Raw genomic sequence first — 144,179 nt, 5'->3', positions numbered from 1 at the left:
CTAAGAGTTTCGATGTCTCTGTCGTGTCTTTGTGAGGCTCCAGTAAGCAGACTCACTTCCTCCTCCAAAACCTCCGTATGCTTGCTGACTTCATCCAGCTTTGCCTCCAGACTAGAGCACTGCTCGTGAATACATCTCTGATTTGCTTCCGATGTTTCAAATTTTTTATCTAGTTTAGACAGAAGGTCTTCTCTGAGGCTACGCAATAGATCCTCTACCTGTGATATTCCCCCATCTGTGGACACTGGTAATATTGGTGTGGCTTTCTCACGGCTAATCTCGGGTACAGTTGCAGACGGAGGGATTGAAGGCGCAGCTTGATCTCCTTGTAAAAGGTCATCACTTGGTGGCGCGCCCCCCACTCCCTCCGCTCCCTTCATTCTTTTTTCTCCAAACTGTTCATTCTGGTTATCGTTCTGATTATCTCTCTCCTCTACAGCCTCTACATCCTCTGTTTCCTCTGTTTCTGCCAGCACAGTGAATCTGTTTGCAAGTGGAACCTGCGAAGACATATTGGTCGCATTAAGTGAGCTATATAAAGGGATGTTTTGGGTACTTTGAGTGCTTGGCGTTCTAGATACGTCTGTCCCGTTTGCACCAACAGCCATCTGCAGGCTAAGGGTAGCAGAGCACAGCATGCTATCTAAACTGGGGCTATTTGCAGCAGGTCCTGTACCTGTATTAATCACATTAGGTACTTGCTTTGGGGTCACTGTAGCCTTGGGATCCACCATCTTTTCCATAATTGTAAAATACGTTTTTAGGGAAGGTGTAATTTTCAAAGCAGATGAGCGTACTCTCGGTAATTTTACTTTCCTGACCTCACTGACCTTCGCAGGAATACCCCTTTTTTCTCTCCCTTTCACTTTGGGAGTTAGCGATGCAACTCCCAGCCTTGTGTCGCTCAGAGACCCTGCCCCAGTATCGGTTGCTGCCCCTGGATTCTGCAACTCTAGCCTAGACCTCAGCTGATATCTATTCCTAGCTGGAGGAGCTGAGAAGGCTAGGGAGGGGGCTTGAGGCACATGTATCGGTTCCTTAACAATGAGATTGTCCTGGGGATCTATGTCCGTAACAGCTATCGGGGGGAGAACAACTGCACTTTTTCAGGGATAATACCTGAGTCCATGCCCTTATACTTCGTCGTCAACACAACTCTTGTCTGATCCCACTTCTCAACTCTATTATGTTCTGCTGCGCTAGCTTTTAATGCCTGATATTCTGACCCCCGAGTATCCTCAATGACCCCCCCGGTCTTCTTCGCTATTCTTGCGGGGTTAGTGCGACACAAAGAGTAGGAGGAAAAGTATTTGCGGTTGCTCTTCAAAGGGGAGCTAAAACTGACTCTCGCCAGTAACCTTCTTATTCGCTGCCATGTAACCGCCCGGTCCCCTTTGTTATGTGCAGGCACGCCAACGCTTCTCTTCCTCGTTAAAGCGGCTGTCTCCCTGGCTTCTCGCAGCCCAACACCCAGGGGGAGTGTCCGCTCCAGCCCATCCCCTGTTTGCACCACCTCGATCGCCTCACCTCGCACTGCCTTCCTTCTCCGCTAGGTCCTACTGCTCACCAGATGCAGGGACAATCCTGAACGCTGGTTGCCGATCTTCAAACAAAATACCAGAGAAAATGCTTTAAAATCCGAAACGCTGTAAAGGGAGGGCACTCGCTAGCATCTCTCACCGTTTTCAGCGCCTCACTGCTGCCTTCCTTCGGGGAAAATCACCTCCCGGTCGGAGCTCCCACGGCAGACGTCAGCCTGCTGCCATGTTCCTCCTCCTACATGTCTGTCTATTCGTGGTATGTAGTGGTCGAGGGCGAGACAGTGTAGTGTTGTTGTTATGCCAGGCAGAGTCCACTACAGACAGCAATTCATGTAAAATTGGGGCTATGTGGCTTGCTGCATACAATTAGATATGCTTTGTTTGTCTGACAAAGAGCCTAAGTATGCTACTTCAGGTTGCTTCACTCAGTGGTGCCTACCTTGACCGTTTGCATGGCACTGCCTCAAGCTTGGGCCAAACATCCATTATGTTTGAGAAATTTGCTGTTTTTCGCAAATCTCGCGAAATTACCGAAAAATTGCAAATTCTTGAGCGGAACGGATTTTTGGCCCATGCTTGCGGCGGGGCCATGCAGACGGTGAAGGTAGGCACCACTGAGTGAAGCATCCTCCTGATGTAGCATACCTAGGCTCTTTGACACAGACAGACAAAGCATGTCTATGGTTTAGGGTTCAGTGCGATTTACTAGGGATTTTGGGTTTAAGTTGGTAGGGATCCCGCTGAGTATAGGTCTCAGGGCCCGATGCAGGCTCGTTCATAATGATGTTGGCAAGGTTTTAGGGGGTTTGGTGTTCTTTGGTCCAGAATTGGAAAAATGTTGCCCTTTTTTGGTGTTTTGCGGGCGCGTATGTTTGGGTGAAAAGTAAGTGAAAACTAGTCGTAGACCTTCTTCTTCTTCTTCTTCTTCAAAGAGCCCAGTGGTTCGATTTTGTTCTGCCTTGCTGAGATTCTTGGGAATCGCTGGAACAAGTTTCCAGGTAAGTTTCAAGAGGATCGAAGTAGTGTAAGTGCTGAAAACAGCATTTTGTTGTGAACAGCGCAATTTGCCATGTTTTGAATATACCAGTATTGCATGTTTTTGGGGGGCTGTTTTAGGGGGGTTCTAGATTTGTGGGGGGGGGTCTGGGGGTCTTGGAGCACTGCTGGGATAGTCTAATTTTGATTGCAAGTGATTTGAAGAAAATCCATAGTTGGAAAGGGGAGTTAGGGCCTAGCTGCAGAGCGCGCATGGAGTGATCTGGGAACTAGGCCTAAATTTTTCTAAGTATGAGTTTTTGCATTTGTGCTTTTTGCCTGTTTGGGGGAGGTTCTGATTTTTTGCGGGTGGGTTCAGGGGTCTGGGGGCAATGCGGGGAAGGTCTAATATCGGAATCAAGGGGTTTGGGCAAAATCCATGGTGAAAAAGGTTTTCACTTTTCAGACTTTTCGCTCACTTTCGTTTTTTCGGGGGGCTGTTTGGGGGATTACTGGTGTTTGGGTGGGTTGGGGGGTCTTGGAGCAACGCTGGGCATGCCTCATTTTGGTTGCAAGTGGTTTGAAGAAAATCCATGGTTGGAAAGGGGAGTTAGGGCCTAGCTGCAGAGCGCGCATGGAGTGATCAGGGAACAAGACCTAAATTTTTCTAAGTATGAGTTTTTGCATTTTTGCTTTTTGCCTGTTTGGGGGTGTTCTGCTTTTTTACGGGTGGGTTCAGGGGTCTGGGGGCAATGTGGGGAAGGTCTAATATCGGAATCAAGTGGTTTTTGGCAAAATCCATGGTGAAAAAGTTTTTCACTTTTCAGACTTTTCGCTCACTTTCGTGTTTTCGGGGGGCTGTTTGAGGGGTTCCTGGCGTTTGGGGGGTCTTGGAGCAATGCTGGGCAGGCCTAATTTTGGTTGCAAGTGGTTTAAAAAAAATCCATGGTTGGAAAGGGGAGTTAGGGCCTAGCTGCAGAGCGCGCAAGGAGTGATCAGGGAACTAGGCCTAACTTTTTCTAAGTATGAGTTTTTGCATTTTTGCTTTTTGCCTGTTTGGGGGTGTTCTGCTTTTTTGTGGGTCGGTTCAGGGGTCTGGGGGCAATGTGGGGAAGGTCTAACATCGGAATCAAGTGGTTTTTGGCAAAATCCATGGTGAAAAAGTTTTTCACTTTTCAGACTTTTCGCTCACTTTCGTGTTTTCGGGGGGCTGTTTGAGGGGTTCCTGGTGTTTGGGGGGTTTGGGGGGTCTTGGAGCAATGCTGGGCATGCCTAATTTTGGTTGCAAGTGGTTTGAAAAAAATCCATGGTTGGAAAGGGGAGTTAGGGCCTAGCTGCAGAGCACGCAAGGAGTGATCAGGGAACTAGGCCTAACTTTTTCTAAGTATGAGTTTTTGAATTTTTGCTTTTTGCCTGTTTGGGGGTCTTCTGCTTTTTTGCGGGTGGGTTCAGGGGTCTGGGGGTAATGCGGGGAAGGTCTAATATCGGAATCAAGTGGTTTGGGCAAAATCCATGGTAAAAAAGTTTTTCACTTTTCGCTCACTTTTGTGTTTTCGGGGGGCTGTTTGGGGGGGTTCCTGGTGTTTGGGGGGTCTTGGAGCAATGCTGGGCATGCCTAATTTTGGTTGCAAGAGGTTTGATGAAAATCCATGGTTGGAAAGGGGAGTTAGGGCCTAGCTGCAGAGCGTGCATGGAGTGATCTGGGAACTATGCTGAAAATATTCTGTGTGAGATTTTGCATTTTTGCTTTTTGCCTGTTTGGGGGTGTTCTGCTTTTTTGCGGGTGGGTTCAGGGGTCTGGGGGAAATGCGGGGAAGGTCTAATATCGGAATCAAATGGTTTGAGCAAAATCCATGGTGAAAACGTTTTTCACTTTTCAGACTTTTCGCTCACTCTGTGTTTTCGGGGGGCTGTTTGGGGGGTTCCTGGTGTTTGGGGGGTTGGGGGATCTTGGACCAATGCTGGGCATGCCTAAATCTGGTTGCAAGTGGTTTAAAGAAAATCCATGGTTGGAAAGGGGAGTTAGGGCCTAGATGCAGAGCGCGCATGGAGTGATCAGGGAACTAGGCCTACATTTTTCTAAGTATGAGTTTTTGCATTTTTGCTTTTTGCCTGTTTGGGGTTTATTTTTTTTGCGGTTGGGTTCAGGGGTCTGGGTGCAATGCAGGGAAGGTCTAATATCGGAATCAAGTGGTTTGGGCAAAAGCCATGGTGAAAAAGTTTTTCACTATTCAGACTTTTCGCTCACTTTTGTGTTTTCGGGGGGCTGTTTAGGGGGTTCCTGGTGTTTGGGAGGGTTTGGGGGGTCTTGGAGCAATGCTGGGGATGCCTAATTTTGGTTGCAAGTGGTTTGAAGAAAATCCATGGTTGGAAAGGGGAGTTAGGGGCTAGCTGCAGAGCGCGCATGGAGTGATCAGGGAACTAGGCCTACATTTTTCTAAGTATGAGTTTTTGCATTTTTGCTTTTTGCGTGTTTGGGGTGTTCTGCTTTTTTGCGGGTGGGTTCAGGGGTCTGGGGGCAATGCGGGGAAGGTCTAATATCGGAATCAAGTGGTTTGGGCAAAATCCATGGTGAAACAGTTTTTCACTATTCAGACTTTTCGCTCACTTTTGTGTTTACGGGGGGCTGTTTGGGGGGGTTCCTGGTGTTTGGGGGGGGTTGGGGGGTTTTGGAGCAATGCTGGGCATGCCTAATTTTGGTTGCAAGTGGTTTGAAGAAAATCCATGGTTGGAAAGGGGAGTTAGGGCCTAGCTGCAGAGCGCGCATGGAGTGATCAGGGAATTAGGCCTAAATTTTTCTAAGTATGAGTTTTTGCATTTTTGCTTTTTGCCTGTTTGGGGTTGTTCTGCTTTTTTGCGGGTGGGTTGGCGGGTCTTGGGGCATTGCTGGGAAGGTCTAATATCGGGTTTGGATGAAATCCATGGTGAAAAAGTTTTTCAGTTTTTGCTCACTTCCTTGTTTTTGGGGGGCTTTTTGGGGGGGTTCTAGGTTTTTTGGGGGGGGGTTTTGGGGTCTGGGAGCACTGCTGGCACAGTCTAATTTTGATTGCATTTGTTTTTAAGGAAATCCATGGTGGAAAAGGGGAGTTATGGCCTAGCTGCAGAGCGCGTTTGGACTGCATCGAAGGAAGGCCGAAAATATTCTAAGTGTGAGATTTTGCATTTTTGCTTTTCGCCTGTTTGGGGGGGTTCTACTTATTTGCGGGTGGGTTGGCTGGTCTGGGGGCATTGCTGGGAAGGTCCAATATCGGGCGCAAGTGGTTTGGACAAAATCCATGGTGAAAAAGGGGGTTAGGGCCTAGGTTTAGAGTTAGGGTTAGGGTTAGGGTTCTAAAATCGCTGTTTACACTTTACACAAAGCTTGAGGGGAAAGATCCGCAAATTTCGCCCACACTTATTTATCCTTGAAAAGGAGACTCAGAGTACACACTTTCGAAATGATGCTTGTATGTTTTGTAATACTGTCGACTCTGAAACTGAAAGTGTTATTTTTGCACTACACAGCGTACCTTATATTTTTTTCTCCGTGGTGTTTTAATATCACTTCCTGTTTTTCCATCAATAATTACAGGCCGGCTTTTACCCTGCGCAATGACAAAAAGGATGACCTCAGGCTTAGCGACCCGCAATTTAGCATCCGCCAGGCAGGCAGTGGACAAGGTGTCTTCTGGTCCCCAACATTGATCGGCGCAGCGTCAGATGGAATGGAGAAGTACCGCGAAAGAGGAATGACTGGATGCATGCAACTTCCCAAATTCAACAGGACAACTACAACAACATAGAGTTACAGTATCCATCTTCATTTCGACTTATGTTTTAAGTAATGTTATTGCTGTGAACTTCTGTGAGTGTGACACTGTGCATTTGTTTGCTCTCTGCTTCAATTCATCTCTCTAGCCATTGTATACTTGTTTCTTTTCTATTTTTTAAACTAATTTAATGTACTAAGTGGTTCTTCTCTCTGAGGGCAGATAGGCAAGTGAAATTGTGTAATTACTGCAGCCCTGTACTGTCACATTGTTGTTTCTTCATAGTACATTGTAGAAAGTACTACTTACTTTACAGTAACCTATCCATTTAGCAAACACCTTCATGCATGCAGTAGTGCATGCACTTCCTTTATGTCCCTTAAAAGATTTATGACTAGCTTCATATTCCAAGATTTGTTTATCTTCATTTGTTGTTTGTCCATGCTGTGTTTTTTTTCCTCTCTCCACAAAACTTTACCCACAAACCCCATTCCCGTCCAAGTTTCAAACCCGGACCCTCTTCCCCCAGGCTGTGTGGTTTTCATTGAGGTGTGAGTAAATTACAACAATAATTCCACACACTTGCTGGGGAGGATAAGGTCAAAGCAACAGAAAATCTGGTTGAAGGAATCCTAGGAGATATTCTTACTCAACTTTACACAGACCCAGGTTCCACAGGTTCGTTCTTTTTCAGGGTTCTATACCTCTGTTCTGGATGAATTTTTCGATCTGCAACAAAAGTTTTGTTGCAGATCGAAATAGTCATCCAGAATAGAGAGCACGCGCAGGACCGCAAGAGACACGATGGTCCCGCGCTGAGGAGGTAGTCCGCACCACAGAGGAAAGAGCACCGAGTGTACTGCGCCCCAAGTTTAAACTCAGGCCTTCCCGGACCAAACGAACACAGAAGGCAATCACGTTTGAACAATCGGCATAATTGAAGACGGAGCAAGCACCGAGTGCGCCGTGCTCCGAGCATAAATTCAGGTCATTCGGGGCACCGCAAATCCATGAGGCATCAGTGCATGACAGCATCGTACAATTGCAGACAGATATTGTGATTAACAGAGGTATAGGACCCTGAAAAAGAATGAACCTGTGGAACTGGCTACACGCTGGACAACAGATAGAAGTGACGGAGCCCTGATGAGAACCCGAATATTGATACATCAGGTTCGAAATGCGTCCTTGAGTTTCCTTTAACCTTCTTTTGAGCGTGACTTTGTCCTTCGTTTGTATTGTATATAGATAAGATTTGCTTGAAAAAGAATCCACGCAAAGATGAATTATTTGCTGGTCGAAAGCTATCAAAAGTAGATGTGTATTTTATATGTAATGCAAATTTAATGTAGATATGTCGTGTTTGTAATAATGTATTGTACTGTTGTGTAAAGTAGCGTTGAATGTACAGTGTTTTTTTCTCATACATGAAACTATAGAAAGTGTGAAATAACAGAAATTTTCAAAGGGTAAAAATAAAATATACCCAACAAATACAGGAATAGGACTGGTTTGTTGCTCATATTCGTTGAGCCAAAAAAGTAAGGGTGGGGCTGGCAACTTGTTATACTTTTTGGCACAACTGATGAATGCTTGCTTTTTAACACGCACCATTTTTCTCATAACGGACAGAAGCTTCCCTTCTAAGAACAAGACCAAGATCAGATCCTCATCACTTGGACGGAGTCAGCAACGATTCAGCACCACAAAGAAGACTTGAAGTTCCAACCTGGTGAGGGCTCGCCCACAATTAATGTGTGAAATCACTAAGCACTTTTCATTTTTCAATCCACCGTTTATGTTGTATGATGAACTTGATTTTAATAAATGTTTTTACTTTTAATAAAGCTTTAAGACTTACATAGACTCTGTGGTTTTTGGTCATGAGTGAGTGAGTGAAAGGGTTTGCAATTTGCAAGCATGAGGCCGTGGCTCTGAGAGGTCGGGACTCTGACTCCGTACTCTTATGTCCTGGGTTGTATAATCATTGGGGATCAATCATCGATGAATTCGGGAGCTAAAGGACTCTGACACACTAGGTAGTCAGTAAGGAGATTGGGGGTTTAAATTCTGTTATGACTGAGGTATGTGGAAAGTCTAACTGCGGCTATTATAATTGATAAACAATGCACTATTTTGTGTCCATAGTTCTGTTTGTGCAGAATAGTGCCTGCAACAGTAGTAGTATGGATTGTCCTCCTATCCAATCAAAAAGTAAACTAGTATCTTATTCTTTCTTGGTGGCCATTGACATTTTATTGTTGGGAATTGTCAAAGCATAAACATTTAGAAGATTTCCAAATACATTATGGACAACCCAGAGGACTGCACTCAGTGCATAGAGCTATTGCTGAATAGAATGGGTGTTTTGGTTAACACCTTTTGCCAACTGTGCAAGCTTAGTTAGCTACACAGACAGACTAATAATAATCTAGTAGTAACACAGGGAGTCATAGTAGAGGCAGGATAAGATTTTAGAAACAGTCTACAAGAAGATCAAAGACGATTTAGAAAAAATCGAATGAGGAACGTTAGGAAAAAATTAGGTGCTGTAAAAGATAGGGAAGTATAATTATTAATATTAACAGGAAAACTTTCTGAGGCCAGCAGAGGAGCCCTCGCCGGACCGATCCTGGCCTTCCTGATCTTGTCCCTTCTCCGGCGGCGCTGCTACCTCCTCCTGTGTCCCCTTGCCCCTGGGGGGTGCTTATGTACAACATGAAAGAAAGACACAAGCATGGATGATTGTTGTCAACCAAATCAAACATTTAAAAAAAACAATAACAAATTATTTCGGGGAAATAGACAACAATTGCACAAAATTTATTGACCTATCTGATGTAGTCTACTAGGATATTAGTATTGCTGGATTCGCGTACCGTCTACTTGGAAAGTTATGTAACTCACTAAACCAACTACAAAAAGGTTCGACTAGGACTGGCAGGCAGCACTCCGCAGCACACAAAGTGGCAGACAGAGTCCATCTTACTTGCAGACCAGTGAGAACACTAAAAAGTTTCCTACTAAATAACCAGTCATAATATACTCAAACTTTCAATCCACTACCACTATCTCTTCTTAGTGGCAGGAGTACAAAGGAAAGAATGGACTTGAGTCTCTAGGGGCAGATTTACAAGCCCCTTGCGGCTCTTTTGCTCCGTCGTTGCATGACTTTTGTGACGCAGCGGCAGCGCAAAAGAGGCGCCATGGTGCGGGGAGATGCATCACGTTGTAAAGCCCTGCGCCATCAGGGGGCATTCCGGCACAAGGGAGGGTGCCTCCTAAAAGTGGCTGAGTGAAATCTACAAGATTTCACTCAGTCACTTTTAGGCCAATGCTGTGTCAAAACCCTGCGCCTGCTTGAAGCAGACGTACGGCTTGACGCAGCATTGGGGAGATAGGGCACCCCAGAGCATTGCTGGAGCTGCGTCGTGCTTGCGATGCAACTCCAGCAATGCGCCGCCTTTACGGCACAGATGCATGACGCATCTGTGTCCTTTTTACCCCATGGTGCGCCGCATTATAAATGCGGCGCACCATGGGTGGTGGAGGCGTGGCGCACAATTACTGGCGCATCCCTGCTAATTTGCAGGGATGCGCCAGTAATTGTAAATCTGCCCCTTAGTGTCTAGCATTACGTAGTTCTGTAAAGTACACTCATACATAATCACTCAGGCCAATGAAATGAGCACAAAATCGAAAACAAGTAAGCATAGTAGCACCGCCACTGAGCAGGCGAGCAGTGCACCTGCAATGCAATCACAGAAGATTTTGAAACATAATTTACCTACAATGTAATCGGCAGCATTATTGCTCTTTGGAAAAAACAAACATTTGCAAACATAGAGCAGGAGAAAACAGAGTAGTTATTAAATAGCTACTACTACTCACCAAGCCCAGGGATCTCGATGCCTAGCAGGTCGAGCAGGTCGTGTTCACGGTCAAGGATATCTGACCACCGGTGCGTGGCCTGGCTGTAGGTATGCCGGACCCGAGACTGCCGATACATGGCCTGGCACACCTTCCCCCACAGCTGCCGACGCTCCCGGAACCCGTACCCGCCAGCAATCCTGCCGCCTGCCGCGATGGTCTTGGGGAGGTGGCGCTGGACATAAAAAATCAGTGCGGCCACCTCCTCCACCCTAAAGATCTCCTGGGCCACGACCTGCTCCCCCCTCAATCGCCTGCATGTACGACCGCATGGGTAACTTCGTGGTCGGTGCGCTGCAAGCGGCCCGCGAATACACAAAAGCCCCGCGAACTCGCAAAAAAAATCCGCAAATTCGCACGAATTCGCGAATTTTGCGGATGCGAATTCGATTTCGCGCAAATTTCGCCCATACTTAAATATCATCTCAGATCTCCAATATGGGTGTAGGCAGGGCAAAGGTACCGTGGGTCAATGTCTCAATCTTCATTTAATAATTGGAAAGTACACGGGCGCTAAGCAGGGGGACCTGCATCTGGCATTTATGGATTTATCTTCTGCCTTTGATCTTGTTAATCGATCAAAGTTATGGGCGATATTGCATGGCATGGGCTTGGATGCAGATTTGATCTCATTCTTGGCGGCCATGCATGAGAATTCTACAGCTTCTGTGCGTTATAATAAAGATGGGAGTCTCACAGATTTTTGGCCCGTCAAAAGAGGGGTGAGACAGGGGTGCATTTTAGCACCCCTGTTGTTCACACTCTATATTAATAATCTAGGGGCCGTTTTAACTTCCATTTGTAAATACATCCCAAGGGCCAGTACCAAAATGATTCCCACTCTACTTTACGCAGATGATGCGGTTTTGCTGGCAAGGACCTCAAGAGGGCTTCAAACTCTTTTAAATTGTTTTATCGATTTTATGGACTGTATATATTTGGTCCCGAATTTTAAAAAGTCCCATTCTATGTCCAGTGGCTCTGGTAGAGCAAGGAAGGAATGGAATTAACAAAGGTCCCCGCTTTCCCTTATTTGGGGGGTCTTTTTGACGACAGACGCTCGTGGGTTATCCAGCGTATGCATAAAAGGAATACCTTAGCCCGAGCCTCTGGGGCCATTGTGGAATTTACAAAAAGAATTGGCTCGAAACCTCTCCGCGCACTTTTGAAAATTTACAATGCGAAGTGTCTTCCAATGAAGACTTATGGGAGCGACCTATGGGGTTACTTAGAGACGGGTAAAATCCAGGCGGTTGAAAATTGTTTTTTTCATAAATTACTGTCGGTCCCGGCCTCTACCCCTGTTTTTAACATCCATGAGGATCTTGGAGCTGGCTTCATCTCAGATCAGATTGCGGTTGCCCCTATAATGTGCTGGCTGAGAATCTGGGCCCAACCGTCGCCCAATTTAAATCAGCTGATCATACAAGACTGCATCTCGCTAGACAAGGGCCTAGATATACCTTGGGTTCGTTATATCAAGTCTCAAATGGCTTCTCTCGTTGTCCTGAGCTATTCTTGAGCCCAAGAGCTCTGGGCAGACCAGCGATTAGAGACTTGAAGCTGCAGTTTTTGGACAGACTATGCTGTTTAGGGAGGAAAGGGAACTAGCTAAATCCACAGTGAGAAGTTTCCTCACACTGAGCATAGGTAGACAGTTGCAACCATATCTAACATATATAAATAGGCCTCATCACTTGTTTGTCTTAGTTAGATTTAAGCATAACATGGTTCCCTGGCTACTGGCCTTTCCGAAAGGGTTTTTTAAAGTAGGTTCGTTAAGACCCTGTCCTTGTGGCAACTTCTCAGAACAAAATATTCTTCACATGATATTTTTCTGTGGGTTCTTCGTCTTGCTACTTAGGAAATTTATTATCCCCCTCCTAAAAGGTCAAAATTTTGAGAAAGTTAGACCAGCGCTAGTATACTTACAAATGTTGGCATCGCCCGTGGTGTGATTTGGGGTTGCCGGCTACATAACAGGCGCTATTAGATGTAGGAATAGGCTGATGATATCATAGATGGGATAATGTTTTAAATGAAGTTATTTATTTAATATTAAGTGTTTTTTAATAGTATATCACATAACTAGCAGATATTTTTGATAACTGTAGATTTATTATTATGTATTTATTCACTTAGGACCTATTGTGTTGGAAGAGGTTTGCGTTGTATATGATGGTTTTTACAAATTGTGCAGTACTATGAAATTTGGAATAATAACTTATGTAATAATTAATTGATTGCATTAGAATGTTCTGTGTTGTGCACTTTGATGGTTTTAATCTAACCAAATAAAGTTAAACTTGACCTGACCTGACCTGACCACTGATGACATCTGAAATAACAAAATTGATGACATCACTCTTGACATCTCAAATGGCCTCATCCATACTCTGCACATTACTCTATAAACCCATACACCATTTAAAAAAAAGAAAGTTAAGGCTGTAGTCACTGTGTGTACACGTGTGGATGCACAGAATGGAAATAGCTTAAGCACTGGAGGCAAGTGTGGTTGTACACATTGAAAGTTATATGGTTACATGGTGCACCATTTACAAACAAGTAATATGTGGGGTGCAAGTAGTACTCCATTTAAACAAGGTAAAAGCTGAATGCATCTGATGTGGGTTGCAGAGGCATGTTTCAAAGTAGTTTGTGGATTAAAGCCAATGCCTGTGACAAAAAATCTGAGTTGTGGTTACCAATAGAATCATTTGGCATTACTGTACCAGCACTGATACCCAATTACTGAAATGACTGAGGATAAAAAAAGCTTCCTCTGCCAATAGGAATGGCATATTTGTCTTCATTTTTGGTACAACAGGTCTCCCATGGTACAAACCGTCCAAATATACCTTACTTTTTCTGATGGTTACGTCCTACATGCCTGACCTGAGCCTCTGCCTATTTGCTAATTAAAAAAACAAATATTGAATAGATTTACAATACAGCACAAAAAGCATGCTCTGTAAGTACAGTTCTAACTTTTTGGCAAATTTGGTGTCATTACGGTCAGATATTTTTTTGTGTGGGAGAGCAAATTTTCCAATTTAAATCAACAAATAAAATGTCACTTATGTGCAGATTTTCCAAATGGCGGCAACGTTTTTAGCAAAACAAAAATCACCTTTTACCTAACTATAACTGCATAATGGGGACTGCCATTGTGTAGTAAATTACAATGGAGTGACAGCATCAGTGTAGTTACAGTTAGGTTTCAGCTTCTATTTTTTGTTTACTTAATGACTTTGGTGCTGTTAAACGAATCTGCACAAGGCCCACCTCATGAGGGAAATGTTTTATCTTGGAGAGTTTGCCTATACTATTAGAACTCTAAAGCTACCCTCACTGGTGAAAGAGTATGATTTTTGGGAGTTGAGGTTTACTATTCTAATCTTGATCCCATCCTCAGTGGGGAACTATTGAATTGTGGGCTGTTGGTATTTAATATTCTAACTCCACATCTAATCTCATCGAGGAAATGTTTAATTTTTGGATCCACAGATTTATTCTTGAACGTACAACTCCACAATAAAGATTTCAGCATACCTTCTTTAATTCAATATGAACCTGTTTGAATGTGTGAAAAAAAATGCATTTTTAAAAATAGAAATCTATTTCTTTATATAATAATTTTAATGATATTGTTGACCTTTTGACTTTTGAGTCCATACTAAGATTGAACACCCAGCCAACTATAGGCAGTGATCAAAATGAGTAAGCTTTTGTGGCTAGTGGACAATGGCCTGGACCAGTAAGATGAGGCTATTCTGTGGCTCTGGTGTATACTACATAATTATAGGTTATCCACACTTCCTTAATTCCTAAAACATTTCTCACATAATTTGCAAATTTCAACAAGAAATGGTGGATAAGATTTATCAACACTTTGCACCTGTATAAACTCACTAAAAGTGACCTAAAATGTTGCAAAGTGTGTATTTGTTATTTAATTCCCAGTGCAAAACCTTATTTGTGCTGAGAGTTGCCTAAAAGTAACAAAGTGTTTATTTGTGCTAGTTTGCACTGTTTTGCGTCAAAGACTGTAACAGCAGATACCCAAATCAATCAATGATGCTAAAGTTATAGTCACCTCAATCGCAGTGGGTTATGTATTTTGACATTTAAGATGATTTCTGTTGTTTTTAATTGCATCTGTTACATCAAGGGTGAGGTCATGAGCATAACAAACATGAGTGAGTTATGGTTTGAATGGCTATTGTAAATATTTATGTCTAATAACTGGAGGATGGTGTGGAAGCTGAAACCTAATATTCATCTAAACCCCAATATTTTGAACTCCCTAATTCTTACCTAAATAATTTGGCTCTGAAGTCTCCAGTAGATCTAGCATTTAGAGACTACACTCCTCTTGAACACACATACAGTTTAACAGATAAAACAGGTTAAATGAGCAAACACTAATAACAGTTCAAGATGAAAAATAAGGTAAACATAGAATTATTGCAGAAAATGTAGTAAATGTGGTATAGAGAAAAAAATATGATAATGCCATTTATTTATTTATTATTATTTATTTAAAAGTTTTATATAGCGCTGGCTAGACCCGGAGGTATCAGAGCACTTCACAATAGCATAAGAAAACATAGAAAACAGTTAAACCGGATATCACATGCAGCGAGCAAATGCATCACATTATAACATAAGTGAGGAGAGGAGTAAGGGTGAAAAACATGCTTTTTTAAACAATGTAATGGAGAAGAAATACAAACATAATATACATGGGCAATAAATTATTGTTGGAGAAGCTAGGAATGTTATGAGCAGTGGGTGAGTGTAATGATGGTGTGTAAGGAAAACTGACTAAATGAAGTAGGGGGAAAGAAAGTTCAGTCTGTGTGGGGGTTACGGACCCCAGTATAAGTTGAGAAGGTGGAGTTTGAGGTATTTTTTAAAGCTGAGGTAGGTGGGGTTGCAGCGCAGGTCATGAGGGAGGGAATTTTAGATGCTCGGAGCGTTCCCTGAGAAGGAACGAGATTGGGTGGATTTCTTTTTTAGCAGTGGGGGTAATTAGGAGGAGTGAAATGGAGCTTCTCACTAGTCTGGTGCAACCCGCTTTTTTGAGCTTGTTTGTTAAGTATAGCGGGGTTTGTTGATGAAGGGCTTTGTGCGTGATGCAGGCTGTTTTGTAGATGCATCTTCCTTCAATCGGGAGCCATTTAAGGGCTTTCAGGGCTGGAGAGATGTGGTCAAATTTTTTACAATCCATGATGAGTCTGGCCGCCACGTTGAGAACAGCTCTAAGTGGGGCCAGGTGAATTTTGGGGGTTCCTGTGAGGATAGCGCTGCCATAGTCTAATCGAGATAGGACTAAGGACTGGACAACTGATTTGAAGTTGTCAGCAGGAATGAAGGGTTTGATTTTCTTGAGGTGACGGAGAGTATAGAGTACTCCTTTGGCTGAGTTTTTTATATGGTCTGTTAGGTCAAGCTTTTTATCAAGCGTGAAACCCAGGGATTTCGCCGAATCAGATAGAGAGAGTGAGCAGTTGAGGGCATTCAGGTCAGTGATCCAGCTTTGGATGGGGAGCCGATTATTTTTAGGTGAGAAGAGAATGATTTCAGTTTTTTTAGGGTTTAGTTTAAGATGATTGTCGTAGAACCAGGATTGGATTTTGTTCAAGGTATTGTTTAAGTGGAGGATATCAGAGTGTGATTTACTTTTGTAATAGATTTGGGTGTCGTCGGCATAAAGGTGATAGTTGATTCCCGCTTATTTCAGTATGAGGGTGAGGGGTTCCATAAAGAGGTTGAAGAGAGAGGGTGAAAGGATAGAGCCTTGAGGAACACCCAAGGAGACAGGCGTCGGGTTAGAGAGGCAGGATTTGATTTTGATTTGTTGTGTTCTGTGTTGGAGGAAGGAGGTGAACCATTTGAGGACAAACCCGTTAAGACCAAAGCGGGATTGAAGCGAGTTTAATAAGGAGGCGTGATTGACAGTGTAAAATGCCGCTGAGAGGTCGAGGAGAATGAGAAGGCAAGCTTCACCATTGTCAAGGTATTTATGTAGGTCATCAACAATGTTCAGCATTGCGGTTTCCGTGCTGCAGCCTTTCCTGAAGCCTGATTGAAGGGAGTCAAGTAGGTTAAAATAATTAATGTGATTGTTCATTTGTAACAAGGCACATTTTTCCAGGGCTTTAGCAAGAAGTGGGAGGTTAGATATTGGTTGGAGGTTGTTTAGATCATTGGGGTCCACAGTGAGGTTTTTAGGAATGGGTGTGGTTTGTCCGAGTTGGATGTAGTCAGGGACACATCCTGAGGCGAGGGAGGTATTAATGATCTTGGTTCAATAGGGGGTGATGATATGGTTAAGGTTGTGAACTAGGGACGAGGGGAGAGGATCTTTGGTGTGTGAAGATGGTTTAAGTTTGGTTATAATAGTGGAGACTTCAAGCCTGGTCATGGGGCGGAAGTTGTGCCAGGAGACGTTATTTTTTAATTGAAAGGTAGGAGGTATAGGAGTGGGTGATGATTGAATGGGTCGGAGGTTGGAAGAATGAGGTAGTAGGGGTGTAGCAGCCCAGGAGGTAGTATTTAAAGCAGTGTTGCTGATAAGTTGGGGGTTGGGTGGGTCCTGGGTTTGAAGGAAGAATTGATCAATTTTAGCAATTTTTTCAGAGAAGAAACTGGCAATTTCCTCACATCTCGAGATTGATGCCTTCATCTATTGGGGGGCCGAATAAGTTTGTTTAAGTTTAAGGGGGGCAACTTGGTCTAGGACCTCACTTACAGTCATATTGAAATGGTTAGTGAGCTCTCTAGCATTTTGAGAGTGTGGGATGAGAAGAAGTTGAGCTTGTAGTTTATCCTCAAGAACACCTGGTGGGATTTGTTTAAGGTTTCTGATCCATTTAGTAGATTTGGTATTTATTGTAGTGGGTGAAAGGGCTCTGGTAGCTATCTTAAACAGAATCAGGTGATGGTCAGACCAGTCAATCCGGATGATATTGGTGAGGGAGGCCAAATCAGTGTTGTCGATGATCACATCGAGTGTGGCCCCTTTGATGTGGGTAAGCTTGTGGCATAATTGCTTGAGGTCATTCAACTCAAGAAGATGGAGGAGACGCATGACCGTGGGATCAGGTCCTTTATTCCAGTGGATGGTGAAATCTCTTAAGAAGATGTTTTTTGCATCTAAAAGGGAGGTGAGAGTGAGAAGTTCGGATAGTTCATCAGTGAAAAGGAGAGGTTCACCCAGAGGGTGGTAGATGTTATGAAATCTAATCGCGGCGGAGCCCTTGACTGTGAGTTCAACACCAAGGTATTCAAAAGTTTGATGATCCCTGTTCTGTAAAAGGGAGAGTTTAAAATCAGACTTATGAATTATTGCAAGTCCACCTCCTATTCTGTCTGGTCTGTCTTGTCTAATGATGGAGTAGCCGGGGGGGGCAGTATGTCCAGAATGGCCATCAAGTGGTCATTAAGCCAAGTTTCTGTGAGAAAGGCTATGTCGATGGCCGCGCTGAGGATCGTTTCTGATAATTCAGTCGCATGTCTAACCGCAGATCTGCAGTTGACAAGCATGCAGGAGAGGAGAGTTGGGGTGTGATTGGCGAGTTTAAGGGAGTGAATGCTCAAATACAGGATGAAGTCTCAAATACAGAAATACAGAATAAAACAGCTTCACCCTAATTAACAAGTCTAAGTAAAACCCATAAAAGTTGAACTCATAAGGAGTATCGACAACATCCCCCAAAATTTAAGAAACAAAAATAATTGGGCAGAATGTCGTGATTAACCCAGCAGCAGCATTAAGCTTAGTTGTCTCGTACAAAAAACATGGAAAGCTAGCATGTGAGACCCTAGAAAAGCAAAAATGGGCCCTCCAATTCCAAGACCCAAGATCTTTTATGCACAAATCCCCTTTGTATTATTAGTTTCTGCAAATTCAGCATGCTATGATCATAGTTAGGGTTGCATTGGTAAATCAGAAACAGCAATGTAATAATTAAAAGTACATTAATATTTAGCACTAACCCATTTCTTAAGGTAAGAGAAATCTTCCACCTATTCTATCAGCAACTGCTCTCCGTAGATGATCAACACAAAATTAAACATTTCTAAACATTGGCATATAGAATTAACACCAGCACATCTTCAGCGAAAACTTCCAGCTGGAGTCCTTCAATATGTTTAACTTCTATATATATATGTATACTTTGGGTACACTATAGAAGCTTCATTCGAAAAACACACATCCTAACACAATAATTCACCTCATATACAAGACGAGAGATGGTTTGCAGTGGGGCACTGATTAGGAGGGGAAATGAGCAGGAGCAAGGTGAACAGAACACTCTAAACTTAATCCATATTAAAATGAATGCCGTTTCATACGAACATGTGACATAACTACTAATTACTTTTCTAGGTGGTGCAGTAAACTCATTTCAAGAGTTTAATTATTAATTCACTGGTTGCGACTCCATGCATCATTAAAGCCCCCAAATTTAAGAAATATTTTTTTACTCGACAGGGCATATTTTCACGTTTTAAAAACGCTACTATAGTGGTATGACAAATTGTATATCATTGTAGAAGCGTTTCTGAATTTCTGGAACACTTACACTCTAATGGAACCAAACGTATTTCAGTAACTGTGTCTAGATAGTTTTACATTCCTGCAAAATTATAGCTTGTTCGTTAAATTGTGGTAAATATGAAATCCTACAAGATATTTTTATATACGGCTTTAGGCCATTATGATAAATATAGGATTCTTGGCCAGTTATCAATGGCAGTGATGCCCCAGCAACAAAAAAAACTACCCTTTTCATGTCTTTGCTCGTCACCATGGGGAGGCAGCTGTTTCCACTCTCTTCCTTGCCTCCCTGGTTCTTCAGATACTTGTGGGAAGTTAATCCGCAATCTCCACCATATTTTCCGCGTACCAAGTTCTCCTTAGATCTAGTTAAAGTGGATGAATGGTGGTGTTGGGTTACTATCCCTTCCTACCTTTTCCCTTATTCTTCCAATAGGATGTTGAAGTCCACATTGTTAGAGTTGTTCTCAGTCTGCCTCATTATAACATCCTACACTGATGACAGTGGCTGGTTTTATTCTCTCATAGCCAGGGGGAGCATGGCACTTGGGGAATGGGAAATAAATGACAGAGCGAGTTAGGAGGGTGAAATAATGAAATATATGTTTCCAGATACAGGTGAAAGGTGAGGCGTGAATCAAGCGGTAGGGGAGGGAGGCTGCATCCATGGCAGGGACATTTTTCCATATACATGAATGCGCAGGAAGCCAGGTGGAGGTCGGATTTGGATATCATGAAATCAGTTAGAAGGGCTGGAAATTCTTAGGGCCTCATTTATGAGAAATGACGCATCGCTGCGTGAAAGCAGCGATGCGTCACTTCTCAGTGCGCACTCCTTGCGACATGATTGATGCATCATATTTACAGTATGACACATCATATCGCAAGGAGTTACAGATACGTCAGTATTTCTGACGTATCTGTAAGTGCAAAAGTCACGCATTGCTGGAGTGTGTCACAAAAGTGCCACAACTCCAGCAATACGTCCTTTCACATCGGGAATGCCCCATGTGAAAGAGCTTGCGTCAGTCTTACGCCTGCTGTGAGGAAGGTGCAAGATTTTGACGCAACAGCGTCCTAAAAGTGACGCAGTGAAATCTCATAGATTTCACTGCGTCACTATTACGAGGCTTTTTGCGGGGGAACGCCCCCTCTGCATACATTATACCTGACACAGGTATAATGTAGCGCAGGGGTTTACAAAGTGACGCATCTGCTTAGATGCGTCACTTTGTAAATAGTGCGCAACAGGAGGCATGTTTTACGCCGCCGATGCATCACAAAAAGTGACGCATCTGAAGCGCAAAACTGACGCACAGCCTCATAAATGAGGCCCTTAGACTTTAGTGGAACTGGGTGCGAGGATAGTGAAGGGCACAGGAGCCATTGTGGAGGCCTCATTTTATAGAGCAGGCAATATTTAAGGTTCCCTGTTTCCCCTATGGGGGTTGGTCCATGCACAGTACTCCGTTGCTAGCCAGCTAAGTCTGTCCTTTAAAAATACCAAAACATACATGCTTACACACATACGTATTAAGTATGGGCCACACATGACTTCAAAACACACCACAGACACTACTTGAGATACGTGTAGACGTATCTCTTTGGTAGGGCACACATAACAAACACTTTTCTTTTGGTAGCTGTCAACATTGTTCTTTCCAGCTTTCGGTTTTAAGAGGCGACCATGTTTAGAGGGGAAAGAGGGAAGCGATGAAGGAGGTAGGGGAGAATGACAGATTGCCATATGCATTTTCTATATATTAGGTGAGAGATCTTGGAGTACGAGGAAATGCACAAGGAAGTTTTATTTTTTAAAGGAACCAACCTCTGTAGCTGGCCCCTCGAATCATTATGGCGGGCCCCTGGTGGGATCATAAATAGCCTACGGGTGTGAATAGGTAAACATCAATAAACTGGTATCGTTCAATGAGCCTAGTGACACCTCAAACACCTTGAGCTTTCATCTGACTGTCTGTGACATTACTAGGAGAACTTCAGTAAAATAAACGTTGATTCCTACCTTTGTGCCATTCTGCATGGCTCTACAATTCACTATAGATAGAAAGTAGTTTCTCGTTCTGCAGTTGGCTATAAACTGGCTAATGTTATGCATTACGATGCAGGGCATGTTTACTGGATGAAAATTAAAGTCTGTGCGATAATCAAACATTCCATTTTTGTATGAGGAATAACTGTCACGTCACATGCTCATTTCTGAATTGCAAACACAAAAGCTTGCTTTATACCTGCCTTTCTTTTCGCACTTTAATTATAGACGAGGAATTATTGTCCTGTACCAATAGATGGCAGCCATACATTACAAAACCAAAGAACGCTGGCGTGCCCAAGAGGTTACTGTGGTAAAGGTGAACTAGCAACGTTCTGTACAGTCTAAAGTGTGAAGCTAATTCCACAATCCTCTTTAAAACTGCTACGGTTGGATATTTGGGCTCTAAGAACTTGAGCCTTTACGTTAAGTCTTATTCAGTTTGGAAAGCAATCATAAATATGTGTGTGTGCAGTGCATTATTTACAAGCCTATTATAGTCTCTTAAAATTAAAGCACCAGTTTAAGTAAAAGTAAAAAAGAGAAAATGTGCAGTTAAGAAGCGCTATCTTTATTCCCTGTTCAGGCTGAAGATAATGATTACGTTGTAGTGGAAGGTATTAGCATATTTAGAAATCTAAACTCATTGCTCTCTCCCAATTTACACCTTACATCAGTCTATACATCATATCAATTTAAGCACAGAGAGCTTTTCGTGACTAACAGTAACCAGTTGTTTAATTGTCCACATTTTTCAAAATGTTGCCAAAAAGTCAATAACTTCAAAAGAAATTAACAAAGGTTACTTTTTTATTTCCAACCTTCAAAAATTGTCTGGGTCAAATTTACAGAGAGTTCACGCTAAGCATTTCAGCAACCAAAGTTGCTGCATTGCATGAAAGAAAGTGAGCTAAACAGTGCCAAAACTACTAAGATATGCGGAGGCTTTTAGACTGCCTTGTGTCAATGCATACTCCCTTGCACCATAGTGCAAAGATGTGTAACACTTCCAGGGCAAAACATTACCCTTTGACATAGTTAACCACTTTCCCTGCTGTTTAAGTGTGCTGAACAGTGCAGCACACAAGGACAGTTCGAAACGTTTGGAGAAAATAAACCTTTCCTCCAAACATACGCATTCTTGGAAGGTGTTCAATTTAATAATGCAAAACCCTACTTTTGAATGTTACTAGATAGGGATCTGAGTCAAAAAGAATGGGTGGTGGAATGGGAATATCAACGTACCACCCGGGGAAATCCCATTTAAAGCACAGTTGTGCAAACTAGCGCTACTTTAGACCATTTTTGTGCTACTTTGCAGAGCAACTCAGGATTTTTGTTGGAAAGTAAAATCCCAATAGAAGACTTTGAGCAAGGTTTATGTCACATTTGTGATGTAAACCTTGTGCAATGTGCTAGTACATTTGGGCCTCGGTTGCTAAAATACTCAGGTGCTCAATATTCCATATGCTCTGGTTCAAGACATGCTTTTGGAGGATGTAAATAATCGCATTCAGGTCAGAAAACGTGTTGTTCAGAAATGTCCATCCTTGGAATTGCCTCTCCATTAATATTTCAAAGCGCTGCTTCCTTCCAGAGGCGTCTGCACCCATCTTACTATCTTTTGGCTGGCTTTCTTCCATGGCTTCCCTCATTCGCATCCAATGCCGAACGGTTGAACATGGTAGTGACCTTCGAGAAGGACTTTTGCCTCATTCTTCTAATGAAGTTTGAGATAAGCAAAATGTTACCAGCCACGCATTCTGTGTAGGATCCTATGCGTTCTATTGCTTCCTTGTTGGATTTTTCTGACACTTGCAGTTGTTTAATCACAAATTAACTTATGTGGCAGCATACCCATGATCCTCCCCCAAGAAACTTGGGCGAGCAAGAGCGGGTTCACCATAGCTTGGACCTCCTGATTTTGGGATTGAAACAGATAGACTGTGCCATGCTGGATCTAATTTCATGTAATTGGCTTGCTGGCAAGCAAAGACTGGAGTTTAACACCCTGGGGCCCCAATTCAGAAAGAAAAGTAGTACATTTATGAACCTAGGCAAATGCCTATGCACAGCTTTAAATGTATGACTTTTGAACATGCGTAAACATTCCCAGGAGTACACCTGGAAAGCTGCAACAGCTGCAGCTTTCCTGGCCTAATACTGGAAATGTCATGTGACATTCCTTATTGGTAGCTATACACATGGTGTAACTCGGCACTAGAGAAATGAAATATATTGTTAAATTCAATATGTTTCTTTTAATTAGCCACAGGGAAAACATTTCCCCCTGCAAGAATTCCTTCGCCTACACCTGCACAATTGAGGGGGGGGAGTGGTTATTTCCTTTCCCACCCTGGAAGCAGAGTTAATCCAACTTTTGCTGAATCTCCAGGGTTGAAAGGGCAAGAGAGGAGATTGTGAATATTTGTTCGCTTCCAAGGCAAACAATTCCTTAGTACTTCAAGTCCTCACTCCTTGCATAGGGCTTACTACTCCATAATTGAATACAATTATGTCCCGGTGTCTTGTTGACTTATTCATCGAGTGCTGCATGATCCTGCATCAAACTAGCTCTCAAAACCGTTAACCTATTGCTACCCATGAAGATGCATGAAGAGGTCACCCACAGAGGATTATATCTCCACACTGTTTTTGTAAATGTTATGGCAGGTGGTGTTGCTTTCCTCATACTTTCTCAATACACTTTTGTGCTTCCAGTGAGATCTTTCAAAGTGTCAGAAAGGTTTGAAAACCCGCTGATATGCAGACTGTCTCCTATTATTTCACTTTTATTGCATATTCTTAGGCTGTCCGGTTTTAGGTTTAAACCTATGATTACTGATAAAACCCCACCGGAAGAGAAATAGCCCCCACAAGAGTAAACATATAAACACTGAAAAAAAACCTGCACAACCACAAACTAAATGCCATTCAAAGAAAGGAAAAGGAGAGTGAAAGAGTCATTTTTATTTCTTCCTGAAGGGGCCAATACAATGTAACTTTGTTATATAAGGTAGAAGTAAGAAAGACTGGGCAAACATTATTTTGCTTGAGTTTTGTTGTTTAGGGATGTCACTAAAATATTGTTTCTTCTTCCTTTTTTCAGTTATGTGGTCTTTAGTCTAAAGATACAGGGGTTAGAAGCTTGTTTCAGGTGTTGTTGATTTAGTTTATAAATTGTAGAGAATTTGGAAATATTAACATCTTATTCGATTTTTTGGCTGAGTTTGAGTGTTTCACTGATAGGAAAAATGTCGGTTTCATAAGAATCTTTCACAATATGTACCATCACATTTACCCACAGAGAATGGGTAAAAACCCTTGATACATCAGTACCCTTTTCTAGTGAGTCAGAATTGATAGTAGACGAATTTCCAAACACCCCAGGCTTTAAACATTCAATGCAAGGTATAGTGACAGGTATATGTGAAAAGAGTGCAGTCACAAAGCATCTGGGATACTGGTGAAAACATGACACCAGACTTTTGGAAAACATGTAACGCAGTGTCACTTGGAATTCTGCTGCATAAAATTTCTTAGCAAGTTTTATAAAGATTGATGTGATATTGTTTGTATTTGCAGTGATTCGGCTATGTATATAAAAAAGTGGTGTGATGATATGTCAAAATCGTTACCTGAGCTGAAGTGCTTCCTAGTAAGAGATCCTTGCCTCTTGTTAGATGGTATGCTGAAAGCATCTTTACAATCTTCAGAGTTAATGAAGAATGCTATTGACTTTTTAGTCCATTCTGGTGCACTGTTTTGTTATGAGTGGAAACAAAAACACAAATATTTCTAATTTTGTGCTTTGTGTGGCATCAAAGAAAGAGTCATCCCAACTGGGTCACTTAGCTGGTGGTTCTCAGTTCTAGAGGGCATGAATGCTATATTATCCATGTGGCAACCGTTTACAGAACTTTTGCTGAGTGATGATGTCAAAAGGAAGAAATGTGAGGATCTTTGGTCACATATTGATAGTGATTTGAAAAAAGTACACTCTACTGCATTCTTAGATTTTTAAAGGAAAGCTTGACAGTAGTAGTGGACATAATAAACAAAACTAGAGTCTGAAAGCACCCTTGTCTACCAAGTGTTCAGCATAATTGGTGTAGATGTGAAACATCTCTTTGACAGTAGGCTGGGCGACACCTTTAGTGACTTTGGCACTGCAACATGTGTTTGCCACTTGGTAAGCAAAGAAATGTTGAGGAGCAATTCAAGAACTTTTATTTTACAATGTATGAGAAATAGCCCTTCACCAAACATGGCATTTGAAGTCAATGAAGCCTCACTGTGGTACTCTGTACAAGTTAGAGATCCCTTTTGTAAAGGGAAATTTTCTCTGAAGTTTCAAAATTGCTGCCTCATTGTTGACTGCTTCAATAACTCTGCGGGCATATGCGCCCAGTTCAACGCATATGTTGCAGAACATGTCACGGAGAATCACAATCTTCATGTGCACCAGTATTGACATGGAAAGCTATGTAGGTGTCCAGAGTTTTGCAAATTGTGTACTGCCAATTTTGGCATTGCCTTTCTCAAGCGCCAATCTTGAGGGGGCCTTTCACAGATACAAGTTTACATGAGAAAGATAGAGCGAGCGTGCATGGCCTAAGACTCTCTGAAGTATTGCATGGTGTACTAAGATAAGTTTGTTTCGTAAAAATGTATTTGGACCTCATATACACTGTACGTAGACTGTCTATATACCATGCACTATCAGTGCAGAAAGCAAGCAATAATAAAAGCAAAAAGGTCCATAAACACCGGAAAAACACTGTTTCTGTTGTTTTTAATGGCGCCAAAATGTGTAACCTCTGATAACCACAGTTTTTTTAAGGGATTGAAATCACTTGAAAACACTGAAAAAACCCCACCAGAATTTACCAAAAATAGAAACTGAAAATAGGACTGAGGAAAATTGAATTTTGCCTTGTCATGTGTGCCTACGTGTTCCCCATCCTATGTTATATGTGCATGATCGATATGCATATATCCCCTTATGATCGATTAAAGACGCAATTATAGTTGTGTCCAACGTTAGTATGTCAGTTATCCGGTCCCCGTGAAAGCAACGTGAATTAGGCTTCTAGGCCTATGTTGCCAACGTTTTACATTATGCCTGTTGGACTTATCGAATTGTCCCTGTTTCTAGGCCTCAAAGGGCCTGAACACCAGATTCAAGCTCCAGTCTCCTGAAACCACTCCGAGGAGCGATGCAGCCCCTCCCGCATCCCTGACCCTTCGCTTACTTCTTGCCGCGCAGCGCGGTGCCCGGCCTGGCTCTGCCTGCCTGTCTGCCAAGAATATGTTATGCCTACAGTTATCAGTTCAGCTCTCCGTCTTCACATTCCTAAGCTAACGAACCGCATAAACATCTTCAGCTATAGTCTAGTCTTCCTGTCTCCATGCAAGTGAATTACTGTATTAATATCCATAGAAGATTCATAGCACACGCAATACATGAAGAATATATGCATGCACCAGCCTTAGTGTCAAGTAGCCTTTGCTCTGATGACTTTTAGATTCTATCAACGTGTACTCCAAACACAAGATACCAGATATGCTATAGGTACATGTCGTCCTGACATCTCAGACTTTAGTCTCCTCTTCTAGTGCAGAAGTCAGAGCTCCCAGCTCTCCCTAGTTACACGTCATGGCCCGTTTGCGCGCACCAGTAGGTTAAAGGTTCCAGCTGCCCAGGTAGCCCCCTCCATGTATCCACCCATTTATGACACTTCTGTGACGTCTTCATCACATGTCTACGTACACGCCTCCTTTGTACGCCCATTTGTTCTTATCTTACGTTTGTCACTTGTTACGCCTACTGTATTCAATGTAATTGTACTGTTTTACTATATATATCATGTACTGTTAATGAAAAGTTGCAGCTGCCATTCCATGCCATTCTATTTCAGGCTGTTCCGATCCTGTCCCTTCCCTTATGCCTGATTAAAACCTGTTCGACTCAGATACCCCGGATCCTGCCTCTTATTTATTGAGCTATCTGTTTTATTTTATGCATAGAAAAATAGTACTGGTAATTAATTATTTATTTACCACATAATGGCGCCCGAACAGGGACGAGCCCCTTCCCCACACGCCGGCGATGTAACGCAGGCCCCCTGACCCTTCTACAGCCGTGACGGAACTCTACCGTGCACGTGCAGATATTTCTGCTTCATCAAGTCTCCCTCAGGCCCACGGAGGAGACGGAGACTGCGGTCCGGCATCCAGACGAGGCGGTGAGGAATGCGGTTCGTCCCGACCAGAGCCCAAGCCGAGAGAGCAAGGTCCGAGGTATCCGGAGGCCCACCTGTTTCTGAAGCCCGAAGTTCGAAGCGCATGCGTAGTAACCAGACGTCGTAGCAGTCCAGTCCAGTCCGAGGCCTTCAAGTTTTGCTTCCCGGTGAGTACCGTTGCTGGGGGAGTATCTAGACGGGGTCATTAGTTTGTCTCCGGTCCGATGGGTTTGGGTACACAGATCCAGTCCGACGTGTCCATCTAGGTGGATACGGTATGACGTGTCTCTTTATGAGACCGGTATGTTCTGTACTGTTTTAGCAGTGCATCCAGTAATTCTAGTAAGTCCGTTTCTCGAGAAATTCAAATGTTATGTTTTTCAGTGTATTAGGTAGTATTCTGTTCGAACTGTTATTAATGTATTTCTATGTCGTGGTATGAGTGATTTGTTTGCCATTTCATTACTGTGATTATTGTGTATTGTGTTTAATTCAAGTACGACTCAAATATGCCTCTGTTTTCAAAGTTACGTCAGATAAAAACCAGAAAAGGGTTACTCGAAGAAGCAGTTCCTGTCCCTCCTAGGGACAGTCCTGGACACTTTATGTATCACAAGCATGGCTTAGATGCCATATTATATCTAGACTTATGGGTGGATTATACAAAGAATCTTGAAGAGAAATATAGATGGCCTGTATCAGGTACATGGGATGCCGAGTGCATCATGCGAGTAGAAGAAGCATTATGGAAAAAGAAAGCCAGACAGTCCCAGAAAGATGCCATAGAATTATGGCGCAAAGAATCTCATAAAAGAACCGAAAAAGAATTCAGAAAAGCAGAATTAAGTAGAGAATCCTCAGGAAAAGCCCAAGAAAGGGAACTTCTAGAAGAAGGTGAACGAGTTAGAGCAGAACAGTCAGACAGACAGAGAAATGCCCTTATTAAAGGTATGTACCCTCTTCTTGCCGAGGGTTTGCCGAAGGCAACCCCGGAAGTATCCTGTAATTTACCGCCACCATTGGTCCCGACTAAGCTACGTCATAAACCGACTGCAGCTGAAATTTTCCTTTCGTCCTATTTGGACGATACAGTCCCAGAATATGCAAATTCTATTCCGCCTGCTCACCCTCTGCACCCTGTTAATAATGTAATTCCTGTTCCTCCAGCCACTGGTCCCGGGGACCCCGTTAATGTGCCAGTACCCCCGGACCAGCCCACATTACGTGTGCCCGTTTTGCCAGTCACTTTACCAGCACGTACAGTATTAACAGACGATTCTAGTTCAGGAAGAGCGGGGGGAGGTGCTCCTACCACCCCGCCACAAGTAAAACGACTGACGCTGAGAGACGCAGCGTTACAGCACACGCCAAAAGTGACTACATACGCAGACCTCAAGCGACACCTTACTGACTGCATATATGATTCAGTTCCAGGCGAAGATCACATGATATTATATTCAGTACGTTTAAGGCGAGTTGCCAACTTTTTGGCCACCCTGCCCGAGATGAAGGAACATCTAGACAGAATATATCATTTTATCCGTACAGGGGAGAATCCCGGAAGTATTCACGAAGCTATGGCACACAGGAAAGCCGAGATTCAAAATATGATTTTACAATTCTTGATTAACTGTTTAATAAGAGAACAAGATTATCCTGATAAAGACAAAGACGAGATGAAAGCCCTGACTAGGTGGAGTGACAACATAGCCGAGGGAAAACACAAGACACAAGGTAGTATAGAAAGTATGTACAGGAAAATTCGTAAGGAAATAATAAGTATACACAAGAAGGAGGAAGAAAAGAGAGTAGCCGAGAAAGAGGATGACTCTTCAAACGAAGAGGTAGACAGCGAGAATCCCGCCAGAATAGCGTATGTAGGTAGAACTAGATTTTCCGACAGACACACACGCCTAGATTACAAGAAAGCTTTTCCTCCTTCCGTACCAGAACAGTGTTCTCTTGAACAAATATTCCAGGCTACAGATAAAATTCTGAAACTACGAATAGGTTATAGTGAACTTAGTACCATGCATGAACAAAAACTAGCCCGATCAGCAGTCCGATGGACTAGTGATTCTACCACGTTTCCAGACGAAGTAGTGGCTCAAATGTTTCTGAAACTGCCCCCAGCCGAGCAGCGTCTGGTGGGTATGTATATGATCCAGCACCTCATCACACTGTATGAGAGTCAGCATTCTGATCCAGGTCCCTTATATAATGTATTGAAGGAGTTACTCCTTAACCGATGGAAAGGTCTAGGTACCGATTTAATTAGCGTCATTTTAGAACAGCGCCACAAATACAGAACGTTCCTGAATCCACATTTTGTTCCTGTTCCACCCCCAGTAAGAAAATCATTCTACATAGACAGACAGAATCCGTTACGAGAAGTACATCCAGTTAAGGGAGCGGGAGGAAACCTCGAACGAGTATTTGTTTACACCCCTATAACGAAAATAGAACTTCTAGAAATGAAAAAGTTAATACCCTGTCACGATAAAGATCCAGCAGGGTTCCATCGAGAATTAAAGGACATGCTCCGTATGGGAGAATACACGTATCCTGATATCATTAAAATGTTAAAGGTCCTGTTGCCTGCGGGCATATATGAAAAACTCAAAGAAAAAGAATGGGAGGTGGGAGAGAAAAAGATTGATTGGACCGCGTTAGAGACCGAAGATAATGCACGAGTCCCAGGAACTGGTCTTGGGGATAAAGCCAAACAATTACCCGAACTGTTAATACAGGTCTTGCCAAGATTACTAGCCACTAAAAAGGAAGATTGGGATGCCATCTCAGCCTGTAAACAGAAACAAGATGAAGACACTAGTGATTTCTATTCTAGATTTGAGAAATGGTTCATTATAAATAGCGGCCTGAAAACAAGTAGTGAATCGTATCCACATCTTTTTGTTACCAAACTAGTTGAGAATTCTTTACCACAAGTTAAAAATCGAGTACTGAAAGTCGAAAGTACCTGGCAAGCTAATACTCCGTCTCAAATGCTCCAGATGCTACAGTATCACCAGAACAGAATCAGGGAAGAGCAGGAACATGAAAGGAGACGTATGAAAGACACGAAAATGAAAGTACTGGTTGCACAGTCTGTTCCACAAGACAGTCAGAAGAGGGGTCCGAGTCAAACTAGTCATTCTACAGCTCCTGTTAAAGGGACCTGCAATTACTGTAAACAGCCAGGTCATTACATAAACGAATGTGCAGTTCTGAAACACAACATAGCTACAGGTAAGACGAAAGAGAGACCACGTCCTCCTAGACAAGAACATGTTCCGCAGAATTCCCAGCCACCGCAGAACGCACAACAGACAGTTACAGTACCGCAGCCTATAGCTGCCACACAACACGTTACACAACAGATGTACCAGTACGCACAGTCAGATTATCCAGAATATCAGCAGTATTCATGAAACAGCCTAGAGAGGGAGGTTGGCTTGCCTCTCATCGAGGTTCCTGTAGATCAAGAGGGTCCCTATGTACACAGTCAAGTGTTAGGGAAAGACAGAAAGTTTCTGATTGATACAGGGGCAAGTAGGACTACCATCAGTCATGACGAGGTTCCAGGGGCTCCACTCTCAGGCTCTAGAAATGTTTCCCTTGGATTTTCAGGAAAGCCTATTGTTTATGAAATATCGAAACCAGTTTCCCCAGAAGTTGGTCCATTGTCCCGAACTACAGACTTGTTACTTACGAAATCATGTCCAGAAAATGTACTAGGTATTAAGACCCTGAAAGAATTAGGAGCAGTTATATGCTGTTCCCCAGAAGGTGTGAGATTGTTTTTACGTGATTTTAAAGGTCATTATGTATTGCGTGATTTTGATCCAAGATTACTGAATGTACCACAGCATTTATGGGCGCAAGGTCCAACTGATGTAGGTTGTATGCACATTACACCCTATCGTGTCACTCTGAAACAAGGTGTTGTATTACCACGAATCCGACAGTACAAATTGCCACCTGAGGCTGTAGCAGCCTTATCCAAAATTATTGACGAGCTCATTGCTCAAGGAGTGGTTGTAGAAACTGACTCCAATGTATGTAATTCTCCTATCATTCCGATTCTTAAACGTACTGATCCCAATGCACCTCCAGTTTATCGATTAGTGATCGACCTTCGAGAACTTAATAAATGTATCACACCCCAGTACCCAGTGGTTCCAGATATTTCTTCCCTATTAACTGCCATTGATTCCGAAGCTACGTTCTTTACTGTTATTGATCTCAAGAACGCATTCTTTAGTGTCCCCATTCATCCAGACAGCCAATTCCTTTTCGGTTTCTGTTTAAATGGAAGAAGCTATAAATTCACACGAGCTCCTCAAGGTTTCACAGAAAGTCCTAGCATTTACAGTCAAGCACTTAAAAGACAACTAGACAGTATTCACATGCCAACTGACACTGCCCTGCTCCAGTATGTCGATGATCTATTGATCACAGCCCGTTCTGAACGTGACTGCGAACGTGCGTCACTTACAGTCTTGTATTTCCTGGCAGAGATGGGGCACAAGGTGTCCCTTTCGAAACTGCAATTTTGTGTCCAGCAAGTGGTGTACCTTGGACACTTACTGTCCAAGAGGGGTAGGCAGTTGACACCAGACCGTATCCAGTTAATAGCACATCTTCCACAGCCCAAGACTCAGAAGGAGGTACGAACTTTTATCGGCCTCACTTCTTACTGCAGACAATGGATTCCTCAGTACGCATATCTAGCTAAGCCACTGATACAGTTAACGACACAGGAGGCAGCCACATTGACTGTCCTCCCCTGGACCCAAGAACATACACTTGTTTTCAATGAGTTAAAGAAAGCTTTATGCCAAGCACCTGTTCTAGCGTCACCAAACTACAGTAAGTCTTTTACACTTTTTGTCACTGAACGTGATGGTACAGCATTATCTGTTCTTACACAAGATCAAGCAGGACAACACAAGCCTTGTGCTTATTTTTCTAGCACATTAGATCCGGTGGCCCAGGCTCTGCCTGCGTGCCTCAAGTCAGTTGCAGCCACAGCCCTAGCTATCAGACAAAGTGATTCCATAGTGTTAGGACACTCCCTGACAGTACAAGTTCCACACTCCGTGGAAGTTCTTTTGAACCGAACACAGACTCAGCACTTGAAAATTGCACGTTTAACAGGTTATGAACTGACACTGTTTCAGCCACACATAGAAATCAGACGCTGCAACATTTTAAATCCCGCTACACTGTTACCCTCAGTTACTTCAAATCCTGCCACACATGACTGTGTGGAAGTTGTTAACACCATGACAAAGCCAAGACAAGACTTGACAGACATTGCATTATCTGACCCCGACCTGACACTTTATGTGGATGGTTCATGTATGAGGACAAGTACAGGAGAGTTAGTAGCCGCGTATGCAGTGACTACTGAAACTGAAGTTATAGAAACACATAGTATTGACACCCTGTCTGCTCAAGCAGCAGAGCTCGTTGCTCTGACCCAAGCCTGCATACGAGCCAAGAACCTGAAAGTAAACATATACACAGATTCACGTTATGCGTTCGGAGTCGTACACGACTTTGGAATACTCTGGCAAGAGAGAGGTTTCATGACTTCTCATGGAACCAAGATTCAGCATGGCCCCCTCATTCAAGCTCTGTTAGATGCAATACATTTACCGACAGCTATCGCTATTATGAAGTGCAAAGCACATACGAAAGCTACTGACACCATTTCCCAAGGTAACGATCTAGCAGATCGAACAGCCAAGCTTACAGCTCAGACTCCAGACATTCCAGTTAACACGACACAGACAGACGTTCCAGTTCAGACGACTTGTATGACAGTTAAGGACCCTACACAAGACGTACTAGATATACAGTCACATGCTACCCCAGACGAAATCAAGAAATGGTCTGAACAAGGAGGGGTCCAGACAGATCAGGGATGGTTGACGAAGGGAAAAGCCACATGGTTTCTCCCCGACTCTATGGTTCAAGTCATTATTAACACCGCACATAGTCCAGCACACTTAGGAGAAAAAGCCATGTTAGACAGTATTCAGAACCTCTGGTTTAACAAGCATTTACGAGCAGCAGCCAAGCAGAAAGTGCGTACCTGCATGATTTGTTGTCAGTTCAATCCAGGTAAAGGTGTTCCGGTGGAACAAGGTGGATTCCATCCTCCTGACCACCCTTTTGAAGTCCTCCAGATGGATTATATTCAGATGGATCGATGTCGAGGTTTCAAGTATGTCCTCGTAATTGTATGCGCTTTGTCCAGATGGACAGAAGCATATCCAGTCCCAGATTACACTGCCGCGACCACTGCCAGGCAGTTGGTTCGTGAATTTTTCCCTCCCTATGGATTACCGAGGGTCGTGTATTCAGATAACGGCCAGCCATTCTCCTCCGAACTCATGAAACAAGTATCCCTTCTGTTAGGGTACCAATGGAAGTTCCACTGTGTACGACATCCTGAAGCAGCTGGTCTCGTAGAGAGACATAATCAGACCCTGAAAATCCACATTGCAAAGGTATGCGCAGAGAAAAGTGTAGATTGGATGGTAGTAACAATGGTCCTTGACTATAGATTTAAATTGAATTCATCAGTAAACCAATTTAAAATAAACAATGCGAATAGATCTGCATTTTTGAAGACTGAATCTGTGTGGGAGAAAATGTATCTTATTGTTAGACTCTGTGTATGGCCTACAGAGACAGTACCCAAGGTGAACAGCTATATTTACAAGAATAAGAACCAAAAAGTAAAGGTACAATGTCAATTTCAAATTTTATCAGCAAAAAACAATCACATTTATTTACAATACCAACAAGAGCAGTACTGTTGGTATCCGGCGCAAGTGCTAATAGGAAAGGAGAGGAAAGGGTGCTCAAGTGTTAAGTAAGGAGTAAAGAATTCATGCTAAAAGAACATTTCCAATATTTACAACAGTATAAACAAGCGGTAACTTTCCGCAATTAATAATACAAACACAGAGCCTGTTCACTTCCTTCCAGGATGAATAATGGAAGGGGGGGATAAGGACGGGCTAGACTATGATACAGGCAATTAACAAAATGGGCGTCGACGTTTCGACCCTATTGCTCGTGGGGAATTTACTTCCTCGGCTGCGGGTCTTCTTCAGGACATGGGGGGGGGGGAGGGGGGGAGAAAAAACTTGGCCACAATTCACTAGAGTTCTGGATAGCCACCAATTAGGCTTATGTGGTCCAGATTCCGCCAAATTTAGTGGGTCACCTATCTGCAGAACAGTTTAACTGCCGGTGAGTTGGCTCAATCAGCCAGGGGATGCAATCAATGTATTTTTCTTTTACAGGCTGTAGATTACCGGCGCCCCCGCGGGCAGACCGGTATTAATTTTGACGTGCCACTTCTGTATAACTGGCCAGGTTTCAGCGTGTGTTAGCTGTTTAAATGGCCGTCGTTTTGCTACAGGAGCCGATATCTGAGCTATGGCTCTATCAGAAAAAGTGAGTGGTCTACCACCACTACGCGGAAGTAGTAACTGTGGCTGGACGCTTCACTCGTCCCGCTTCGGAAACGGTGAATCATCGACCGGGACTTTTTCTGATAGAGCCATAGCTCAGATATCGGCTCCTGTAGCAAAACGACGGCCATTTAAACAGCTAACACACGCTGAAACCTGGCCAGTTATACAGAAGTGGCACGTCAAAATTAATACCGGTCTGCCCGCGGGGGCGCCGGTAATCTACAGCCTGTAAAAGAAAAATACATTGATTGCATCCCCTGGCTGATTGAGCCAACTCACCGGCAGTTAAACTGTTCTGCAGATAGGTGACCCACTAAATTTGGCGGAATCTGGACCACATAAGCCTAATTGGTGGCTATCCAGAACTCTAGTGAATTGTGGCCAAGTTTTTTCTCCCCCCCTCCCCCCCCCCCATGTCCTGAAGAAGACCCGCAGCCGAGGAAGTAAATTCCCCACGAGCAATAGGGTCGAAACGTCGACGCCCATTTTGTTAATTGCCTGTATCATAGTCTAGCCCGTCCTTATCCCCCCCTTCCATTATTCATCCTGGAAGGAAGTGAACAGGCTCTGTGTTTGTATTATTAATTGCGGAAAGTTACCGCTTGTTTATACTGTTGTAAATATTGGAAATGTTCTTTTAGCATGAATTCTTTACTCCTTACTTAACACTTGAGCACCCTTTCCTCTCCTTTCCTATTAGCACTTGCGCCGGATACCAACAGTACTGCTCTTGTTGGTATTGTAAATAAATGTGATTGTTTTTTGCTGATAAAATTTGAAATTGACATTGTACCTTTACTTTTTGGTTCTTATTCTTGTAAATATAGCTGTTCACCTTGGGTACTGTCTCTGTAGGCCATACACAGAGTCTAACAATAAGATACATTTTCTCCCACACAGATTCAGTCTTCAAAAATGCAGATCTATTCGCATTGTTTATTTTAAATTGGTTTACTGATGAATTCAATTTAAATCTATAGTCAAGGACCATTGTTATTATATCATACATACCCAGGTCCTTTTTGATTCTGTGGGTGACACCCCATTAATCTAATGGTAGATTGGATGGTAGCACTGCCAGTCGCCCTTTTTTACATGAGAATGGTTGCTCACTCCCGTTCAGGTCTCTCACCTTTCGAGGTAGTTTTCGGTCGTCCCCCAAACATGTGGGGTACACCTAGACCACGTACAATTACCGATGTTGACAGTAATATGCTGACAGATTACCTGGCTTCCTTGATGTCTGCACTACTCTCTTGTCGTTCACAGGTTGCCGCTGCTTTTCCAGACAACACTCAAGTGAAACCGCACGAGGTCATACCAGGCGACCTCGTTCTGATTAGGAACTTTGATCGTTCAAGTCCGCTGGAGCCCCGCTGGAAAGAACCGAAGCTCGTTCTGATGACAACAAGGACTGCGATAAAGGTGGAGGGACGCAAAGGCTGGTTGCATTCCAGTCACGTTAAACGATTCCATGGACTCCGTCCAAAGACTTTTTTCAAGGACTGCCCCGTTCTCAAGGACTGCCCAGATACTGACTCTAAACTTCCCCTGTTAGAGAAAACTCCACAGCAGGAATATAAAGAAAAATTAAGGTCTAGTAAGTCAGCCAGTTTAATTGTCTAAGTCCCTCTCGGGTGAAACGGTTAGACAGGTTCCTGACATGTATGAGATAGACCCCCATAGTGAGAGAGTTAGTCGAAACTCTAAGAGAACACGTTATCGAAAGAATCTTCGAAGTCGATGCATTGTTACTCTATTAATTATGTCATTCCTGAGTCTTATGGTTACCTGCATAAGTTATGCCTTACATCTATGTTTTCCTCCTACTGTTTCACATGTACATTTTTCCTCTAATGTTACAGTAGAGCACACATTTAGTGAACTGCCTCCTCACGAGTTATCCTATCATCTTGCCATGCGCAACAATACTTTTATCCGTATGTTACACTATTCACACCAGACTAGCAATGCCACTAATTGTTGGGTGTGTGGTCGACTCCCCCCTTTCCAGACACCGAAGGGAGTTCTGCCACTCTTTCCCTATCCGTTTTCACACAATGGTTCATGTGGAGCATGGTCCACGTTAACGTCATCCTCAAACGATATGTCCCTTCTGAATAGAACATGTTTCCCAGACAAGGAAGGTCTTTCCAATAGAACAGGGTTAGATCTAGAAAATGAAGTATATGATCTAGGTAATTATTCCTCAAATTTCATGGTTTTGAATGTTCAGTCCGAGATTACTCCAGATTTGCCTGCTATTACAGTCCTACCAGTGAAAGGCGAATTATGTGTCAGAAAGAATGGTTCAGTACATCTAGGACACAGTGATTGTACTACTGTGGTCGAGTATAGCGACAGTGGGAAATCTACTTTCAAAGCCTCACGTCATTCTTATTTTGTGTGTGGTCAGACCGCATATGTTCGTCTGCCTTTCGATTGGGATGGAACATGTTACATTGCCTTCCTACTGCCACCAGTTTTTCTAGCCCCATCCGATTATCACAGAAATACACATCTAGTACACATCAGACATAGAAGGGAGATCGAGTCCCCAATTGTCGATCAAACTGAAACTGCCTTAGAACAGTATCAAGACTTCAATAAAGGTTTCTTTTTCTTCATAGGTCCTGTCCAGAATAGTAAGCTAATACGTAGGCTAACCAGAACCCTTGAAGCAGTAGTGAATGAGACTACTTCCGCTCTAGGTAACTTAACCGAAGAACAATCTGCTATGAGATTTGTCGTGCTTCAAAATCGTCTCGTTCTTGACGTCATACTGGCCGATAGGGGCGGAGCTTGTAGAGTCATCTAGTTGCTGCATTTCCATTCCTAATAACGCACCGTCTGTATATTCAGCTATAACCAGACTTCATAAAATAGCCCATCAGTTACACCAGAATCCAGGCACCTGGACATGGTCCAGTTGGCTCTGGAGTATAATATCTGCCTGGGGATGGAAAGTATTGTCATTCCTGGGTATAGCAGTAATGATCATATTCAGTTGTTGCCTATGTTTACAATGTGGCCCTGCGATTTGCGGCTTGTGCGCTACATCTTGTATTCCTAGTCCAAAGTCCCGTTCCAAGAAGATTCGAGACGAGCAAATGATGCTCTATGAACAGATAGATGGTATCATGACTATTGATGTTTCCTGAAGGAAACGTAGGGCACAAGGAGGGAATGAGGAAAATTGAATTTTGCCTTGTCATGTGTGCCTACGTGTTCCCCATCCTATGTTTTATGTGCATGATCGATATGCATATATCCCCTTATGATCGATTAAAGACGCAATTATAGTTGTGTCCAACGTTAGTATGTCAGTTATCCGGTCCCCGTGAAAGCAACGTGAATTAGGCTTCTAGGCCTATGTTGCCAACGTTTTACATTATGCCCGTTGGACTTATCGAATTGTCCCCGTTTCTAGGCCTCAAAGGGCCTGAACACCAGATTCAAGCTCCAGTCTCCTGAAACCACTCCGAGGAGCGATGCAGCCCCTCCCGCATCCCTGACCCTTCGCTTACTTCTTGCCGCGCAGCGCGGTGCCCGGCCTGGCTCTGCCTGCCTGTCTGCCAAGAATATGTTATGCCTACAGTTATCAGTTCAGCTCTCCGTCTTCACATTCCTAAGCTAACGAACCGCATAAACATCTTCAGCTATAGTCTAGTCTTCCTGTCTCCATGCAAGTGAATTACTGTATTAATATCCATAGAAGATTCATAGCACACGCAATACATGAAGAATATATGCATGCACCAGCCTTAGTGTCAAGTAGCCTTTGCTCTGATGACTTTTAGATTCTATCAACATGTACTCCAAACACAAGATACCAGATATGCTATAGGTACATGTCGTCCTGACATCTCAGACTTTAGTCTCCTCTTCTAGTGCAGAAGTCAGAGCCCCCAGCTCTCCCTAGTTACACGTCATGGCCCGTTTGCGCGCACCAGTAGGTTAAAGGTTCCAGCTGCCCAGGTAGCCCCCTCCATGTATCCACCCATTTATGACACTTCTGTGACGTCTTCATCACATGTCTACGTACACGCCTTCTTTGTATGCCCATTTGTTCTTATCTTACGTTTGTCACTTGTTACGCCTACTGTATTCAATGTAATTGTACTGTTTTACTATATATATCATGTACTGTTAATGAAACGTTGCAGCTGCCATTCCATGCCATTCTATTTCAGGCTGTTCCGATCCTGTCCCTTCCCTTATGCCTGATTAAAACCTGTTCGACTCAGATACCCCGGATCCTGCCTCTTATTTATTGAGCTATCTGTTTTATTTTATGCATAGAAAAATAGTACCGGTAATTAATTATTTATTTACCACAGGACAGCCTACATATTTTCCTACCTTCCCCATCTTTTCCTGCCCCGCATTTCCTGTTCTATGGCTGTAATTGAGCCAGGAAACAATGTAGGCGCTAGTGTGGACGCTATATATAAAGTACAATTAAATTAACTAAATAAGTGAAATGATTAAGTGCGGTTTTTAGAAGACAAGGTCTGAATCCAACTGGGACCAGAGCCAGTCTGTCCTAATGTAAGGCTAACATTACTCCACTAACAGTGCAGACCATGAAATATGGAATTGTATGTTCCTTGCATCAGTGCTTAACTTGTAAAAAATAAGGGGCATATCCATGTAGGAGTTGTGTCCCCCTTGCGCCACGCAACGGGATGCAAGAGCGGAACAACTCTTAGGTTAGATTTATGAGTGACTTGATAGCTCTAGAGTAAAGCAGCGCAAATCGCTGTGTAGCGTTAGTCTTCCCCAGGGAGGCATTCCGTAGGTGGAGTGTGGGTGTTTCCATGCCTCCATCTATAGATTTTTGTGCATTCCAAGATCTAGTAACACTGGTAACACTGGTAAGCATGGGACTGCATCAAAATGCTACACCTCCCTAGGAGAGGTGTTACAAGGATAAATACCTTTATTTCTCCTTGTTACTTCCCCTTTCTATGTGTGCTGAGGTCTGCAGCAACTACACAAAGCAGAAATGCCTCAGAGGTTTCTTTTCCTGCACAAAACAATCTTGCTTACAATGCAGGCACCCTTGCACTATTGTGCAAGATTGTCTGCGATGGCACTAGGCAGCACATTGAGCACCAGCACCCCTGGGAAATGCATGCATATTGTTCGGAATGGCGCATTACTGCTCTTCCTCCATCACACAGTGCAACAAGGTGAATTGCTGCTCTGCATGATCATTTCATAAATAGGCCTCTGAGTGCCGAGGTCCAATGTTTTGCTCAGAAGCCCGTGGTTGGAGCAATCAAATGTGTGGTTGCCGAATATTAACAATGTGTTGTCTTATTTCCCCCCTGATACCTCTTTAATCCTCCATTAGGCTCGCCACTCCTCTTCATTTCACTCATGCAGGTGTTTTTTTATCCACCGCTTTCTCATTTGTCACTGTCTTTCTCTTCGTTCTGTCCACCTTTTTTGTTTTTCTCTCCCTAGCTCTGGATGTAAGACTGTTGAGGAAAAACAGGTGCAGGCCTCAATGAGTGCTGGTGGGCCTCACCAGCAACCAGCAGCTCAAACTTAGCGGTTGATACAGTCTGAATGCAGTGAGATCTAGAAACACTTGACAAAGGAATGTTTATTTTCTGTGAACCCGGTGTATCTCAGTGACAGCAGGAAAATAGCATTGTGTCGGAGAAGAATATGATATACGAAGAATAATAACTTAAAATAATCCATAAAATGGTCCTTTGCGGTGAAGAAAAGGGCCTTGAAAGAATGGATTTTATTGAGAGTAGTCTGTCTACTCATAATGTAATAACATTGCCAGTAACAAATAACCTTTCCATATATGAGTTTCCTGGGAGGTTTTTATAAAATTCTCCAGATTCCGAAATGTATTTGCCAAGACGTAAATAATTAACGTTATTGGGATTTATATAACAGACTCTGATGTGGTGCCCCTAAATCACCAGTTCCAGATTTAGCCTGAGACAGAATCTTATTGTACAAATCCGTTCACTCTCCACTGATCAAAAGGATTACATGTGGTGCTTTGTAATTAACTCTCGGAATGTCTTTAGGCAATACATTTCAGAGAAATGTAATATTATAGTGGATACCAATCCTCAAACTGCTATATTGTTTACACAGGCCTATTTCCTTTATTGTTTTATTTTATGCATTCTCTGCTAGGACTGTGATTTTAATATTGAGCAGGGATGTAGGAGATCCAAGAATTTCTATACCCGAATGTGCCATTGAAACTGCTGATTGTGCACCTTCCTCAATATTTCAATCATTATTTTATAGATAATGTGCTCTGATCTGGGGAATTTTTCTGTAGAAAAATAACATACAAACACACACTAACACGTGCGCACATGCACACAGAAAACCAAACACACTCACATAGACACACACACAAAAACACGCTCACATGGACATCCACACACACGCACACACACCCACATATAAATGCAAGCTAAAATCTGCAGCTCAGAAGTTCAACTGCGTAAAGCGTTGCTTCACTCCAAACATAGGAACACTTACAAGACATTTGTTCTCCAGTTACAATTCACTATGTATACAGGGGCTTATTTATGGGATTTTGGGGTTGGGCAGCGCAGCAAGGTACAGCAGTGGCTCCTCCGCTATGCCGGAGGAGCGTCACCCCCTCAAAAAAACGGCAAGAAAGAAAAAATAAAACAACATTAATTTTATTTCTCCTTTCCTGCCAAGACTTGGGGGCGGGCCCGGGGGGGTGACATCACAGAGGCGAGTTATAGTGCACTCCCTTCACTGCTAATGATGGTTTGGGCGGCCATCTCAGGACGGCCAAACTCTCATGCTCAGTGAAGCTCTGGGATTGGAGAAAGCATGCACAGACTCCCAATCTGTTCTGGAGCTCTAATCAGGAGGGCTCAGGCCAATCCTGAAGCTAGTCTCATTTGAGAGCAACTTCAAGATTAGCCGCAGGGCAGGATGGAGTCTGTTCCTGAAGATGAGGAGCAGAGTATTGCGACACGGAACCCGGCCAGCTGATGGTTTGTTTTCAAAGTAAATGTTTTTTGTTTTGACCCCTCCCTTCATGACCCCTATGTCCCCACTCACCCCCACGCCCGGCCACTCAGAAAACACTGGCTGCTACTGGCAAGGTACCTTGCTGCGCTGCCCTATGCCAAAGTGAAAAGCCAGAAACGCACCATAGTTAAGCAATACAGTGCATTAATGTCTATTCTCCCTGCGCTAGACACTGGCCGCTACTGGCAAGGTCCCTTGCTGCGCTGCCATACGCCGAAGTGAAAGGGCAAAAATGCACCGATAGTTAAGCAATTCAATGCATTAATTTCCATACTCCCCGCGCCATTTTAGTAGGCTTGCGCCAACATGCACACCTTTGCTTCATGGTGCAAGTGTGCCACTGTTGCATGGCAAATTGTTTTTGTGAGGGAAAGTGCACCTTCATGCACAAAAATGATTTCAAGATGCATTTTCCACTTTCTATGTGTGCTAGAAAGAGGAAAAATCTCTGGAGGCGTATGGATTTTGCGCTTCCCTAGGTTTGCATGTGTTGGACTTGGCCCTTTTGGCAGGTTCACCCCGAAACTTTTCGCATTTTCCTAGCCTTTTTCTGTAGCCTGGTGTTGGTGATTTTAGGCCTCTGAGCACTTTAGCACTGTGGTCCAGTGTAAAGTGCGTGCGCTCTCTGTGTACGTGTGGTAATTCCTGGTATGAGGGGAGTGCAGGGGCGAGTTTAGTATGTATAAACTCGTGAGAACAAATGCTGTGCAATGGTGTGCGCAGATTTATGATGACTGGTGGAGAAGTGCCACTTTTAGACGTTGGCATTTCTGTGTGCTAAGTGTCTGCCTGCCTGATGTGAATTGCATGTCTGGCTTGTGATTGACAGGAGCTGAGATGTGTGGGTGGCTCCAGGAGACAGGGGGAGCCAGCCCAGTGGTGAATAGAGAGATCTGCATGCAGATGGGAGGAAGGAGTTGCATCTGGGACCTGAATAGGATTGTGCCTTCCCTCCTCGATACTGGCACCACCCCCTGTGGTGTGTCTGATCACTGAGCCCCCACCTGACAAAGGAGAGAGGAGCTGGGCAAAACAAAGTGCTCCAAAGCCCCTCTAAACCAGTCCTAACTGGTATCCCGAAGCCCTGTGCTGTGACACAAAGGGATTTGCTAATATAAATATAGGGGTTGTGACCCCATGATGGGGTGCTGAACCTGGTCCTAAACCTGCTGGTGATAGCAAAAGGACCCGCACAAGGGAGATTATATATACACTGTACTTTTTTGCTCAGTAATGCAATAATGTTAACATAAATAAAACTTTAGCGCTTTCCAAAAAGAAGTGAAGTCCAGATCTTGACAGGTATGTAGTAAGGCTTTTTATTCAAAGATAAGCATGGTGTTCAAGGTATTGCTAGCAGCCAACGCGTTTCGTCACCACTGTGACTTCTTCAGGGCTCTATGGTTGATTGAGCTGTAAAACATACACCTTGCGTCTTTTTGCACCAAAATTTATCAATCTGAGCACAAGATAAGGGAATGTATTCCTTCCTTCAATTCCTTGTATTGTTGATCTGACTTATCAGTCTTTCCTCTAACGTGCAGCTTTTAATAGTATTCCCATCTGAATCACCGGGATAATATCAGAGGTAGTGGTCCCGATTCACTTGGAAGGGACGATACACTCGGATCCGGGAAACCTGCGAAAATGCCCAATACTTAATGAAGAAATTACTGATGGTTCCGTAAATTACATTCATTGAACTCGGAGGATAGAAAACGAGAGACGCCACATTTAATATATTATACTACCTCTGATATTATCCCGGTGATTCAGATGGGAATACTATTAAAAGCTGCACGTTAGAGGAAAGACTGATAAGTCAGATCAACAATACAAGGAATTGAAGGAAGGAATACATTCCCTTATCTTGTGCTCAGATTGATAAATTTTGGTGCAAAAAGACGCAAGGTGTATGTTTTACAGCTCAATCAACCATAGAGCCCTGAAGAAGTCACAGTGGTGACGAAACGCGTTGGCTGCTAGCAATACCTTGAACACCATGCTTATCTTTGAATAAAAAGCCTTACTACATACCTGTCAAGATCTGGACTTCACTTCTTTTTGGAAAGCGCTAAAGTTTTATTTATGTTAACATTATTGCATTACTGAGCAAAAAAGTACAGTGTATATATAATCTCCCTTGTGCGGGTCCTTTTGCTATTATCATTGGATGTGATGTTTTTCATCATACTTTAGGGGGTGTTTACGGGTCACGCCCTCGACCTATACGCACAGGCTACAGAATACCAGATACTAGACCAAAAATAGTGGAATAGTGTGCAGGCAGTCAATAGCTCTGACCCAATTGTGTTGTGTTTCTAAACCTGCTGGTGTGCTGCTGCTGGGCCCCATGAGGACCTTCCAGGAGGGCTACCTCCCTGGGCCCAGCTATGCCCCTGGAACCTTTTTGCTCCATTTCTTTTCAAGAACTTTTATCCTAGCGCCTGGAAGAGCGCTTTATTGGCCATCTGTGCAGAGCGCGTTATGCTGAGGAGGAGCGCTTATGTGGTTCCCTTGCAGCATAGGGAGTCCCCCGCAACTCTGATTTCGTAGAAGGAGCCTACCCCTCATTGCCGCTTGGTTTGTTATGCCAAATGCGGGTGCCCACCCCGCCTATTTGGTTTGTATGGCGGGTGCCCACCCCGCATTTGTCATGCCTCGTGGGTGTCCACCCCTCTTATGCTCCATGTACATAGTGGGAACCCACCCCCCACTTTGCCACAAGAAATTATCACCGCCGCCAAGCCGATCACAAATGGAAGTCAGGAGCGTCCGCCTGACCCTGGGCGGACCTCGCCAACGTCACTTCCGCCTTTCCCCTGCCGGAACAAGGCGACACGGAATACTGTCCATGCCTCGCTGGGCTCCCGCGAGTTGAGGGAGCCATGCGAATGTCCAGAGAGTCCCAGGTCCCAAGAGGGGGCCCAGGTGAGGAGGAGAGGCCACCGATGACAGACGGGGCTCCCGTGGTGAAGAAGGAGCCCTACATGCAGCCACCGTGTAGCCGGGTAGAGTAGAGACCGTGGGGAGCAGCGCAGAGTCCCACGAGAAGCCGGTGAGTGAAGGCTCGATGTGGGGATGCTTTTCAGGGCACGGTGTTGGTGTCAGGTCTTGAGAGGCCCGCCTCCCAGAGGGCTGCTCCAAAATTGGGCATGTTTATTTTAAAAGCCTGTGTGCTCCAATGTGGGGGGAGCAGTCTCTTTGGTGTATGAGAGAACCCCGCTCCAACATCTAGGGGCTATTTCTCATTGGACATATTTGTTTAAAGAGAGCCCCAGAGGGCACAGTAGTTTCAGGGCCCCAGGGGCATTCCCGAGGGCCAGTGGTGCCCGTGCCTGCATATTTGTTGATCCTTAGCTATACCGCACCAGCGCGGGCAGCTGCAATGTTAGCACATTGAATTAAAGGGCACAGTGAGTGCCTGCACTTCATTTTAGTTCACAGCTGCTCAGCAAGTAGTGGGCAGCTGCATCGTTTAGGCCACAGTGCTTTGGGGGCATGCCCTTTCTCAGTTAGAAGTGAGATGCACTCCTTTTGCCCCCTTTCCTTCACAGCTGCGCAGTATTTAGTGCCAGCTGCACCGTTTAGGTTTTCGCAATGGCGCAATTGGATTCAGCTGCTAGGCAGCAGCCCTGACATTCTGGGCACAGGGTGTTTGAGCCTCTTTGAGATGGCCAGTTGGCCAGGGGGACGGGGAGGTAAATAGGGCGCCAGGCCCTAATGTAATTTGTGCCTCTACTATGGTCTTTATTAGGAGACCATGTGCTAAATGTGATTTATGTGGTGCTAGGAAATGTGATTCATGTAGTATGATTTACGCACCCTGTTTTATACCTCTAAATTTGTTTTTTATGATGATGAGGTTGTTTTGCATCTTATGGTTTATGCTAGTGAGAGTATGTTCCACTGTGATTTATGCCCCTAATGTGAGTTATACGTAGGAGGTTAGGGTCTAATGCGTTTAGACTTATGAAAGGATTGCATAATATGTTTATGCTCGTGAGGTTGGCGCAGAATGTAATTTGCGCCTAAATGTGATACTGTGCAGAATGTAGTTTATGTTACAGGCTGATGCTAAGAACAGTGATTACCAGTGGTTACTGGTTGTACGTTTATGATATGTTTTACCTTTACTAAAGTTCACTCTGTGATGGGTCTGAAATGTGGTCCAGCAGGCCCTTTCAAGTGTATATAATCCCTTGTAGATATGACTTAGAGCCAGGTGGCACGATGTATATTATGTGTTTACAATTCTAAAGTTTTATGAGAATACAAAGGCTATTTTTGATATAACCTTGTGTGGAGATCCTTTTGTAGTATGCCTGGGATGTTGTTGCTGGGTGCGTGCGCAAATACTTTGCACATGGCATCCGGGATAAGCCTGACTGCTCGTGCCAAGCTACCAAGGGGGAGAGCAGGGGTTATCTTTGCCGTGTAACTCCCTTGCCCTGACTAGAGTGGTGGTCTCTGCCTGGCTTTGGCTCAAGCTTTAGCCAACCAGAGATCCCATTTCTAACAGGATGATTTTGTAAACCTGGGGCAGCATCAAGTTCCATGCAAATTCCATGGTTATTGCGTGGGATAATCCCCCGTAACTCCCATTGAACACCTCCTGGGTGCAGAGTAAGGCAACACAGCAATTTGCGCTGCGTTGCCTTACTCATGATTTATGATTTATAAGGCACTCAAAGCCTCTTATGGTTGCTTTGCGTGGCTTTATAAATCGGATTGAGAGACCTGTGTCACGCAGGTACTACTTTGCTGGTGCAAAAGTGATGCAGGGCCCTCATAAATATAGAAGGCATAACAACAAGAAACTTTTTCACTATGACTTTGTGTGATTGTCGAAAATGTGGTCTTTTCACTCTCAGCTGATCCAATGATTCCAGCCACTAAGACCAGTGCCTGTGATGTCACAGTGGAATTTTGAGGACAGGGTGTGCAGTATTTTCTGTCTAGTTGATTGTCTTGAGGTGACCTTCCATAAGAAAAACATTCTATTGATTGTATTTCTTATTTTGAAGCTTTAACCAGCGCATCAATCATGGTTACTATAGAAGAGGTCACAGGCCCGTGTTATGATGTCCTAACCAGTAGGACCACCCCTGAAGAGAGCAAATCCATGAGGGGAGAGGTAAGCTATATAATCATGACTTTTTGTGAATTACGAGGATCCTTGCAATTGTTAATGTCATAATGATAATGTGTTGTTGACTGATGACTCACAGCAGTTTTCCCTGATGGGTGAATGAGTGAAACACCCACGAGCACACCCCCTCAGGCAAACGGGGAACCCTAGTACCATATGCAGTGGCAAAGTGAGCCTCCAAATAGACTAATGTAAGGTCTGCACTGGAGAAACAGGTTTCTCACAGAAGAAGTGAGGTCCATCTCAGTGAGATAAAGCACCAACAGAGATAACCTCTCATGCCATTTCATCAAAGCTTTTTGCCACGGGGTGTAATTAGCATTGTAGAGTTTCTTTACACACACACTTTCCTACGGGGCAGACTAAGTGAGGATAATTGCCAATGCCCTGCTAACATTCAGCACCTGTAAATAAAGTTAATCCTCTTCTATGAGTACAAAGGGTGTCAACCATGGATCAAGAAACACACTAGGAGGTCTGTGAAAATGTATATTTCATGCGACTACAGTGAGTGGGGAATGTTGGCAGATGCAAGATAAAGAATCCCACACACAGGGTAATTGTTCTCTACACCTTAAAATAATTCAAGTTACCTAAGCCAGGCAGATGATCATGGAGTGTCATCATTAAATCAAAACTTGTCACTTGGTATGCAAACTGGAGGGTAAAAGAACAACTTGGTTGTCTAAACTTTCAGTGAAAGGAGAATCATTTATTGGTGCATAAGAATTCACGATAAACCACTGAAATCAATTAAAGGGTTCAATGCTACAGTGATATACTGATAAAATATAGGAAATGAATGATGTAGCTGAACACCTATCTACTTTCAGAAATCCTCTATGAAGTCAAGGTAGAATCTAGAAGTAACGACCACAGCAGTGGAGCAAAATTAGAAGCACACTGGAGGTCAGAGGTCCAGGGGCCAAATGTACGATCCACCAATTAGCGAGTTGCAAATTGCATCACATTTGCGACTCACAATTTGCGACTTGCTAATTGGGATGCACAACAGTGTCTGAGACACTGTTTGTGGTTCCCAATGGAGTCGCAAATAGCATGCCTCATGCATGTCAATGAGGCTGTCACATTTGCAACCCCATTGGGAACGGCTTGCACATCCAGGGATGGTGGCCTGCCGGGATGCATTTAAAAAATAAAATTTAAACTTTTCAGTTTCGTTTTTTAAGGGCAGGCAGTGGTTCCTGGGAACACTGCCTGCCCTGAAAAAAATATTTGCACATGCATTCACAGAGGGCAAAGGGTCCCCTGCTGGACACCTTCCCATTTGCGAGTGCTTTACCACCCTTCTGAGAAGGGTAGTAAACTGCGAGTGTTTTGCGACCGCAAAACATTCATACATACTTAATGGAGCCGCTATTAGTAAGGGACTGCCTTGGAATGCCCCAAACTAATAGTGAGTCGCTAATCCTATTTTGCAACTCGCAAAATAGGATTAATACACGGGCCACAGGTTTTTTGCGGCGCAAACGGGTCTAAAACCCATTTGCGCCCGTGAAAAACCTTTGTACGTCAGGCCCAAAGTGACTTAAGGGGATGAAATATGGATACATCTTACTAAAAGCAGTTTTAGCAGAATGAGGAAAGTTCCATATCTTGAGGGCTTTGAAAAAAAATATTAAAAGATTGGGCCAAAGATGTTTTTTAATAAAAATGGCTCGAGAAGGCAAGTCTAAGAACTTCTAAATGAGTCGAATCCAATTGAGAATTTCAATTTCATTAGAACTTACAGGAAAAGGAGCAAGAATTGACGATTTTGTTTACCTGTTGGGCCAGTTTTAAGGTCGTGAGAACGTCTCTCTTTTGCAAGGTAACCCCACATTTTCTTTACTGATTTATATTGATGGTTATTTAACTCTGCACATTGGGCACTGCTGACTAGATCCCAGTGTTGGTGCTCTAACCCCTAAAACAAGGTAAACGTGGTTAATCCTCAACTAGCATATTTGAAGTGCCAGTAAACCCAAAGTATATGGTGCAAGAAATACACCAATGAATATGTTACCTTTATTCTGATATTTATTTTCTTATATCAGGAGTCAATACAATGCAGCATTTACATCAGGAGTCTTAATTTTGCAGGTAAGTTTTCAGTCTTTTCCTTCACTTGTTTTTAAAACGAAGTTAAGCAAATTAGTAAGTTTTACATTTGTGTTGGTTTAACCTTACAATTACATGTGTGTGTGAATGCGTGTGTTTGTATGTGTGCGTGGATGTGTGTGTGTTTGTGTGTACATGAATGTATCCCTACAAATGCATATATTTTTCTAAGGTTCGATCACTTATAAAGACAGTCAGCCGGAGGCTTTTTAAGGCTTCTAGCTGCGCTAGCGCTTCGTAGCCATTCACCCTGGTATTTTAACTATTGTTCTTAAATTACTTACATTGACCTGCAGAATTGCATTGTTGGTTTGCTGGCTAACTCCTGCTCCTCGCCTGAAGCTGGTCTCCCCGGTCTACCGCAGCTATCCTGTGCTGTTTGTGTGGAGGGAGCACCCTCGAGGCGGTCAGCCCGTTTTTCCTCACTTCATGCATTTGCATACTAGAGCGGCCATTGTGGCGGGGTGGTGCTCTAGGCTTGCAAATCCATCCCCCTATTAAAGCTGATTGTGCCGCCGACGCGCAGCAAACAGTCAGCCGGAGGCTTTTAAGGCTTCTAGCTGCGCTAGCGCTTCGCAGCCATTCAACCTGGTATTTTAACTATTGTTTTTAAATTACTTACATTGACCTGCAGAATTGCATTGTTGGTTTGCTGGCTAACTCCTGCTCCTTGCCTGAAGCTGGTCTCCCCGGTCCACCGCAGCTATCCTGTGCTGTTTGTGTGGAGGGAGCACCCTCGAGGCGGTCAGCCCGTTTTTCCTCACTTCCGGTATTTGCAGACTAGAGCGGTCATTGTGGCAGGGTGGCGCTCTAGTCTTGCAAATCCATCCCCCTATTAAAGCTCATCGTGGGGCCGACGCGCAGCGGACGCACCGCTGGCGCGCCAAAGGTAAGCCTGTCTGCGCCCATCCGTGACCGTATCGCGGCCAGGGCCAGCGAGGCTGCCCGATCCGATACACCTCGTAGGATCACCTATAGCCAGACTGATATGACCAGCCTTAGGCCTAATCGGTGCCCACATATTATGACACTGACACGAGGAGATATCTAGATGAACTATGCATGTAGGCACTGTGGTTTCTCTCTAAATTATTCTAGTCGGGGCAGAAGCCCCTCACCCCACACTTTACCCCCTGCCTCCGCCGCTTTGACAGTATTCCTAAAGGCCGGGTTAACAAATTGTAGATCTCTGGTCAAACACTCACTTGACATCCTGCAGTCCATCAAAGATAACGATTGGGACTTCTTATTTTTGACAGAAACCTGGCTTTGTGAAGATACCAATCCATCTTTGACATTGACTATTCCTGAAGGCTACTGCATTTTGTGTGCCAATAGACAACATGGGAAACATGGGGGAGGTGTGGCTATCATCTATAAAATTAAATGGGAGATTACATCACCTCACTATGCGCAGATTGATTGTATCGAAGGTCTTCCCTTCTGCATCAAGCTTTCTGCGTCCATTTCCTGTTCTGGCGTCCTGCTCTACCGACCTCCTAACTCTAGCCCGACCCACTTGTCTGCCTTAACTGATTATATCACGCAAGCTTGCATGCGGTATGCCAACTTCACTATACTGGGGGATCTGAACTTACTTGTGGATGACGTATCTTGCCCATACAGCTCTAACTTTATTGCCACACTCACAGGATGCAACTTCACGCAATTAGTTGCCTTCCCCACACACAAAGCTGGCCACACGCTGGATCTGATATGTTCCAACCTCCCCGACATATCGGTCTTGGCTCCTCGGCCAGTAATCTGGTCCGATCATTTTCTTGTCCCCTTTTTTTTCAATTGACCCACATTGGGAGAGCCAGCTCAACACCTAAGGAGTTAGAAAGGAACTGGAGCAAAATCTCCCCAGAATCACTATCCAATTACTTGAAGGATTCTAACCCGGCCCCAGCACATGATCTTTAATCGAGCATCTCTAATTTAAATAAGTGGGTAGGCACAGCTATTGACTCCCTAGCTCCTCAAAAATTGATAAAATCCTCCAGATCCTCCCCCTCAGCTCCTTGGTATTCTGAGGAACTTAGACAAAAAAGTCCGCCTGCAAGGTTCTTGAACGTTGCTGGAGACTTACATATTCTCTAGAAAGCAAGGTTGACTATTGTGCTGCTCTCGAAGAATATTGCAAACTTCTCATAAAATACAAAAAAGCCTTTCTTTCTGATAGAATTGATAATGCAAGAAACTCCTCCAGAGAGATTTTCAAAATTGTCAAATCTTTTACCAATCCCCAGGCCCTGACCTGCTCTCATCCTACGTCACAGACTCTATGTAACAAACTCTCCAAATTCTTCGAAGATAAAATTGCACTTATTTACACATCCTTTCCCAAACCGCACATCAACTCCAATACCTGTGAAGAACCTATAGTGGAACAAATCCCTCTATCAGTACTCACAGAATTCACTGACATTTCTGAAGAAACCTCTCTTAGGGAATTACTTAAATGCAAGTCTGGCTCACCTAGTGACCCCTTGCCAGCTAAACAATATAAAGTCCTAGCAGGACTCCTCAATCCTCATTTAAATTCCATCTGGAACGCTTCTCTGAGGTCAGGTATTTACCCAGCTGCGTGGAAACACGCATTTCTACTTCCCCTCCTAAAAAAAGCCAATGCCGACCCAGAGGCCCATGTAACTATAGGCCCATTTCCCTTCTTCCTGCGCCGGCCAAGATCTTGGAGTAGCTGGCCCACTAACAACTGGCCAGTTTTATTGAGTCCAGAGGTCCCCTCCATGATTCTCAATCTGGGTTACAGCACAGAGTCAGAAATGGCTGACTCTATACGATGGACTTTAGATGGGGGCTCCAAAGCGGTGTTAGTGCTGTTGGACTTGTCGGCAGCATTCGACACCGTCTCCCATCCCATCCTCCTGAACCGCCTGAAGTCCAAAGGAATCCAGGGCACAGTACTGGATTGGGTATCTTCATTTCTTTCAGAACACAAACAACAGGTTCAAACCCATCCCTACACTTCAACTGTGAGACCCCTCAAATGGGGTGTCCCACAGGGCTCGTCACTTAGCCCTCTTCTTTTTAATGTATATCTCACCCCTTGGCCGAAATGATCTCAGAGTCAGGAATTAAAATAACATCCTACGCTGATGATACACAGCTCTTATTCACCTATAAGGATGTATCCACGGACACTTTTGACCCTATCAAAAAATGTCTAAGGAACATTATAGACTGGATGGACCGCAATTTCCCTAAACTTAATGCGGATAAGACCGAGGTCTTGTTTTTTAACCAACCATCCTCCCTTGCCTCCAATCTCTGGTGGCCGGAAGAATTGAGCGTTGCCCCTCTTCCCGAAGACTCAGTCAGGAATTTGGGCGTCAGGTGGGACAAACTGCCTGTGCTTTGCCACCCAGGTCCAGACAGTCTCTGCCACCTGTTTCAGCAAAATTAAAATGATAAAGAAATTCATTGACTACCTGCCGAGCAACTCTCGTAAAACTGTGGTCCATGCACTTATTATATCTCATTTAGACTACACGAATGGACTTTACCTGGGTCTGTCACAAGCCCTTCGCCACAGACTCCAAACACGTCCAAAATGCTGCTGCTCGCCTGGTCTGTGGCATCTCGCTAAGACAACACATATCCCCTTACTTGCGGAAGATGCGCTGGCTCCCAATAACCAAAAGAATCGAGTTTAAAGCTATGACATTGGCCTTTCGGGCATCCGAAGGCCTAGGACCAGCCTACCTTAGAAAGAGACTCCGCCCCTACAATCATTCTAAAGCTCTGCGCTCTAATACCAAACTTCTACTTGTCACCCCTAGATTAAAAAAAACTAGATCAGGGGGTAAATCTTTCGAAGTGTGTGCCACCCACCGTTGAAATAAACTTCCGCTCCACCTCCGCATGATCCAGTCGGAACCTGAGTTTCGTAGATCTCATAAGACCTGGCTATTCCCCCGCCAGGATTAGGTCTTGTGCCAATTGCTGTCTGTCTACTAGCGCCGGGACACCCCGTTGGGGTAGCTGCGCACTTTATAAAATACACAAATAAATAAATAAAAGGAATTAACTTTAAAGTAAATAACGTCGTTAATTATGAAAATTTAAATGTAACAAATTGATTTCTGGTTTTATTTTTTTAAGTTCATATGAAGGTAGTAAAGAATTATTAGGGTTCAGGCATGAGTACTCAAAAGTGGTAGTAAGGTGTTTTTAGATTTTACAGATCATTAGTGTATAGAGGAAGAAATGGGTTTTTACTATTCAAGGATGGATAGTGTATTGAGGTAGTAAATCATTTTTAGAATTCAGGGATAGACATTTAATTTTTGTTTAACTAAATAACTAAATACAATTAAATTAAAACAATTTCAAATCTAAATACTAATGTTATAATTTACATACATGAAACTAATTTAAAATAGCTGCATTATCGTTCACTTGCACCTCACCATGCACTTCTAATTACCCTATATATTTCATCATTCATGACACCTTCTATGACATATTTAATAATATCACTGCCAAATTTGCAATGTAATTATTGATAAGAAAACTGTGCATAGCCGTTGTGAGGCCTTTAGTTATCCAAGGGCACATGTTATATTTACTTGAGATAACTATAACTATAACTGGTGAATTTCTGTGGTTTTTGTAGTTTAAAATATTACGCTGTTAGTGAAGATTTTCCTAACTATAACGTTACTTTAATTTATTACTATAAATACAAGGTTACTTTAACTTTTGGTTTTTTTCAGTACATTTCTATTTTTTTAAAGATAAAGTAAAGTGATTTCTAGTTTTTTTTTACTTAAAGTAATATTTTTTTACCATACATAAAGCCCACCAAGCGGTGCACGGCCTTTGGCTATGCATGGCAGTGGTTTAGCTGCAGGGTCTGGCCTGCAGCCAGACACTGATTCTAACCATCTGCAGAGGAGCCAACCCCACACTATGGCCATGTCCTGTGGCCAACCTCCCGGAGGCAGCCAAACCCACACTGTGCTCATCCTTCAACTGTGGCCAGCACAGAATTGGCCACAGGGTCTGGCCACAAACCAGTCCCTGTGGCCAACCCACCAGAAGGCAGCCAATCCCCCTTTCAGCCTCCAACCCCCATGCACAGAATTTGGCATGCGCAGTATAGGATTGTCCTTCAGGCCCTGGGGACCCCATCCCCGGGGACAAAACATATATATTACCGCAAGGGAGGCATGCAGCTTTTACAGGCCCTGGATTTAGCTTCCTGCCAAATGTGGTGAAAATATGTTCAGCAGTTTGGGTTGCAGCCATGTTCCTAGAGCAGAATGTGCCTTTGGACCCCCCTTTTCCCTCAGTTCCTGCGTGATGGATCACTCCAAAACTTTCCATGTGCAAACTAGTCAAAAAGTAGCACTTTTTGGGAAAGTTTCATGGAGATTCGTTATCTGCGCCAAAGTAATTAGCAACAAAATAAAGGCAGGTCCTATGGAAACACAATCCTAACTATAACTTGCTAGTGGCACCTGTCACTCTGAAATATATCAAAATCCTAACTATAACTTAGCAGTGGCACTTGCACTGGTGAAATAACGAATACTTGAAATAGTAGCCCTGTAGTGCCGCCTTTGCTTCTCTGCCCTACTATCCTACAGCATATCTGGAGTAGACATGATGGAGCTCTTGTGAAATATATAAATATCTTTGGCACCATTTGACAAATCATCACAAAATTTTCCAAACTAATGACCAGCTCAGGTCAGCTCCTGTCTTGAAATTTGGGGATGATTCGTCAAGCTGGGGCCAAGAAAAAAGGGGGGTTCCAAAACGCGTTTTCGCCATGTTAATTTCCATAGGAAACTTTAGACGAAGCTACAGCCCGAACTGCTGAAGGGAATTACACCAAATTTGACAAAAAGGTAGGTCCGTTCAGTAGTTGCTGAGAAATTAAAAAAATAAAAATCTATATATCTGAGCACCGAGTCACAAGAAATCTGAACATAAAAACATTTATAAAAAAGAAAAGGGGGCAGGGTAGAAACACCCTGACCCCCTAGGCCTGCTCAGGGGGTACCATAAGGACCCCCAGGGCCCAAAAAAGCATTTTCCTTTATAATTTTAGCCGAATTTGTGCTGGGTGTGTGAATCTCGCTGAAATTATAAAAATAAAAACGAGGCGAGTGCTCCCATGCTTTGTTTGTTTCAAGCCCACGGGTGGGCCAGGACCCGGGGGAATTCTTAATCATGGTGTGGGGGTCCATCATGGAGGACCCGCAGCCCCGGGGACCGCCACCTTCCTGGGGCTTTGTTTATCATATGTGAGGGGCACGTGTCCCACCACCTCCCTGGCGCTTTTTGTTAAAATACGTGTGGGGTCTCCTGCCCCCCACGCTGCTCCGGGGACTGCAAACTTCCCAAAGCATTCATATTATTGTGTATGGGGCCTCGTGGGCCACCCCAAGCCCTGGGGTCCGCCACCTCCCCGGGTCTTAATTTATTATAGATTAGTGTGTTGGGGCTCCTGCCCTTTCCCACACTGCCCCTGGACCACAACCTCCCAGTGGCAATTTTAAATAAACTGCGTGGTCTGTGGCAGACCCCTGTCCTTGGGGACCACCACCTCCCCGGGCTTTAGAAATGCTGGGAGGGAGCCCCCCTCGAGGAGCCCTTGATGGCCCTGTGGACTCCCACCCCCCAGGGATGGTTCCTGCAATGTCCCGGGGTGCCTACACCGGGACATTGCTGTTTGCTATGGCAGGGTGGGAGACAGCTCCCCCCTTGCCTTAGCAAAACTGCTTCGCTTCATGGAAATGAGAACAGGAATCCTGATCTTGCTTCCATGAAGTGAAGCAGAATTGCTTTTGGATAAGGGGAGCTGCATGTTAGCAGCTCTCCTTGCCCAAAAGCAATACCGGCTCCCGTAGGAGGCGGGGAGCTGGCAGGGACCGTGGGGGCATTGGGGCTCCTCCCACGGTCCCCAACTTGAGGGCTGGCCCCGGGGGATGGTGTCCCTGTAGCTAGAATTGGCACAGGAGGGGGGCCACACGGCCCCCTCCCTTTAATGGAAAAAAGAATGGCCAGGGATGAGGTCCCTGGGGCCAAAATTGGCCCAGAGAGGGGGGCCGCATGACCGGCCTCCTTATATTAAAATAATTTTAAAATGGCCATGCCCCAGGGGATGGGTCTACAGGGGCCATAAATGGCCCAGCGAAGGGGGGCATCACGGGCCCTCTTCCCCTTAAGTATAAAAAAAAGAGACCATGCCCCGGGGAATGGGGTCCCTGGGCCCGTAACCGGCCAAGGGAGGGAGGCCATGCAGCCCCTTTCCTGTTTTTTTTAATGGGGCTGGCCTCCCCAGGGTCTCAAAAATATTAAAAGAATGGGGGCCACACAGCCCCTCTTCTATAAAGCAAACTTAGAAAAAAACAGCAGCTTGCGAGGGAGGCCCCATCTCCTCCCTGCACCACTCTGCAAACACGCCTCCTGGTGTGTTCTAAGTTGGGGATTAAGTCCCCTTGAATCCTTAGGGTCCCTGGGGGCCAACTAGGCCACCAGGCACCTCCAGTAATCCCCAAACAGTGGGATTGCTGAGAGGTGGTCCAAAGCCACGCCCATTTTTATACCACTCAGCAAACGATCCTCATGACGCATTGCTAGTGGGGCAAATAGGTCATCTTGTGTCCTGAGGACCTGAGGACTAAAGTGGACTTCATCCCCTGAGCAGCAGTGTGCCAGGAGGCGCCTTTGCAGAGTGGTATAAAAAAGGGGGGGTGTGGCCTCCAACCACTCTCAGAAATACAGCTGTGTAGGGCTTACTGGAGGTTCCTGGTGTGCTAGAAGGCCCCAGGGACTCTCAGGATTCAAGGGAACTTAATCCCTCAACCCGGAATACGCAAGGAGGAGCATTTTCTGTACTGCAAGGACGTCCTGGGGGCCAACTACCCCTCTTGTTACCTCCAGTAAGTCCTGCAGAGTGGGGTTGCGAAAACGTCTTCGGAGGCCATGCCCCCCTTTTATCCACCATTCTGCAATCGTGCCTCCTGGCAGACTAAGTGATGGGGGTGAAGTCCAATTTACTCCTGAGGGACTTTGGGGGCCAAGAAGCCTTACTGGTACTTCCTGTAAGCCCTTTACACCGGAATTCCTAAGCGCTGGTCGGAGGCCCAGGACCCTTTCTCCAGCACTCTGCAAACGCGACTACTAGTTAAAGAAGTGTTTGCAATGTAATAGGTTTCGCATTTGCAAGAATTAGAGCTATTGCCATTGTAAATGCAAACATTTTTTACTAATGTTTTTTGGAGTGGAGTGGATGTACGTTGAGTGTAGTGGAATTATGTGATATGTTGTACAGTGAAATTATGTGGATATTAAGTATGTGGTATTTAGTGTATAGGAATTATGTAGCGTGGGATTATGTATTATAGAGAGTAATTATGTGGTATTGTAGTCTGTGTTGTGGAGTGGTAACCTCAGGTTTAGTCTTCCTTGTTTCCATAGAAGCTCAACTATGAACTCAGTGAGACAAAAAATATGGAATCACTGAGGAGCACTTGTAGACCTAGTCAGAGGTATGAGCAGGGCCACTGGAATTATGTGACTGTTTGCCTGCACCAACTTTCGCACAATTATACATTTTCCCTATATACTCATGCAATAACCTAGCACTCCTTCAATCATCTAGGCACAAATCATACTCTCCATCAATCACTCATTCAGTATCTATGCACTTATAAAATCACCCAGGCACTACCTATGCACTCCTTCAATCACCCAGGCACTACCCCTGCAATCATGCAATCACCCAGCCAATACCTATGCACTCATGGAATAACACAGGCACTACCCATGCACTCCTCCAATCACCCAGGCACTACCCATGCACTTATGCAATCACTCAAGCACTACCCATGCACTTATACATGTACTCAGTCACTACCCATTCACTGATGCAATCAACCAAGAACTACCCATGCAGTCCTCCAATCATCCAGGTACTACCCCTGCACTCATCCACAGAGATATGTGAAGAGTTGCTGCTTTGTAATTGGTTAGGGTCTACATCTGAGTAGTAGTAGAATTGTGAAGCAGCAGGAGCAGAAAAGTGATGTTTAAGATATGTTGGGTGAGGAATTAGTGATTATAGTGCTTTATAAGAGTCTGTGTAAAACTTTACTTGAAGTATGCCATATAAATCTATCTAGGTTTCTGTTTGAAATGTTAACTGTAGTCTGTTCAATTTTAAGGTCTGCATGGTCCTGTGATTGATGTATGTCTCTACTTGCATATGTATTATATTATGCATCTGAAGATGGCAGACATAAAAGAGAGATATATCAATATTTGTATGTTTCTATTATATATGGTAGTAGTAGTAAAAGGTACAGAGACATGCATTCAGGAATATGGTGAGATTTGTTTCAGACTCATGTGAAGGTTTGTTGCTTTATATTTGGGTAGCCCCAACACCCTGAGTAGTTACAGAATTGTGAAGCTGTAGTCAAAAGGGTACGCCATAACATAAACCTCACTTTTTTGCTACAATTTCAGTATTCTGCGACTATTCAGGATGTTGGGCCAAGTCAAATATAAGGAAGCTACCCATCACATGTCTCAGTTGTAAGTCTCCAATCATCCAGTCCTTACCCTTGCAGTCATCTGTGCACTGACACACTATTTATGCAGTCTTTCAATTAGCCAGGCACTACCCCTGCACGCATTCAATCACTCAGGCACTACACATGCAGTCCTTCAGTAACGCAGGTACTACCCTGTTCATGCAATCACCCAGGCACTATGTATGCACTCCCTCATTCACCCAGGTACTACCTGTGTACTCATACAATTGACCAGGCAGTACCAATCCACTCCTTTAATCACCCAGGTACTACCTATGCACTCCTTGAATTACCCAGGCAGCACCCATGCACTGATGCACTCACTCAGGCAGTACCGTAGCAGTCATACATGCACTCAGCTACTACCCTTGCACAAATTACATCACCCAAGCACTACCCATGCCCAATCATCCAGGTACTACCCCTGCACTCATGCACAGAGATATGTGAAGAGCTGCTGCTTTGTATTTGGTTAGGGTCTACATCCAATCATTCAGGCACTACCCCTGCACTCATGCAATCACCTAGGTACTACCCGTGCACTCTTTCAATCATGCAGGCACTACCAATACACTCCTCAATACACCCAGGCAATACCCATGCACTTGCACTCATGCAATCATTCAGACATTACCCATGAACTCCTTCAATCACTCAGGCAGTACCCATGCACCCCACCAATCACACAGGCACTGCCCCAGCACTCATGTAATCACTCAGGTACTATCCATGCACTCATCCATGCATTTAGTCAGTACTCTCGCACTCATTCCATTTACCCATGCACTCATAAAATCACCCAGACACTACCTATGCACTCTTGCAGCCAGTCACTATCAATCCACTCCTCCAATTACTCAGACACTACCCTTATACTCTTACAATCACCCAGGCAGTACTATTGCACTCATCCTTTCACCTAGGCACTATTAATGCACTCATCGATGCATTCAGGCACTATTAATGCAGTTATTCATGCACTCAAGCCCTACCTCTGCACTCTTGGAATCAGCTAATCACTACAGAGATATACTTCAGTCAGAACACCATGGTCACATTAAAACTTGAGAGACTGCTCTTCATATTTCAAACAGACAACTGCTTGTATATGGCATACTTTAAGTGTACCTTTCCACACAGTCATACCAACTAGCCTAATCACTAATCCATTTCCTATCGTGTTAAACCTCACTTTTGTGCTGGAACTGCACCATTCTGTGACTACATATGGTGTTGGGCCTTGCCAAATATAAAGCAACAATGTTTTACATGTCTCAGCTGTAAGTCTCACCATATTGCTTAAAGCATGCATGCATATGTCTGTACCTTTTGGTTGTAGTATCATATATAAAAGAAATACCCAAATAGATGTTTACTCATACAAAGTAGCTTAATAACTAATCCATCTCTTAACATACCTCAAACCTCACTTTTATGCTGCTACTTCACCATTCTAGTAATGCTCAGGGTGTTGGGCCTAGCAAAATTTAAAGCATCAACCTATCACATGTCTCACCTGTAAGTCTCACCATATTCCGAAAACCATAAACGCATATATCGGTACCTTTTAAATTAAAAGTATTTTTTTATTTAAAAATGGTAATATTTGTATATCATTATTATATCAATTTAAAATCATTTTTAGAAAGTTTTTTAACTTTTCTTTTTTTCAGATATTTTCCATTATTATTAATAAAGATTCAGTATGACAAGAAAAGTTCAAAAGAAGAGATTATAACAAAAACAGTACTATTTAAAGGAGAGGGAAAAGCAGAAATTAGATGAAGTACAACATGTGACATTGAAGAAAGAGACTTCCGGTAAGAGAATTAAAAAATTTGTTAAAAGACTTTTAAAGAACGTAGTGAATTTTTTAAATGTGGAAAAGAGAAAGAAAAGCTGTACAATCAATCAGAAGGAAACGAAAAAAGGACATATTAATGGAAAATCAGGCAATGGGAAAACAATCCATGATGAAAGAATATAAATACATTAGGAAGAGAATGTATAAAAGTAGAGTACAACAAAATGTATTGAAAGATTGCAACAAAAATATAAAAAAGATCAGCTGATTACAAGAAAAAACAACAGATTGAAAGTGTAGTAGAAAAAGCTTTTGAATTTAAAGGAACATTATTTATATTGGTATTGAAGAGAATTAAAACATTGAATAGAACAATGCACTTTATGAAGGAGAAAAGCAAAAGAAAAAGACTGGTTAATAGAAGTAATGTTTGCAAAAAAATGTTTGAGACAATGGAACCACACTTCTACTACTGAGCCTTTTTTTATTGAAGAAAGCCATTTTCAACAAAATATATTAGTTCATGCAGTTGATACCAGTGGTCATTGTTATGAAATTGAAGACGGTTGTCCAATTGAAAAAGAAAAGATGGTTCTAAGAAATGTGAAAGAAGTAATAGCTGAAGAAGTTCGTTGGAGACGTACACAAGCTCAGTGTTTAAGTGGGATTGTAATATTATATGGAGTATACGCCAGGAATCTATTGATATATTACACATTTTCTTACGAGATTATGCAAAATAGTGTTAAACAGAAGATTAAGATGTTGCAAAGACTAGATCCTTGTAAAGAGAGGAAATATACTAAGTTGCCAAGCCATTCTCTGGCTATCTTTCCAGAAAAGTGTGTTGAAGTACTTTTCATCATTTAAGAATGTTAGCAGTACATCATTCAGAAATGCAGAAGTTAGTAAGAAGATTGTACTACTTAAAAAGTCCTGCATTATCTTTAAGTGAAATAAACACAGCTCTTTTGCATGGTTCAGTATCGGATGTACAAAAGTTTCTGATGATATGCAGTTTTGTTGCTTTGGTTTACAAGAGGAGTCTAGAGAAAGTGAGATGTTGAAGAACAGGTAGAAGATATTACTACTGAGAAGTTTGCAGAAGAAATTACAAATTTTAGAAAAACTAAACTATGTTTGTATTTGTTGTCGACGTTCTCACTATTGAAGTCAAACTAGGAATGTTGATCTGTATTTCAAAAGTAAAAAGGAAAACAATGATAAGTGGAAGCAATTTGGTGCCTATTTGTTGGTGGAAGGTCGTTTTGAGTTGGGTACTGATCAACGTATTTGTAAATATTGTTACAACAAATTAAAAGAGAACAACATGCCAGCTAGAGCTGTACATAAGAGCTTAGAGGTAGTAGCTATTCCTCTGGAACTGGTGGATTTAAATACATATGAGTCCATTCTTATTCAATCTGCGCACCCATTTCAGGCTATAGTTCGTATGGAGCCTAAAACAGGTAAGCTGCCTCCAACAGATTTACAAAGAGGTCTAAAAGGAAGAGTTGTATATTTACCTTTAGATTTGAAGCAAAATATTGAAACTGTTGTTATAGAGAGAGAGGAAAGTGAACCTGTGGTTATTCTAGTTAATGGAGTACCAACAAAGAGTTGGAAAATATGGCAAGAGTTAGTAGATGTAACCAAACGTCAAAAGGCTACATTATATCTTGTACAACACAATATTTATTATAAAACTGTAAATGCGGAAGAGCAAGAAATATGTTTAGAAGATGAATCAGAAATTTCAACTGGCCAAAAAGAAAAAGGGGATAACTCTAGGAGTGAAGACATTCATGAACATTATTGTATACATCCTCTACATTAAAAAAAGAGATAGGAAACACTATTGAATTATTTCAAATTAAAAAAGTAAAGGGAACTTCCATGAGTGTATGGGAAAAAAGTTTAGAAGCTCGTTGTTTTCCACAGCTATTCCCCACTGAAAAGGTGGACGATATGATGACCAACAACTACCGATTCCAGCTTCGGAATACCATTTCGACGAGATTGTACTTAGAAGATCCAAAATTTCGACAGTGTATTCCTTATATGTTTCATCTTCTGTTTGAAAGTGATTTGTCTGGACTTTCATATGCAGTGAACCACATATTAAAAACAGGAGTTCATCTTACACATGTTTCTGCAAAGGAATTCTTGGTCAAAGTTCAACAAAGAGACCATCATTTAGAATCTTAGTTAATTAATTTGATGGCTTGTCAAAGTGGTACTAATGAGTATTGGTATCGTCGTCACAGAGAACTAAAATGTATTTTAAGAAACATAGGTACCCCTACATGGTTTGTTATGCTTAGCTGTGCTGATAACGCATGGGACAATTTACTAGAATTTCTACAAGCAAATTCAAATGTAAAAAACATTGAATTGAAGGCAGCGGGAGAAATGTGTTCCTTGGATCCTGTAAATGTGTGCAGATATTTTAATCATAGGTTTCAAGCTATGATGTATTTTATTTGCAATAAATATAATCCACCTCTTGGTGAAGTTATTGATTTCTTTTGGAGAAAGTAGTACCAAGCCAGAGGTGCTCCTCATATACACATGCTATTATGGATCAAGTTTGCACCTAAATTTAGAACTGATTCTGATTAAACTGTCTTTCATAGGAGACTATGTTAACTGTGCCATTCCAAAACAGGAAGAGCAAACAGCTTAAGACAACAACTTTTACGGTTTCAAAGTAATCGATGTGGAACAGATTGTTGAATACAAGTCAAAGGGAAAGTTTTATAAAAAAAATTGTTTTGGATTCCCAAGTCCAATAATTTCAAAAGAAAGAGTCAATAGTTTTATGTAAGCAGTAAGGCATACTAAATATCGAAAATCTCTGAAGAATATATACAACATAAAAAGAACTGAAGATTCAACATATATTAATGACTACAATCCAGTGATGTTGACAATGTGGAATGTAAATATGGATATCCAGTATGTTGCCGATAATTTAATTGCTGTTGCTCGCTATGTTACGTCTTATATAACCAAATCTGAAAAGACAGAGTTGAAAGAAATGTGGGAAGAAATCTCAGCAGAGAAGAGTCTGAGTAAAAATTGTACAGCTTAAGTTTGGAAATGCTTTCTCATCAAGAGATTGTATCCTATGAATGTTCAGATTGGTTGAGCTCTGCCAGTTTATATTCAAAGTCAAAAGGAATCATTTCTGTAAGTTTAGGTCTTGCTGCAACACGAAAATGAGTATTGAAATCCCTACAAGAAATACTTAGCATTGAATGAACCAGAAAGTACAGATATTGTTAAAACTAATATGTTGGTTACATACTATCCCAAAAGGAGTCCACATCTGGAAAACATATGTCTCTATGAAGTACTGCAACATTACAGCTTTAAGAGAAATGCTAAATGAAGAGATTCAATAAGCAACTACTTTGGCAGCTGAAATAGCTAGACAGTTCTTAAGATAGTCAAAGTTCTGCTCCACTAAGTCAAGATCCACTAGGACAACCAATTATTGAACATGAAGCAGCAATAGCCATGAATGAAATAGAAATGGCAATGCAACAAGCACAACAGGATATTATTGAGTTGGTAAACTTGGAAGGAGAACTAAATATTGAACAAAAATAAATATAGCAGCAGGTGACACAACAGGCACAGCATGGCTTTTACTGCATAAAAAAGAGAAAGCCAGTGCAATTCATTTAAACCTATTCGAATATACATCAGTGGTCAAACTGGAAGAGGAAAAAGTTTCTTAATTAAAGTTTTGACCAGTTAGCTTCACAAAAGTACTGAATTACAATTACATGAAAGGGGTTACTTTACATTGATTACTCATGCTACTAGTTGAACATGAAAATAAATTGGAATATCACAAGCTATACGGAGAAGCTTGTTATGAAGTTTCAAGAGTACTGAAGAAAATAAAACTTCTGATCATTGACCAGGTGAGCATGGTCTCAAACTTAATGTTTGCCTTTGTACATTTAAGAAGTAACAGGTTTTAAAAACAGATTATGATGTTCTATTTGGAGGAAAACATGTAATTGTATTTGGAATATTTGAAAGAGGTGTGACGCGGCGGCCAGGGTACCTGACTCCAGACCACAGGGTTAACGGTTCGAACCCCGGTGTCAATCACCAGATTCTCCACAGAGGCAAAACGCTGCAAAGTTCCAATGCCCTCTTCCCAGAACACACTGTCTATAAATGCAGCTGCTCCTTGAAGATGGTAAGGCGTTAGGGACATAGAAGAGACACTCTGACTGGTCCTGGACTCTCTCACTCTTCTTCTGCAGAGTCTTCTGTTTAGCTCTACTGGCTGTGAATGGAGAGTTCCTAATGCACATAAAAGGGCATACAACATAGCACAACTCTTTTAACCTGCTCTGTTCCAGTTAATTCTTCTATTCCTAATGTACCCCCTACCAGGTTCTGCTAGAGTCTTGCTTCTCGTCTATTTAGTAAAGGTAGCTTCAGATTCAGCAGTTCTTTAGCCGAAGATGCCTAATGCACACAGAAAATACAACTGCAATGTTAAGTATACACTTCCTCCCACCCTTCTGGAGACTAGCAATGATGTAAACAGTTCCCAACTTGTGTTAACCCCTTCGCTGCGGCGGCAATTCTGCCGCAGCGCTAGGGGGGAGGGGGGCAGCGCGGCGCTCACATGCTCGTGATGGAACCACTCCGTCACGAGCCTCGGGTGGGCTGTGCTTGTGACGGAGAGGTTCCATCATGGGCCCGCCCGCTCAATAGAACGCGCCACGCAGGCATGTAATCAGCGCCGCGGAAGCACGCTGAGCGGGCCGTGATGCAACCGCTCCATCACCAGCACAGCCCACCCGAGGCTCGTGACGGAGCGGTTCCGTCACGAGCATGGGAGGGGTTAAATGAAAATCTCCAGATAGTAATTAGTAACCTTGACTGATGTTAATTGGTATTCTATTGTCACACAATAACAAAGTCTTGTTTTCCAGTATAGTTCCTCGCAGTAAGTTATGGTGAATCAAAGCAGAGTTCCAGGCTTCTCAGCTTCTAAGGGGAAATATGCACAAAAAGGAACAAGGGAGGAAAGACAGGAAGGAAAGAAAGAAAAAGGAAGGAACACAATGCGGCAGCTGAAGGGAAGGTTGAATAAGCGAACGCTCTTGGCTGGCTCTATTGCATAATAATTAGCTTGGTCTTACTTGTATGCCGCTGGGATGAAAAGAGGCACAGGAATACACTCCCTCACTGAGAGTGACAAACTCACCAATCTCTTCTTTCTGCTCACGAGTCTTCTGAGTTGCAGTAAGGCTCATAGCAAGTAGGAAACTGAGTTCTTCAAAAGGAATTCTTAAAAGAAGGCTTCCGCTAAAGCCTCACTCGTCTTCACCAAACAAACTCTCCTCACAGGAACAAATGAGTCAGGAAATATGGGAACACGGAATAACACGGAATAACTCTCGGGTTTGAGAGACTCTCAAAGAATTCCCAACTGACTCTAAACTATGGCAGAAAGCACTCCCAAAATAAACTAATTTCGCGGAGCATTTAAAAAACTGGACTTCTCTGTACTCAGGTAAAATGAAGTGCGCAGAGGAGGGCACATTCTCGTGACTCGAGATTTCAAGTCACACGAGATTTCAACGTTCTATAGAACTTATGTACAATTGATTGCAAAGTGGCGGCCATCTTAAAACATGCTCTACCTAGCAAACATCCAACCTAAGGTTACAGTTAGAAGGCTTCACAATGACTTTGTGTCTAATGCTTGCTTTCCACCCAATTGTGTTTACTTGAGTCCTGACACCCGGCTCCGGGGGCAGGTTAGCCCAGCACCATGTGAATCTGAGCAATAGCTTGCTTAATCTTCCCGATGGCCCCCAGAGCCGGGACACCTCTCTGGAGGTAGCTGTGCGCTTTACAATTGCTGGTATTTCATTTCATATTTGGCGATCTACTACAACTTACTCCTGTGAAAGGTCAGCCAGTTTTTAAAACACTTGTCCATGAAGACACTAGGGAATCTTTGGGAAGTATTGGAAATGTCCTCATTTGGTCTCATTTTGAATATAAAGAACTTATTAAGAACATGTGGCAAGCAAGTGATGAACATTATGGAAAGATTCTTGAAGATATACATTTTGCAAAACATGGTAAAAGGCTTTACAAAGTTGGCTTTTAACAAATGTGTTTGCAAATGAAAACATAGCACCTGAAATAATGTACAAAAAAATTGGGGAAAAGAAGTATATAGTTTACCTAATGTTCACACTGCAAGAATGTTCTTCATTCAATCAAGAACTTTTGAAATTGGAAAAACAACCAACAGTGAAAATGGAAGCTATTGATAAAATGGAACACAACAGAGTTACTATTCTTCTCTCAGAGAAGTTACAGTCAAAATGTGATTCTTTGGAAAAGTCTGTGTCTAAGACTGCAGGTTTAGAAAATACTTTATATGTATGTGTAAACTGTTGGGTAATTTTATGGCGTAATTTGAATATAGAAGAAGGTTTAGTAAATGGAGCAATGGGAAAAGTTGTTGATTTTGTAAATTTTTGATAATTATATTTGATCAGATTGGATGTTGTGCTGTTAATTTTTTGCTTTTATGTTCATAGAAAACAGTTTCCTCTTTCTTTAGCATATACAGTAACCATTCATAAATGTCGAGGTTTAATTGTAGACAATGCTTTGGTACATATTGGAAGTACAATATTTAAAGAGGGGATGGCATACGTTGCATTGTCTTGAGTAAGAACGTTAGTTGGTTTGTATTTGATTGATTTTGATGAGAAAAAGATTAGTGCTGATGCAAATTGTGTAGGATAGTACAATCCGTTAAGAAGTCTGATTGCTCCTAACTTAGGTGAATATCCCGTATATGAGAAACGTGTGGTGTGTCCAAAACGGATATATGACAAACATTCTACTGAGATTCAAAAAAAGAAAACAATTCAAGAGAATCATGAAGCTGCAAAGAGAATGAAAATTGACACTGTTGATGATATTGTAGGATACCAGTTAGAAAATAGTTCAGGTATCAATTGTTATGCTAATGCAATTGTGAATGTTGTGTTTTATCAAAAAGATCTTCATCATGAAATTATGGAAAATTGAGAAAAAAGAGTTTGTTCTTTACTACATTATATTTTCAAAAGTTAGTAACTGCTAGAAGTAAAATCCATACTGCTTCTGGCATTCAGCATCTTTTGGATATATGTACTGGTTAACTGAAATTTACATTGAATATACAACAAGATGCTCAAGAATTTCTAATGTTTATGCTTGGAGTATTGGAAGATGAAGGTATAGAACCTAAAAATGTATTTTGACTAAGTTACAGATGGGATCATAAATGTGTTGAGTGTTCATTTTCTTCTACCATTGAAAATGGACACTGAACGATTCATATACTTGACAATACCAGATTGCAAATCAGTGACTTTTAAAACATTTGTAAAAACAGCTAATCAAGATATGAAATGTTCTCATTGTAACTCAGAAATGCTGTCAACATTATAAATAGAAAGATTTGGGAAATATGTAATTTTATTGCTACAACGTTGTAGAGCAAATGGAAGAAAATAGGAAAAAATAAAAAAATGTGTGGCAAACCAAGTATCAATTTCAGGAAGAACGTTGAAAGCAGTGGCTATTATTTTCCATGATGGACCTACTACAACATCTGGACACTATACTGGGTATTTAAAGTGCAATAAAGAATGGACACATTCCAATGATGTCCATTTGGAATTCAAATTTAAGTTGCTCCAAAAAATGACCAAATTCATATCTAATATTTTTGATGCCAAAGAATTGAAAACATCATTCGGGCCATTGGGAAGATGTGAACTTGAATTAACGATTTTATTTGGGATATTTTCATTGCAGAAAATTTGGAAACATGTTTTAGCTATTGGGAAGATGTGAACAGTTATTGTTTGGGTTATTGCTCGTGCTAATTCATATTGCATTGGGAAAATTGTGTTTAGAAACAAGTAGATTATATATTTGTTCTTTATATTATACAAGATGTGAATGATAGTGTATATTTTACAAAATGTACTTGAGAGAAATAAGACTAATGTAGTTGAATAATGTAATATAGAAATTGTAGATAGGTAAAAACATATTTACACATGTTCTAATAATGCTCAACACTGACTTTTCATTTTTTTTTACAATCTCGTTGATTGTTTTTTTGCCCTACTGTTGTATGATGATCTGCCCCACTGTTGTATGATGATCTGCATTGAAATCACTGTGTATGGTCAAATTCAGTAGAATCTGAGAACAGCAAAAAAGAGAAACTGAAAATGTTATGTAATTCTAAAATTATGTTGTATTCTTAAAACTATAATATTATAATCAATAACAGCTTTTCTTCTTTTTTACAGAAGGTAATGGTGAAGTTTGAAAAGATTTTAAATTCAGTTTACAACAAAACTACTGTAAACTAGTTCTACTGAGTTTTGTATCTACATTACTAAAAAAGTAAGAACAAATAATGTAATAAGCATGATAATGTGAAATAATGTTTAGAGCCACTTTTACTGCACTCACCCATTCCTTTAAACACTACCCATGGACTCATCTATGCTGTCAGGCACTATTGCCACACTCATTCAATTTAGCCAGACACTATCCATATACTGGAACAATCACTCACACACTACCCATGCACACACACATGCACTCAGGCACTTCTGCTGCACTCATGCAATCACCCAAGCAGTACCCATGCAGTCTTCCAATCATCCAGGCACAACCAGTACACTATTCCAATCACCCACGAACGACCCCAACACTCATGCAATCACCCAGGCACTACCTATACAGTCATGTAGTAACCCAGGCACTCCCCGATGCACTCCTCCAATCACCCAAAACCTACTTCTGCACTCATGCAATCCCTCAGGCACTAACCATGCACTCATACATACACTCAGGGACTTCTGCTGCACTCATGCAATCACCCATGCAGTCTTCCAATCATCCAGTCACTACTGTACACTATGCAAATCACCCATGCAGTACCCCTATACTCATGCAATCACCCAAGCATTACGCACGCATCTACTCCTTCAATCACTCAGGCTGTACCCATCCACTCCTCCAATCATCCAGACATTACCTCTGTACACATGCAATCACCAAGGCATTACTCATGCACTCCTTCAATCACACATGCAGTACCCAGCCACTCCTCTAATCATCCACATATTACCCCTGCATTCATGCAATCACTCAGGCATTATCCATGCACTCCTTCAATCACCCAGCCACTGCCCATGCACTTATATAATCACCCATGCATTTCCCTTGTACTCCTCCAATCACCTGGGCACTACTCATGCAATCACCCAGGCACTAGCAACGCACTCATGCAATAACCCAGGCACTGCCCTTGCACTCCTCAAAACACCCAGGCACTATCCATGCACTTCTCCAATCACCTAGCCAGTACCCATACGCTTATAAACTCACCAAGGCTCTACCTATGCACTCCTCTAATCACCCAGTCACCACCCCTGCACTCATGCAATCACCCAGGCACTACCCATGCACTCCTCCAATTAACCAAACACTACTCATGAACTCATGCAATCACTCAGGCACTACCCATGCCCTCATACATGCACTCAGACACTTCTGCCACACTCATGTAATCACTCAAACACTACCCATGCATAAGGGTGGGTGGTATACTCCGTTCCGTGGGCAGAGTTTACAGAGCTTTAGTCACTATGCACTCCACTCCGATTACGTAGTTAGGTAAATAAAACTCTGCCATCCTCGCATACAGAGTTTACCAGTGCCGGCCAACTCATAGCCATTATTCATCTTCGAGATTTTGCCTTTCAGAAACCTGAGAGTGGCTGGAAAAAAAGCTGTCACCTACGCCATCACGCAAAGACCTTGGGCGGCAAACCGTAAACCAAATCCCACCAGTAGCGAGCCACTGATTGCTGAATTTCTCTTTTGTGTGTGTGTCCTGACTCCCGAGTCCCGAGGTTCTTTGTTTATGGCAGAGGTTTACGGGAGGACCATGCTCCAGAGGTGAGGACGCTGATTTAGAGTTCACACATCCGTCACCCTCGACATCCAAGAGAGGCAGGGATTGTTCCAACATGCAATCCCTTGCCCAGCTATCCTGATCCAGATAAAGCAACACAGGTCACACAGTGCCACTGTTGCCAAAGTCCCATCAAGCAGAATGTTCCCATGACTGAAAACGGGGAGTAGAGAAGGGGCAGCATCCTGATGCCACACAAGAGGGCATGAAAGGAGAGCCGGGACCTGCCCCTCACTCTTGCATCATGGCCCCAGCTGCACTAATGGTCCTAACTGCAGGGTGGCACGGCCGGTTGCTGCTGGCGCCGGTAATAATCATCTGGCTGTTTTGTGTGCCTCGGCACAGAATGCCAGCTGCTGATGCTGTATGCCTTCAGCTCTCTCTCCATGGCAGACCCCTATCAGACGGAGGACAACACCCATGCCAGGTTTGTGCACAAATTGAATTTCTCAATTTACTTAATCTTCACCTCTAAAAGCCAATTAATGTTAGATGTTTTAAATCACCCCTGGTTGAAGATTGCAAATACTTCATGCCACTTATGGTTGCATAAATAATACCTGTTGTCATTAAAAATAAAGATAATACTAGCCTGCTAATCGCATGCTCTAGAGAATGCAAAAGTTCAATTGTGGGCCAAAGAGAGTGTCATAAAGTTTTGGAGAAATTCCTTCTTTTTTCTGCAGGGTGTGAATGAGGCTCTAGTGGTAATACTGTGTTTCTGTTATTCACATTTTGGTACTCATTTTACGGGCCTCAGAAGGATAGAGTGCAGAGTTTCCTTCAATGGGATTTCAACTTGAGTCACCTGATTTTTCATAAGAGAGTGTTCAGCGCTCTTTACATTATTCCAGCTTCTGTAACAAAACCTATTCGCTCCAATCTTTGAAACAAGGCAGGCAAATTTGTGTTCAGGGGGCCCACTGTTTGCAGGGTTGCTCATGTTTGAATCCACTTCTCTATTTCTTATTTACATGAACTGTGTGAATTGTGCTACCTAACCAAAGTCTCGTAGCTTTTTCCATGATTGATTTTATATTACGTGCGTGGTTAATGGACAGTGGCGTACTTGCCGTGTTTTCTGAAGTGCCATGCCTGTGGAGCGTCACTAAGTTACAAGTGGTGAGTTGATTTATGTATTCCAAAGCATCCCTTCTTGTTTAAAAACTTGAGTCAGAGCCTATAGCCAGTGTATTTCAGCAGCGCCTACATGGAATGTGTGATGCGCTCTTGTGCCTCTTGGAAAGAGAGGAGGGATTACCATGGCTAATGCTTCTGGGATGAGAAATTAGGACTGGGTGGAGTGGAACTCCGTGGAGTCTCACAGAGCTTTTACTTACCTCTGCAGAATTCAGCAAAGTACAACTCTGTGAACTCTGCCCACTTACAGTCCTCCAATCATCCAGGCACTACCTGTACACTCTTTCGATCACCCAGGCACTATCCATGCACTTCTCCAATCACCTAGCCAGTACCCATACACTTATAAAATCACCCAGACACTGCCTATGCACTCCTCCAATCACCCAGGCACTACCCCTAGAGTCAGCAAGACTTTAGCCCTACTCTCATGCAATCACCCAGGCATTACCTATGCAGTCCTCCAATCCCCCAGACATTACTACTGCACTCATGCAATAACCCTTGCATTAGCTATGCACTCCTCCAATCACCCAGGCACTACACTTGCACTCCTTCAATCACCCAGGCAGTATCTATGTACACTTCCAATCACTCAGCCAGTATCCATTTACTTATAAAATCACCCAGGCACTACCTATGCACGTATGCAATCACCCAGGCACTAGCCCTGCACTTGTGCAATCACCCAAGCACTAGTTATGCACTCATGCAATAACCCAGGCACTACCCATGCACTCCTCCAATCATCCAGGCACTACTCATTCACTCATGCAATCACTCAGGCACTACCCATGCACTCATACATGCACTCAGGCACTACCCAAACACTCATCCAATCACCCATGAATTAGAACTGCACTCATGCAATCACCCAGGCATTACACATGCACTTATGCAATAACCCAGGCGCTACCCATGCACTCCTCCAATCACCCAAATAGTATTCATGCACTCATGCAATTGCTCAGGCACTACCCATGCACTTATACATGCACTCAGGCACTTCTGCACTCAGGTAATCACCAAAGCACTACTCATGTAGTCTTCAAATCATCCAGGCACTACCCGTACACTCTTCTAGTCACTCAGTCACTACCCCTTTACTCATGCAATCACCCAGACATTACCCATGGACTCCTTCAATCACCCAGCCATTAGCCATTTACTTATAAAATCACCCAGGCACTACCTATGCACTCATGCAATCATCCAGACACTACCCCTGCACTCATGCAAATCACCCAGGCACTACCTATGCACTTATGCAATAACCCAGGCGATACCCATGCACTCCTCCAATCACCCAAACAGTACTCATGCATTCATGCAATCGCTCAAGCACTATCCATGCACTCATACATGCACTTAGGCACTTCTGTACTCATGCAATCACCAAAGCACTACCCATGTAGTCTTTCAATCATCCAGGCACTACCCGCACACTGTTCCAGTCACCCAGGCACTACCACTTTACTCATGCAATCACCCAGACATTACCTATGTACTCCTTCAATCACTCAGGCAGTGCCCATCCACTCCTCCAATCACCCACACATTACCCCTGCACTCATGCAATTACCCAGGCATGCACTTGTTCAATCACCCAGCCACTACCTATGCACTCCTCTAATCACCCAGGCACTACCCATACATGCATGCAATCACCCAGGCATTACCGAAGCATTACTCCAATCACCCAGCCAGTACCCATACACTTATAAAATCACCCAGGCACTACCTATGCACTCAATCAATCACCCAGACACTACCCCTGCACTCATGCAATCACCCAGTCACTACCCATACACTCCTCTAATCACCCAGGCAGTACCCTTTACCCTTGCACTACTCCAATCACCTAAGCACTATCCATGCATTCCTCCAATCACCCAGCCAGTACCCATATACCCATGCAATAACTCAGGCATTACCCATGCACTCCTTCAATCACTCAGGCACTATCTGTGCACACCTCTAATCACATAGGCACTATCCCTGTACTCATGCAATCACCCAGCCAGTACCATGCACTCTTCTAGTCACCCAGGCACTACCCATGCACTCATTCAATGACTCAGGTAGTGCACATTCACTTCTCCAATGACCCAGACACTACACATGCACTCATGCATTCACACATGACCTACCCATGCACTTCTCCATATATTACACTTGCTGCGATTCATGCAACACATACAAATGAGTATATTTTTAAACAAATAGGCGGTTCTAATAAGAAACATTTTTTTCTTCTTTTTTCTTTTATAATTTCTTTTGATGAAAAAATCAACCAAATGAACAGAGAAAACTTTTGACACATTTTGCAATTAGGAAGTCATTGAAAAAATAAAAAAATTAACAAGGGTGGTTTTTAACAGCAACCACAATAGCATCCACTGATTGTTCTCCATAGCAAAGAACTTTTTTCCACTTAATACAACGCTACTCCAGTCCAGCGAATTCAAGAACAATATGAGGTCTTGCAGTAGTGGAAAAACCTAATGAAATGCTTGGCCCTGCAACTTGGTCGTCTTGGGATGCCTGTGTTTGAAGGTCTTGACGATGTTGTTCTCTCGCAAGACACCGTGGATGCATCGTTTGGAGGTGTTTAAGCATCGAAGATGTCCCACACAAGTTTTGTTTGTTTGATCCACATGAGAGAACCTTGTCGAATGTGCACATCTCCTTACGTGTGTTCACTTTCTTCTCACCAGCAGAAATGGAGAAAAAGGTCCATACAATACTCTTGTACCTTTGTTTTACTGGTTCTTCCAACTTTTCTTCTGGAGGAAGCTGTTGTGCAGGATTAGAAGAAGCCCTTTTCTGTTGATGTCAAAAAAACACCCAAAAAATACGGAAAAGAAGAGAGAAAACACAAGAGCTGTGTCTCAGTAGAGGTTGTTGAATGAATGAAAAATGTGGGTTGGGTCCTGCAAGTTCTAGACTCAAAAGCTTTTTAACCAATGAAATGCTTTCTTTTGATGTCACATGGGATTCACGCATCTGGAGCGCAACCGGTGTGTCAGGAATCGCGGGCGGTTTCCTCCCTCTCAGCTAACTGTGGCTAAAATGTCCCCCTCGTTAACCTACCTAACTTGCCCACAAACAGATTTCCCCTTGAGTTGGCGAGGCTGTTGGCATCGCCGGATTTCCAATATGGCCGATGACATCCTACAGTGCACCGCTGTTCAGCGGTCTAGTTCTGCCCGCTAATTCCATCAGGTGAGGTGCTCTCTAACATTCCAAGGTAAACTTCACTGAAGATTCCAGCTGAAGAGGAGCACTGTTCGCGTTGTGCGGTTTCAGTCAGGGTAGTGTTGAAAAGAGAAAAGAGAACTAAGTGGAATCTTCTTAACTACTAAAAATACAGTTAGAGAAGTAAGAAGAGAAGTAGCTCCAAGTATTAACCTGTACTGTCTGCCATTCTGAAGAAGAAGAAGACGCAGCTGAACAGACAGTATGCTTGGAGTATCTCTTCTCTGTCCCAATTCCCCTTCCCCCATTGAAACTTACCTGTTAAGCATATACTCAAGCCTAGCAGGGATGTTCTAATAGGGGTATTGGAATTTTACGTCGTTCTGCTCCTGTGTGGTTTGAACCTGACACAGCGTGCACCCGACATGGAACTGGCATGCACCCGACGCGATTCCCGAAAAATATCATAAACAATATTTTAACTTTATACCAGTTACAAATATATGATATTTACATTTGTGTATATTAATCTCATGGTATAATATATATAATAAAGTTATATATATATATACTTTTAAAACAAAATAATTTATGGTGGGTTCGCGCACATGGTGCGACCCCCGGAAATATGTACATGATGTTGAGCGGGACCACCACGGCTCCCGTAACTTTATTATAAGATGTTTAAGATCGATATTATTTCTGTAAATATTACTTTTAGAACTCACAGAATAAACCATATACGACTGATTTTATACATTTATAGTATATATCATATATTATAAATTATTGAAAAAAAATTGAGAACCGCGCACCCTTCACATACTTTACATGTATTGTACATGACTTAACCAATATGGTGGTAAAATTCTTGGATTTGTGCACACACCTTTAACGGTACACGATCCACTTATTTGCGTATCCACTTTTAAAAATAAAATAGAAATGTAAATGCATATTTTGGAAAGGATAAAACATCACATTATTTTTATTAAAGTTTAAACATTTAGAAAAAGCATCTTTTGGACATTTTAGTTAGAAAGTAGCATTTAAAAAAAAGTTTGAAATTCACTGGAAAAAACATAGGTTTCACTGACGTTATAGTTAGTGATTAGCATTTAAAAAACCTTTGAAATCTGCTGAAAAAAACATAGGTTTCAGGGGTGTTACAGTTAGAAATTAGCATTTAAAAAACATAGAAATTCACTGAAAAAACCACAGGTTTCAAGGATGTTATAGTTAGTTGGACATTTCACTTGTACAAAAGCAGAGAAATTCAGCCATTATAGTAAGTTCAGCTAACTATAACTCGCACCCCTGCAATGCACTGCTGATGACATTGCCTATTATATCACTCATGCCATGGTCAGTGACATCATTCACTGATGATATCACTGATGACATCTCAAATGACAACACTGATGACTGCACTGATGACATCATCCAGTGAGTGAGTGTTTTTTTTAAGTTTAAGAATGTTTTATATATATATATATATATTTATTACCTACTGGCGGTCGCCAGTAGGTATATATAGTTAGGATTTTTTCTCTATGGGTTTTTTGAAAATTCTATGTCTAATAACTTTGGCGTTTGTGGACGGAATCGGCTGAAATTTTCAGGAAAATGGCACATTTTGTTTCTGAGCAGCCCTTGAAAATTTGGGGGGGGTTCGTCCAGTGGGGGCCGAGAGAAAAGGGGGGTCCCAAAACGTGTTTTTAACATTGAGTTTTCCATAGGGCGGTTGGCCTCACTTTTAGCCCGAACGGCTGAATGGATTTGCACGAAACTTGGCAAAATTGTAGGGACTGGTAGCCCGATGTGCCTTTTGTAGGTCTCAATATATGTGCTCCAGTGGATTTTGAGAAATTAACGTTTAAAAAAAGATATATATCTGTAACAGCGGACCGGTTAGCGCTCTGGTTCGCGGACTTTTCGCGCAACGGAGCTTTGTGAAGCGAAGCTGATTGGTTCTCCGGCGTCTGTCAACATTCCAAACAGTCCGTAGCGGCCGCCATCTTGTCTCTCGGTAGGATCGAGAGACAAGAGGAGGTCAAAACAAAGGGGGAAATAACTATAAGGGGGCATAGTAGATCCTCGCTGACCCCCTAGGTTTGATGTGGAGGTTTTAAAAGGGCCCCGCGGGGCAAAAAAAAATAATAATAATAATAATCGAACGGCTGAATGGATTTGCACGAAACTTGGCAAAATTGTAGGGACTGGTAGCCCGATGTGCCTTTGCTAGGTCTCAATATATGTGCTTCAGTGGATTTTGAGAAATTAACGTTCAAAAAAAGATATATATCTGTAACAGCGCACCGCTTCGCGTACTTTTCGCGTTACGGAGCTTTGCGAAGCGAAGCTGATTGGCTCTCCGGTGTCTGTAAACATTCCAAACAGTACGTAGCGGCCGCCATCTTGTCTCTCGGTAGGATCGAGAGACAAGAGGAGGCCAAAGCGAAGGGGCAAATGACCATAAGGGGGCATAGTAGATCCTCGCTGACCCCCTAGGTTTGATGTGGAGGTTTTAAAAGGGCCCCGCGGGGCAAAAAAAAAAAATAATAATAATAATCGAACGGCTGATGACCATAAGGGGGCATAGTAGATCCTCGCTGACCCCCTAGGTTTGATGTGGAGGTTTTAAAAGGGCCCCGCGGGGCAAAAAAAAAAAATAATAATAATAATCGAACGGCTGAATGGATTTGCACGAAACTTGGTAAAATATTAGGGACTGGTAGCCCGATGTGCCTTTGCTATGTCTCAATATATGTGCTTCAGTGCATTTTGAGAAATTAACGTTCAAAAACAAGATATATATCTGTAACAGCGCTCCGCTTCGCGGAGATAAAATTATATGTGTATTACCTAGCTGTTGCTAACACCAGTTAGCGACGGCTAGTAGGAGATAGCGACCATCTTGGGTCCCACTTTGCATGTGAGTGATATTTATCACTAATGACATGCAAAGTGGGCATGCCAAGATGTTAGCGACTGGAAACAGTCGCTAACATCGCTATCTCCTATTATCAACTTTTGGAAATATTCGAGATAAGCGCGAATATCTCCAAAAAGTAACAGCTGCCCTGAGCAGTTCTTAGCCATGTTATCCAATGGGAGGTGGATAACATGGCTAAGAGCATTAGCTCGGTAATGCATGAATATCGCGGAGTTTTCAGCGATATTAATGCATTGCGCTCGTTTTTTATCGTATTTGCGATAAACCTTGATAATAGCAAGGTTTATCTGCGATAATTTCTGACGGTAAAAAAATCTTTGCAATGCATCGTTAGGGATAAATATCGCTTAACTTTGGTAATATGCCCCAACGTCTGTTAACGTTCGATTCGAAGGAAATCAGGAATTGTTGAAAAACATTGTGTGCGCCATCTTGTCTTTTTTCAAATGCCACACTTTTGTCGTGCACGGCAGCCATTTTAGATGCCTTGACCAGATCCACTCTGTGCACGCTGTCGATCCTTAGCATGGCTCCCCACCCTCGCAAGCATCTCCCCCAGGCAGTGGTCACCCCCGCTCTCTGTTTTATGCATGGGTAATAAACCTCCCCCCATCTGCGCTGTTCTTCCCTGAGAATCACACCCTGTGCCCGCCCGACACCTCCCTTTCGCCCTATTCACTACCGCACCCTCTGACACTCCTTTTCCTCTGTGTCCGATTGTCCAGGCCGGTCCTAGGCTATCAGCTAGCCCTGCAGATGTAGTTTATGGCCACAGCTGTAAAGAATCACCCGTCTTCAAAGGAGTTATAGTAGATCAAGGCCCACACTCGATGAGATCCGTCACAGCAGAAGCGTTGCTATTATCTGAAAACCATCCTGTATTGTGATTGGGGAGGGGACCGAGCGTGAAGCGGAAGATTCCAGGGATGACTCTTTGTACATCAAAGTTTTTACAATTATGTGTCACATTAAAAATATATAGCACTCCGACAAAGTAGTAAGATTATAAAACTTTAATAATTTATAAATATATACAAGAAAACAAAAATAGTAATAACATATAAACATTTTTAGAGAAAAACAACGAAGTAGCGGTCGGCTGTGCGAATAGTCCCAACGCAGCACAACGTCCAGATTTCCGGCGTGGGGCGTCGCGGGGGGTGGGTCATCAGTAGCAAACTGTTGTGCGAATAGTTCCAAGGCAGCAGAACGATGGCACCAAGGTGATGTCCAGTAAGTTGCCGCACTGGTTTTGGTATCCTACAATGCTGCTCCGAATAACGGCGTGGAGCGCCCCGGGGGAGGCGGCGTGAACGGGCCTCTCCAGGTGGAGTCTCATCTGTTTTAGTGGGGCGCCCCTTTACCGTTTCAGTTGCCATTCCGTCCGCTTTTGGTCCACTGTGTCAAAATCCGCCATTCAGCTGAGTTGCGCCCACTCTTGCGGTGCAGCGATAGGCGGCTGTCACAGGACTCTCAAAATGGCGGCAGGCTGTTTCCTTTTTGGGCCTGGTCCACTGAAATGGCCCTGGGACACCTTGGAAATCGGACGCTTGTCTGCTAGGTCTTGGACCCCATTCTCGAAAGCGTCCCCTCCGCCTTGAGAATTCATCAAAAGTTTTGGGGGCTCCGACTCCTGCAGGCTTCTGGTGGGGAGCGGCTGCCATGATTGCTCGCGGAATGACCACGACTGAGCTACGAGATGGTGGTGCTTTCATGCTGACGCCAGCTTCAGTCTGAAACATCCAGAAACAAGGTGGGGCTTTCATCGTTTGGGGGAAAAAAAAAGTTTTCATCCAATGAAAAGTGTTGTTTTTAGGTCATATGATCAAGCCTTCCATCATTAGGAAACCAAAAGTAAAATGAACCAATGAAAAGTTTTATAAACAAGTCACATGACCTGTTATGCGGCATAGGGTATAAAATGCGGAGAAAATACGTTGGCACGTGAGGCGGCGTCAGTAGCGGACCGATGTGCGAATAGGCCGAAGGCAATACAACGCGCCAAGATCCGGATGGCACCGAGGTGGTGTCATAGTTGAGAGTTCTGAGCAGCGGTTGTAACACTGTCTGAAGCTTATTTGCAGCTGCTGCAGCTTCACTACGCGCCAAGATCCGGATGGCACCGAGGTGGTGTGTAGGAAGTTGCCGCACTGGTGTGGCCATCCTACAATGCTGAAAGTCGGCGTGGGGCGCCCCGTTGGCCTGTGAGTTTGCGTCAGTAGCGGACCGATGTGCGAATAGGCCGAAGGCAGCACAACGCGCCAAGATCCGGATGGCACCGAGGTGGTGTCTAGTAAGTTGTCGCACTTCTGTGGCCATCCTACAATGTTGAAAGTCGGCGTGGGGCGCCCCGTTGGCCTGTGAGATGGTGTCAGTAGCGGACTGATGTGTGAATGGGGCCAAAGGCAGCGCAACAATATTTTCTACTATATTTCCGGTGTAGAAGACACCACAAGGCGCTGAGATGCCAAGATCCGGATGGCACCGAGGTGGTGTGTAGCAAGTTGCCGCACTGGTGTGGCCATCCTACAATGCTGAAAGTCGGCGTGGGGCGCCCCGTTGGCCTGTGAGATGGCGTCAGTAGCGGACCGATGTGCGAATAGGCCGAAGGCAGCACAACAATATTTTCTGACTGACACCACAAGGCGCTGAGATGCCAAGATCCGGATGGCACCGAGGTGATGTCTAAGTTGCGGACTGATGTGCGAATGGGGCCGAAGGCAGCGTAACAATATTTTTTGTATGGAAGATACCACTAGGCGTTGAGATGCCAAGATTCGGATGGCACTGAGGTGATGTCTAGCAAGTTGGTGTGGTCATCCTACAATGCTGAAACTCGGCGTGGGTCACCCCATTAGCCTGTGAGATGGCGTCAGTAGCGGACCGATGTGCGAATAGGCCGAAGGCAGCACAACGCGCCAAGATCCGGATGTCACCGTGGTGGTTTCATAGTTGAGAGGCACTTCATCTGCAGTGGGGCGCCGAGATCCGGATGGCACCGAGGTGATGTCTAGCAAGTTGCTGTACTGGTGTGGTCATCCTACAATGCTGAAACTCGGCGTGGGTCGCCCCATTAGCCTGTGAGATGGCGTCAGTAGCGGACCGATGTGCGAATAGGCCGAAGGCAGCACAACGCGCCAAGATCCGGATGTCACCGTGGTGGTTTCATAGTTGAGAGGCACTTCATCTGCAGTGGGGCGCCGAGATCCGGATGGCACCGAGGTGATGTCTAGCAAGTTGCTGTACTGGTGTGGTCATCCTACAATGCTGAAACTCGGCGTGGGTCGCCCCATTAGCCTGTGAGATGGCGTCAGTAGCGGACCGATGTGCGAATAGGCCGAAGGCAGCACAACGCGCCAAGATCCGGATGTCACCGTGGTGGTTTCATAGTTGAGAGGCACTTCATCTGCAGTGGGGCGCCGAGATCCGGATGGCACCGAGGTGATGTCTAGCAAGTTGCTGTACTTGTGTGGTCATCCTACAATGCTGAAACTCGGCGTGGGTCGCCCCATTAGCCTGTGAGATAGCTGTTCTTTGGATTTGGGCCTGGCTCGTCTGCTGTAGTGGGGCGCCCCTTTACCGTTTCAGTTGCCATTCAGCTGAGTTTCGGCTGCTCTTGATGCTACAGCGACAGGCGGCTGCAACAGGACTCTCAAAATGGCGGCCTGTTCTTTGGATTTGGGCCTGGTCCACTAAAATGGCCCTGGGACACCTTAGAACTCGGACGCTCGATTTTTTTTTCCTTTCCTGTACATGCAAAAAAAGGTAAATGCCCGGTACGTTACACGCTTCATCTGCCACGATGAACTCTCCAGAGGAACCGAAAAAAAATATAGTTGTGGTAACTATACCATGCATCGTCATATGGAGAGGTGGCACCAATTAATTATAGTGCTGCATAAAAGAGAGATTTGGAGGAGAACCCCTGACCTGCTAGTACATTCATCAAAGAAGTGGCACTGAGAGCTTCAGAGGCAAGGGAAACGGTCCCAAATATTTAGAAGAACTTTGGAAAGATTAAAATGACATGTTTAGATTGTGGCAAATTAATTTCATGTGGACAGATGAGTGTTACTCTAATAAATACAGCATATGAACATCATCATAGTCGTTGGTTGGTAGAGACATTTTGACTATATCCTGGACCTGCCCGTCCTCGCCCAAAATGGCGCCAGAATAAATGGGACTCGTAACTCCTTGTTGTGTACTGGTTGCAGAACCTTGAAATCACGAGATACGTATGCAGTTTTGAAGCACATGGCGGGCGGGGACGAGAATTGATTGAATATTTCGACATCCCTATTGATATTAAGTTCTGATGTGTTATTGATTACTGTACTGTTGAAAGTTCGAATTAACGTCACCCATGGTACTTGCCCGCAAATGTATATCTAGATAATTTTATTGTAACTGGCCCTGTCGTATTTTAATTATAAAATGTACGTCCACCGATTCCGTAACTGTTAGACACCTTAGTTCTTGCAACCTAATGGCCCGCCCGTTACGTTCCTCTACAGTGTAAATGTCTATTCATCATATACGATTACAGTTTGCTCCGTGGCCGGCCCACGTGGTTATAGGCTCGTATTTGTATAATGAAATTTTCACAATAAAGGTTTTTAAAAGAAAACATGGTAGTAGTATATACATTGGTAAAGTTTTTAATAATAGTCACTGTTTTAGAATCATTAAAAGGCAAGTGAAATAAAGCAGACCAATTACATGAAGGGTAAAAGGTATAATACGAAGGAACGCAGTAAAGATAAATGGTCAAGGGCTGTTGTGTTTTCTATTCCTGCAACATAAAGTGATCGATAAGAATCTCATATTCAGGCGTATCGGCGACTAAGACAGCAGGTCGACCCTCTTTTGCTCAACGGCTCCGTCATGGGACGAAGAAACGCTCTTTTTCTCGAAAAAAGAATATATTTTACTTGCAGGACAGTTGTAAAATTTCCGGGAAAGTACATTAGCCTGGAACATTATAACATATATTTAAGAAAAAATAATGTTCGGAAGTAATGAAAAGCGTAATTTTTAGGTCATATGACCAAGCCTTTCATCATTACAATAAGAAAAGTAAAATGAACCAATGAAAAGTTTTATTAACAAGTCACATGACTTGTTATGCTTACGTTACGCGCTGCGCGCCCCGGATGACTTCCGGATGCGCTAACGCGGCGCGTCATATGACGCATTACGCGACAACGCAGGTACAGAATATAGTCAAAATGTCTCCACCAACCAGCGGTCGGAACACAACCCCTTTCAGCAGGCTAAATAGTTCTGTTAAATGACAACAGAAGGGACAGGCAACAAGAACCATCAGTCAAAGAGGGGAGGGCTAGTTCTTCTCTATCGGGTTACATTGGGGCGCTACCGGAACTGATCGAATTGGTAGTCTACAGTGTTTCTGGATGTTTCAGACTGAAGCTGGGGTTAGCATGAGAGCAGCACCATTTCGTAGCTCCGTCGTGGTCATTCCGCAACCAATCATGGCAGCCGTTCTTTATCGTTATTTTGGGCGGGGTGGGTGGCGGAGCCGAGCTGTTTTGCAGCCATCATTGTGTGGAGTTCAGTTCATCTCACTAGTTTTGTATTTGTCATGAGGGGTTGTTCCTAATGTTTCTATTTTAGCGAGGTCAAAAAGAGATCCCATTAGTGGCCTACTGATTTTGCTCGATTCCTTTTCTTTTTTTTACACGATTTTTCGTTATCTGCAAAGACTAAACAGAGTATTGCGACTCTGTGTTTGTTTGTAAATAGAGAATGAACCAAAGAGAACTAATTCTAAAACAGTAAATACTTGGATAACAATGAATCAAATGGAGAGAGAAGCAGGCACGACGGATTACAATGGGGGCAAAGACCTGCGTTAACTACCTTTCACTATCTGCAAAGAGAGAGTACTCCTAATAGAAATGAGGGGGGGGGGCACCATTCAAAGCAGATCAGTGTGCATAAACACGAAAATGTTTTCACTTACCACGTACTTGACATTCGACAGCTTATGATATTTGCTATTAAAAAACCATTGAAATTCACTGAAAAAACCATAGGTTATAGACCATATATAGTTAGGAATTAGCATTTACAAAACCTTGAAAATTCACTGAAAAAACCATAGGTTATAGACCATATATAGTTAGGAATTAGCATTTAAAAAACCTTATTTTACTCACAAAAAACCATTGAAATTCCATATATAGTTAGTTGCACTAACTATATATCGCGCACCTGCAATCCACTGCTGATGATGTCACATATTACATCATTCATGACATGGTCAGTGACATCACTGATGACATCACTGATGACATCTCAAATGACATCACTGATGACATCACTGATGACAACATCCAGTGACTGTATGTTTCTGTAAAGTTAAAATGTGTCTTACATATTGAAGAATGAGTGGAAGTATAAGTGTCTGGACAAAGGATTTAGTAGGTGCATGACTGAATGCATGAGTGAGTGATTAAATGTGTCTCACTGAGTGCATGGGTTAGTGACTAAAGTGTCTTAATTTGTGCATCATTATGTCTGTTGTTCTGTAAACTGCTGCATGTTTTGATCAGTAGCTATATGATTAACTATATGGGTTACTGATTGATTGTCCAAGTATTTGTATGGGAGACTGAGTGTGTGTGTGGCTGGCTGGGAGGTGTGTGACTCTGTGCAGATCAATGTGTACTTGTATCAATGATTGTATAACAAGGTAAGTATGTGTTAGTATATGTTTGAAAATGTAAGGTGCTCTATGTTTAACTGTATAGACAAGAAAATGGAAGTGTCATTGATTCTTTACAGGACTGACTAGGTGTGTGAGTAACTCCATGGATGAGTGGCAGACTGTGAGTGTCTGTATAGGTGTATGAGTGCATATGATAGTGTTGTAAAGATGAGTGATTGTATGTATGAATGATAGTATGGGTGAATGAGTGAAGGTGTGTGTAGACGTAGGAATCAGTGAGTGCGTATGTAGTAACTAGTATTGGTGTGTCAATGGTTTCAAAAATTATATTCTGTATTTAACACTGGGTGAAACAGAGGTTATATTAAAATGTGAGGAGATGCATTGTATTGTCACATGAATGATATCATCAGTGATGTGGTCATTGATGTCAAATGAGATGTCATCAGTGATGTCATCAGTGATGTCATTTGAGATGTCATCAGTGATGTCATCAGTGATGTCACTGACCATGTCATGAATGATGTAATATGTGACATCATCAGCAGTGGATTGCAGGTGCGCGATATATAGTTAGTGCAACTAACTATATATGGAATTTCAATGGTTTTTTGTGAGTAAAATAAGGTTTTTTAAATGCTAATTCCTAACTATATATGGTCTATAACCTATGGTTTTTTCAGTGAATTTTCAAGGTTTTGTAAATGCTAATTCCTAACTATATATGGTCTATAACCTATGGTTTTTTCAGTGAATATATATATATATATAAATATAAACACGAAGTTGTAGCTGTTCCCAAGCCTCTATGTCGGCGGGCTCACGGCAGGGGTAGCCACCCCCTTAAATACAACACGCCCAAACCAGCGTATTCCTTCCTTGAATCACGGAAAAGGACCACACAGGAGCCGTGGCCTCTATCAAAGGTAAGGTTTATTTTAGACACAGCGTCCTACGCGTTTCGGAGTGAATCTACTCCTTCATCACGGGTAAAATTTGTGCATTTCAACATGGATAATAAAGTAAAATAATGTGTCACGTGATGAAACAACATAAACAAAATACTTGGTACTCATACTTCCTTCAATTAATCCTATCGAGTTTCACAATATATTGTTATGCATATTGTATGTTTTTTAACGAGTGGCAGCTTGCCGAAATCATATTCTAAATAGTGTCAGTGACCCGTGTTTATGGATGAAACTAAGGCTTCAGTTCATTTATTTGGTCTAGACAAAATTATAACAAAAGGTTTCATGCTATGTCACCAAATGTGATATTGTCGTTGCCCAGTGCTTTACTAAATAAAGTAAAAATGATTAATCACACCAAGTTCGGCAAATGCGAGACCCGGTCTCAAAAGACAAAACATTTCCTCAGCCTGTTATACGCTTGAGCTAAACAATTTTACCGTGCTCAAATTGGAATTTACGTAGTGTTTTCTGCATTGCTTTTTAGTATAAGACACCATGCTCCATGTAAGGCTGGAAAAACTTATATTTAAACAGTAAACGACTGAAGGTATCGCCCTAGTGGGCCAAAACAGCTCATTTAGAGCACAAAATGGTTCATAAGTTCAAGTTGTGGTTGGGTCAGACATGATCTTGCCCCAGTGGGCTAATGCTCTTGGTCATCTGTGTAGGCCTTCATCACTCACTCTTGTACATACATCTGTAACATATAGGAATATAAGACAAAGTCATGTTCAAATCTTCATATCCAAAAAGGTGGTTTATGAAGAGAACGCACAAAATTCTAAAAACAGCAATCAGAATATTTAGCAGCAAAATTCATTACAATTAATTAACCTTGAATTTAATGTAAATGCACTGACAATTCTTCGTCCATATTTAACCCATGGGGCATCATGGTGTTAAATCTGATAATGAATTTGGACTCTAGCTTCCTAAGTTCCAGCAGTCTATTGCCTCCCCTCATATTGGGGGAAACACAATCAATAGCTGCAAATTTGACAAGGTTGGCATTGCTTTTATGGTACTCATGAAAATGACGGGCTATAGTTATAGTTAGGATTGTTTTCCATAGGGAAATGCAACATTCTATTGGGAATAACTTTAGCGCCGGTAGTGGAATCTGCCTGAAATTTTCCTCAAATTTGCCTCGCGGCTCTCTGCTCCTTCCCTGAAAGTTTGGGGGGCATTCGTCAAGCAGGGGCCGAGATAAGAGGGAGGTCCCAAAACGTGTTTTCCCCATGTTAATTTCCATAGGGCGGTTGGACTCACTTTTAGCCTGAACGGCTGAATGGTTTTACACGAAACTTGGCAACATTGTAAGGACTGGTAGCCCGATGTGCCTTTGCTATGTCTCAAGATATGTGCTCCAGTGGATTTTGAGTAATTTAGGTTAAAAAAAATATATATATCTATAGCCGCGCCCCGGTACACGCACCGGGGAGCGCTCCGGGCGCGCCACGTGACTTGCGCACGGAAGGCTCTCGGGTGTCTGTAAACATTCCAAACAGTCCGGAGCGGCCGCCATCTTGTGTCTCGGTAGGATCGAGACACAAGAGGTGGCAAAAACAAAGGGGGAAATAACCAAATGGGGGCAGGGTAGACCCTCCCTGACCCCCTAGGTTTGATGTGGGGGCCATAAAAGGGTCCCGCAGGTGAAATTTTTTTTGCATTTTTTTTTCGATTTTCGCGGGGGGAGCGCCCGGTACGCGCACCGCCCGGTACGCGCACCGGGGAGCGTACCGGGGAGCGTACTTTGGGGAAAAATAGTGAAAATAGTAGTGTAAAAAAATCATTTTGACTGATTAGAGGTAGGGTAGCTCTGAAAAGAGCTTTTGGGTTCTGTGGCTGATTTAGGTACCTACAAGTATGTCCCATACACACCCACATGCACACAACCCCACACCCCCACAGCCACACACTCCCCACACATACCTCACACACGCACACCTCCACCTACACCCAAACACCCCACACCGACACCTTACACATCCACACCCACACCCACACACCCCACACACCCACACACACACCTCACCCCCCAGCACACACACACACACGCACACACTGATACCTCACAGACACACCCCACACATCCCACACACACACCTCCCTCCCCCCCACACACACACACACCTCACAGACACACCCACACATCCCACACATACACACACATCCTACACACATACCCCCCACACCCACACACCTCACACACCCACACCTCCACCTACACTCAAACACCCTACACACCCACACACACACCTTACACACCCACAACCCCACCCACACCCACATACCCCACACACCTACACACACCTATACACCTCACCCCCCCAGACACACACACACACACACACCTCACAGACACCCCCCACCACCCCCCACACACACCTCCCCCCCACACATGGGGAAAACTCAGTGAAACAGTAAAATAATAATTTAAAGTGCTTAGAGGTAGGGTAGCTCTGAATAGAGTTGCTGTGTTGTGTGGGTGATTTAAGTACCAACATGTAGGTACCAATGCAGAGTCTTAAATTCAATGTACACCTTTTTTTCTGTAGATATCTTGCATGTTGTTACAGAAGTTATTGTGGTATATGGAATCCATACCATAGTCTGTCAGGAAAGCAGAAACAGATCATTTAAGTACTCCCTGAGATGACCTAGGGGATCATGGGTAGTCTACCCTGCTCCCTTATGATGTTTTAAAATTGCACAGTATACTGTAAGTTTCACGTTATACTATAATATAAATATAAATCCTTTAAGTACTCCCTGAGAAGACCTAGGGGATCATGGTTAGTCTACCCTGCTCCCTTATGATGTTTTAAAATTGCACAGTATACTGTAAGTTTCACTTTATACTATAATATAAACATAATCATTTTGGTAGTACTTCATGAATTAGATATAAAAATGAATAATGTCTCAAACAATCTTAATTATTAAATACAAATTTATTGGATAGAATTTTCATAGTTCAATAAAACTTCCAGCATTAGATCATCTGGAATCTCCTCAAAAATGCATGTTTCTATATCTTGTAAACATTCAATAAATTGTTGATCCAAAGACTGATCCATAATTCTTCAACAAAATCTTCATTAAGAATCTCCTCATATGTAATCTCGAAGAAAAGATTGATGTTTTCTTGCTCCCCTTCCATTTTTTTGCTGTAAATTGCATAAAAAATAACTATATCAGTAGAGTTAGGGCACTGTTGGGTTTAAGTTCAGACAGGTAGTTCTGATTTTTTAACAGTGAAGTTAACTTTGGGGAGTGTATGGTAACAGGCAGGAACTAGAAATATAAAAAAGTGCCTGTGAAGAAGCGTAAGTAAATTCATAATTATAGCAGAGAAGCCTAAGTCAATCCATAAATATAACAGAGGAGCCTATCTCTATGTATAACTATAGCAGAGGGACAGTAAATAACTATCAGAAAACGTTTTTACAAATTAACTTAAAGTGCCCCTTACAAATTATCAACTTACTTTACAGAGAGGTGAAGAAGACAAAATGCGAAAATCCTTTCAAGATGTACCTCAGGTAGTTGTAGTCAAAATGGCCATGTTTCCCTCTCATTTTTCATTTATATTCATGTACATAACCAATCAAATGTCAGGAAAAAAAGTAGAAAATGAAAGTAACATTTTAATTGGTTGTAAATTCTAACACTTCAGATGTGTTTTTGTCATGTAATTTACCTCAGGATATTTAGACAATGCTACAGCTGAAATGGCTCAATGGAATTCCACTAAATTTGGGAAAATGGTAGGGATTGGTATGTAGTAGGGCCTATTCTATATTTGGTGAAAGTGTCTCCAGTGGTTTTTATGTAAATTAACTTTTAGAATTTTTTGGGAGCGCTTCCTGGTGCGCGCCCCGGTACGCGTACCGGCAGCGCTACTGGAGTCCTCCATCTTGTGTTTCGGTAGATTTGAGACACAAGATGGAGGACAAACAACGTTGGGAATGGGTAAAAGGGGGCACAGTAGACACTCCCTGACCCCCTAGGTTTTCTGAGGGGGGCTTAGGAGGCCCATATAGGCCCAAAAAAACAATTTTTTTAAAAAAATTCGCGGGGGGAGCGCCCGGTACGCGCACCGGGAAGCGTACCGGGGAGCGTACTTTGGTGAAAAACAGTGAAAAAAGTTAGAGTAAAACAATCATTTTGAGTGATCAGAGGTAGGGTAGCTCTGAAAAGAGCTTTTGGGTTCTGTGGCTGATTTAGGTACCTACAAGTAGGTTCCAATGCACAGTCTTATATTCAGGAGGAATATTCTATTCCCCTCATCTGAGAAGTGCACACCATCTCCTCTGTAGATATCTTGCATGTTGTAACGCAAGTTGTTGTTGTATATTGAACCCATTCCATAGTCTCTCATGTAAGCAGAAACAGATTTATTCACATGTTTCCGTGCTTTCTCAAATTGTGGACAAAATTGGTTGGACCACTTCCATTTCTGTCTTTGGCATATATTGGAATATACCAAGGCAGTTTGAGGAAAAAGTGCCATCAATTGCTCAAAGGTGTCCTTTAAAAGCATTTCCAGACCTACCCCAGTCAAAGTGCCTAAGTCATTTCCACCACAGTGCAGAATTATGAGGTTAGGGTGTGGCAGATGCAGAAAGGTTTTCACCAATGGTATCAATTGATGACATCTCAATCCTCTTTGGCCAATCCATTTTATGTCTACATTTGGTAAGTCAAGGTTGTGAAAATTTCTGGTAGCTGCATACCTTTGAGCCCAGTGGATGTAGCTATGTCCAATAATCCAGACAGAATACATGGTAAGAGGAGGTTCTGGTGCAGTCAGATGAAGTGTGGGAATGACGTGGCAGTTGGAACAGTATGAGTTTGCAACAAAAAAAAACTGTGGAGTTTCAGTGCTCTTCAATCACAAGCAATGATTGGTGGATTCAGATAGTTGAAAACTGGAAGTTAGGGTGCATTGTTCTGTTCTGTGAAAGAAGCAATTTGAATGGTTAAGAAAAAGTCATTTAAAGAAAGATTGCAGCGGATAAGCTGGTGTATTGAGAGGTCAAACATCCTTGCTTAGTTCATTTGCAACATTCTAGAATAAACTTTTAACCCTGAGAGCTCAGTGAGGAGGGAGTTGCTGTGATAACAGGTAGAAAAGGCTGAGGGGGGAAGGGTGTTGGTTTGAAAATAGAGAGGGAAGAGTTTTGATTGGTTACCATGTGCAATATGTGTGTAGAATTAGAGGTTCTCTGTGCCATTCATGGTTGCAGTGCCTGGAGTACATACCTTTTGCTCTGCTAAAGAAATATTGGTGTGTGTGTCTGACACTGTTCTCAATCTCCTAAAGCATTTGTAAAGGTGAGTAATGATTCATTTAATATACATAGAGACTTGTATACTCTATGGAGAAGATTTGGAAGCAAATTGTGGTTTTTTAATGTTGCTTTGTGTCATGCTTTTTGATAATGCTTGGTAAAAAGTTTTTACTGCATAGAGGAATTGTATTTTGTAAAATTGTGAAGTTTCATGTCCAGAGGTACAGAGGAGGTGAGGCCTTTGTTCAAGACTGTAGTGGGAGAGAGGGCTTTCCTGGGGAGCATAGGTGGTGAGGTTTGTGTCTAAGAGTGCAGTGGACAAGGCTTCATGAAGCCTATCCCCGACTGCACTCTTAAACACAGGTCTCACCTTCTTTGTACCTGTGGACAGACCTCTCTTCCACTACACTCTTCAATACAGACCTCACCTCTCCTGCACCCCTAGACAATCCTCACCTTATCTGCAACCCTGAATAGAATTCAACTAATCTGTATCCTTAGACAGGCCTCAGCTTATTTACACCCTTGGACATGCGTCACCTCATCTGCACCCAGTTATCATCATTTATACTCAATACATTGAGGCCTGTCCAGAGGACACAGATGAGGTAAGGCTTGTCCAAGGGTCAGAGGAGGTCAGTCCTCTCCGCTGTACTCATGGACACTGAATGCTTGTACATAGGACCTGCAGTGTGTGTCTAAAATGTTATTTAAAAAACGATTTTGGTGCAAATCAATGGGTTTTAGATTTTTGAGAAGGAATAAATAGTGTCTGCATGATTAAATACATATATTTCATCCTTTCACAATAATGTGACCTGTGTTACTTCAGATTAGGAAGTAGATTGTGCAGATGAGGTGAGGGATGTCCAGAGGGACAGAGGAGGTGAGGCCTGTGTTCAAGACTGTAGTGGGAGAGAGGCCTTTTCTGGAGAGCGTAGGTGGTGAGGCCTGTGTCTAAGAGGGCCGTGGACTAGGCTTTATGAAGCCTGTGCTCCACTGCACTCCTAGACACAGGTCTCACCTTCTTTGTACCCGTGGACAGACCTCTCTTCCACTACACTCTTCAATACAGGCCTCACCTCTTCTGCACCCCTAGACAATCCTCATCTCATCTGCAACCCTGAATAGACTTTAACTAATCTGTATCCTTAGACAGGCCTCAGCTTATTTACACCCTTGGACATGCGTCACCTCATCTGCGCCCAGTTACCATCAATTATACTCAATACATTGAGGCCTGTCCAGAGGACACAGATGTGGTAAGGCTTGTCCAAGGGTGAGAGGAGGTCAGTCCTCTCCACTGTACTCATGGACACTGAATGCTTATACATAGGACCTGCAGTGTGTGTCTAAAATGTTATTTAAAAAACGATTTTGGTGCAAAAGAATGAGTTTTAGATTTTTGAGAAGGAATAAATAGTGTCTGCATGATTAAATACATATATTTCATCCTTTCACAATAATATCACCTGTGTTACTTCAGATTAGGAAGTAGATTGTGCAGATGAGGTGAGGCATGTCCAGAGAGACAGAGGAGGTGAGGCCTATGCTCAAGACTGTAGTGGGAGAGAGGCCTTTCCTGGGAAGCATAGGTGGTGAAGCCTGTGTGTAAGAGTGCAGTGGACTAGACTTCATGAAGCCTATACCCTACTGCACTCTTAGACACAGGTCTCATCTTCTTTGTACCTGTGGACAGAGCTCTTTTCCACTACACTCTTCAATACAGGCCTCACCTCTTCTGCACCACTGGAGAATTCTCACCTGATCTGTAACCCTGAATAGACCGTTTGCTTTTTGTCATTGCTTTGTTGTTTGGTAATAGTGGTCTATAATGTGCTATTTTTTTCTTTAACACAGATTGAAATCAAGATTTCAAGAGTAAGGAAAAATGCCCTCAAGGCAAAGGAGAAGAAAACATGATAACCGCAAAAAAACAAAAACAGCAACGGAATTACAGCACTCTTCCACAACAAATAATTCGAAAAACAGGAACAAAGCTCCTGGTAAGACAACTAAGTCTTTCTTACGGAACATATGTAGATCAAAAAGAAATGTTGGACAGCATGTAGAAAAAGAGAATGAGAGAGTAAATTTGAAAAGGAAGGAGAGACCCTCAAAAAATCTTACAACTGGAGCAGGAGAGAATAATATGTATAGGAATAGAAGGCAGAATCAGTTTAGAGACATTCGTAAACGAATGTTTCGCAATAGGGTGGTTTTAAATTTGTTAAAAAACATTAGGAAAGGTAAACAGAGAGCTGCTTTTTATAAGAAAAAGAAAAGTGTAGAGAAGATTGTTGATCAGGCTTTTGAAGTTAAGAAACAATTATTTATTTTAATAAGCAATAGAATTAGGACACTTAACAAGACAATTGATGTTTTCAAATCAAACAGTAGATGGAAAAGAGTAATTAATCGGACTAATTTTTGTAACGTTTTTTCAGGAGAATGGATGCACGGTTCAAGTTGTGAGCCATTTTTTAATGAGGAGAGTTACTTCCAGGAGAATGATTTAGTGCATGCAGTTGACACCAGTGGTCGAGCATATGAGGTGAAAGACGGTTGTCCGATTGAAAAAGAGAAACTTGTGCCTAGAGAACCAGAAGAGGTGTTAACTGATGAAGTTTTAGGGAGACGTACTAAGGGTCCAGTGTACACTTGGAAGTGTAGTAGTATTTGTAGTGTGCGACAGGAATCAATTGATTTGTTTTGTAGTTTCTTACGTACATATAGTAAGAAAAGTCTAAAGCAGAAAATGAAGTTGTTGCAAAACTTAGATCCTTGCAGAGTGAGAGAAAACACAGGTTTGCAAGGGCATTCGCTGGCTTGTCTTTCTAGAAAAGTCTGTCAGAGTGTTTTTCATCATTTTAGGATGTTAGCAGTGCATCATACCAAAATGAGGAAATTAGTGAGAAAGTTGTATTATGCAAAAAGTCCAGCACTTAAGCTTAAACAATTAAACAGTGCTCTTTTGCATGGAACTGAATTAGATGTGAAGAAGATTTGTGAAGAAATTGAGATTTGTTATTTTGGTGCAAAAGAGGACAATGTAGAAATTGAGACAGAAATTCAAGGTAATGTGGAAGACAATGTCCAGATTTCAATTACAGAAAAGTTTGACCAGGAAATTACCAGGTTTAAGGTGAAATCAAGTGAAAGGCCGAATTTTACTTGTGTGTGTTGTCGACGAACTCATAAGCATCAAACTAGATTAGTTGATTTATACGTAAAAAGTGAATAGATAAATAATTATGAGTGGAAGGATTTTGCAACTTATTTGTGGGTGGAGAATTGTTTTGATTTGAGTTCTGATCAGCGTATTTGTAAATATTGTTATGATAAATTAAATCAAAACAGAATGCCTGCTAGAGCTGTTCATAATAATCTGGAGTTGGTAGACATTCCTCCTGAATTGATGGATTTAAATACATATCAGTCTATTTTGATTCAATGTGTCCATCCTTTTCAGGCTATTGTTCGCAAGGAGCCTAAGATAGGGAAATTGCCTCCTTCAGATTTACAGAGAGGATTAAAGGGAAGAGTTGTTTATTTGCCTCTAGATTTCAAGAAAAATATTGATACCATTGGTGTAGAGAAAGTGGAAGAGGAACATCTGGTTATTCTAGTTAATGGGGTTCCGACAAAGAGTAAGAAAATCTGGCAAGATTTAGTGGATGTTAGGAAAGTCAAAAAGGCAACGTTGTATTTGGTCAAAAACAATGAGTACTACAAACATGTATGTGTTGAAACAGAGGAAACAGCTGCAGATGAAGACAGTGATTGTTCAGCTGGCCAAATTGAAAAAGTTGATGTGTCTAGAAGTGAAGAAATATATGAACATTATACTGTTCATCCTTTGCATTCCAAAGAAGTGATGGGGAATGCAATTGACTTGTTTCAAATGAAAGCAGCAAAAGGAAGTCCCATTAGTGTATGGGAAGAAAGTTTGGAAGCTCGTTGTTTTCCACATTTATTTCCAACAGGTCGAGGTGGACGATATGACGATCGACCACTTCAAATTCCTGCATCTGAATATCGAACTGTAAGATTATATGCTGAAGATCCAAGGTTTCGTCAATGCATTCCTTATTTGTTTCATCCACTGTATGAAAGTGACTTGTCTGGGCTTTCTTATGCAGTAAACCATATACTGAAAAGTGGAGCCCATCTGCAAAATGTTTCGGCGAGGGACTTTATGGAGAAAGTGAATCTGCAAGATTATATTTTGGAATCTCATTTAATCAATCTCATGGCATGTCAGCGTGGTACAAACGAGTATTGGTACTGTTGTCATGGGGAATTGAAATGTATGCTAAGAAACTTAGGAACTCCTACATGGTTCCTCACTCTTAGCTGTGCCGAGTATGCATGGGACGACTTACTTCAATTTCTACGAGAGGCAAATGCAAATATAAAAATATAGAATTCAAAACACCTGGACAACTGTGGTCTTTGGATCCAGTGAATGTATGCAGATATTTTAATCATAGATTTGAAGCTATGATATCTTTTATTACCAACAAAAAAAAACCTCCCCTTGGAGAGGTTTTGGATTTCTTTTGGAGAAAGGAGTATCAAGCGAGAGGTGCTCCTCATATACATATGTTGTTGTGGATTAAAGATGCACCCAAATTTGGAACAGATTCGGATGAGACAGTGATGAGCTTTATTGAAGAGTATTCAACATGTGCTGTTCCGAAAACTACCGAAGAAAACAGTTTAAGGCAACAAGTTTTACGCTTTCAATCCCATCGTTGTGGAAAGTACTGTCGTCGAAAATTCAGAAACAAGGACAAGTTACACACAAAATGTCGTTTCGGCTTTCCACGACCAGTGATTTCTAAAGGAAGAGTCAATAATTTGATGTCTTCTCTACGACATACTGTGACGAGGAAATCACCCAAAAATACATACAATTTAAAAAGAAACGAAGAGTCCAAGTACATCAACGACTACAACCCAGTGATTTTGTCCTTGTGGAATGCTAACATGGATATTCAATTTGTTGCTGACAACTCCATTGCTGTGGCTCGAAATGTGACGTCTTACATTACAAAAAAAGAAAAGACAGAACTGAAGGAAATGTGGGAGGACATTTCACATGAAAAGAGTCTAAGCAAGAAATTATACAGTTACAGTCTGAAGATGTTGTCGCATCGAGAAATTGGAGCATATGAATGTTCTGATTGATTGTCATCAGCAAGTCTCTATGCCAAATCTAGAACCATCATTTGGATAAGTCTAGGTCTTGCTGCAACACGAAACCAAGTTTTGAAATCTGTACAAGAGAAAGAGTATTTGGCAGAGAAAGAACCAGAAAGTACAGATATTTTGAAGACAAACATGTTGGATACATACTATACAAATAGAAGTCCTCACCTTGAGAACGCTTGTCTCTATGAAGTTCTTCAAAGCTACATTTATAAGAGGAACATCAGAGAAGATATCAATAATGGAATATATGCTGTCATTGGATGTGAAGGATGTCTAGTGAAACAGAGAAAAGGTCATTTGATTAATCATCGAAAATTGAGTTGTGAAAATCCAGACAAAAGAGAATTTTACTATTTGGCTCTTTTGCAACTCTTTAAACCATGGCGTACAGAAGAGGAACTACTTGGAGATTTTCTCTGTTATGAAGACTCTTTTAATGCAACGAAGGATACCATAGAATGTCTTGTTTTTCCAAATTATCTGCAAATGTTGAATGAAGAAATAGAGCAGGAAGCAACAATTGCTGCAGAGATTGTGAGAGACAGTTCTCAAGACAGTCTAAGTTCTGCTTCATTGAGTCAGGATCCACTCGGAGGACCAATTATCCAAAATGAAGCTGCCACTGCCATGGATGAGGTTGAAAGAGCTATGGAGCAAGCTCAAGAGGATGTAATTAATTTAGAAGATTTGGTGAAACAATTAAACCTTGAGCAGAAACAGATATATGACTAAGTCACAGAACAGGTTGAACATGGATTGAGTCATGAGAAGAAAGAGTGCTCATGTACATCATTTAAGCCTGTCCGACTATACATGAGTGGAGAAGCGGGAACTGGAAAAAGTTTTCTGATTAAAGCAATTGCAACTATTCTGCAGAAAAGGACTGAATCACCGCTGTCTTGTGTTGTTACCGCTCCAACTGGGCTGGCAGCACATAATATTAAAGGGATTACTTTACATCGTTTACTGATGCTGCCAGTGGAGCATGATAACAAATTGCAATACCACAAGCTATCTGGAGATGCGTGTTCTGAAGTTTCCAGAGTCCTGAAGAAAATGAAATTTCTTATCATTGATGAAGTAAGCATGGTCTCAAATCTAATGCTTGCTTTTGTGCATTTGAGAATACAAGAAATTCTTAGAACAGACTAGGATGTCTTATTTGGAGGAAAACACATTATTGTTTTTGGAGATCTACTGCAGTTGACTCCAGTGAAAGGTCAACCAGTGTTTAAAATGGTCACGCATGAAGATACCAGGAAGTGCCTAGGAAGCATTGGAAACGTTAATATATGGTTAAATTTCAAATATGCAGAACTACTCCAAAATATGCGGCAGGTAAAGGATGAAGATTATAAAAATATTCTACAAGATGTAAGAATCGGCCAAATAAGTCAGCATGGAAAAGAAGCTTTACATGGACGATTAATTTCAAATTTGTACCCAAATGAAAACATTCTTCCAGAGAATATTTTTAAGAAAATTAACGAGAAGAAATCTGGCATATATTTGATGCCTACTCTGAAAGAATGTTCCATGTTCAACAACAAAATTTTAAAGTTAGAAAATGAAGAGATAGTGAAACTGGAAGCTATAGATAAAATAGAGCATATGGGAGCAACAATTATTTTGTCAGAAAATTTGAAATCAAAATTGGATTCATTAGAGAAGACTATATCTAAAATTGCTGGTTTTGAAAAGACTCTGAATGTGTGTTTAAATTGTCGTATCATTTTGAGAAGGAATTTAAATGTTGAAAGAGGTCTGGTAAATGGAGCAATGGGTCATGTTGTTGGTTTTGTGAATTACAAAAATAGAGATGGAATTGAAATTTTAAAAATTAAATTTGATGGCACTGACGAAATAGAACACATTTGTCGTTGTTCAGCTAGATTTTTGCTTGTGAAAGACTTATATGTTCGCCGAAAACAGTTTCCTGTTTGTTTGGCATATGCAGTGACAATTCATAAATCTCAAGGTTTAAGTGTAGATTGTGCTTTGGTGAACATTGGAAGTTCTGTGTTTAAAGAGGGTATGGCATATGTGGCATTATCACGAGTCAGAACTTTATCAGGATTGTACTTGATTGAGTGTGATGAAACAAAGATTTGTGCTGATCTAGATTGTGTTAAAGAATACAATAGGTTAAGAAGAGAGTATGCTCCACATTTGCCTCAGTATCCTCTGTTTGAAAACGTGTGGTAGGCCGAAAAAGAAGAAATGAGAATAATTAAAGTGAGGTACTAGCAAAAAGACAAAAAGTAGATGAAACTGTAATTGTAAGCAGAAAAAAAAGGATTCTGTTGAAGATGTTGTTGGATTTCAGTTTGAAAACAGTTCTGGTGTCAACTGCTATGCTAATGTAGTAGTTAATGTTGTTTTTTTTCTTAAAAATGTACAAGAACAGATTGTTGAAAATCGGGATCAAACATTCTGCTGTTTATTGAATTCTGTGTTTGAGAAATGTAGCAGTGATAGAGCAAAAATAGAAAGTGTTTCAGAAATTAGAAATCTTCTAGACATATGTTCTGGTCAAAATCAATTTATACAGATAATTCAGCAGGATTGTCAGGAATTTTTAATGTATATGTTTGATGTATTGGAAGATGAAGGAGTAGATATAAAAAATCTTTTTAACCTTTCTTATCAATGGCAGCATGACTGTGATAACTGTACTTTATCAAGTAGTACTAGAATAGACACTGAAAGATTTATATATTTGAGTTTACCAGACTGCAAATCAGTGCCTTTTAATAATCTCGTTAAAGCAGCTGATCACAATATGGTGTGTACCCAATGTAAGTCTGCAATGCTGTCCACATTATTTCTACGAAGTTATGGTCACTATGTCATTGTAATGTTCCAACGATGTAGACCTGATGGAACGAAATTGACAACTTCTATTAAAAATTTTGTGGCTTCTCAATTATCAATTTCAGGAAGAACGTTTGCAACTGTAGCTATTATTTATCATGACGGTCCTTCAACAACATCAGGGCATTACACATGCTATTTAAAAAATTGTAAAGGTTGGACCCTTTGTAATGACACTCATTTGACTTTAAAACAACGTTTGCCTTTTGACTTAAAAAATTCATATCTGGTGTTTTTACAACCAAAATTAAGTAAAGGTAATTGGCCTATGAAGACGGGAGTAGTTAATAAAGGTTAGTTTTCTGTTTAAAATTATATTTTGAGTAAAAGTGATCAAGATAATATAAAAAATTAAGTTGTCATATAGGTACTGTAAGTGGATCTCATAGTAAGTGATATCAGTATTATAGGAAATGATGAACATGAGTGAGTCAGAGATAGAATTACGAAAATTTAAATATTGTGAAAATGTTGTTTGAGTCTTTCTTTCAGAACGTCGGAAAAACTGTAATTTTAGAGTTTGTTTTAAGTAATTTGAAAATATACTGATACATCTGACACTATTTGGCCTTAAGGAATGGTGAAGGAATGAGTAAAGAATCATGTATGAAAAAAGGAGTATTTGAAAATAATGAAAATATTTCAGATGTTCTTGGAGCTTTTCTTCTAGAAAGTTGATGAAATGGATATTTTAGTGAACAGCAGAGTACTTTCCAACGAGAAAAGGACCTTCATGATATACTATTTGGCCTAAAGGAAAAGTAAGTGAATCAAAGATTAGTGTACATTTGTCATTTGTCAGTATCTAAGTTTTTTTTTAAAACACAATCTTTTCGATTGTGGTTTTTTCCCCACTGTCATATGATGAGTAATTTGAACTCACTGTCTTAAGTGAAATTCAATATATTCTGACAACAGCAAAAATAAACTATGTAACATGTTGTACAAGTTATTCTATACTTTGGATTGTGTGAATTAAATTGTATTCCCATTGTCTGACGCTCACTTTCCTTTTTCTATCCTCTTTCATCTCTTTTTACTCACTTATAATGTCTTTCTCTCACTTTCTGTAACCCCCGTTCCTTTACTCCACTTCTTTCACAACCCCTCATTCTCATTTCAACTGTCTGCATCCCCTCTCTCCCTTGCATAACTTTTCAGCTTTCAGTCTCTCTGCTTTACTTCCCTTTTCCTTATTTTCCTCCTTTGCTCTTTTAGTAATTCCTCTTTACTCACTCAGCAGTATTGTCGCACTCTATCACTATAAATCACCCACTCTCCCTCGCTTATCTTTGTTTGCTCTTTACTTTTGACATCTTCTCTCTATTTTTCGTTCACTACCTCTATGTCCTCAGTGCCTCACTCTCCTTGTGTTATGTTCACTTGTGTTTATCTACCTTCTATCATTTCTTTAATAACAACTTCACTGCTCCTCTCTCATCGTTCTTCATCCCATTTCTTTTAGTCTGGTTCCATTACTATCCCTCATTTCCTTTCTTTCAATGTCCTTCTCTTTACTTTCATCACCAAATTATTTTCTCTCAGTACCACTGTTTTAGTCGTCTTCTCCTCTGTTTCCTTTTTTTTGCTCCCTTACTCATTTCCTTTGCTTACTCATTGTACTCCACCTCACTCAGTTTTTCTCTCAGTGTGTCTGTCTACTAACTTCCTCACTCCATTTCCCACAATCATTGTATATTATCCTCTCTCCCTTCATCCCTTCACTCTATGACTGTTCTTCACTTACTCTCAGTTATCTTCTATTCCTCATTCTTCTAAATGCATCCTTAATTAGACTCTTTTCCGTCTCTGTCATTATCTTTTTACTTACTACTGTTTCCTGACTTAGGGGCTCATTAGGATGGCGGACGGAAGAGCCACCGCGGCCCTGGAGTAGGCGGAAAAACCCTTTTCCGTGTCCGCCTGCCGCGGATACTCCGTCTGCCATATCAGGATAGGAAAATGTGTCAAATTTCCGTCCGCGACGGTAAAGCACGCACCGCCGTCGAACTACACACGACCACGCGGCGAACGGAACACATCCGGAGGCTCCGCCGTACGTACTGACGTCTAAGACCGTCCCCCAAATCAAGATGGCGGAAAATACACATAAAACCACTGCGGAAAAACAACCTGTCTGAACACGGCGGAATCCCCACAGCGAACATAGGTGACATAGCAGAGATACCCACCGCAAGCTGACCACCACCATGGACCCAGCGCTACACGCTTTCCCGATGCTCTTCGCGATCCACCACGTCCTAGTCATGGCCCACCATCGACGCCGACGCAGGTAAGGCACAAACCATTGGCTGCATGGAGGGGAATACCAGCAAGGGTCGTGACGTAGGGAGGGGGAGTGTCATGTTACCGAAACCACTGATGAGAAGCAAATAGAAATACACATTTGTAGTACGCAAGCAGGAATGACAACGACAAACCACGACACATGATTGACTACCTTTATTGCACATAATAGGGGTATAATCACAGTGTATGCGTGAGCATGGGCAAAGTGGGCACCAGAGCAGCTACATCAGAGGCAGCATGTGAGAGGGCAGAATGCAGTATCAGAGCATCAACAGGGCATTGTGGAGTACAGAGCAGGTACATCATTGGCAGTAAACGAGAGGGCAGAATGCAGTATCAGAGCATCAACAGGGCATTGTGCCCAACAGAGCAGGTACATCATTGGCAGTAAACGAGAGGGCAGAATGCAGTATCAGAACAGCAACAGGGCATTGTGGAGTACAGAGCAGGTACATCATTGGCAGTAAACGAGAGGGCAGAATGCAGTATCAGAACAGCAACAGGGCATTGTGGAGTACAGAGCAGGTACATCATTGGCAGTAAACGAGAGGGCAGAATGCAGTATCAGAGCATCAACAGGGCATTGTGCCCAAAAGAGCAGGTACATCATTGGCAGTAAACGAGAGGGCAGAATGCAGTATCAGAGCATCAACAGGGCATTGTGCCCAACAGAGCAGGTACATCATTGGCAGTAAACGAGAGGGCAGAATGCAGTATCAGAACAGCAACAGGGCATTGTGGAGTACAGAGCAGGTACATCATTGGCAGTAAACGAGAGGGCAGAATGCAGTATCAGAACAGCAACAGGGCATTGTGGAGTACAGAGCAGGTACATCATTGGCAGTAATCGAGAGGGAAGAATGCAGTATCAGAGCATCAACAGGGCATTGTGCCCAACAGAGCAGGTACATCATTGGCAGTAAACGAGAGGGCAGAATGCAGTATCAGAGCATCAACAGGGCATTGTGCCCAACAGAGCAGGTACATCATTGGCAGTAAACGAGAGGGCAGAATGCAGTATCAGAACAGCAACAGGGCATTGTGGAGTACAGAGCAGGTACATCATTGGCAGTAAACGAGAGGGCAGAATGCAGTATCAGAACAGCAACAGGGCATTGTGGAGTACAGAGCAGGTACATCATTGGCAGTAAACGAGAGGGGCCAAGTGCATCAACAGTCCATAGCACTGAACATGTCCATCAGAGGCAGCACGTGAGAGGGGCCAAGTGCATCAACAGTCCATAGCACTGAACAGGTCCATCAGAGGCAGCACGTGAGAGGGGCCAAGTGCATCAACAGTCCATAGCACTGAACGGGTCCATCAGAGGCAGCACGTGAGAGGGCAGAATGCAGTATCAGAACAGCAACAGGGCATTGTGGAGTACAGAGCAGGTACATCATTGGCAGTAAACGAGAGGGCAGAATGCAGTATCAGAGCATCAACAGGGCATTGTGCCCAACGGAGCAGGTACATCATTGGCAGTAAACGAGAGGGGCCAAGTGCATCAACAGTCCATAGCACTGAACATGTCCATCAGAGGCAGCACGTGAGAGGGGCCAAGTGCATCAACAGTCCATAGCACTGAACAGGTCCATCAGAGGCAGCACGTGAGAGGGGCCAAGTGCATCAACAGTCCATAGCACTGAACAGGTCCATCAGAGGCAGCACGTGAGAGGGCAGAATGCAGTATCAGAACAGCAACAGGGCATTGTGGAGTACAGAGCAGGTACATCATTGGCAGTAAACGAGAGGGCAGAATGCAGTATCAGAACAGCAACAGGGCATTGTGCCCAACAGAGCAGGTACATCATTGGCAGTAAACGAGAGGGCAGAATGCAGTATCAGAACAGCAACAGGGCATTGTGGAGTAAAGAGCAGCTACATCATTGGCAGTAAACGAGAGGGCAGAATGCAGTATCAGAACAGCAACAGGGCATTGTGGAGTACAGAGCAGCTACATCATTGGCAGTAAACGAGAGGGCAGAATGCAGTATCAGAACAGCAACAGGGCATTGTGGAGTACAGAGCAGCTACATCATTGGCAGTAAACGAGAGGGCAGAATGCAGTATCAGAACAGCAACAGGGCATTGTGGAGTACAGAGCAGCTACATCATTGGCAGTAAACGAGAGGGCAGAATGCAGCATCAGAACAGCAACAGGGCATTGTGGAGTACAGAGCAGCTACATCAGAGGCAGCACAAGTACGTGTCCCTACCAACCCGTCACAGGGACCACAAGAGTGCCACGCAGTTCTCAATGGACACACCATGTGAAATAACATTTGAGTGAAGTGTTCAGCACCTCACATCACAGAATCAGGGGGACAGCGTGAACTACCTGCCTCGGACACACTGCCAGCACCAGCAACAGGAGTGTGAGACACAGCCACAGCCCGAGTGACACACACATGGGCCACGGACCCAGACACACTGGCAGCACCAGCAACAGGAGTGTGAGACACAGCCACAGCCCGAGTGACACACACATGGGCCACGGACCCAGACACACTGGCAGCACCAGCAACAGGAGTGTGAGACACAGCCACAGCCCGAGTGACACACACATGGGCCACGGACCCAGACACACTGGCAGCACCAGCAACAGGAGTGTGAGACACAGCCACAGCCCGAGTGACAGACACATGGGCCACACACCCAGACACACTGCCAGCACCAGCAACAGGAATGTGAGACACAGCCACAGATGTAGTCACTGACACGTGACCCACTGACCCAGACAGACTGCCAGCACCAGAAACAGGAGTGTGCAACACAGCCACAGATCTTCTAACTGACACGTGAGCCATAGACCCAGATACACTGCCAGGACCTGCAACAGGAGAGGGCACAACAGAGACTGTGCCACTACATGATGCATGACAGCCAACAACAGACACAGTGCCACTATCTGATACATGAGAGTCAACTGCACCTGCGCCACTGGGACAACTGAAATGATGAGCCACAGGGCTGTATGGGCCAGGAGGCAGGGTGGGCCTGGGAGCTGGGGATAGCTGACCTTGAGCCACATCGGGGTTGGCAGGTGTCAATGGTGTGTGTCTGCGTTTCTTAGGGATGTGTGAGTGCACCCTGGACAGGACAGGACTGCCACGTGGTGGGGACTCTAAAGAATCACCACCCACCATAGGTGGAGCATCTGCAGCCGGGGATCGGGTTTCTGGGGACGTGCTGGAGCCTGCTTGTCGTTTGCTGTGTGCCTGCCGCCTGGACTCAGAGTCATGTGTAATGGGGGATGCACCAACAGGGGACACCCTCCTCTGCTTCTGACTGGCCTGGATGGGAGTGGAGGTATGGGGGGACTCCGCCGTGGAGACATCTGTTTGGCGTTCAGTAGAAAACATCAGCCTCAGTGCAGCCAGGGGTGAAGTATGCCTGTCCTTGATTGCGCCATTGTCCATGCTAGAAGCCTTGTCCGTAGGATGTGCCTTATCCTTAGGTGGAGTGTTGTCTCTGGATGTAGCCTGTGCCCTGGTCGCCGCCCTGTTCCTGCCAGCAGACTTGCCGTCTGTGGTGCACCTGTCTCCAGTAGACACCTGCTCTCTGTGTGTGTCCCTGCCCTTGGGAGATGGACCCTGCTCTGTTGTGTGCCTGCCCTTTGGAGTCTCCCTGCTCTTAGGAGGTGCCTTTGTCTTTTCACTGTCCTTGGGAGGGTCCCTTTCCTCTGTTGTGGTCCTGCCCTTGGGAGTCTCCCTGCTCTTAGGAGGTGCCTTTGTCTTTTCACTGTCCTTGGGAGGGTCCCTTTCCTCTGTTGTGTGCCTGCCCTTGGGAGTCTCCCTGCTCTTAGGAGGTGCCTTTGTCTTTTCACTGTCCTTGGGAGGGTCCCTTTCCTCTGTTGTGGGCCTGCCCTTGGGAGTATCCCTGCTCTTAGGAGGTGCCTTTGTCTTTTCACTGTCCTTGGGAGGGTCCCTTTCCTCTGTTGTGGGCCTGCCCTTGGGAGTCTCCCTGCTCTTAGGAGGTGCCTTTGTCTTTTCACTGTCCTTGGGAGGGTCCCTTTCCTCTGTTGTGGGCCTGCCCTTGGGAGTCTCCCTGCTCTTAGGAGGTGCCTTTGTCTTTTCACTGTCCTTGGGAGGGTCCCTTTCCTCTGTTGTGGGCCTGCCCTTGGGAGTCTCCCTGCTCTTAGGAGGTGCCTTTGTCTTTTCACTGTCCTTGGGAGGGTCCCTTTCCTCTGTTGTGGGCCTGCCCTTGGGAGTCTCCCTGCTCTTAGGAGGTGCCTTTGTCTTTTCACTGTCCTTGGGAGGGTCCCTTTCCTCTGTTGTGGGCCTGCCCTTGGGAGTCTCCCTGCTCTTAGGAGGTGCCTTTGTCTTCTGAGTGGCCTTGTCCAAGGTACAGTCCATGGACATGTGAGTATCCCTTGCCTTGGGAGTACCTTTTGTGTTGAATGCCTGTGTAGCTCCTGAAGGCATGTCCCCCAACAACACTTGTGGATCGTGTGTGTGTACTCCAGTGTATCTGACGTTGTCTACGTGAACAGATTTAGCTGATCTAGGGGATGGGGTCTCTGCCCTGCGTGCCCTGACATGCTGTCTGACGCTGCTTCTAGTGCAATAACCTGTATTTGAGTCCTGCTCAGAATACTCACTACCCCCTGAGACATCCAGTGGTGTAGATGGGGAAACAGAAGTAGCACCCTGTCCATGCGACTGTACTATTGCAGACGACACACTGCTTGCCAATGAATGCACTGTCCTGTGTAGACCTGCAGGATCGCCATGCATCCCTTCCATGAATGCCACCACCTGCCCCAACTTCCTATCATGGTCCTGGAAAGCATTTGTCATATTGGTCTGCCCCACACACAGCTGTCGCAGCAGATCAACGGCCTCAGCACACAGTGCATTTTGGCTCACCGTGGCAGGGGCAGCGGTGCCTGCACCGAACGCCACTCTGCTCCCCCTACTCCTGCGGCCACGAACAGTACATGGTGCAGTTGGCGGAAGTGTGGGTCCTGTGTGCTGTCTTCCGACAGAAGGTGATGATTGCCCACTCCCAGTCTGTGACAACAGTGCAGGCTCACCAAGAGTTTCCGACGAGGAGGACGATGGTGTCTCCACATGCGAGTCCTCAGGGACGGTCCTGTCCCCCTCTCCGGCGCTGGCCTCCTCTGTGTCAGTCTGCGTGTGTGCGAAGTCTGAGCCGGACTCATTTCCTCGACTAATCTCCACCGTCTGTGGCTGAGTGTCCTCTGTCATAGCTGAAATGCACATAAAAGAGGTGTAAGTCATGGGCACACTGACGTACAGAAGGACCAGGATTGCCAAATTCCATAGCTGACAAAGATTTTGTAGCCCCCATCCTGCACACGGCCCACCTCTACCAGTCATCCTCACATTTCATGAGCGTTGGTGGCCGTGACACATGTACAGCATGCGGACAGGGCAGGAGCACGTACATCTGCACACATTTCCTGCCATGGGGCCATGGACCACTAGGGGATGTGCTTCAACACTCAACTACTAAGCAAGTGGCGTGTCAACATGGCGGACCTGTATGTCAAATGACAATCACCCAATGGGACCAACATGGCATCACAGAGATACATACGCAACACGGAACTCAATACTGTGTCTGTGCACCAATACATGCATAGCACTCACAGGTTTCCTACACAGACAGTATGCTCACCGCTAGTTTGCTGTTGATCGACACTCAGACGTTCGGCCAGTTCAGGATGCGTCACTGCAATGATACGGTGCATGAGAGGGGTCATGGAGCGTCGGGCCCGACGGGGCGTCCTTGGAATCATGCCCAGTGTAACTTCCGCTACATTCTTGCTCAGCCTGGAAATGTCGTCCCAGCGTTTGTGGCAGTGTGTATGTCGTCTGTTGCACACCCCCAATGCCCGTACTTCCCATGCTATGCTCCTCCACAGGTCCTTGCGAAGGTGCAGCTTGACCTACCATGATGGGAGACAAAAGGGTGTAAGTCAGTGGACAGTTGGCCTGTCACACACATAGGGGCAAGACGTAACTGTCAGCAGCCATGCACCATCAGGAACATATGTCTAGCCCACACTACACAGCTAAGATTGCAAAAGGCCTGATTATTTGGCCCCCTCATGCACACCAACATGTCCCACACTGCACTTACCACCCGTCCGGGTGCGCCGTAGAGGCGTCCATAGTTGCGGAGCACACCGTCCACGAGGACATCAAGCTCCGCGGCGGTGAAGGGTCGAGACCGGATCTCTTTGCCTCTAGACATGGCAAGATCACGGAGTATGGCACTAGAGCAGCAGTCGGTGGTCAGCTCAGCAGCAGCAGCAGGTCGAGGTGATGGTCACAGGCAGCAGTCGGTGGTCAGCTCAGCAGCAGCAGCAGGTCGAGGTGATGGTCACAGGCAGCAGTCGGTGGTCAGCTCAGCAGCAGCAGCAGGTCGAGGTGATGGTCACAGGCAGCAGTCGGTGGTCAGCTCAGCAGCAGCAGCAGGTCGAGGTGAACAGGCAGCACTGGTCCCCAGGGTAGGAAGTGTCATTTTGGCCAACCCACATATATAGGGCCCTCAGCACGTGTCAGTGGCATACGTCGCCAGCAATTGGTCAGCCCTGGAAGCGTGTTCGTGAAATGGGCCAATGACTGGCCCTGTTGTTGCGGTGCACTGCTTCCGCTACTTGCGATTGGCCATATGCGGCCAGCGGCCCTCTTCCCATTGGCTGCATGTGCACGGACCGTCACGGGCACACATCGGCAACCACACGTGCAAGCTTCAGGCACGGATGCTTCAGTTGCAACAATGTTCTATCACTGGCGCCACCATGGCGGTGCACGTACTCAGCGGGGGAGGTGCAGGCCTATACACCCTTCAGATGTACTCAATGGACATGCCAGTTCATGTCCCCTCTTAGAGTCACATTGCATCATCCACCGTACACCGGCCGGAGCGGCCGGGCCAAGGACGGCCGTGCCGGCCATGTCCACAACCGCCGTGCCAGGCCGGGCCTGGCACGGCGGTTGTGGACATGGCCGGCACGGCCGTCCTAGGCCCGGCCTGGCACAGCAGTTGTGTACATGGCCTGGCACGGCGGTTGTGTACATGGCCGACACAGCAGTTGTGTACATGGCCTGGCACGGCGGTTGTGTACATGGCCGGCACGGCTGTCCTAGGCCGGGCCTGGCACGGCGGTTGTGGACATGGCCGGCACGGCAGTTGTGTACATGGCCTGGCACGGCGGTTGTGTACATGGCCGGCACGGCCGTCCTAGGCCGGGCCTGGCACGGCGGTTGTGGACATGGCCGGCATGACAGTTGTGTACATGGCCTGGCACGGCGGTTGTGTACATGGCCGGCACGGCCATCCTTGGCCCGGCCGCTCCGGCCGGTGTACGGTGGATGATGCAATGTGACTGTAAGAGGGGACATGAACTGGCATGTCCATTGAGTACATCTAAAGGGTGTATAGGCCTGCACCTCCCCCGCTGAGTACGTGCACCGCCATGGTGGCGCCAGTGATAGAACATTGTTGCAACTGAAGCATCCGTGCCTGAAGCTTGCACATGCGGTTGCCGATGTGTGCCCGTGACGGTCCATGCACATGCAGCCAATGGGAAGAGGGACGCTGGCCGCGTATGGCCTTTGAGAAGTAGCGGAAGTTGTGCACCGTCATTGCGGCGCCAATTATGTTATCTTGTCAGATGCTGCACCGTGATGTGTTGTGTGCAGTTGCGTCATGAGGGTTGTGAGCGTGATAGGGAAAGGTCATATGTCATACAATATAGCATGTGTGTCCATACTATGCCCATCGGTCGGCACACAATGGGCAACAGATGTGCATTTGGACGTGTTGACGTCGGGTGTGACCCTACAGACGGTATTACATCTTCACAACTACACAGTACATCACGGCTGTATGGCCAAATTATGCATCTGTTGACAGTGTGTGGTTCTGGCGAGGTGACTACAGTGGTGGTGGTACACATGCATTCCGTGTATGTGTTTTGGACGTTGTGTCACCATGCATGTAATTACCGTATGCACAACATTATTGGTGTTGGCATTGGTGCTTGATGACATGGCGTGTGTATCATTATCGTTTGTGTGCATGCAGTTGCATGTGTGTCTGTGATGTGGCTACTAAACATTAGGGTGAAGACAGACGTTTTGTCAGTAAGGTTCACATGTGATGGAGTTGTACACGTATGCGTCGTTTGTAAGTTGACCTAAGTTACATCTCTCTCCCACACAGGAGGGCTCCAAATGTGCATCGGCCATACACTGTGCTGGAGGATATGGTTGACGAGGAGGTGATTAGGAAATTCCGGCTGGATCGACGTCGGTTGCTGGAGCTTGTTGCACAATTGTCTCCTCATCTGCAGCCACGTAGGACGTATCCTGGTTCGATTACACCCACTGCAAAGGTCATGGCGGTACTACATTTCTTTGCTACTGGCACCTTTCAGTTCACAGTTGGACATGCCGGGGGGATGTCACAGTCCATGTTCAGCACGGTTCTTCGGGATGTCTTAACAGCTATGATGCTGTACAAGAATGACTACATACATTTCCCACGGCCGGAAGAGTTGGCAGCAGTCAAAGCTGACTTCTATGCACTGGGCCACATACCTCACGTTGTGGGTTCAATTGATGGCACACACATCGCTATCATTCCACCACGGGCACGTGAGCAAGTTTTTCGGAATCGCAAACACTTCCATTCGCTGAACGTGCAGGTGGTGTGCCTGGCAAACAACATCATCTCCCATGTGTGTGCAAGATTTCCTGGCTCCGCACATGACGCCCACATCATGCGGAGCAGCATTGTCCCACGACTAATGGCAAATCTGCGACCCGGTCAAGCGTGGCTTGTTGGTGAGTGTGCAGTGGGGACTCTTGTGATCTCTGTGTGGCATGGGGTACCCACCATATCTTGTTGTGATGTTTGTGTCTCTCATCCCCCTACATAGGCGACTCGGCGTACCCAAACCAGCCCTGGCTCCTCAGTCCCCTACGTAATCCTACAACAGCGGGTGAAATGCGGTACAATGATGCACATGGAAGGACACGGAGAGTCATCGAACGTACATTTGGACTGCTAAAGTCTAGGTTTCGGTGCCTCGATAAGACCGGAGGGGCCCTGCCTTACTCACCAGGAAAAGTATGCAGGATCGTGATTGCCTGCTGCATGCTCCACAACCTGGCAGTACGCAATGACATTGAACTGCTCTTGGACCCTGAAGACGAAGAAGTTCCTCGGCCTCCCATCCCACCCATGTCGACTGATGAGGATAGTGGTGAGGAGGAAGGTGTGGTCCAGAGGTGCCAGCTCATTGATCGCTACTTCCCTTGATTGTGAGTAACTACCTCTAGTGGCGGTTGACAATGCCTCATGTATGTTTGCTGGTGTTGTGTGGATGTGGGGTGCATCAGCTCTGTGTTGTTTGTGATGGTTGCATATGTGTGTCTTCATTTCTTTGGACATACAAGTCTCCATGATGTGTGTGCTCTCATCCCATGCTTTTGTGATGATTGTAGTTTGTGTAATGTTGCTGTGCATTGTGTTGTGATGTGTGTCAATCTGTTTCCTGACGTGTGTTTGCTGTCTCTGATTTTCCCTAGGTCACTCCCGCAGCGCCATGATCATGTACGACTATGATCCCTGAACCTGTTTACGTCTGTTTCTGAAGGCAATCATGTGAATAAACATGGAGGCAAAACATCATTGTGTGTGTAAGTGAAATTTATTTACAGGTTGTGCTTTTGTGCTGGTGAATATTTACAAGTAAGTGGGGTGGAGGGAGTTGGAGTTGAAGGTAATGGCAGATGAAATGTCCGTGCTGACACCACATTGGGGGGTGTCAGGCTAGTCCAGCAGACCAGTGGGAATGATTGTCTATGTGGGACAGGATACTTAGCAGGGTGAATGTCTGGCACAGGCAGTGACATTGTCATTGGCGGCCCCTCTTGGAGCGTGTGGATGGCGCTCCAACACTGCTCTCAGCCACTTCCAGCCTCGGCCGGCCCCTCCGTCTCTGAGGTGGAACAGAGGCAGCTGGGGGGGCAGGTTGTTGATGGGCCACATCCGTCACCAGGGGCACAGGTGGTGGTGGCGGTGGCGGTGGAGGCGGAGGTGACGGTGGCGGTGGAGGTGGAGGTGACGGTGGCGGTGGCGCTACGACAATTGGTGGAGGGGGGGTTGTTCCGGCCAACCCATTCCCTCCACATTGTTGCCTGCTGGCCCATGATGTGCACTATCTGGCCAAGGAACCCAGAGATTTCGCGCAACATGTTGGTGTTGTCCACTGAGTCCTGGTGTGCACGATCTGCATTTGCCTGGGACCGGTCGTATGACGCCTGGCACCTGGCAAGGGCTTGTAGGGACTCTGCCACTGGATGGGGTAGCTGTCCTTCCTCTGTATGGCGGTGTGTGGGTCGCCTGATTGGCTGATGTCCCATTGCCTCTCTTTGTGGCCCACTCACCCTGCTTGGGTGTGAGGCCGATGGACCAGCGTCGTGCGCTGGGTTAGGCTGGGTGGCACAGGCAGGAGTCGTGGTACTGGTGGTACTGGTGGTACTGGTGGTACTGGTGGTACTGGTGGTGGTGGGGACTCTGCAGATCACAGAGGCAGGTGTCGCTGGAGTCACACATGCGACGGTGGTCGGTCCCGGGAGTCCCTGTGAGCCAGATGGCCCTGGCTGTGTGCTTGGTCCCGCTACATCCTCCGCACCGGAGCTGCCTGTGTCCTCGTCACCAGAGAGTCCTGTATGTGTGGGAGGCGAGGCTGGCGGCCGGGTACTGGTTTCCCCAGTCAGTTCACGATCACCTGAGGGACAAGATAGAGCTGGTCAGTAATGTGGACATTACATGTTCATATAGATTTGTAGACATTTCTGTTTCCTGTCGCTCACACCCCACACACCCCACCCTCCACCACCACCACCCTCCCCGTGAACATGGGGGCCTGTTGGGAGTTGTAGTTTGGACCTCTCACACACCCCACCCTCCACCACCACCACCCTCCCCGTGAACATGGGGGCCTGTTGGGAGTTGTAGTTTGGACCTCTCACACACACCACCCTCCACCACCATCACCCTCCCCGTGAACATGGGGGCCTGTTGGGAGTTGTAGTTTGGACCTCTTACACACACCACCCTCCACCACCACCACCCTCCCCGTGAACATGGGGGCCTGTTGGGAGTTGTAGTTTGGACCTCTCACACACACCACCCTCCACCACCACCACCCTCCCCGTGAACATGGGGGCCTGTTGGGAGTTGTAGTTTGGACCTCTCACACACACCACCCTCCACCACCACCACCCTCCCCGTGAACATGGGGGCCTGTTGGGAGTTGTAGTTTGGACCTCTCACACACCCCACCCTCCACCACCACCACCCTCCCCGTGAACATGGGGGCCTGTTGGGAGTTGTAGTTTGGACCTCTCACACACACCACCCTCCACCACCACCACCCTCCCCGTGAACATGGGGGCCTGTTGGGAGTTGTAGTTTGGACCTCTCACACACACCACCCTCCACCACCACCACCCTCCCCGTGAACATGGGGGCCTGTTGGGAGTTGTAGTTTGGACCTCTCACACACACCACCCTCCACCACCACCACCTTCCCCGTGAACATGGGGGCCTGTTGGGAGTTGTAGTTTGGACCTCTCACACACCCCACCCTCCACCACCACCACCCTCCCCGTGAACATGGGGGCCTGTTGGGAGCCATGTACATGTTTGTGAGTTGGTGTCCAACGTGCATCAGTTGGGGCGTAGGAGATGTTTCTTCTCAGTTGTGTGAGCCTGACCATGTCGTGCTGATCGTGGTGCTTGGTTTGTACTTACCAGCCTCTTCTCCTTCGTCAAGTCCGTCTAGGCTCTCTGGGTGTAGTATCACCAGCACCTTCTGCTCCCAATCGGTGTAGGGTATGGGCTCCGGGGGTGTTCCACCGCCAGTAAGAATGGCTCTTGCATTGTTTTTCGCTCGGATGCCCTTCACCCTGGTCTTCAGGTCATGCCACCGCCTCTGAATTTCATGCTTCGTCCTCGGCACAGTCCCCGACGCATTCACCCGAGTGACGATCCTGTCCCACATGTGGTTCTTTTGCGCCACGGACGTCTGCTGGACTTGGGCCCCGAAGATGTGGGGCTCAACATGGATAATTTCATCTACCATTACCTTCAACTCGGTCTCCGTGAATTTAGGTTTTGTTTGGGTGCCATGGTGTGTGGTGCTCAGTGTGTGAGTTGAGTGAGTTGGGGGGTGCAGGTGTGTGGTGTGTGATGTGTAGGAATTGTGTGGTGGGTGTTTGTGTGGTGGGTGTGGTAGGGTGGTGGTTGTGTGTCTTCTATGTGAGTTAGCAGTATCTCGATTTGGGCCTCTTGCTAGCAGCAATGCTGTGATGCAAAGGATTGTGGTAGTGTGTGGGTGTCATTTTATAGTCGTGTCTCAATGGTTGTTGGCAGTCAGGTGGTAGGTGGGCGTGTTGACTAGTGTGCATTATTGGATACTTGGGACGTGTCATGGTGGCTTGTGCTTGGTGTTGGTGTATGGGGGGCGTTGTCAATGTTCGTATGTTTGCTTTGGACTTGCGGTACACTTTCTAACATTTGTTTGACGCTAGGGATGTTGTGCGTGTTGGCCTTCCGCAGTGATGCAGTGTTTATCGTTGCATTCTTTCCGCCGCGGACGTGGATGGCTGTGCGTTCCGTGGTACTGGCGGATTTATCCTAATTGCGGACACGGAGTATTCACAGGTATGGCGGTACATGTGTTATTTTCCGCGGTCATTTCCGTCCGCGGCGGTGGTTGTTCATTGGACTCCGTCCGCCGCGGACGGAGTTGGATGTGTTCCGTCCACCGCGGACGGTGTTGGTTATGATCCGTCCGTCGCGGTCGGAGTTTCGTGACATGATTATCCTAATCCCAACCGCCGAATCTCCGCGGCGCTGCCGGGAGTTACATTTCCACAACCATGGCGGACAGTACCCATTTCCGTCCGCCATCCTAATCGACCCCTTAGTTTTGCTAACTCACATTGTTTTAGTATCTTTCTTACCTACAGTTCATTTCTCTGTTCTTCTCTTCCTCTCTGTCAGTGAATCTATATGCCTTACTCTTACTAATTTGCTCTCCTTCTATTTCTTTTTCTCTCTTTTTGTCCTTCTACCTTACTTTATTTCCCTTTCTATGTCCTTCACTCTTACTTTATTTCTAAATACACTGTTATGCTTTTTAACCTCTTCATTTGTATCTTTTAATTTAAAATACATATTTTACTAATTATAACTTATTTTTTCTTCTCTCTTTCACAGATACAAAGTGTAGCAAAACATGTAATTAAAGTTACATTTATTATATGGTAAGTGTGACTAAAAAAATGTATTTTGTCATCACCCTTTGCTTTAAGCTCACTAATATTTTCTCAACCAACCTCACTCCTGTTTCTTTACTCTGCTTCCCTCACGTATTCTTATTCTCCATGTTTACTCCAATTTCCCTATTTCCCCTCTCATATTCAACGTCTTTCAGTCCCTATTCTTTACTTCACTTATACTCTGTTCCCTTCCTTTGCTTCTTCACTCATTCTGTTTTTCTTAATTATTTACCTTACTCTTACACACACACCTCATCCCCCTCCCAACACATACACACACCTCTGACATACACCCCACACACACACCACACACACACCTCATACACACACACAACCCCACACACACTCCTCACACACTCACCGCATTTCGCGGGTCCGGTTTCCCGGTCCTGGGTGGTGGGGTGAAAACCGGCGCCATCTTTGAGTGGTGTGTGCTCCGAGGAACAGCAGTGAGCGGTCTAGAGCTCCTAACGTCCAGAGGGGCACCTATTTAAAGCTCCCTCGTCCGCGCAGCGGACCTGCGCAGCGGATGTGCCTTCGCTGTGCCTGAGTCTTGCCAGAGTCCTGCCCGTCTGCGCCCGTCAGCGCTACGGAAGCGGACAGAGTGGCGGGAGGGCTGACTCTGGTGGACCAAGTTTATTGGGTGTTACTATGGTCTGCTATACATCGTCGAAGCTGTGGTCCGTACAAAAGGTATCGTGTGCCTGCTTTAAGGTGTTCCCTGGTCGCCATAGGGGTAAGAGGAGATGCCCGGGCTGTGGCTGGTCGCCAGCTTATGCGCCACGGACACTCCCTAACCAGGAGATGGATACTGTGAAGCACCTCTGTATGCTGTTAAACACCAGATCAGTGCGCAGTCATGCTCAGGAGCTCTTTGACCTCCTGACCACCAAAAAACCGGTGTGTCTGATGCTAACAGAGACTTGGTTAGGAGTCTGCTCTAATCCCGAAGTCGCTATGGCAATCCCGCCAGAATATAATATTTATAGGCAAGATAGACTGGAAGGGAGGGGTGGAGGAGTAGCACTCGTGGTGAAGAAATCTGTTGTATGTTCAATTATTCCCACTGAGGCTATTAAAGGGTCTGAATCCCTTACCTTCTCTCTGTCATTGGCACCGCATCAGGCGGTGCAAGGACTGCTAGTGTATAGACCCCCCGGCCCAGCTGGTTCCTTCTTTGATGAGCTTCAGTCTGTCATGTCAACGTTGGTCTTGAGAGTTGACCATTGCATTTTGGCTGGAGATCTCAACTTTTATATGGATGAGGCTTCGGACCCAGATGTGATTAAACTGTCCGATATTACGGCTCCTCTGGGCCTAGCCCCCTATCTTTGTGAACCAACGCATGATAAAGGCCACACTTTAGATCATGTCTTTTCTACGGCCTCCATAGAGGTAACGGCAGTTCTGCCGGTCCTTTGGACAGACCATCGGTTGGTCAATTTTTATATACTGGGCAATAAGAAACCCCTGAGCACTGCCCCCAGACAGCAAGGACCTGCGTCGAGGGCATATCATCAGGTGACTCCAGAAATGCAGGCGCAGGCACTGCACGAACACCCATGTCCTCTCACGGGAGTTTTAGATCGGGACCTGGAGTCCCTGCAGGTCTGGCTTGTGGACAGGCTGAATGAAGTGGCCCCTCTGAGGGCTCCTCGTTCGCTCCCTAAATGGGTCTCTGCCCCCTGGTTCACCGAAGCGCTGCTTGCGTCCCGCAGGCAATGCAAGGTGGCTGAAGGGCCTGGCGGGCTCAGTATGATCCTGCTGCCAGACTTAATTATAGAACTATGGTCAAGGCCTACCATCGGGATATCCTCCTTGAGAAGAAGAACTACTTTGCTAGGCGAATTGAGGCCGCCTCTAACTCCTGCAAGGAGATCTTCTCGATCATTAGGGAATTTGTTGCCCCACGGTCGAATGTAACTCAGTCCGCCCCCTCCGAGACCTGGGCGTTGGATCTCGCCAGCTTTTTCACCACAAAGATTAAGCTGATTCAGGACTCTTTTCCATTGAGGCCGGCGGTTGTCGTTCCTTATTCTCAGGACGGAGCAGTGCCATCGGTCCCCTTAGGGCCAGTCCTGACTGACTTTCCGCCTATGTCAGCTTCTTCGTCATTGACACTCTTGGCCAATCTTAAATCGGGTTCGCCGCTCGACCCATGTCCGGCCAAATTTCTGGCGAAGATGGCGGCAGTGGTGAATCCGCTGGTGAATCCCCTCTTGAATCTCTCTCTGAGCCAGGGTGTGGTTCCATCGGCCTGGAAACAGGCTATGGTCATTCCCCTTATTAAGAAGCCGGGTTTAGATCCTGAGGTATTGGCCAAATATAGGCCTATTTCTCTTTTGCCTGCAGTGGCAAAGATCGTGGAGAAGCATGTGCACATTGCGCTTTCCAATTTTTTGGAATCACATGATCTGCTTCATTCCACTCAATCGGGCTTCCGCCCTAATCTTAGCACTGAGACGGCGCTGCTGGAGGTGTCCGAGGCTATCAAGGAGACGCTGGATTCGGGCGGCAGAGCCATGCTGATAATGCTTGATCTGTCGGCGGCCTTTGACACCGTCCCCCATGAGGGTCTGCTAGGCAGACTTTATGAGATCGGTCTGAGGGGGACGGTGCTAAGCTGGTTTACATCTTTTCTGGCTGGCCGCCGACAAACGGTCTGGGCTTCTCTTAGCTCTGCTGAGATGCCGCCATTGGGAGTCGGAGTCCCACAGGGCTCTGTGTTGAGCCCGACTCTCTTTAACATCTTTATGACCCCTCTGGCGGCATTGGCGAAGTCTTTTGGAGCCCAGATCGTTTCCTATGCCGACGATACCCACCTGCTCTTTACCTGTGGGAAAGGAGAGGATGGAGAGAGTATCCGAGAGTGCCTTTGGGCTGTTTTCAACTGGCTCCAACTGAACAGCCTCAAGTACAACTCAGATAAATCTGAGGTGCTCTTCTTCGGTTGTCAATCCGATCCAGACTGGCAGGTATGGTGGCCCGCGGACATGTCTCCTCCGGTGCGATCATCTCAGTTGGCTAAGAATTTGGGGATCAAAAATGACAACGGCCTGACTTTAAGATCTCAGTTCCTGGCCCTCACCGGCATCTGCTTTGGCCTCCTCCGTATGCTTCGGAAGTTTTTCCCTCTGCTATCTGAGGACCATAGGAGGACTACTGTACAGGCCTTAATCGGTTCAAGATTGGACTATGCCAACGTCCTTTATCTGGGCCTGCCAGAATATCTCCTGCAACGGATGCAGGTGGCCCAGAATGCGGCAGCACAAGCCATTTTTGGCCTGCACAGACGAGTCAGAGTTTCCGGCTTGTTGCAGTCTCTTCATTGGCTGCCTATCCGGAAGCGGATTGTTTTTAAAGCCTTAACTCTTGCACATAAGGCCCTCTATGCCTCGGGGGCTAAATACCTTCAAAGGAGGCTCTCCTTTTATCGTCCGTCACGGTCTTTGAGATCAGAGTCGATGTTTCTGGCCGTTGTCCCGCGTGTGAAAAAGGCCTGTGTCGGAGGTCGCTCCTTTATGTCCCGGGCTCCACAGTTGTGGAACTCGTTGCCCCTGACACTGCGTAGTACCTCAAATCTGCTGGCCTTCAGAAAGGGCCTGAAAACTTGGCTTTTTGCTTCTTAGACTCCCTCTTACTGCTATCCCGTTTTCTTTTAATGTCTGTGTTGTGTTTGGCTTTTTTCAGGTTGTCAATAAAGCGCCGGGACACTCTTCTGAGTAGCCGAGCGCTATAAAAGGCATAAATAACATAACATAACATAACACACACATTCCATACACACACATACATCCCACACATATAACCCCCACCCCCACACACCCCTCACACATATCTCACACACCCTCACCTCCACCCACACCGAAACACCCCACACACCCACACCCACAGACACACCTTACACACCCACACCCCAACCTACACCTACTGACTCCCTATAAGTCACACACACTGCATTACTTACCTTTCTTTGCTGTTTCACTCACACCCATTCAGGCATTGTTTCCTTTACTCTCTCTGTCCTTTCACTTTGTCACTCCCCATGTCTTATCCTAATTCAATTTTTCACCCTCTTTCACCCCTCTTTTCTTACACTCACTGCTCTTTTCTCACCCTCCCTCATCGTTGTTCATTTATCCCGGTTCCGCATTACCCTTCATTCCCCATGTTTTACTGTCCTTTCTTTTTCTTTCAACACCCACTCACATTCTCCCACTATTTCTACTTTAGTCTTCTTACTCTCTCTTCCTCTCTCTTCCCTTCTTTCGCTCCCTTATTCATTTTACTTTTCTCACTTTCACCCTATTACACCTTCTCTGTTTTTTACTATGTAATAAACAATCCCTCTGTGTTTCTCCCTCTAGCTCTCTTTCTCTTAACATTACTCTCTTTGTGTTCTTCCCTCATGCTAACTCCTTCATTCATTTTTTTTTTTTGGGGTGCGCGCCCCGGTGCGCGTACCCTGAGGAAAAAAAATTGACAGAGATTGTTTAAAAATATAGGTTTATTTTTATAAATTAAAGGTAGTTCTAAAAAGAACTGTTTTTTTTCTTCTTTTTGTTGTTTTATTTTTTTTAATGTTTTTTTGAACATTTTGTACTTTTTTGGGCTTTTCTGAACAGTTTTATATTTTTGTTGTATTTTTTATGGGGAGAAACAAAATAAAAGGGAATTGAAAATGGCTCAACTGGAGCAAAAAACAAAAAACGGAAAAAATTAGGGTTTTTTGGGGCAATTTTGGTTGTCACCAGCAAAGACGATGAGCTTTACGCTCTTTTCACCATAGGAGATGAGCTTACCACAGTAAATACATGTTACTCTAAAATCTTCAAATCGTTGTTGAATGCAAGGCATCGTCTCCGATGTTTCTGGTCCCGATGGAGTGGGTTCCTTTCTTTTGGAGGTGGTCATTGAAGACTGGGGGAGGTTTCTGGCCAGTTCCCTCAACTCTGCAGCAGCATAGTTGTTTGGATGCTTGCGGGTCATATGTTTAATCATGGTATTATTACCAAAGGAATATTTTTTGTTTGGGTTGCCCCTTGAGAGTTCCATGCCACAGATTAGGCAAGTTACCTTGGCCGCATTGACTTTTTTCTTGCCCTCTGGGATTGAAAAAAACTCCCATACAATGTGTGGCCTTGGCTGGTATGGGGTATTGTCTTCAGCCAGCCATCTTCTCCTCTCCTCCTCTTCCTCTTCCTCCTCCTCCTCTTCTTGACCACCAATGTACTGTTGTGGTGGTCCTCTTGGTGGTGGTGGTGGTGGTGGTGGTGCAGATGCTCCAGCTGCTGCTGCTACTGTAGCCATTTTAAAGTACAAAATAATTCTCTTTGTTGTTGAAACAGGTCTTCCTCAGTCAAAGGACAAAGTCAGAATAAGGAAAAAAGGTGGAGTCTTTCATCATTTGGAAAACAGAACTGTTCTTGACCAATGAAAAGTGTTATTTTCAAGTCACATGATCCGGGCTTTCATCATTTGGAAACCAAAACTGATCTGCACCAATGAAAAGTGTTATTTTCAGATCACATGACCCGACGCGCTTACGCTACGCGCCCCGGGGCGCGCCCGTAGTCGCGCTCCAGGGCACGCCTGGGGGTGCATAGCGTAAGCGCGTCAGGACATTGCGCGATCGTATGCGCTCGCGTGCTTCCGGGTGCGCTTACGCAGTGCGTCATATGACGCATCACGCGGTTACGCGAAATGTCACAATGTTGTTTTCGTTCGCGAGAATAGCGCTAACGGGACGCTCCCCGGTACATGCCCCGGGGCGCGCCGTAACATTGCGCTTACCCGTGCGTTCACCTGTACGCGCCCCGGGAGCGCCCCAGGGCAAAAAAAAAAACATAATTATACAATATAAAATTTGTTATACCATTTTTTACTTTTTATACCTATAGAGATTTGCTATTAAAAAAACATTGAAATTCACTGAAAAAACCATAGGTTTCACACCAGTTATAGTTAGGAATTAGCATTTAAAAAACCTATTAAATTCACTGAAAAAAACATAGGTTTCACACCAGTTATAGTTAGCTGGAAATTTTACTCGCATAAAACCATTGAAATTCCCACGTTATAGTTAGTTGGACTCACTATAACTTGCGCGCCTGCAATGCACTGCTGATGACATCACATATTACATCACTCATGACATGGTCAGTGACATCACTCATGACATCACTGATGACACCATCCTTGTGACAGAGTGACAGACCTCCTTTCACTGTAATGTAACCCTTGAAGCACATATTCAATAATAGAAACTAAAATTTTCAAAAAGATGGAGATACCCATACCAGTAACAACAACCAATTCAATAATTCCACCATCTATATACACATCCACTTATTCACCAACAGTTCTATATAGTCACTCATACATATACTCACTCATCATATGTAGTGATACACCTATACATCCTGATACACACCGACAGTCATCTAAAAGATACTCTGACACATACTCACACATGCAAATAAACTATTGAATATCCATTTATTTGCATATACAGCTATACACACACTACTTCTAAGGAAACTAACACGTATTTACTCTCTCAAACAATCACTTATAGAAGCACATACTAATTTAAACAGGAACTCTTAAAATCCCTCACTCTCACATATACTCACTTATATACATCAATATTCACATATACTAGATTAAAACATATATAGTTACTGATAAAGACACTAGTGAGATAATCATTCACTCACTAACACTAACATATACACACTCATCCACCCATACAGTCCTGCACATATGCTGTCTTCAAAACACATACAAAGAGAGAGTCAGTCATTCATGCATCTATGTGCTAAGTAATACCCCCACCAAACCATACAAACACTCATACTGATACTAAGAAAAACATCTAATAACCCATATAATACACATGTACCTACTTACCAACCCATGCAGCCACTTATACAGAAAGTAAAACAATAATACATTAAATTCAATTCAAAACCACTTTATTCGATTAGTTAAAATCATAAAAGCATTCTATCCAATTACATTTTATAATCACAATTAAAAAATATAGATAGTCATATTTACAAAAGATACAATTCATATAAAATAATCTTAAAATTCATCAGGTGCACAGATTTCCAGAATATCTTATCAAATATACACATAATACATTTTTGGTTCCATTGTCTAGTCAATTAAATCTTTTTAAGCTCTACCGACATTAAGAATTACTTTTGCTCTCACTCACAATTCATTTCCTCCAAGTGTCTAGTTTTTTTGTTGCGGATAGATGTTACAATAAAATTTGCTACCCCAAACATGACAACCGAGGATTCCATCATCTGTAGGTAAATTAAGGCAGGTTTAACTTGAATAAAACCCATATTTTTCAATATTGGTAAAATAAACCTTTTCCTTCCTTCCATATAAAGTGGGCAAAAGAACACAAAATGCATAGTGTTCTGGTATGAGTGGTAATCACAATTACAGGGGGCGGCATCCTCCGGTTTACTCCACTCCCTGTAATTTCCCAATAACATATGCAATTGATTAAATCGAAATTTAGTTAAAAGCCATCTATGGTAGCGTTTAGTAACTATAGTCAGGTATGGTTGAATAGACATTGCCAAAATCAGTAAATAATGAGCCCTTACTGTCGGCTTGCACAGTTCCTTAGCTTCACGATCCAATTCCCTTAATTTGATAAAATTGGTTTTTACCCAATTAATATCAACTTTGACTAGGGTTTCAGGGTTCAAGTCAAGTCAAGTCAAGTCAATGAATTTATATAGCGCGCTACATACCCAGAAGGTCTCAAGGCGCTTGAAGAGCGGTGGGGAATTACTGGTCGAATATCCACGTTTTAAGTTGCTTTCTGAATGCTAGGTGGTTCTGAGTGAGGCGAAGGTGAATGGGCAGTGAGCTCCATGTTTTAGCAGCCAGGTAGGAGAAGGATCTTCCTCCCATGGTGGTTTTGTTAATGCAAGGTACAGCAGAAAGGGCTTGATTGGAAGAGCGCAGCTGGCGGGAGGGGGTGTAGAAGGAGAGTCGAGTGTTGAGGCATTCTGGTCCGAGTTCGTAAAGTGCTTTGTGTGCGTGGGTTAGGAGGCGGAATGTTATCCGTTTATTGACGGGGAGCCAGTGGAGGTCTTTCAGGTGACCAGAAATATGGTCTTTACGTGGGATGTCTAGTATGAGTCTGGCTGCTGCGTTCTGAATGCGTTGGAGTTTTTTCTGAAGTTTTGCGGTGGTACCGGCGTATAGGGTGTTTCCGTAGTCCAGTTGGCTTGTAACCAGTGCGTGGGTGACCGTTTTTCTAGTTTCGGTGGGGATCCAGCCAAATGTTTTTTTGAGCATGCCTAGAATGTTGAAGCAAGATGATGAAACGGCGTTGACTTGTCTGGTCATCGAGAGTGAGGAGTCCAGGATGACGCCTAGGTTCCGTGCGTGGTCCGTCGGGATGGGTGCTTTTCCAAGGGCCGCTGGCCACCAAGAGTCGTCCCAGGCGGAGGGGGAGGTACCTAAGATAAGGACTTCTGTTTTGTCTGAATTCAGTTTCAGACGGCTGTGCTTCATCCACTCGGCTACTTCTTTCATTCCTTCATGTAGGTTTGTTTTGGCGGTGTTGGGGTCTTTGGTGAGTGAGAGGATTAGCTGACTGTCATCAGCGTAGGAGATGATGTTGAGGTTGTGTTGGCGTGCGATGGCCGCGAGGGGGCTCATGTATACGTTGAAGAGGGTGGGGCTGAGTGAAGATCCTTGTGGCACGCCGCAAATGACTTCAGAGGCCTCTGACTTGAATGGTGGGAGGCGGACTCTCTGAGTTCTTCCGGCAAGGAACGAGGTGATCCATTCAAGTGCTTTTCCTTGGATTCCGATGTTTCTGAGGCGTTGTAGCAGGGTGCTGTGACAGACTGTGTCAAAGGCTGCGGAGAGGTCGAGGAGGATGAGGGCGACTGTGTCTCCATTGTCCAGTAGAGTTCGAATGTCGTCTGTTGCTGCGATGAGTGCGGTCTCAGTGCTGTGTTTTGCTCGGAAGCCGGACTGTGAAGAGTCGAGGGATTTGTTGGTTTCGAGGAAGGTGGCGAGCTGGTTGTTGACAGCTTTCTCGATGACTTTGGCCGGGAATGGGAGGAGCGAGATGGGGCGGTAGTTTTTGAGTTCGGTGGGGTCAGCTGTGGGTTTTTTCAGAAGGGCGCTGAGTTCGGCGTGTTTCCAGCTTTCCGGGAAGGTGGCAGAGTTAAGGGAGCAGTTGATGACGTCTCGGAGGTGTGGTGCTATGATGGAGTCTGCTTTGTTGAAGATTTGGTGAGGGCATGGGTCTGTGGGGGATCCTGAGTGGATGGAGTTCATCAGTCTGATGGTGTCCTCCATGGAGATTGGGTTCCAGTCATTAAGGGTGTTCAAGGGGGGTGAAGGTACAGCAGAAAGTTGTGTGGGTTGGTCTCCGGGGTGGTTGTCGAAGCTGTTGTGGATGTCAGCGATTTTGTCGTGGAAGAACGAAGCTAGGGAGTCGTAAAGGGTTTGAGAGGGAGTGATGTCGTTGGAGTTGGCAGTGGGGTTGGTAAACTCTTTGACGATGTTGAATAATTCCTTGCTGTTGTGGGCGTTGTTGTCTAGTCGGTCTTTGAATGCGGCTCTCTTGGCAGTCCGAATCAGTTGGTGGTGTATGCGGGTGGCGTTTTTGAATGCGTCCCTGGTGCTGGTGTTTGGGTCTTTTTTCCAGGCCTTCTCAAGGGAGCGACAGTGTTTCTTGGATTTCTTAAGATCATCGTTGAACCAGGATGCGTTTTTGTTGCCTTGTTTGATTTGACGCTTTTTCAAAGGTGCTAGGATGTCGGCACTGTTGGTTAGCCATTGATTGAGGTTAATGGCTGCTTGGTTGGGGTTCGAGGAGTGGGCGGGGGGGATTTGGAGAAGCGATGAGGTAATCTGGTCAATGGTGATTTTGTTCCAGTTTCTTCGCAAAGTAGGTTGAGGATGGTTGTGGGTTGCGGTCTTTTTGTAGGTAAAGTGAACGCAGTTGTGGTCCGTCCAGTGGAGAACTGTGGTGTGACTGAAGGAGATATGTTTGCTGGAGTGAAGATAGGGTCGAGTGTGTGACCAGCATAGTGAGTGGGGGTATGAACAAGTTGTTTAAGTCCGAGGTTGGCGAGATTGTCCAGAAGGGTGGTGGTGTTGCGGTCGTTGCTTTTTTCCAGGTGAAAATTGAGGTCTCCCAGTAGAATGTAGTCCTCGGAGGGGAGGGCGTGTGGGGTGATAAAGTCCGTGATGTCTTCACTGAATTGTGCACGGGGTCCTGGTGGCCTGTAGAGGAGGGTGCCTCTGAGTGTGGTCTTGGGGTCGGTGTGGATCTGGAAGTGAAGGTGCTCGGCGCTAGCGAGGTTGACGTCCGAGCTGGTTGAGATGCGGATGGAATTCTTGTGGACGATAGCGATGCCTCCTCCTGTATGGTGGGTGCGGTCTTTTCGGATGATCTTGTAGCCTTCCGGGATGGCGATGGTGATGTCTGGGGCTGAGGAGGCGTTCATCCATGTTTCTGTTAGGAAGGCGACGTCCGGAGAGATGGTGTCTAGTAGATTCCAAAGGTCGATGGCGTGTCTGTGGACCGAGCGGGTGTTGAGCAGGATGCATTTTAGGTGGTTGGTGTCGGAAATCTGTTTGGTGTTAGTGGATGAGGAGATAGTGTTGGTGCTGTCATACTTGCATGAGTTGCATGTGAAGGGTCCATGGGTGTGTCCAGGAGCGGCTAGGGCGCAATTGGGGAGGCAGCCGGGGTTAAGGGCTAAGAGGGTGGAGGCGTCATATGTGATGCGGGTGGGGTGGGTGGTACGGGGGCCAGGGGGTCTGGCGCTAGGCGCGGTCCAGGCGCGGACGGGCGTAGACGGGCTTACCTTTGGCGCACCTTCGGCGCGGCCGCAGCGCGTGGACGCTGGCGTTGGAGCATTGGTCATTGAAATGGATAGCTGAGGGGGCGGAGCGTGGGAGGGGCAGCAGGGAGGCGGGAGCGAGGTCGAAGGAGGGCTCGGGTCAACAGCCAAAATGGCAGCAACAACAACAACAAACGCAGCAATGCATGGCGAGAAGGGGCACTGGCAGTGGGGGCAAAGGGGCGCTTTGAGGGCCAGGTATAGTATGGGTAATGCTGCAGTGGGAGCGTGTACAAGCGTGGAGTGGAAGCGCTAAGTAGAAAGTTATTGCAGCCCAAGGAAATGAGCAGTCAAATACACGCAGGCAAAGCGCTATGCAAAATAAGTACACTCTAAGGCGCTTTTCACACGATCACAGTCTAGTTCAGAATAAATGGCCAGAGGTGCATTCAGACGAAGCGCTATCACAATGTAAACACAATCAATGCAAATGGAGCCACTACAGTGCAGTAAATAGTGTCTAGCGGTGCACGTAGTCAAGGCGCTAAGAAAAATGCAATTATTCAATAATGTACAGGGATTAAGTTAGAGGAGCGCGCGAGCGGATCACAATGCAAGCAGAAGAGCTGCACGATACCACAGTAATCAGGAGGAGGATGCGAGGGGAGCGACCACTCGTCAGGACGGCAAGATATTCAAGAATATTTCGGGGCGCCCCAGATAGTTAGATGATGCTTTGATATATGAGAAGCATTTTATTTCAGCTGCATTGTCTAATGTCAAGCAGGCCCTGATAATCTTTTGATTTAAAGTCAGGGCAGGGCTTATCCAAATTGTAATCCATTGCAGAATAGGGGCCATATTCAAATAATCTGAGATGTAACCCACCCCTAACTCTCGATGAACAGCAAAGCTGGGAGTTGATTGAGGGAGGCCCAGCAAAGCTCGTAAAAATGTATCTTCCTCCCTCTGTATACGGGTTATTTATTTATTTATTTATTTATACAGCGCGTACAATTGCCCGTAGGCGTCTCGGCGCTAGAAACTTTGAATGTATTCCCGAGGTTAGGCCGGTAACTATTCTTGATCAAACAGCCAGGTCTTTATCTTTCTGCGGAAATGCATCAGGGATGGGCTGTCTTTGATGGAAGCTGGCAGGGAATTCCATAATCTGGGAGCTGCCACAAGGAAGCGTCTATCGCCCCAGTTAACTGTTTTTGTTTGTGGTATTTGTAGGATTTTAAGGTTGTTAGATCGGAGCGATCTTGTGGAGGATTGGTATCTGAGTTGGGATTTCAGGAAATGTGGGCCACAGTTGTGCAATGCTTTATAGAGTATGCACAGCGCTTTAAACTTGATCCTGTTTCGAATCTTGAGCCAATGCAGGTCCCTTATGGACTCGGAGATTGGTGAGAACTTTGGGATTCCAGACAGGAGACGGGCTGCAGCATTCTGGATGGTCTGCATTTTGTTGGTCACTCTTGCTTGGGCGTTGATGAATAAGCCGTTACAGTAGTCAAGAGATGACAACACGAGGGCGCTTACCAGCGTCTTACCTGCAGAGGTTGGTAGAAACGGCATGATTTTCTTGATCAGCCTGAGTTTATGATGGGCTGTTGCTGCTATTTTATTTGAGTGGGCCATGAAATTTAATTTATCGTCAAAAATCACCCCCAGATTTCTGACGGTGACGGCTGATGTAGGTGGTGTTCCGTGCGTAGGGGGCCACCAGGTGTTTGACCATCCGGGGGAGAGATGTCCAAATATGACGACCTCCATTTTTTCAGCATTTAACTTTAGGCAGTTAGAGGCCATCCACTCACCGATCGCCCGCATGCCCTCTTGGAAGTTTTCGGCTACCTTGTCTCCATTCCCGTTGATGGCCAACACAAGCTGGGTGTCATCCGCGTATGAGGTAAGGCTCATCCCATAGGCCTTGATGACAGAGGCCAGGTCCGACACGTAGATATTGAATAGTGTCGGACTGAGGGATGAGCCTTGAGGAACCCCACACGGTAGTGACAGCTTGTGCGATTGGAAGGGCCCCAGTGTGACCACCTGTGATCTACCGGCCAGGAAGGAGGAAAGCAGATTTCTAGCCATGTGGCGGATGCCCAGGTTTTCGGCACGGTCGACCAGGATCTTGTGGTCGACCGTGTCGAAGGCTGCCGACAGATCGAGCAATACGAGTATTGCTGTACCTCCTTGGTCCCGTATCACTCTTATGTCCTCTGTAGCTTTTATTAAGGCAGTTTCGGTTCCATGGAACTTGCGGAAACCAAATTGAGTGTTGTCCAATCGTTGATGTTTTTCTATGAACTCCGAGAGTTGTAAGTTCATAGCCTTTTCCACTACCTTGGCTAAAAAGGGAAGACTGGCTATGGGGCGGTAGTTTTTTGGTTGGTCCTTGTCCAGATTAGCTTTCTTAAGTAAGGGTTTGACCAAGGTGTTTTTAAGGGAGTCTGGGTATATCCCAGATCTGAACATTGTATTGCAGATTGATCCAATGTCAGAGGAGAGATAGTCCATGATCGGACGAATGACTTTTAGAGGACAGGGATCCTTGTAGCCCCATATTGCAGCCCGTACCTTGCTATGGCTACAGTTTTTGCTTTGTAGATAGACAATATTGCTTCTCCTGGTTTGCCTCCCAATCTCTTAGCAAAACCAAGAATAGCAAATGATGATCTCTTTATGGCAGCCACTTTATTTTGAAATTGGGGGACCCAGGAGCCTACGTCATCAAAGACCACTCCTAAGTAGGTGAAAACTTTCACCTTGGTAATTATATTGGCATTACATGACACTGTTTTGAACTGCTTTCTGCATTTCCCTATGGACATAACATGGGATTTATCCGTGTTGACCACCAAGTCCAACTTTTCCATGAACACTCCGAATGAGTCTAGCAATTTTTGTAGGGCATTAGGTGTTCTTGCCATAAGTACTGTGTCATCCGCGTATAGGAGTACTGGTAGATACTTTCCTCCCATACGCGGGATATCTGTTGTTACATTTGCCAGGTCTTTCTCTAGAGAGGTAATGTAAAGTGTAAACAACATTGGTGCCAATATACAGCCTTGACGCACCCCTCTGCCTGATTTAAATAAGGCGGTACATTTTCCCTCTTGCGTCATTCTGATCGTGGCTGATAGATCCCTGTGTAGCTCGGCAAGAAAATTTACCAGAGCCTGATCTAAACCTAGTTCCAGAAGTATTTTCCACAGCTTTGATCTATTGACTAGGTCAAAAGCTGTGGATAAGTCCATAAATGCCAAAAAGAGTGAGCCCTTTGATGCTATTGTATATTTGTTCACTATTAAGTGTAGGTTTAGGCATTGATCTTGCGTGCCTCTTCCTGTTCTAAATCCATATTGGGCGTCACATAAAATATCTTTATTCATCACTCATGCATTTATTCTTGTTAAAATCACTTTTCCTAATATCTTGATCGATGTGTCGATCAAGGAAATCGGACGATAACATTTTGGGTCCCCTCTCTGACCCTTCTTAAATATCGGTATTATGATGGATCGGGACCAAGTCTTGGGAAGGATGTGGGGCTAGAGTTAACTGCTAAGTTAAAAACATTTGCAAGTATTATGGACCAGAGCTCGGGGTTAGCTTTATACAAATCAGATGGTACTCCATCTGGTCCTGGTGCTTTCTTAACAGAGGTTTCAGTTATCGCTAACTGTACCTCTTTGATCGTGATATTCTGAACGGGGCCCACTATTTCTCTAGGTAAGGTCTCATAACTATCCAATACCAGATTACTGCCATAAACTCTCTCAAAATGGGTTAGCCATTCTATTTCGGTGATGTTTACTTCTAATGGTACGTTTTCCAACCCATTGAACAAGGGTGAATTAACAATAGTCCAGAATTTGGAACTGTTCCTTAAGGTTTCTTTTTCAAACAGTGAGTCCCATGCATCTTTTTTTAATTTATTTTTCCTATTAAGAAGTGCCATTTTATATAATTTCCTTAAAAATGAAACCTTACTTTTATCTCTAGGTTTCTTATTTAAGGCTTGTAGGAGCTCACTGTGTATCTTTGTGCATTTATGGTCAAACCATCTATGCTCTTTATTAGATTTATGTAATGTCTTCATCGTTAATTCTGATTTCACATGAAGACAAATTTTCTCAAAAGATTCTATTACATTACCCCCAAATCTAAGTGGGTCAGTACAGGTGTCAAGTCATCTCCCACCTTCGATTTAATCTTGAGGAGGAACTCCTCAGGGACAACTTTGTTCCATTGTAACCTCCTTCCTTGGTCCTTAATTCGAACACTAGTGATAACTTTATCAGTCTCCATATTAATAAAAGAAAGTGTTATGTTGGCCAGTACCATAACCACTGGGTTATGGTCACTGAATGTTGATTGAATAGCATTGTAAATTAAAACAGAACTTAATAATACAGGGGATACAAACATATAATCAATTATGGTTTCGCTTTCCCTGGCGTTATATGTAGGTACCCGATCCTTTATATCTGAAAAGCCAGGTTCAAACAGATCTACCTCTGTAAGCAGTTCCTCTAGGGCTATTCCCTTTACAGAGTGTTCGAAGTGTTGATAACTTGAATAGGCCGGGTAATCCTCCCCTGCGAACTGACAATTTAAATCACACAGGTGCACATTAAAATCTCCCATTAAGATAATAGAGAAAAAAGTGGTTTGAACTTCTTTGTATGCCATTAAAAATGTAGACAATGCATCAAGGTGCTCTTTTTTAGAATCACCCTGTGGTGCATTATAGAAATTTATGTATAAAACTTTGTTTTTATTTGGCAATACAACTTCTAAGGCTAAAAAGTTAGGGGACGTAGATTTAAGTTCTTTCACTGATCCTGCAATATTAACCGTAATCAAAAATAGCAGTACTCCTTTGTCCCTGCCTGATTTAGAAATACATGAGGGTACAAAATAAGAAGTGAACCCATCCACCCAAAAATTACATTCCCTATCCCATGTTTCTTGCAATGCTACTATGTCGTATTGCCTAAGAAATCCTATCCATGTCTTATTGTCCCTCTTAGCACGTAAGCCTGCTATATTCCAGCTCATTAATTTGACTGAGGTCCCCTTTTCTTCATGTTTTTCTATTGACGGGGTCGAATGTTTGGGTTGGTATTCTTTTGTCAGTCAATCAATGTCCTCCAATTGGGATAGCGCAGCAAATCTATTTGACGTTGTAATATCCCCCGTTGATGCAGCACTGGAATAGCTAATTTCTTTGGGGTGCATCCCAGATGTTTTGGTTGCCCAAGTCTGTAACGGTGTTAGTACAGTTTCTAGATTTCTTACCGGTGCTATTCTCTCAGTTACTTGTAATATTTTCTTGAGGGTATGTGGTCTAGGATAGAAATACCCCAGTGATAGTGCTCTTATCTCTCCCTCTTTTGAGGGCATGTCTGTCGCATCCCAGAATAATTGTGATGCTACATGTGGTCTGCTGAAGTTCACAATCAGACAGTCTCCCGTAAGATGTTTTTTGGTGTTTCCTACCCAGCTCACACGTCTTCCCATGTTAATATTAACAGAGAGATTTCTCCCCCCGTACAGTTTTCATCACATCAAACCTTAATATTTCTCATCAGAGTATCATAAGACTCTGACTCGCCAGTTTTAAGTGGTGGTACATTTACTAAAATAGCTACATAAGGTGTGGCCTCTGGCGGGAGGTGGACATTTCGTTTCCGGTCCACAGCATTGCTCTTAAGTTGCGGTCTCTCGTCTAGAGAATTCTCGGGGTAAGGTTGTGTGCTGTCTTTAACAGTAGTTTTCCTACTCTCTTGACACCCCTTGACCTGTTCTAATAATGCCGTTCCATTGGGAATCATGTTGGACATTGGTCGAGTCGAGGATGTTGATGTACCGCCAGTGTGGACAGGTCTCTCAGTTACACTAGCCTGTGATCGTAGATTTTTGGGCTGGTCTTTATTGTTGGCAACCGCTGTGTGATCCTTTGAAGCTAGAAATGTGTTTATACGTTCGCATTTTTTCAATATTTCTAGCACACACTCCCTTAATGTTTCAGTGATGTCATTGCATATTTGGGATAGAGTAGTTTCCAGCTTTTCAGTAAGTATATCCTCGATTAGATCTCTCATTGAGGTTTCAAATTGTCTAGATGTAGTTTGTCCTTGTTTCGTTTTAGATGGTGTAGCTTTTGATGCCCTTTTTGACTGCTTCTTAACATGCTTGTTAACTGCGGTTCTGTCCCCTGCCATAGGTATGTTATCTTGTAGGGTATTTACACCCGCTTCATTTTCTGTGATTGCTCTACTGGTGGAAGGGGCAGTGTCAGTCATTTCCCTACTAATGACCAAAGATTCTGGAGAAATATTTTGTGTGTCGATTACTGGGGAATCAGAAAGTTCAACTATGGATGTTTCAAGTCCCAATTCACGTTCTGTAGTAGCAATCTCCTTATTTAATTTGCCCACAGCAGAGGTAAGATATGACAAGATGTTTGTGGAGTTATTAGAGTGGCGTGGCACTTTAGGTTTGCCAGCACTCACAATATCAGAATTTTGAAGCTTCCGCTTACCCATTTTGATCGATGCTCCTTAGAGGGGTGGCCCGTCCCGTCCCCTGTCGTCCCCCGACGGCCACAGATGGCCCGCCCTTTCCCGGGCTTCTCCCGCGCGCGACTTGTGTGGGGCGAGAGGCGTTCCCTGCTAATGAAGCGCCTCCTGGCGCGTGTCAGGCGTCACACCCGCCGCGTCCACCCCCGGGGCAGCTGGGTGCTGTAGTTCCCCAGCTGCTGCTGCTCCGGGTGGATGGCGGGGTGTAAGCGCTAGCCGTTTCCCTCACGGCGCTGTTCTGGTGCAAGGCAGGGTTGAGTTTGGCCGTTCCCCTCACGGCGCTGTTCTCGTGCAAGGCAGGGGTGAGTTTGGCCGTTCCCCTCACGGCAGGTTTAGCAGTGATTTTCTGTGTTCCCAGGGCTCCACGGCACTCCCTGCTAATGAAGCGCCTCCTGGCGCGTGTCAGGCATCACAACCGCCGCGTCCACCCCCGGGGCAGCTGGGTGCTGTAGTTCCCCAGCTGCTGCTGCTCCGGGTGGATGGCGGGGTGTAGGCGCTAGCCGTTTCCCTCACGGCGCTGTTCTGGTGCAAGGCAGGGTTGAGTTTGGCCGTTCCCCTCACGGCGCTGTTCTGGTGCAAGGCAGGGGTCAGTTTGGCCGTTCCCCTCACGGCAGGCTTAGCAGTGATTTTCTGTGTCCCCAGGGCTCCACGGCGCTCCCTGCTAATGAAGCGCCTCCTGGCGCGTGTCAGGCTCCACACCCGCCGCGGCCACCCCCGGGGCAGCTGGGTGCTGTAGTTCCCCAGCTGCTGCTGCTCCGGGTGGATAGCGGGGTGTAGGCGCTAGGCGTTTCCCTCACGGCGCTGTTCTGGTGCAAGGCAGGGTTGAGTTTGGCCGTTCCCCTCACGGCGCTGTTCTGGTGCAAGGCAGGGGTGAGTTTGGCCGTTCCCCTCACGGCAGGCTTAGCAGTGATTTAGTGATTTAAACATTACTCACTAATATTTATTTTTTAGAAACACACACATTCACTGGATGGTGTCATCAGTGATGTCATGAGTGATGTCACTGACCATGTCATGAGTGATGTAATATGTGATGTCACCAGCAGTGCATTGCAGGCGCGCAAGTTATAGTGAGTCCAACTAACTATAACGTGGGAATTTCAATGGTTTTATGCGAGTACAATTTCCAGCTAATTATAACTGGTGTGAAACCTATGGTTTTTTCAGTGAATATATTACCTACTGGCGGTCGCCAGTAGGTATATATAGTTAGGATTTTTTCTCTATGGGATTTTTGAAAATTCTATGTCTAATAACTTTGGCGTTTGTGGACGGAATTGGCTGAAATTTTCAGGAAAATGGCACATTTTGTTTCTGAGCAGCCCTTGAAAATTTGGGGGGGGATTCGTCAAGGGGGGGCCGAGAAAAAAGGGGGGTCCCAAAACGTGTTTTTAACATTGAGTTTTCCATAGGGCGGTTGGCCTCACTTTTAGCCCTGAATGGATTTGCACGAAACTTGGCAAAATTGTAGGGACTGGTAGCCCGATGTGCCTTTGCTAGGTCTCAATATATGTGCTCCAGTGGATTTTGAGAAATTAACGTTCAAAAAAAGATATATATCTGTAACAGCGGACCGGGCAGCGCTCCGGTTCGCGGACTTTTCGTGGTACGGAGCTTTGTGAAGCGAAGCTGATTGGTTCTCCGGCGTCTGTGAACATTCCAAACAGTCCGTAGCGGCCGCCATCTTGTCTCTCGGTAGGATCGAGAGACAAGAGGAGGCCAAAGCGAAGGGGCAAATGACCATAAGGGGGCATAGTAGATCCTCGCTGACCCCCTAGGTTTGATGTGGAGGTTTTAAAAGGGCCCCGCGGGGCAAAAAAAAATATAATAATAATAATCGAACGGCTGAATGGATTTGCACGAAACTTGGTAAAATATTAGGGACTGGTAGCCCGATGTGCCTTTGCTAGGTCTCAATATATGTGCTCCAGTGGATTTTGAGAAATTAACGTTCAAAAAAAGATATATATCTGTAACAGCGCTCCGCTTCGCGTAACGGAGGTTTGCGAAGCTGATTGGTTCTCCGGCGTCTGTAAACATTGCAAACAGTCCGTAGCGGCTGCCATCTTGTCTCTCGGTAGGATCGAGAGACAAGAGGAGGCCAAAGCGAAGGGGCAAATGACCATAAGGGGGCATAGTAGATCCTCCTTGAACTCTTAGGTTTGATGTGGAGGTTTTAAAAGGGCCCCGCGGGGCAAAAAAAAAAAATAATAATAATAATCGAACGGCTGAATGGATTTGCACGAAACTTGGCAAAATTGTAGGGACTGGTAGCTCGATGTGCCTTTGCTAGGTCTCAATATATGTGCTTCAGTGGATTTTGAGAAATTAACGTTCAAAAACAAGATATATATCTGTAACAGCGCTCCGCTTCGCGGAGATAAAATTATATCTGTATTACCTAGCTGTTGCTAACACCAGTTAGCGACGGCTAGTAGGAGATAGCGACCATCTTGGGCCCCACTTTGCATGTGAGTGATATTTATCACTAATGACATGCAAAGTGGGCATGCCAAGATGTTAGCGACTGGAAACAGTCGCTAACATCGCTATCTCCTATTATCAACTTTTGGAAATATTCGCGATAAGCGCGAATATCTCCAAAAGCTAGCACCTGCCCTGAGCAGTTCTTAGCCACGTTATCCAATGGGAGGTGGATAACATGGCTAAGAGCATTAGCTCGGTAATGCATGAATATCGCTGAGTTTTCAGCGATATTAATGCATTGCGGTCGTTTTTTATCGTATTTGCGATAAACCTTGATAATAGCAAGGTTTATCTGCGATAATTTCTGACGATGCTTAGCGGTAAAAAAATCGTTGCTAAGCATCGTTAGGGATAAATATCGCTTAACTTTGGTAATATGCCCCAACGTCTGTTAACGTTCGATTCGAAGGAAATCAGGAAGTGTTGAAAAACATTGTCTGCGCCATCTTGCCTTTTTTCAAATGCCACACTTTTGTCGTGCACGGCAGTCATTTTAGATGCCTTGACCAGACCCACTCTGTGCACGCTGTCGATCCTTAGCATGGCTCCCCACCCTCGCAAGCATCTCCCCCAGGCAGTGGTCACCCCCGCTCTCTGTCTTATGCATGGGTAATAAACCACCCCCCATCTGCGCTGCTCTTCCCTGAGAATCACACCCTGTGCCCGCCCGACACCTCCCTTTCGCCCTATTCACTACCGCACCCTCTGACACTCCTTTTCCTCTGTGTCCGATTGTCCAGGCCGGTCCTAGGGTATCAGCTAGCCCTGCAGATGTAGTTTATGGCCCCAGCTGTAAAGAATCACCCCTCTTCAAAGGAGTTATAGTAGATCAAGGCCCACACTCGATGAGATCCGTCACAGCAGACGCGTTCCTATTATCTGAAAACCATCCTGTATTGTGATTGGGGAGGGGACCGAGCCTGAAGCGGAAGATTCCAGGGATGACTCTTTGTACATCAAAGTTTTTACAATTATGTGTCACATTAAAAATATATAGCACTCCAACAAAGTAGTAAGATTATAAAACTTTAATAACTTATAAATATATACAAGAAAACAAAAACAGTAATAACATATAAACATTTTTAGGGAAAAACAACGAAGTAGCGGTCGGCTGTGCGAATAGTCCCAACGCAGCACAACGTCCAGATTTCTGGCGTGGGGCGTCGCGGGGGGTGGGTCATCAGTAGCAAACTGTTGTGCGAATAGTTCCAAGGCAGCAGAACGATGGCACCAAGGTGATGTCCAGTAAGTTGCCGCACTGGTTTTGGTATCCTACAATGCTGCTCCGAATAACGGCGTGGGGCGCCCCGGGGGAGGCGGCGTGAACGGGCCTCTCCAGGTGGAGTCTCGTCTGTTGTAGTGGGGCGCCCCTTTACCGTTTCAGTTGCCATTCCGTCCGCTTTTGGTCCACTGTGTCAAAAGCCGCAATTCAGCTGAGTTGCGCCCACTCTTGCGGTGCAGCGATAGGCGGCTGTCACAGGACTCTCAAAATGGCGGCAGGCTGTTTCCTTTTTGGGCCTGGTCCACTGAAATGGCCCTGGGACACCTTGGAAATCGGACGCTTGTCTGCTAGGTCTTGGACCCCATTCTCGAAAGCGTCCCCTCCGCCTTGAGGATTCATCAAAAGTTTTGGGGGCCCCCGACTCCTGTAGGCTTCTGGTGGGGAGCGGCTGCCATGATTGCTCGCGGAATGACCACGACGGAGCTACGAGATGGTGGTGCTCTCATGCTGACGCCAGCTTCAGTCTGAAACATCCAGAAACAAGGTGGGGCTTTCATCGTTTGGGAAAAAAAAAAAGTTTTCATCCAATGAAAAGTGTTGTTTTTAGGTCATATGATCAAGCCTTCCATCATTAGGAAACCAAAAGTAAAATGAACCAATGAAAAGTTTTATAAACAAGTCACATGACCTGTTATGCGGCATAGGGTATAAAATGCGGAGAAAATACGTTGGCACGTGAGGCGGCGTCAGTAGAGGACCGATGTGCGAATAGGCTGAAGGCAACACAACGCGCCAAGATCCGGATGGCACCGAGGTGGTGTCCAGCAAGTTGCAGCACTGGTGTGGCCATCCTACAATGCTGAAAGTCGGCGTGGGGCGCCCCGTTGGCCTGTGAGTTTGCGTCAGCAGCGGACCGATGTGCGAATAGGCCGAAGGCAGCACAACGCGCCAAGATCCGGATGGCACCGAGGTGGTGTCTAGTAAGTTGCCGCACTGGTGTGGCCATCCTACAATGTTGAAAGTCGGCGTGGGGCGCCCCGTTGGCCTGTGAGATGGCGTCAGTAGCGGACCGATGTGCGAATGGGGCCAAAGGCAGCGCAACAATATTTTCTGACTAGAAGACACCACAAGGCGCTGAGATGCCAAGATTCGGATGGCACCGAGGTGGTGTCTAGCAAGTTGTGGTACTGGTGTGGCCATCCTACAATGGTAAAAGTCGGCGTGGGGCGCCCCGTTGGCCTGTGAGATGGCGTCAGTAGCGGACCGATGTGCGAATGGGGCCAAAGGCAGCGCAACAATATTTTCTGTATGGAAGATACCACTAGGCGTTGAGATGCCAAGATCCGGATGGCACCGAGGTGATGTCTAGCAAGTTGCTGTACTGGTGTGGCCGTCCTACAATGCTGAAACTCGGCGTGGGGCGCCCCATTAGCCTGTGAGATGGCGCCAGTAGCGGACCGATGTGTGAATAGGCCGGAACCAGCACAAGGCGCCAAGATCCGGATGTCACCGTGGTGGTTTCATAGTTGAGAGGCACTTCATCTGCAGTGGGGCGCCGAGATCCGGATGGCACCGTGGTGATGTCTAGCAAGTTGCTGTACTGGTGTGGTCATCCTACAATGCTGAAACTCGGTGTGGGGCGCCCCATTAGCCTGTGAGATGGCGTCAGTAGCGGACCGATGTGTGAATGGGGCAAAGGTAGCGCAAGAATATTTTCTGAATAGAAGACACCACAAGGCGCTGAGATGCCAAGATCCGGATGGCACCGAGGTGGTGTCTAGCAAGTTGTGGCACTGGTGTGGCCATCCTACAATGGTAAAAGTCGGCGTGGGGCGCCCTGTTGGCCTGTGAGATGGTGTCAGTAGCGGACCGATGTGCGAATGGGGCCAAAGGCAGCGCAACAATATTTTCTGACTAGAAGACACCACAAGGCGCTGAGATGCCAAGATCCGGATGGCACCGAGGTGATGTCTAGCAAGTTGCTGTACTGGTGTGGCCATCCTACAATGCTGAAACTCGGCGTGTGGCGCTCCATTAGCCTGTGAGATGGGGTCAGTAGCGGACCGATGTGCGAATGGGGCCAAAGGCAGCACAACAATATTTTCTGAATAGAAGACACCACAAGGCGCTGAGATGCCAAGATCCGGATGGCACCGAGGTGGTGTCTAGTAAGGTGCACGGGTGTGGCCATCCTACAATGCTGAAAGTCGGCGTGGGGCGCCCCGTTGGCCTGTGAGATGGCGGCAGTAGCGGACCGATGTGCGAATGGGGCCAAAGGCAGCGCAACAATATTTTTGGAATAGAAGAGACCACAAGGCGCTGAGATTCGGTTAGCACCGAGGTGGTGTCTAGCAAGCTATGCAGCTGAGTTGCGTGCGCACTTGCGGCGAATAGGTCGAAGGCAGCACAACAATGTTTTCTGAATAGAAGACACCACAAGGCGCTGAGATTCGGTTACCACCGAGGTGATGTCTAGCAAGTTGCCGCACTGGTGTGGCCATCCTACAATACTGCTCCGAATAACGGCGTGGGGTGCCCGAAGGGGGGGGGGGAGGCGGCGTGAACGGGCCTTCCTAGGTGGAGGCTCGTCTGCTGTAGTGGGGCGCCCCTTTACCGTTTCAGTTGCCATTCAGCTGAGTTTCGGCTGCTCTTGATGGTACAGCGACAGGCGGCTGCAACAGGACTCTCAAAATGGCGGCCTGTTCTTTGGATTTGGGCCTGGTCCACTAAAATGGCCCTGGGACACCTTAGAACTCGGACGCTCGATTTTTTTTTCCTTTCCTGTACATGAAAAAAAAGGTAAATGCCCGGTACGTTACACGCTTCATCTGCCACGATGAACTCTCCAGAGGAACCGAAAAAAAATATAGTTATGGTAACTATACCATGCATCGTCATATGGAGAGGTGGCACCAATTAATTATAGGGCTGCATAAAAGAGAGATTTGGAGGAGAACCCCCGACCTGCCAGTACATTCATCAAAGAAGTGGCACTGACAGCATCAGAGGCAAGGGAAACGGTCCCAAATATTTAGAAGAACTTTGGAAAGATTAAAATGACATGTTTAGATTGTGGCAAATTAATTTCATGTGGACAGATGAGTGTTACTCTAATAAATACAGCATATGAACATCATCATAGTCGATGGTTGGTAGAGACATTTTATATATCCTGGACCTGCCCGTCCTCGCCCAAAATGGCGCCGGAATAAATGGGACTCGTAACTCCTTGTTGTGTACTGGTTGCAGAACCTTGAAATCACGAGATACGTATGCAGTTTTGAAGCACATGGCGGGCGGGGACGAGAATTGATTGAATATTTCGACATCCCTATTGATATTAAGTTCTGATGTGTTATTGATTACTGTACTATTGAAAGTTCGAATTAACGTCACGCATGGTACTTGCCCGCAAATGTATATCTAGATAATTTTATTGTAACTGGCCCTGTCGTATTTTAATTATAAAATGTACGTCCACCGATTCCGTAACTGTTAGACACCTTAGTTCTTGCAACCTAATGGCCCGCCCGTTACGTTCCTCTACAGTGTAAATGTCTACTCATCATATACGATTACAGTTTGCTCCGTGGCCGGCCCACGTGGTTATAGGCTCGAATTTGTATAATGAAATTTTCACAATAAAGGTTTTTAAAAGAAAACATGGTAGTAGTATATGCATTGGTAAAGTTTTTAATAATAGTCACTGTTTTAGAATCATTAAAAGGCAAGTGAAATAAAGCAGACCAATTACATGAAGGGTAAAAGGTATAATACGAAGGAACGCAGTAAAGATAAATGGTCAAGGGCTGTTGTGTTTTCTACTCCTGCAACATAAAGTGATCGATAAGAATCTCATATTCAGGCGTATCGGCGACTAAGACAGCAGGTCGACCCTCTTTTGCTCAACGGCTCCGTCATGGGACGAAGAAACGCTCTTTTTCTCGAAAAAAGAATATATTTTACTTGCAGGACAGTTGTAAATTTTCCGGGAAAGTACATTAGCCTGGAACATTATAACATATATTTAAGAAAAAATAATGTTCGGAAGTAATAAAAAGCGTAATTTTTAGGTCATATGACCAAGCCTTTCATCATTAGAATAAGAAAAGTAAAATGAACCAATGAAAAGTTTTATTAACAAGTCACATGACTTGTTATGCTTACGTTACGCGCTGCGCGCCCCGGATGACTTCCGGATGCGCTAACGCGGCGCTCCATATGACGCATTACGCGACAACGCAGGTCCAGAATATAGTCAAAATGTCTCCACCAACCAGCGGTCGGAACACAACCCCTTTCAGCAGGCTAAATAGTTCTGTTAAATGACAACAGAAGGGACAGGCAACAAGAACCATCAGTCAAAGAGGGGAGGGCTAGTTCTTCTCTACCGGGTTACATTGGGGCGCTACCGGAACTGATCAAATTGGTAGTCTACAGTGTTTCTGGATGTTTCAGACTGAAGCTGGGTTTAGCATGAGAGCAGCACCATTTCGTAGCTCCGTCGTGGCCATTCCGCAACCAATCATTGCAGCCGCTCTTTATCGTTATTTTGGGCGGGGTGGGTGGCGGAGCCGAGCTGTTTTGCAGCCATCATTGTGTGGAGTTCAGTTCATCTCACTAGTTTTGTATTTGTCATGAGGGGTTGTTCCTAATGTTTCTATTTTAGCGAGGTCAAAAAGAGATCCCATTAGTGGCCTACTGATTTTGCTCGATTCCTTTTCTTTTTTTTTTACACGATTTTTCGTTATCTGCAAAGACTAAACAGAGTATTGCGACTCTGTGTTTGTTTGTAAATAGAGAATGAACCAAAGAGAACCAATTCTAAAACAGTAAATACTTGGATAACAATCAATCAAATGGAGAGAGAAGCAGGCACGACGTATTACAACGGGGGCAAAGGCCTGCGTTAACTACCCTTCACTATGTGCAAAGAGAGAGTACTCCTAATAGAAATGAGGGGGGGGCACCATTCAAAGCAGATCAGTGTGCATAAACACTAAAATGTTTTCACTTACCACGTACTTGACATTCGACAGCTTATGATATTTGCTATTAAAAAACCATTGAAATTCACTGAAAAAACCATAGGTTATAGACCATATATAGTTAGGAATTAGCATTTACAAAACCTTGAAAATTCACTGAAAAAACCATAGGTTATAGACCATATATAGTTAGGAATTAGCATTTAAAAAACCTTATTTTACTCACACAAAACCATTGAAATTCCATATATAGTTAGTTGCACTAACTATATATCGCGCACCCGCAATCCACTGCTGATGATGTCACATATTACATCATTCATGACATGGTCAGTGACATCACTGATGACATCACTGATGACATCTCAAATGACATCACTGATGACATCACTGATGACATCTCAAATGACATCACTGATAACATCTCAAATGACATCACTGATGACATCTCAAATGACATCACTGATGACATCACTGATGACATCTCATTTGACATCAATGACCACATCACTGATGATATCATTCATGTGACAATACAATGCATCTCCTCACACTTTAATATAACCTCTGTTACACCCAGTGTTAAATACAGGGTATAATTTCTGAAACCATTGACACACCAATACTAGTTACTACATACGCACTCAGTGATTCCTATGTTTACACACACATTCACTCATTTACCCATACAATCATTCATACATACAATCACTCATCTTTACAACACTATCATATGCACTCATACACCTATACAGACTCTCACACTCTGTCACTCATCCATGGAGTTACTCACACACCTAGTCAGTCCTGTAAATAATCAATCACACTTCCATTTTCTAATCTATACAGTTAAACATAGAGCACCTTACATTTTGAAACGTATACTAACACATACTTACTCTCTTATACAATCATTGATACAAGTACACATTGATCTGCACAGAGTCACACACCTCCCAGCCAGCCACACACACACTCAGTCTCCCATACAAATACTTGGGCAATCAATCAATAACCCATATAGTTACTCATATAGCTACTGACCAACACATGCAGCAGTTTACAGAACAACAGACATAATGATGCACAAATTAAGACAGTTTAGTCACTAACCCATGCACTCAGTGAGACACATTTAATCACTCACTCATACAGTCAGTCACGCACCTACTAAATCCTTCATCCAGACACTTCTACATCTACTCATTCTTCAATATGTAAAACATATTTAAACTTTTCAGAAACACACAGTCACTGGATGATGTCATCAGTGATGTCACTGACCATGTCATGAATGATGTAATATGTGACATCATCAGCAGTGGATTGCGGGTGCGCGATATATAGTTAGTGCAACTAACTATATATGGAATTTCAATGGTTTTGTGTGAGTAAAATAAGGTTTTTTAAATGCTAATTCCTAACTATATATGGTCTATAACCTATGGTTTTTTCAGTGAATATATATATATATATATATATATATATATATATATATATATATATATATATATATATATATATATATATATATATATATGTATATATACGCCAAGGTGTATTGAAGAATGACTGGGTTTATGAGTGTCTGAATGGATGATTTACTGGCTGCGTGACTGACTGTCTAAATGAGCGATTAAATGTGTCTTAGTGAATGCATGGGTGAATGACTAATCTGTGTGAATGTCTATATCAGTCTTTAAGTTGATGTGTAAGCGGTTGTATGGGTTGGTTTGTAGCTACATGAGTGTCTATGTGGGTTGATAATTGGCTGTCTGGTTACCTGTATGGGCGCCCATAACACTGAACTGCAAGTACCAGCATGCTCAGTATGCAACCCATCTGGGATTAATTAACGCATGCGTATTAAGACTTGCTGGCGCAACATTTCTATTTGCTTTGTGATCCTCCCCTGATCAAGAAGCCTCCCTGGCTTTGAAACGCGTTGGGATGAAGGAAAAGAATTACGGACTGACATGCTGTTTGAAATAAAATCCTGGTGCTGAACCTCCCTCCTTGAGTCTTGTTTCCACATCAGGGCATCATTTTTGGAGTTACATGCGGCAGCCTGGCTGTAGGAAACTTGACACCACAACTCAGTGGGGCCACTCGATGGCATTCTGCACGTCGGACCATGGTGCAACGAGGGTGTGAGCAACGAAAGGATCAGCTTTTGGCAGCTCGGTGACCCACTTGGGTGTTTTACTGGATTTTCTTATCGCAAACATGAAAGAAACCCACTGATGTAATACCAGCGCCCATAACACTGAACTGCAAGTACCAGCATGCTCATTATGCAACCCACCTGGGATTAATTAACGCATGCGTATTAAGACTTGCTGGCACAACATTTCTATTCGCTTTGTGATCCTCCCCTGATGAAGAAGCCGCCCTGGCTTGGGAAACATCCTTTACGACGCAACTTTCACCACGCAGTGCCTTTACAACGCAGGTTTTTCAACGCAAGTCATTACAACGAATTGCGCTGGGGGGCGCTCTAGGATAGGTAATAGTTTAATTTACTAACCAACACCTTCCCTACTATCCACGGGGACTGGAGTTGGAATAGTAAATTAAACTATTCACTATCCAGCACCCCCAAACGCAAGTCGTTGTAACGACTTGCGTTGAAAAACCTGCGTTGTAAAAGCATGCGTGGTAAAAGCATGCGTTGTAACAACGTACATCTGACTGGCTTTGAAACGCGTTGGGATAAAGGAAAAGAATTACGGACTGACATGCTGATTGAAATAAAATCCTGGTGCTGAACCTCCCTCCTTGAGTCTTGTTTCCACATCAGGGCATCATTTTTGGATATACATATATATATAGAACACTTATCACAATATGTCGATTATTACTTACAAGACTTGAAGACTTGGTTAAAGATCTGTCAACCTATGTTAAGGACACGGGTGATTTTTTAAACAAAATCAAAAATATCTAATGGGAAGGCAATATGAGTTTGATAACTTTAGATATAGAATCCATACTAATATTATAAAGAGAGAGCCCAAACCTTTGATGCGGGAAATTTCCGTAACCACAGCACCATTCACAACACCCAATACAGCGTTGGAAAGGGCAGTTGCAGCAGAAGGACATAGGCTGTGCAGACGGCCACCACATACATTTTAAAAAATGTAATAAAAAAAATAATTTTACAATTTCGATATTTAAAAACAAAATTTTTTCAATTTATATTAAAAATATGTAATGTAATAAAAAAAATCTAAAAATAAATACTTTAAAACAATGTAGTAAATTAGTATAAAAAAATAACAATTAATACATTTAAAAATTATCATTTACAAAACCTTTGAAATTCACTGAAAAAACCATAGGTTTCAGCCACGTTATAGTTAGGAATTAGCATTTAAAAAACCTTTGAAATTCACTGAAAAAAACATAGGTTTCAGCCACATTATAGTTAGGAATTTACATTTAAAAAACCTTAGAAATTCACTGAAAAAAAACATAGGTTTCACACATGTTATAGTCAGCTGGACATTTCACTCATACAAAACCATTGAAATTCCCCCATGATAGTTAGTTCAGCTAACTATAACTCGCGCGCCCACAGTGCACTGCTGATGACATCACATATTACATCACTCATGACATGGTCAGTGACATCACTCATGACATCACTGATGACATCTCAAATGACATTACTGATGACATCATCCTTGTGAAAGAGTGGCAGACC

Source organism: Lissotriton helveticus, chromosome 1_1, assembly GCF_964261635.1.
Source record: "Lissotriton helveticus chromosome 1_1, aLisHel1.1, whole genome shotgun sequence".
Classification (NCBI taxonomy): domain Eukaryota; kingdom Metazoa; phylum Chordata; class Amphibia; order Caudata; family Salamandridae; genus Lissotriton; species Lissotriton helveticus.
The sequence above is the reverse complement of the archived record's forward strand: the minus strand, read 5'-3'. Positions refer to the sequence as shown.